The 144,179-nt window shown below is 37.3% G+C and overlaps 1 protein-coding gene and 1 pseudogene across 2 annotated transcripts; one reads left to right on the top strand and one right to left on the bottom strand.

The window, feature by feature from the left end:
* Positions 1-26,218: 26,218 nt before the first annotated feature.
* On the bottom strand, positions 26,219-110,077 carry HEPH (hephaestin). 2 transcript variants are annotated; one of them, XM_004000574.5, is made up of 20 exons: positions 109,168-110,075; positions 106,816-107,060; positions 102,557-102,769; positions 101,245-101,427; positions 99,895-100,149; positions 97,824-97,992; positions 96,471-96,607; positions 90,789-90,920; positions 86,806-87,017; positions 84,149-84,299; positions 81,545-81,757; positions 72,859-73,072; positions 70,858-70,997; positions 69,913-70,044; positions 38,833-38,939; positions 37,209-37,434; positions 34,554-34,693; positions 33,475-33,637; positions 30,465-30,509; positions 26,219-28,369 (listed from the first exon to the last, which is right to left on the bottom strand). In XM_004000574.5, exons 1-20 carry the CDS (start codon positions 109,341-109,343, stop codon positions 28,137-28,139), a joined length of 3,486 nt encoding a protein of 1,161 aa, XP_004000623.1. In that variant the 5' UTR covers positions 109,344-110,075; the 3' UTR covers positions 26,219-28,136. The 2 variants fall into 2 exon arrangements, with proteins under 2 accessions (XP_004000623.1, XP_023104901.1); XM_023249133.2 differs by lacking the exon at positions 102,557-102,769 and having other exon boundaries at positions 109,168-110,077.
* A 12,811-nt stretch (positions 110,078-122,888) lies between these two features.
* LOC111558840 lies at positions 122,889-122,987 on the top strand (annotated as a pseudogene).
* The last annotated feature ends 21,192 nt before the right edge of the window (positions 122,988-144,179 follow it).

Here is a 144,179-nt window from a genome sequence, read left to right as displayed (position 1 = left end):
TCACAGAGTGAGAAAACTAAGGTCCAAAGAGCAGAAAGTGCTTAATCAAAGTCACATAAATATACAAATGTTTAGGTCTGGAGTTGTGTCCACTAATACCTACTAACTACTCATTAATTACTGACTTGTATGAAAACTTTTTAAGAAGGGCACAGTAGAATATTAAAACAGAGATTGTATTTCTATTTTAAGGATTCTTATTCATTCAGTTAGTCGTTCATTCAATAACTAGCGCATGATCTGTGATTTCATCGTGATGGGTACTGAGAGATCCACAGGTAACCTAGCATTTAAAGCCAATTAATTAAATGTAAGTTGGTTACTGTGTTTGTTTATTACATCATAAAATATTGCACTTTTATGGTGTTTTACTGGTGCCTGCCTTCCTATGCCAACATACCTGGGAGGTGTGAGCCTTGTCTTAGGGCCATAAAAAGGATTGCTTATGGCAGCAGCTTTACCAAGTACCTCATGGGTAACAGAGTTGGTTCCTAGGTCTCATTGACTCAGCCCCATGTTTTGTTCTGATTATCATACCTTATCAGGCTAAGAGTTTCCCAAGGGTTGGAAGAATGACATTCCATTTCTCTTTTGTGTCAGTAATTAGGTACTATGCGCTGTAAGTACTATAGTTGTGCTGAGAGATAGAAGTCAGACACATTATCCTTAGTCTTATGGGCTGGGAATGAAGAAGGAAAGAAGAAATCATTTCCTCAATGTAGACACAAGGGGGAATTAATGCAACCATAATTCCAATCCTATATGTAGGAGTCATTTTAGAACTTAGAGAGGGCCTTTTAAGGGCCATTATCTCAAGGGTCTAGAACCTTGCAAAGTAGGTGGTGTAGAATTCATTGGTTCTACTTCACAACTACAAAAACTTAGATTCAGAGGTTAATGTGACTTGCATAAAATCACAAGCCTGCAAAGTGACAAGGCAGATTTGAAACCTAGGTAAGTATTCTGATCAAGCATCCAGAGGTCCTTTTTCTGAGGGCAGATCATCTGCAGGGGGTTTTATTTTGGAAACTTGGATAAAAGGAAACAGTACAACGGGAGATATTTGCACTGGGGAATAAAGAGATTTTGGTTTTCTTTATTAATTCATTCAGTTCACAATAATTTACGAAGTGTCTACTCTATGCAAAGACCTATCTTCAGCTTTGGGATACAGAGATGACTAAGACACATCTTTTGACTTTGAGGAGTTCACTAGTCAATGATGTGACAGACATGTCTATAAATTATTGCAGCAGAGTATGATAAAGTTATATTCAAAATAGAAAGGGAACAGTGGTGATTTAGGAATATCTCAGGGAGGAGTTGATGCCTGAACTGACCACATGACACAAGTTTCTAAATTACATGATCTTTTGAAGACTCTTTCTCTATTTTTACCATGAGTGTTTGAACTAGATAGTCTCTAAGGAAACACCTAGTATATTTTTTAAAGGTTGTAGTTCACAATAGGGGAGAGTTAAAAGTCTGTAAACTTTCAAAAGTACTAAGATTTATTCGTTATGCATCTTCTTTGTCCTACTGCCTTGATACACAGAACCACCTGGAATGGTGCTGAGGTTAATTGGCCTGAGATATCTTGAATAACTAATTATAGGTGCTATCTGAATTTTCAGGCATATTCTGGGTTCTTAATCTATTTTTCCTGTTTTTTTTTAATTTTTTTTTTGTCAACGTTTATTTATTTTGGGGACAGAGAGAGACAGCGCATGAATGGGGGAGGGGCAGAGAGAGAGGGAGACACAGAATCGGAAACAGGCTCCAGGCTCTGAGCCATCAGCCCAGAGCCCGACGCGGGGCTCGAACTCACGGACCGCGAGATCGTGACCCGGCTGAAGTCGGACGCTTAACCGACTGCGCCACCCAGGCGCCCCTATTTTTCCTGTTTACTCTCTTTCTGTTCCCACTGACATAGCTCAGTAATAAATAATTTCATCACTCCTTTCTCTACCCATTCTACCCCTAATAATCATCTTGGACACTTCAATACCTAGCAGGCCCTGTCTTCTTCAACATTTTAATGTATTGAATTTACCACAATGTTTTGGATACCTACCATACACCTGATGTGGCACTAGTTTCTGGGGATACAAGCATGAGCCAAAACAGATTTGGCTTCAAACTTCAATGAGCTTACAGTTTAGTAAGGGAAATTTTAAGGTAATTGTAAAAATCATACAAAAATGTAAAAATACAGGTGGGATGATTTGTAAGAGGTAAAAGTATGGGGCTATGAAAATGTAAAAATGTGAGACCCGAAACCATAAAATTACTAGAAGCAAACTCAAGCAGTAATTTCTCTGACATCAGCCATAGCAAAATTTTTTTAGATATGTCTCCTGAGGAGAGGAAAACAAAAGAAAAAAAAATAAACTATTGGAATTACATAAAATTAAAAGCTTTTGTACAGCAAAGGAGACAATCAACAAAAGTAAAAGGCCACCTATAGAATTAGAGGAGATAATTGCAAATGACATATCTGATGAAGGGTTAGTATCCAAAATCCAAAAAAACTTATACAACTGAACAGGAAAAAATCTTTAAAAAATGGATAAAGACATAAACACATATTTTCCCAAAGAAGACATAGAGATGGCCAAAAGACACATGGAAACATACTCAATATCACTCATTGTCAGGGAGAGGCAAATCAAAACCATAATGAGATGTCACCTCACACCTGTCAGAATGGTAAGAATGGCTAAAATCAACAACACAAGAAACAATAAGTGTTTGCAAGGATGTGGAGAAAAAAGAACTCTTTTGCACTGTTGGTAGGAATGTAAATTGGTGCAGCCACTGTGGAAGACAATATGAAGGTTTCTCAAAAAATTAAAAATAGGACTACCCCGTGATCCAGTAAATTCCCTACTGGGTATTTACCCAAAAAATACAAAAATACTAATTCAAAGGGATATATGCAACCTTATGTTCATTGCAACATTATTTATAATAGCCAAGTTATGGAAACAATCCAAGTGTCCATCAATAGATAAATAGATAAATATATATAGGTAAAGAAAACAGTATGTATAGCAACTATACATACACATATACATACCATGGAATATCAGTCAGCCACAAAATAAATGAAACATTGCCATTTACAAAAATATGAACGGAATCTGAAGGGCATAATACTATGTGAAAGAAGTCATTCAGAGAAAAATAAATACTATATGATTTTATTTATATGTGGAATTTAAGAAACAAAAAATTAACAAAGAAAAACAGAGACAAACAAAAAAACCCAGATTCTTAAATGTAGAGAATCAGCTAATTGTTACAAGAAATGTAGAGAATCAGCTAATTGTTACTAGAAGGGAGGTAGGTGGCAGAATGTGTGAAACAGGTTAAGGAGATTAAGAGTACACCTATCTTAATGAGCACTGAATAGTGTATGGAGTTGTTGGGGGACAAAAGTTGGGACTTAAATTAGTCAAGGATGTCAGGGAATGTTTCCCTGAGAGTGGCACAAATTATGATCTGAAGAAAGAGCAGAAATCAACCAGGTAAGAAAGATATGTGTGGGAGAAAGTTGGTCCAGGGAGAAAAGCATGCACAGAGGCCTTGTGGTAGGAAAGAGTGCAACTTATTTAAGAAACTTAAATAGGGGCACCTGGGTGGCTCAATCAGTTAAGCATCGAACTTTGGCGCAGGTCATAATTTCACAGTTGGTGAGTTCGAGCCTCACTCTCTGCTGTCAGTGTAGAGCCTGCTTCAGATCCACTTTCCCTTTCTTTCTGCCTCTCTCTCTCTCTCTCTCTCTCTCTCTTTCAAAATTAAATAAACATTTAAGAAACTGAAATAAAGACAATGAGTTTTGCGTCAAATAAATGAGGTAAAATATGGTGAAAGTAGAGCTGGAGAAATGGGCCGGGCCATACTATTCAGGGCCTGTAGTCCATGGTAAAGATTTTAGTCTTCATTCTAAGAGTAAGAGAAAAAAAAAATAGCGTGTTTTTAGGAAAAGATAAGGTTGCGTGAAATGATCAAATTCATGTTTTGGTAAGACCACTTCATCTGCATTAAGGAGAACAGGTCAAGTGTGGATTCAGAAATAACTAATGGAAGGTCCTTTTAGTAACCCAAGTAAGGGATTAAGGTTGTGCCAGTGTAATTGGAAATAATATTCAAAATAGTAACAACATACTTGAGATATTTAGGAGTTAGGTATTATTGGCAAGATGTAGTGATAGACAGGATGTGGGTAAGGGAGAGAAAAATGTCAAGAATGACTTTAAGGTCTCTGGATAGATGGATCCATTCACTGAAAAAAACTCTGGAAAAGAAACAGATTTGAAGAGCAAGAGCATGTTGAGCAATATGGAGATCGAGATGCTTCTGTGACATCCAGTGGAGAAGTCAAGTAGATGGTTGAATATAGAGGACTGCTGTTCATAAAGAATAACTTGGCTAGAGTTATAATTTTGGGAGTTTTTAACATATACATTATTACTAAAGCCCAGAGTTTGGATAAGATCACCTACACAGAGTGTATGTATAGATAAAAGGAGAATGAAGTACAATAAAAGAATATAAGGCTCACCAAGGACTCAGGGACACCTGGTATCTGTCTTTGGAAGAAACATATGGATTCTGTGGGGTCCTAAGGTGACAGCTAGTCAGGAAGGAGCCAAGGGCAAGGAAAATAGAGAGAAACAAATTATCACACTGGGGACCCTGCATGGGGAAGACAAATCCTTATAACAGTTGGCTCTGAAAATGAGAAGGGCTGGATTTCACGAATTCTTACAACCAGCAGAACTTAAAACCTGGAATTTTAAAACTCAGTAGGATCAGCTTTGGGCAAGTTCAGAGGACTTTAGGAAGCTAAGCCCCCACCCTTAAATAGATAAAAGGACAAAAAAAAAAAAAAAACCCTCTTGGATTTACAACCTGGAAGCAGCAGTTTCAGAAATGCCTGGGGCATATAGGAGGGAGAGTTATTTACTTATCTCAGAGGATGTCCCAGAGAGACAGGGATCACAAGAAAAGCTGTCCAGTAGCAAAGGAGCAAGTAGTCACCATTTCCCTTTCTTAGAAAGTAACAGAGAAAATCTCCAGAAACAATGATAAAAAAGGTAATAAAATGGCACTAAATACATATCTGTCAATAATTACTCTAATGTAAAAGGACAAAATGCTCTAATCAAAAGACATAGGTGTCAGAATGGATAAAACCTAAAACAAGATCCATCTATATGCTATGTACAAGAGACTCATTTCAGATATACAGACACCTGCAGACTGAAAGTGAGCAGACTGAGAAATATTTACCATGCAAATGGATGTCAAAAGAAAGCCAGACTATCAATACCTGTGTCAAATACACCAGACTGTAACAAGAGATGAAAAAGGGCACTATATATATTTTTAATTTTTTAAATATATATATATATATATATATATATATATATATTATTTATTTATTTATTTTGAGAGGGGGAAGTTGCTGATGGAGAGAGAGATTTCTGAGCAGGCTCCACACTGCCAACATGGAGGAAGGGCACTATATTATAATTAAGGGGACAATGAAACAAGAAGATCTAATAATTGGCCCAGATCTAACAATCCGAAGTTTCCTCCTCTCTCAAACAAAGCAGGGTTGAGGCCAAAGGACTTTGAACTCCAAGAGTCTGGGTGGAAAAGTGACAGAGATGCTTCCAGAGACCCACTGGAACAACATGACAGGTCATAGGTGTGTGATTGTTAATGGAGAGAGATAAAATGAATGGCGGGGAGGGATCCCTTTCTGTGGAGAGACAAAGGGAAAAGAAAGACAGGCTGGGGAAACATAGGACTGTATCTTGACAGGAGAAAAACCATGGACTGGGATGGGAAAAGATCCAATCTCTAATAGTGGGGCTTTCTCCAGACTGGGGTCAGCTGCCCTATTCCTGCAACCTGGGGAGGAGGGGAGCCAGCCCTGGGCTCAGTAACTAGTTCAGAGGCACAGTCTGTAGTGGGAGAAATTGATCCCCTACCGGAACTGCTGTGGGAAGAATGTCCGCTCAAAGAAGCAGCACTTCCCAGAAACCAGGAAAGATGGAGTTGGAACCTTAAACACCACTGGGTTTAAGTCCCAGCTAAGCACCAGGGAGGTGCAGGAGTTGGCAGAGCAGGGACAAACTGCACACACAGCATTGTGAGGCGGCGGGGCAGCTCTTCCCCGGGACTGGGAAGCACGGAGTGGGAATGTTTAAGACAAACGGGTTTAAACCCCAACCAAGTGCCAGGGAGGCATGGTTGTCGAAGGAGCAGGGCAAACTGCTTCATTTGCACCCTCAACACAGTGAGGATGGCTTGAACAGAGTGGTTTGGGACATCCGGTCCATGAAGGGGAAACTAGGGAGTCGCCATTTTTCTTTCCATCACCAACAAGGTGGGGCTTCAGGGAATGGACAGTGGGCCCACAGTGGATGCAGGACCCGCCTACACCAAACCACACCCCTCCACAGTGGTTAACTGCATGTCTACAAGAGCAGGATTGATTTTGAGTAACCAGACAGCCCATCCTCCAGACCAATGCTGTTGCATTTCTTGATTTAATTCTCTGACAATTCTAATTATATAGATATATTCTTCCTTCCTTTTCTCCTTCTTATCTCTTCCCTCCTCTAGTCTGATTACTCTGGTTGTTGGTTTGTTTAAGCAGACATATTTAATCTATTTTCTTGATAAATGTTCTACAACTTCTTTATTCTCCCTTCTCTCTCTCTCTGGATTAAGCCATATAGTTTCTCTATCTGATCAATTTTCTTTTCTTTTCTTTTTCCCCGCCTCCTTCTTTAATTTCTTTTCTCTCTCTTTGGAGTAAGTCGTATAGTTTCTCTTTCTGGTCAATTTTTATTTTCTTTTATTTTTCCCCACCGCTGTCATTTATCTCTTTTTTATGGGATAAGGCCTCTTCCATCATCAGCACCACCTCCTCCCTGTTGTTTACTTGTAGCTGGTGTTTATGGTTTTTTGTCTTTGTTTTTTTTTTTTCTCCTTGTGTGTTTGTTATTGTTTTCTGTTTGGTTTTGTTTTTATTTTGTTTGTTTGTTTGCTTGTTTGTTTTCCTTTCCAGGACTACTTCAATGAACAAATCAAAGCACATCTAGTGGAAGGCCCAAAACTTCACTAAGAGTAGGGAGATAAAGTAACCAAAGTCATAACAACAAAGAGCAAGTAACACTCTCCAAAACACCGCCTGAAGGACCAGGCCCTGGACAGTGTACTATCCCTCTTTTATATAGTAGTGCTCACAGGTGCAGGCCACAAAACGAGCTTTTAAAACACATAAGGGACAGATAACTAGCGACAATGATGAAATGCAAGAATGCTCATCAAAAGAAATTCCAGGAAGAAATGGCAACTAAAGAATTGATCAAAATAAATATAAACAGTATAGCTGAACAATAATTTAGACTAATAGTCATAACAATTTCTGGGATTGAAAGGAGCAAAGAAGACAGCAGAGAATCTATTGTTGCAGAGATCAAGGAACTAAAAAATAGTCATAATGAATTTAAAAATGCTATAAATGAGTTGCAAAATAAACTAGAGGCGGTGACAGCAAGGATTGAAGAGGCAGAGGGCATATTAAGTGAAAAAGAATATGAAATTATGGAAAAAGATAAAGCTGAGAAAAAGATAAAAAAATTCTGGACTATGAGGGAAGAATTAGAGAACTAAGTGATTGAATTAAACAGAACAATATCCATATCATAGGAGTTCCAGAAGAAGAAGAGAAAGAAAAAGGGCTGAAAGTGTACTTGAACAAAACATAGCTGAGAACTTTCTCAATCTGGGGAAGGAAACAAACATTGAAATCCAAGAGGCACAGAGAACTCCCTTCAGGCATAACTTGAATTGATCTTCTGCTGAACATATCATAGTGAAACTGGCAAAATAGTTCTGCCCAACAAATCAGTGAAACTGGCAAAATACAAAGATAAAGAGAGAATTCTGAAAGCAGGTAGGGATAAAGGGGCCTTAACCTACCAGACTGGACACATAAGGGTAGTAGAAGTCTTATCTACTGAAACTGGGGAATTCAGAGTGGATATTGAGAAATTTCACAGAAGACCATGGGGGAAGGGAAGGGGAAAAAGTAGTTACAAACAGAGAGGGAGGGAGACAAACCGTAAGAGACTTTTAAATACATAGAACAAACTGAAGGTGGATGGGGGTGGGGGAGAGAGGGAAATGGGTGATGGGCACTTGTTGGGATGAGTACTGGGTGCTATATGTAAGTAATGAACCTCCTCTGACTGATATATGTCCTTCTCTGACTGACTTACCTCACCCAGGATAATACCTTCCAGTTCCATCTACGTTGCTGCAAATGGCATGATTTCATTCTTTCTCATTGCCAAGTAGTATTCCATTGTATATATAAACCACATCTTCTTTATACATTCATCAGTTGATGGACATTTAGGCTCTTTCCATAATTTGGCTACTGTTGAAATCATTGCTATAAACATTGGCATACATGTGTCGCTATGAATCAGCACTCCTGTATCCCTTGGATAAATTGCTAGGAGTGCTATTGCTGGGTCATAGGGTAGTTCAATTTTTAATTTTTTGAGGAAACTCCACACTGTTTTCCAGAGTGGCTGCACCAGTTTGCATTCCAACCAACAGTGTAAAAAGGTTTCTGTTTCTCCATGTCCTCACCAGCATCTGTAATTTCCTGAGTTGTTTATTTTAGCCACACTGACTGGCGTGAGGTGGTATCTCAATGTGTTTTTTTTTTAATGTGGTTTTGATTTGTATTTCCCTGATAATGAGTGACATTGAGCATCTTTTCATGTGTCTGTTGGTCATCTCTGCCTATCCCCTGCTTGTGCCTGCATTCTCTCTCTCTCTCTCTCCCTCTCTCTGAAAATAAATTAAAAAAAAATGTAAACATGGAAAAACACAGTCTCTTCCTTCTTCTTCCTTCCTTAAATACAGTTATGATTGCTAGAATAACAGTAACTATTTTGTGATGTGAGAAAATAGCTCAAGAGTATCTCAATGACTTCGCCCTAATGTCACTGGGTTACTAAATCACTAGCGACCACTTTATATTTCTTGTTATGTATATATATATATATATATATATATATATATATATATATATATATATTTGTTTAAGGTACTATAGATAAATTTTCTCTTACAGCCTAAAGAAACCATAATTGAGACTACTAGTGTGGGGTAATAATTCATTACAGGTGTGCCTGAATATAACTCTTACTTTATTGACCAGTATCCTATACCATATGCCATAATTAGACACAATTTATAAATAGAACACAATACTCTAGGTTTAGTTGTAAATGAAATGGTACAGATTCTTTGTGGTATGGAATAGAAAGATAGGTAAAGTCTGGTGTTGGCAGGAAAGGCCTCTTCCAAGGATGGAGTTGGGCATTTCATGTCATTGAAAGTGCGTAAACACTGGGTATTACTTTTGCTCCAGAAATGATTGGCTCCTGCCTGAGGTTCCTTCATGAGTCCCACTCACTTCCCAAAGGAGCCCTTATCTCTTGGTTCCATGAAATCAGACATCTTAAGTGTACCTCTCAACTAAATAACAGCCTATAGTAGGCCTGGTATATTCCATAGAGCAGAGGTCAGTGGAGGTTGTGGCAACCCTGTCTGCTTTATTGAAATTCTCCTGGTAGGGATCAAAGTACTGCATACAGAAAAATCCAAATACCTCATGGGCTGCTGTAGAGCAGATGTGTAGGATCTCTCCAAGAATCTTACAAATTGTCCTGGGACCAAAATTCCTCAAAATTTCCACCTGACTTGCACCCCAATTAATTCAGTGGGCCTGGCCTTACTTGTTCATGATTATCAGTTCCACATTATCACCCTCAAAACTTCATGTCATTGTAGCTCAACATCAGCTATTAGATTCATACTAAGATACTTAGCACTTACTACAGGATTTAGCAGGGATGGGTGTCAGTGGGCAGAGAGTGAGAAGGTAGGAAATAACCAAAATTTTCAGTGCGCTTGCCTGTCATTTTTATTTATTTATTTTATTTTTTTTCCAAAGTTTTTATTTGTTTTTGGGACAGAGAGAGACAGAGCATGAACGGGGGAGGGGCAGAGAGAGAGGGAGACACAGAATCGGAAACAGGCTCCAGGCTCTGAGCCATCAGCCCAGAGCCCGACGCGGGGCTCGAACTCACGGACTGTGAGATCGTGACCTGGCTGAAGTCAGACGCTTAACCGACTGCGCCACCCAGGCGCCCCTGCCTGTCATTTTTAATGCTCCATACCTTTATGTTAAATCATCATTACATCAAGTTTTAACCTTTCAAAATGGAAAATAGTTTTTCCAGCTTTATTAAGGAATAATTGACACACAAAGTTGTATATATTTGAACTGCACAACATGCCGATTTGGCATAAATCAGTCAAATGATTACTATGATCAAATTAATTAACATGTCCATCGCCTCACATAGTTTAATTAATTTTTCTCTTTTTGTGGTGAGAATGCTTATAATTCACTTGCAACAAGTTTCAAGTATGCAATACTGTATAATTAACTGTAGTCATCATGCAGGATATTAGATACCCAGAGTTTACTCATAACTAAAAATTTATACCCTTTAACTTATACCCCTTATTTCCCACATCTCCCAGCCCCTGGCAACCATCACCATTCTATTCTATGTTCCCACGAGATAGGCTTTTTGTTTTTTTTTTCAGATTCCACATAAAAGTGATACTACACAGTATTTTCTTTTCTCTGTATGGCTTATTCCACTTAGCATGATGCCCTTCAGGTTTACGAATGTTGCTGTAAATCGCAGGATTTCCTTATTTTTCATGGATTAGTTATACATAAACACACACATTTTCATTATCCATATTCATCCATCAATGAACAGTTTGTTTCCACATCTTGGCTATTGTGAGTAATGCTGAAATGAACATGGAGGTGCAGATATTTCTTTGAGATACTAACTTCATATCTGTTGGTTATATACCCTGAGTGGGATTGTTGAATCATATAGTAACTCTATTTTTTTTTTAGGAACCACATTACTGTTTGCCATAATTGCTGTGCCCATTTCTATTCCCACTATCAATACATAAGACTTGCCTTTTCTCTACATCCCTGCCAGCACTTGGTTTTTCTGGTCTTTTTGAGAATGGCAATCCCAACAGGTGTGAAGTGATATCTCATTGTTTAATTTAATTTACTCTTATTTCATATTTTTAGGCTTTTTAAAATTTATTTAAATTCAAGTTATTGAACGTATAGTGTAGTATTGGTTCATGAGTAGAATTTAGTGATTCATCACTTAAATATAACACTCAGCCCATCCTAACCAATATGCTCCTAAATGCTCATCAGTCATTTAGACCAACCCACTCACACTTCCCCACATCAACTTTCATTTTGTTCTCTGTATTTAAAGGTCTCTTATGGTTTGCCTCCCTCGCTGTTTTTATCTTGTTTGTTTTCTGTATTTAAGAGTCTCTTATGGTTTGCCTCCCTCACTGTTTTTATCTTATTTTTCTTTCCCTTACCCTTTATTCATCTGGTGTATTTCTTAGATTCCACATATGAATAAAATCATATGATATTTGTCTTTCTCAGACTGACTTGTTTAACTTTTCATAATACACTCTAGTTCCATTCACATTGTTGCAAATGGCAAGATTTCATTCTTTTTGATTGCCAAGTAATATTCCATTGTACATTCCATTCCATGTTTGTCAATTTCATTTGCATTTCCCTGATGATTACTGCCGTAAAAGCACCTTTTATTGTACCTGTTGGCCATTTGTATGTTTTCTTTAGGGAAATGTCTATTCAGGTCCTTTGCTCATTTTTTGATCAAGCATTTGCTTGCTTGTTTGTATATTGTATCTTTTCCCCATTGTAGGTTCTTGAAAATTTTGTCAAATATTAGCTGATCATATATACATGGGATTATTTCTGGACTCCCTATTCTATTTCAATGGTTCATGTGCCTTCTTTTGTACCAAAACTATACTATCTTGACTACTATAGTTTTGTAATATAGTTTGAAATCAAAATGTGTGATATATACAGCTGTGTTCTTTGTCAAAATTGCTTTGGACATTTAAGGTCTTTAGTGATTCTATAAAAAAATTAGGATTTTTTTTCTATTATTGTAAAAAAATGCCATTGGAATTTTGAGTCACATTATGCTTTCAGCTAGTAACAGTCATTAGTTCTGCACTTTGAATTAGTGATCTGACAGCAGAGGTTAGTGGCCTGAAGGAATACAAATTTTAATGTTACACTGTCAAAGATCTTTGCCCTTCTATACTTCTTCAAGTTTGATGCAATATATTTTGAGAAGCATAATTTAAATATTAGAAGACAGAACCATATGTAGCATTGTTGTTGACACAAATCTCTTCTGCAATATTTACAGATGTGGATAGATAGTAGATACCAAGCTTTTTGTTTTCTTAACATTTGTCAATTTATGATGCAGAAGAATATAAAATTCCCACTAGATTGTTTTCTAATGTTTGTATTTTATTATATGAAGTAAGTTATAAAATAGTGAAATCATTTTTGATAAATTTTATTTGCAATAAGCATATTGTTTTAATAAAAACAAATCCCACTTCTTTTGTAGATAAATGTGTATCATACACTGTTATTACCCAAACAATATTTAATTTGGTTTGTATAAGTGGTTTCCAGATCATCCAGATCTTATTAATTAAAAAGAAAAAAACAGAATTCAAATGAAAAGAAGGCGGAATACATTTGAAATATATGGCTCCAGTATAGGAGGGCCATTGTAAAAAAAAAAAAAAAAAAAAAGAAAAGAAAAAAAAAAGAATCATGAGGATATTGAGAGTTAGGGAAAACATTAGGAAGTGTATATGGATATTTGTCTTTATTTTACTTATTTATTTATTTTCTTAGCCGCTTATTCTAAAAACTCCCTTCATATGTTTAGGGAATCCATCATTGTGTGAGTGTTGGTAGAAGGTAAGAAGACTTGTCCAATTGATTTTACTACATAAGACTATAAAAATGGAATGATAGCAAAGAATCAGAGAATAATTAAAAATTTACTCCACACGTGGTAATAAAAATAACACCCAAGTTTAGAGGATCATAAAGTGAATATTTTCAACTCTTTGAGCCGTCCAATATTCTGTAAATAAATCATCTTTCTTATTATGTTAACTACAGAAAGTTTCTGTTGCTTGCAACCCAGAACTCTGACCAGCACAAAGAAGATGAAAGCTGATGAATAACGTTATTTGCAACATCATGAGGCAGATATGATTAATTCCAAGACTGAAAATAGATAAGCCCACTTGGGTGGAACCAGCACACTGGCATAGTTCCACATTTTTATTTTTTATTTTCTTTACCTTTGGTATCAAATGCAAACAAATCATTACCAAGATCAAAGTCTAGGAGCTTACAATTTTTTTTTTCTAGGAGTTTTATGGTTTCAGGACTTAATGTTCAAGTCTATAGTCCATTTTGAGGGGTTTTGTTTTTGTATATGATATAGGATAGTGGTCCAGTTTTATTTGTTTATTTTTCATGTGGCTACCCAGTTTTTACAACACCATTTATTGAAGGGACTGTTCTTACCTCATTGTATATTCTTGGCTTTTTTGTTATAAAGTAATTGATCGTATTTGCATGGGTCTATTTCTAGATTTTCTACTCTGTTCTATTGATATATGCATCTATTTTTGTGCCATTTTTATACTTACTTGATTGCTATAGCTTTGTAATATAACGTGGAGTCCAGAACTGTAAAGTCTCCAGACACATTTTTCTTTTCCAAAATTGCTTTTGCTATTCATGGTCTTTTGTGGTTCAATACAAATTTTAGGAATGCTTGCTCTTGTTCTGTGAAAAATGCTGTTGGGGTTTTGATAGAGATTGCATTAAATGTGCAGCTGCTTTGGGTAGTATAAACATTTTAACAATATTTTTTTCTTCCAACCCATAAACATGGGGTGCGTTTTTTTTTTTATTTCTTAATGTTGTCTTTAATTTTCTTCATCAGTATTTTATAGTTTTCTGAGTGCAGGCCTTTCACCTCTGTGGTTAGGTTTACTTTTAGGTATCTTATTATTTTGGGTGCAATTGTAAATGGTTTGTTTTCTTAATTTCTCCGTCTGCTGTTTACATTATTAATATATAAAAATGGAAGATATTTCTCTACATTGATTTTGTATACTGTAGCTTTACTGAATTTGTTTACCAGTTCTAGCAGTTTTTTTGTGGAATTGTTCAGGTTTTCTTTATATCATATCATGTCATCTGCAAATAGTTAAAGTTTTACTTCCTCCTTATTGATTTGGATATCTTTTATTTATTTTTGTTTTCTGATTGTTGTGGCTAGGATTTCTGGGACTATGGTGAATAAACGTGGTGACAGTGGACATCCTTGTCTTCTTTCTGAACTTAGTGGGAAAGTTCTGTTTTTCCCCATTAAGAATGATGTTGGCTGCGGATTTTTCATATATGGCTTTTATTATGTTGAGGTGTATTCTCTCTAAACCTACTTTGTTGAAGTTTTTATCATGAATTTTGTCAGTTTTTTTCATCTATTGAAATTATCATGTTCTTATATTTTCTTCTATTGAGTGATGTATCACTTTGTAAATATTGAACCACACTTGCAACTAAGGAATAAATCCCATTTGATTGTGGTGAATGATTCATTTTAATGTATTGTTGAATTCAGTTAGCTAATATTTTGTTGAGGTTTTTCACATATATATTCATGAGAGTTATTGGGTCTGTAGTTCTCTTTTTTGTGGGTCTTTATCTTGTTTTGGTGACAGGGTGATACTGGCCTTATACAATTGTCATAGACTCTAAGTCTAAAGTTCTCTTTTGTCTAGCAGAAGAGCAGACGCAGGATTAAAACAAGAGATGGATAATGTCTGGGAAAAAGACAAGAGCCCTGAATAAGCGTCCTTGCCCCATATTTATTCAGATCAGAAGGCTTGCAAATGTGATGGGCATGTACAAAGAGAAAAGAATCTAGGAACATTAACATGGGGAGGTGAGGAGGAAAAGGGGGTTTTTAAGATATACAGTGTTTGGGGTTTGGGCCAATATAAAACATAATCCAGGCGCTGGGCAGATGGGCAGATGTCTGCTGTTGTTAACACAGACAGGAGGCGCCATGCCTGTTTATCTTTGCCAGCCAAGGGATTGAGACAGATAAGGGGAATAACCTCAGGGTTAACAAGACAGCTTTTCTTTTGTTAGCCATCTCAGCTCTGGGCTGCCTTGCCTGCAGCACAGGGGTCCAAAGTCCAATTCACCAGTTTACCTGACCTGGCCCTATTCTCCTATGAAAGCAACTTTCTGCTATAGTACTAAACTTAGGGTGCCTTCACCCTTAATATCTAATCTTGTTATTCCTATGTATTTGGAACCTTTGCGCCGATTCTATTTCAGGCCTTTGCCTCTCTCTATATATTTTGGGGGGTTCAGCACCATCTCCCTATTTTGAGGAGACTTGCACCTCCCCATTCCTGGCACCTTTGTGCCTCCATATTCTTGGGGTATCTTTGCACCCCCCTATTCTTGGAGTGCCAAACTGGTTTACCCAAACTCGGGTGTGAACATTTTATTGACTTTGTATTTCTTTGTGTCTTGTTAACCCATTGGTATAAGCCTGGGTGATTCTTAAGCTTATCCCCCACATACATTGAATTTGGAAGTTTTCCTTCCTCTTCTATTTTTTGGAAAATTTGAAAAGTACAGGTATTAACTCTTCTTTAAATTTGGTAAATTTTACCTGTGAACCCATCTTGTCTTGGACTTTTGTTTATTGGAAGTTTTTGATTACTGATTCAATTTCATTTCTGGTAAATGGTATGTTCAAATGTTCCATTTCTTCTTGCTTAAGTTTTGATAGGTTGTATGATTTTAGAAATTTATCCATTTCTTCTAAAGTTGTCCACGTTTGGTGGCATTTTGATTTTCATAATATTCTGTTACAGTTGTTTGTATTTCTGTTTTTATCATTACTTTTTTTCCCATTTTACTTACAATGTGTTGATGTGAATCTCTTTTGGTTGAGTTTTTGGGGGCTCTCTGTGCCTCTTCAATCAGAATTGTGTTTCCTACCACAGATTTTGGAAGTTTTCAGCTATTATTTCTTCACATAAATTTCCTACCCCACTATCTCTTTTCCCTTTGAATATTATTAGTGTTAATGATTTCACAGAGTTTCAACCTATTCTCATTTTCTAAATTACTTTTTTTTCCCATTTTACTGTGCATCATGGTTGCTTTCCATTACCTTGTCTTCCTAATCATTGATTGGTTCCACATCTTCTAATGAGGTGTTGATTCCTTTTTGTGGATTTTTAATTTTTTTTAATGTTTTTATTTATTTTTGAGACAGAGAGAAACAGAGCATGAGCAGGGGAAGGGCAGAGAGAGAGGGAGACACAGAATCTGAAGCAGGATCCAGGCTCCGAGCTGTCAGCACAGAGCCCGATGCAGTGCTCAAACTTACAGACTGTGAGACCATAACCTGAGCCGAAGTCGGAGGCTCAACTGCCTGAGCAACCCAGGCGCCCCTCCTTTTTGTGGATTTTTAAATCTTCAGTTATTAAATTATCCCTCTCTGACTGGTTATGTTTTATATGTCCTTTTTTTTTGAAATTCTCACTGAGTTCTTCCACTTATTTTACAAGCCCAGTGAGTATCTTTATGACAATTACTTTATGTCCTTATCAGTCACATTATGTATCTCTCTTCCATTTATGTATCTCTTGTATTTAGCTGTATTTCTGTGATTTTTGTCTTGTTCTTTCATTTGGGACATAATCTTCTTTATTTTCATATTTTTCTATTTCTCTTTGTTTGTATGTCTTACTTAGGTCAACTATGTCTTTTGGTCTTAAAAATTGTGGCCTTGTGTAGATGAGTTCTTATGGTGCCCTGTAGAACAATTTCCCTTGGTCAATAGGACCAGACACTCCATGGGTGTCTTTTGTATGGGTTGTGTGTGCCTTCCTATTGTGTCTGAGATTTGGTTGCCTTCATCCCAGCAGATGTAGTGACCTGCTTTGCCTGTTGTGGGGACACCAGGCAGAGTTTGTTCTCAGTTCTTTTGAGTGGCCTGTCTGTAGCTACCACATTCTCATTTGTAGGTAGGGTTGAAAGTAAACTTATGTGTCTACAATTATCTTCTCTGCCATAGCTCTAGGTATGCCAAATGGTATTATATTGATATTATATTGGTATTATACTGGTTATATTAGTATTAATATAACTCTTGTGTATTACACCACAGTTTTTTTTTTTCTTTCCTTTCCAAGTGCTTTTCCTGTGCTGTGTCTTAGGCTTGTTTTGTAATATGTCTCTTTAAGGGTGGGAACTCTGGTTCTTATCACCCTCTGGCTCTCCTGGAGTTAAGTCAACTGATTTTTAAAGCTCCATTGGTTTTTCAAAGCCAGATGTTATGAGAACTTGTCTTCTCAGTACAACTCTCTAGTGTCAGGGGTGCCTGCTGTGGGGTCTGATCCCCTTGCTTTTTGTTTGTTATACCCCTTTTGTTTACACTTAGTTGCACTGGAGGTTTGGTTCTAAACCACATCTCTGTCCCTTCTACCCTTTTTGATATTGCTTTCTTCTCTTCTACCACTTTTTATATTGCTTTCTGTCTATAATTAGCTATGGAAAATTTGTTCTGCCAGTCTTCAGGTCATTTTCAGAGTTAATCACATAGATGTAGTTGTTACATCATTGTGTCTGTGGGACAAGTTGAGCTCAGAATCTTCCTACTCTGCTATATTTCCTGAGTATCACTTTTGATATATATCTTTTGTGTGTGTGATACTTGCCTGATCAGTAGTGCATGGTTTTATTTCCATATATTTGTGTATTTTCCAGTTTTCCTCCTGTTATTGATTTCTACTTTCAAATAATAGTGGTCAGAAAATATATCTTATATAATTTCTAATTTCTTGAAATTTTTGGACTTGTTTTGATGGCTAATACTTAACTTTTCGTTAAAACATGTCTGTGTGTATGGGTGCCTGGGTGGATCAGTCAGTTAACCATCTGACTCTCGATTTCAGCTGAAGTCATGATGTCACAACTTGTGAGTTCGAGTACCACATCAGGCTCTGTGCTGACCGTGTAGAGTTTGCTTGGGATTTTCCCTCTTTCCCTCTCTCTCCACCCCTTCCCTGCTCATTCTCTCTCTGTCTCTGTCTCTGTCTCTCTCAAAAATAGTAAGTAAAACTTGTAAAAAATTATGTGTGTGCATCTGAGAATGTATATTCTACTGCTGCTTAATGGAATGTGCTGTATATGTCTGTGGACCCATTTGGTCAATAAAGTTTTTGATATCCACTGCTTTTTATTGATTTTCTCTTTGGATGATATGTCCATTGCTTATAGTAAAAAATTACAGTCCCCAAGTGTTACTGTATTGTTGTTTAGTTTTCCTTTTAGTTTTATTTGCATTTACCTCATGTATTATGTGCTCTGATGATTGGTGAATAAATATTTACATTTGTTATATCACCTTGACCAATTGACCCTTATATCATTATATATACATACACATTATATATTCTATATCTTTTTGTCCTTTGTGACCAGTTTTCACTTAAAGTCCATTTTGTCTGATATAAGTATAGCTACCCCTGATTTTTATTTTGGTATTCATTAACTCAAAATGTCTTTTTACATCCTTTAATTTTCAACCTTTCTGTGTCCTTAAATGTAAAATGAGTCTCTCTTAGGCAGCACATCATCAGATCTTTTTTGTTTTTAATCAGTCCAGTCATTGGATGTCTTTGGACTGGAGAATTTAATCCACTTACATTTAAAGTAATTATTTATGGTAGGTAAAGACTAGTACCATATTATTAATTATATTTATGACTGTTGTAGATCTTTTGTTCCTTGGTTCCTCTCATGTTATCTCCCAATTTAATTTGATTACTTTTTGTAGTGGTATACTTTAACACCTTAACAAAATTTTTTGTCACAACTTAACTTCAATAGCTTAAACAGAGCTATATTTTTACTTCTTTCCTCTTACCTTTAAATTTTTTTTTTGATGTTACAATATACATTTTTTGAGTTTACTTATTTATTTTTAGAGAGGGAGAATAAGAGCAGGGGAGGTGCAGAGAGAGAAGAAGAGAGAGAATCCAAAGCAGTCTCCAAGTGTGAAGCCTGATGTGGGACTTGAACCCATGAATCATGAGATGATGACCTGAGCCAAAGTCAAACACTTAACTCACTGAGCCACCCAGGTGCCCCATACAATGTACATTTTTAATAACATGTATCTAATAAAAATTACTATAGTTATAATTACTTTATATATACTTTTATCAATGTTTATTTATTTTTGAGGGAGAGAGAAGGAAAGAGACACAGAGTGTGAGTGGAAAAGGGGCACGGAGAGAGAAGGAGACACAGATTTCAAAGCAGGATCCAGACTCCGAGCTGTCAGCCCAGAAAGTGACATGGAGCTTGAACTCATGAACTGCAAGATCATGATCTGATCCAAAGTTGGGCACTTAACCAATTGAGCCACCCAGGCACCCCTACTTTATATATCCTTTTTAAAAACTATTAAACTGAGGTTGTAAGCAATTTACACACCACCATTACAATATTAGAGATTCTGGCTTTGACCATATGTTTACTTTAAATAGTAAGTTTTATGCATTCATATGGTTTTACATGTGAATTAGCATCTTTCCATTTCAGCTTGAAGAGCCCCCTTTATCATTTCTTGTAAGGAAAGCCTACTGGTGTTGTACTCCCTCAGAAGTTTGTTTATTTTTTGTTTGGGAAAGTCTATCTCTCCATTTCTTTTTTTTTTTTAATTTTTTAACATTTATTTATTTATTTTTTTTGAGAGACAGAGAGAGGCAGAGCATGAGCAGGGGAGGAGGAGAGAGAGACACACACAGAATCCAAAGCAGTCTCCAGGCTCTGAGCTGTTTGTTATCACAGAGCCTGACATAGGGCTTGAACTCATAAACTGCAAGACCATGACCTGAGCTGAAGTCAGACACTGAACCGACTGAGCCACCCAGACAACCCTCCTTCATTTCTGAAAGACATCATTGCCATGTATAATGTTCTTGGTTGACAGTTTTGTTTTTTATTTTAATATTTTGAATATGTCATCCCACCCTCCAGGCCTACAAAGTTTCTTCTGAGAAATACACTAATAGTCTTATGGGACTCCTTTGTATGTGACAATTGACAAGTGACTTTTCTCTTGCTGCTTTCAAAGTTTTTTGTTTTTGACATTTGATCACTTAATTGTAATGTATCTTGGTGTAACCCTTTTCCAATTTTTCTTATTTGCAATTTTTTGAGCCTCATGAATTTAGATGTTCATTTGTCTCTTCATGTTTGGGAATTTCTCAGCCATTATTGCTTTAAATCAACACTATGTCCTTTCATTTTCTCTCCTTGTAATGCCATGATGTGTATTTTGTTTTTCTTGATAATATCCCACAAACCTCACAGGCTGTTTTTACTCTTCTTTTTCACATTTGTTTTGGTTCCTCTTTCTGCAAAATTTCAAATGACTCACCTTCAAGTTAATTGATTCTAACTTCTGCTCAGTTGAGTCTGTTTTTAAGCTCTCTGTTGAATTCTTCAGTCCATTCTCTTTATTTTTTGGTCTATGATTTCTGTTTGTTGCTGTTTGCTTTTATTTATTTAACTTGTTATTTTGTCCGTGCATTATTTTTCTAGATTTATTTAGTTATCTGTGCACTTTTGCATTCGGTGGACTTCTTTAAGAGGATTATTCTGAGTTATTTGTTACACAGTGTTTATATCTCCATTTTTAGAGGCTCATTTATAGCTTTATTAGTTTCCTTTTGTCATTCCAGTTTTACTTTATTCTTCATGATCTCTGTATCCTTGCATTGGTATTTGCACATTTGAGTAAGCGGTCTCCTCTTCCAGAACTTACAGGTTAACTGCATCAAGGAAATAACCTTCACAAGTGAGCTTTGCTTGAGACACTGAAAGGGTCAGCTGGTAACATCCACAGGCTGTCAGTGTTTATCATCAATGTCTGTAGTTAGGTGAGGCCAATTGTGGAGGCAAGTAACCAATGGCTGGGCTCTGAGGTTGAGTGGGTCTGCTGGCTGAACTCAACACTGGAGGGTGGCCACTGGGTAGGCTTCTTGGTTGGGCAGGCTTATTTGGTTTTATAGTCAAGTGGGGATACTAGCTGGGCTCTAGTCACTTTTTTGTGGGTGATATTGAAGACTGTGTTCATTAATCAGGCATGGTTCTTGGTTGGGTTCCATGGGTGGGCAAGACAGTTAACAGTACTCAAAAGCTACACAGAGTCACTCTTTGGGCTCCCTGGTTATGCAGATTTAGAGACTATGTTCAATAGTTGGGCAGGAGATTCCAACAATACATTAAAAAATCATCCACTGTCATCAAATAGGATTTATTGCTGGTGTGAAAGAGTGGTTCAATATTTGCAAACCATTCAATGTTAGGAATCACAAAATTAAGAGAAACAATAAAAATTAAATGATCATTTCAATAGACATAGAAAACTTATTTGACAAAGTATAACATCCTTTCATGATAAAAGCTGTCAGAAAGTAGAGAGAACATACCTCAACATAATAAAGGCCATGTATAAAAAAAATCTACAGTGAACATCACACTCAATAGTAAAAAAAAAAAAAAAAATCTGAGAGCTTTTCCCCTAAGGCTAGAGCCAAGACAAAGATGTCTATTCTCACCGCTTTTATTTAAAAGACTACTGGGAGTCCTAGCCACAGCAATTAGATAACAACAAAACAATAAAATGCATACAAATTGGTAAAAACAAAAGAAGTAAAACTCCTTATTTTCAGGTGACATGATGCTCTATATAGAAAAACTTAAAGATTCCACCAAAAAACTACTGGAACTGATGAATGAATTCAGTACATTTTAAGGATACTAAATCAACGTGCAAAAATTTGTTGCATTTCTATACACTAATAATGAAACAGCAAAAAGAAAAATTGAAAAAAGTACCATTAAAACTACACCAAAAATAATAAGATATCTAGAAATAAACTTCATCAAAGAGGTAAAAGATTTGTACTCTGAAAACTATAAAACACTGATGAAATAAATTGAAGAGTACATAGAAATGGAATGACATTCCATGCTCATGGATTAAAAGAATAAGTATTGTTAAAATGTCTAGACTTCCCCAAGCAATCTATGCATTTTAATGCAATCCTTATCAAAATATCAGCATGTTTCAGAGTTAGAACAAGCAATCCTAAAATTTTTCTGGAATCACAAAAGACCCTCAAGAGTCAAACAGTTTTGAAAAATAAAAGCAAAGCTATAGGTATCACAATTCCAGACTTCAAGTTATATTACAAAGATGTAGTAATCAAAACAGTGTGGTACTGACACAAAAATAGACATGTAGACCAAGGTAACAAAACAGAAAACCCAGACATAAACCCACAATTATATGGTCATATAATCAGGAAAGAATATCCAATGAGAAATAACACAGACTCTTAAACAAATGGTGTTGGAAAAACTTGTCAGCTACATGCAAAAGAAAGAAACTGGACTAATTTATTACATTATACCCAAAACATAAAATATATTAAAGACCCAAATGTAAAAACTGAAAACATAAAAATCCTGGAGGACAGCATATACAGAAAAGGTATTTGACAAAGTATAACATCATTTATGATAAAAACCCTCAACAAAGTAGGTTTAAGGTAGGTTTAGATGTCTTTGAAATCAGCCACAGCAAATTCCTTCTGTATGTCCTGAGGCAATGGAAACAAAAACAACAATAATCTATTGAGCCTATATCAAAATAAAAAGTTTATCCATACAAAAAGAAACAATTAAAAATGTAAATTTCCACCCTCGGAATGAGAGAAGTTATTTGCAAATGATATATCTGATAAAAGGTTAGTATCCAAAATATATAAATAACTTATGCAAATCAACACCCCAAAAGCAAATAATCAAAATTAAAAATTAGCAGAAGAGATGAACAGACATTCCTCCAAGGAGAACATCTAGATGGCCAACAGTCACATGAAAAGATGTTCCACATCACTCATCAGTAGGGAAATGCAAATCAAAACTACAATGAGATATCACCTTGCACCTATAAGAATGGCTAAAATCAATAACACAAGAAACAAGTGTTGACAAGGATGTGGAGAAAAATGAGCCCGCATTCTCTCTTGGTGGGAATACAAACTGGTGCAGCCACTATGCAAAACAGTATGGAAGTTCCTTAAAAAATTAAAAATAAAACTACCCTATGATCCAGTAATCATACTGGTTATTTACCCAAAAAGATAAAAAGACAGTAATTCAACAGGATACACGAACCTCTCTGTTTATAGCAGCATTATTTACAATCGCCAAACTATGAAAGCAGGTCACGTGTCCCTGGCTAGATGAATGGACAAAGAAGATGGGTTGTATATATACAAAGGAATATTATTCAGTCATAAAAAAGAATAAAATCTTGACATTTGCAACAACATGGATAGAATGAGAGAGTATATTGTTAATTGAATAAGTCATAGAAATAAAAATACCATATGACTTTACTCACATGTGGAATTTAAGAAACAAAACAAATGAGCAGGGAAAAAAAGAGAAAGAGAGAAACAGACACTTACCTATTGAGAATAACCTGATGGTTTACCTGGTGAGTGGTGATCTGGGCAAAATGAAACTGCTGCTCTACCTTTCCTTTTCTTTTTTGTTTTCCTTTTTCTTTTTATTTTTCTTTCTTTCTTTTTTTTAAGTAGTCTCTAGGCCAATGTGGGGCTCAAATCACAACCTGGAGATCAAGAGTCACATGCTATACTGACTGACCTAGCCAGGTGCCCTCCCTTTTACCCTTTTACTACTGTTATTCTCCATCTCTCTGATCCAGTGTGGTGCTTGTGCCTCACCTATAGGTTCTAGGGTTTTCCAGTGGCATTTTGTCTATGGATAGATTTTGTTGGTCTTTTTGTGAGAAAGACTAAAGTGAAATGACCTTTGTTACAATCTTGATGATATCATCATCCATGAATACAGGATTTGCAATGAAAATCCATTTCAATTCTGATACTGGTGGTTTTTACCTTTTCTACTATTTTTATTTTTGTCAGTATTGCTGGTTTTTCACTTTTATTTTATATTTTATTGACTTTTTTAAGTGACCGAGTTTTGTTTCATTTGTTTTCTCTATTATTTTTCTTTTTTCAATTTCATTTGTTTCTGCTCTTATCTGTATGTTTCCCATTATTTTGTTTGCTTTGGACTTACTTCCTCTTCTACTTATAGTTTCTTTATGTAAGAACTTATTTTTTTAATCAGCTTAAGAAGTTTTATCTTTTCTAATGCATTTTAGTTCTATAAATTTGCTTATCAGCACTGCTATAGCTGTATCTTACATTTTTTTTAAAGTTTGTTTATTTATTTATTTATTTATTTATCTATTTATTTATCCAGAGAGATAGAGCACACAAGTGGGAGATGGGCAAAGGGGCGGGGGAGAATCCCAAGCAGGCTCCACACTGCCAGAGCAGAGTCCTTGAAATTTTGAGAGTTTTTTTTATAGGTAAGATTCCTTCTCTCTGTTACCTTAAAGCAATATTCCTTTCTTGCCTGTAAGTTCAAGCCTCTCTGAAACTTTGGTGTGAGACTGCAGACAACCAAGTTATAAAGTAGGGATGAGATAAGATGATCCACCCTCACTATATATCCATAATACCATTTTACATGGTAAACAGAGAACAGAAAATATATATACATGTATATACATGTATATATATAATATATATGTTATATATATATTATATATATATATATATACGTTCTCCGTTTACCATGTAAAATGGTATATATATATGTGTGTGTGTGTGTGTACATATGTACCCATATGTATGTATGTATGTATGTAGATGCATACATACATATATATATTTTAATTGGTTTGCTGAAGTTTTCTATTTTTTTAATTTGTCTCAGAGACATTTGTAATTGCTTGTTGTAGCAGTTGCATTATAGCTATTTTAAAATCCTTTTCAGGTAATTTGAACATCTGCTTCATTTCAGTTTTTGTGTTTGGTTATCATCTTCTCATTCAAGTTGTGATTTTGCTCGTTCTTGATATCATGGAAATAATGAAGCATATTTAAGCAATCTATTTTAGAAGATATTCATCTTGTTTATATTTAGCACACAAGTCCTGGCATAATTCTATGTTCCAATGACAGTGTAATTTTCAGAGACCTTGCTGTGGGATTTTGGTTTGCTTGGTTTCTCTGGTGTCACTAGTGTTTTTGTTTATCCCTGACAGAGCCACTTATTATTTCTGGATAGTGAAAGGGATTGCAGCTCGCAGCAAAATTGCTTCCTGGGCTTGGCAGCTTGCTATGTTGAGATTCCCCCTGCAGGTCCTTCCCAATGTGTAATTAGGAACGGGGAGTCTCTGACCAAAAGAGATGAATACCAGTTTCCCTGCCTATTTGATGTATGCAGGGCTCTTCTTCAATCCCCCTTTTTGTCTCCAGGGCCATCTGGGGTTGTCATTAGGATTCCTCGTTGATCTTGGTCTGTGTTCTGCTAGGTTGGATGTTGGAAAGATACCCAGTTGCTTTGTCATCCTGTTCTTTTCCACATTGCCATTTTCTTTCTATATTTTTCAGTCTTTCTATTGCCTCTTTCATTATTTACAGTGTTTATTTATCATTAAAAGATGAGTTTGTGGCATCTCACCTGAAAAGTAAGCCCAATTTATATTTTTAAAACATCACTTTTCTGCATGGAGAATAAAATGTGAAGGGCTAGAGTAAATGAAAGGAGAGTAATAATGAGGCTACCACTCTAGTACAGGTAAAAGATGGTTGTTTTTTAGACTGAGGTGGTAGCAGTAAAGATACAAACAAGTGAATCAGTTATACCAATTTAGGAGGCAAACAGACAAGGCTCACCAATATGATTACTTTGGGGATTTCTGGCTTGATCAACTGAACGAATTGAAGTGTCACTTAATTATCAAAAACATCTTCTACATCCCCACTGGGAGCAAAACCACCACAAATAAATATATATATATATATATATATATATATATATATATATATAGGCTTGAGCTTAGTTTCCCCAATCTGTAGGAGGGTTACATCCTCAGAGGAAACTTATCCTCATTCAACCTACTTTTCTTTGTCTCTGATTCATGACCATGACCAAGGTAACATCCCAGTTGTGTGCAAATCATAGCTATTAATTGACTCGAGTCCTCAGTGCACACTGGGTTTTCAATAACTTCCACATTTACCATAGACCAAAATTGTTTGCTTTTAAGTGCATTGATTTTGCAATGGCTTAAATACCCCACCATTTTATTTTATAACTAGCAATTTAAACCTTCCATCATCTCCTTCCCCTGTTATGTTTCTGAGATTTCCAGTAAAGCTCACCAGAAAGCCACTGACCACAGTAAAGCAAGATGAATAATAGGCTCAGGACCATGTTTTCTCTTCCAACCTTCAACATTATATGGCAACTGAATACTAGCCCTGTGGGTTTCTACATTTGATCTGTATAGGATACCTAATTAGGCAGAGAGATTGGCTGGGAAGATGAGAAAATTGCAGTTAATATGGATACAAAGGATGGAGATTGGTGGAAGTTTCTATGATACACCAGGATAAAACAAGTATTTGGAGTCAAATAGATTGACATGAATCTTTGCTCAACTTCTAGTTGAATGCCCGTGGATAAAATTACTCTGATCATTTGTTTACTCAAATATAAAACAAAGTATCACTCTGATAAGGCTAAGGCGAGTTAAATGCAATCAGGTATTAGATGTTTTGTGAAGTGTAAAACAGTACATATTTCAGTTATTATCTTAATTCTGCTTCTAATGTTTTCTTCATTTCCCATGTGAAATGGTATTATGGATATATAGCGAGGGTGGATCATCCTATCTCATCCTTACTCTACGTCTTGTTCATCTGTGGTCTCCCACCAAGTTTTCAGAGAGGCTTGAACTTACAGGCAACAAAGGAATATTGCTTTAAGATACCAGAAAGGAGTCTGTCCTATTTAAAAAAAAAAAACTCCAAAAATTGCAAGTAGACCTCTCATACGCCCAATTGCCAAAGAGTCCACAAGATTGTGCCCATCTCACCTTGCCCAGTGGATAGGTTTAAGGTTTGTCTCAGACTTCTGTTTCTCTCTGGAAAATTTTCTTAGAATTCAAAAGTGTTTTGGCACCTATGTGTTACAAGATGGTACCCACCAGTCTGACTTAGTTTTTTTTTCCAAAACACAAACACATAGGCCCCACAAAAAGGATAGCTAGAACCATATTATACCCCCTCCCAGTGAGTGTTCTTTGTTTCAATCATGGTCACAGATTCCCAGAGGCCACAGAGATCATTAAAATCACCATGTTCACTCTTATAGTGTTCTAACAAGTACTTTAACATACAGTATTTTTTGCCTACAGTATGGAGTGGAAAACTGTGCCAGAAATTTTGAAGACTGACCTCCTGAGGAGCTTCTGGCTCCAGAGGTTGTAGGTGCTCATAGCAATAATATTCCATCTACTTCTTTTCCAAAATAGTTTATTTCCAAGGAGAATCAAAATAAAATTTGGATCTTCAAATCCCACCCCACACATTCTCCATCATGCCCATGTTGTTAGCCCTTAGTTTAGATGTGGATTATCTTCACAGCTCACTTACCTAGGTTCTGAAAAAGCAATAAAAACCTAATCAATTGATTTTACCTTAGGTATCTACTTTGTAAGAAGAATAGGTTATTAGTAATTTCCAGATCTTCCAAGTGTCAGTGGTTGATATAATCCAGCTGTTGAAATTTGTGATATAAGATAATATGGGATTTTCTTGCCCCAGCTTCCCAAGTGGAGAAAAAAAATAAAGAAAAAGAGAAGGTACATAATTTCTATGTAAATAAATAAGTGAAGAAATTCCCAGATGAGTTTATTTCCCTACTCTGCCTCTCTACCACTCATGTCCCTTTGACAGTGGAGTCAGTTACTAGAGCATGACCTGCTGGGACTGCATTCAAGATGTGCAGTTGCAGGACCCAACTGCTACTGTTTGAGGGACAGAAGCTTGAAGCTGTCATCCAGGATGGACCTCCTGTTGCGTCGTAGCTTTCTCTGTCGATACTGGTACCAGATCACACCACCAAGAGCTAGAGCAATGAGGAGGAGAATGATACTCATGGCAATTAAAAGAGAAGCCAGTATCTCAATATTCTTTACAGGGATCCACATGCCCAGCACTCTCACATTGCCTTCTCCAATGTTTCTGAGGATTGATGCTGAAATAGAACAAGAGAAAAATGGCACCCTGAGCTGGAGAGTACTCTAACGTGGCACCATTCGCGGTCAACTCTTGGGAAATAGGAAATAACTCCATCAACATAGGGCAGAGGAATTGCTCCTATCCCTAAAAACACCAGCTGATGAATAAGGTTTATAGGTTACAAAGAATTTGTGTAACAGGAAGTCACTGCTAAGAAAGCCCTTAGGAATCACTGTGTTCTTTACACCCATGGAAAGAACTAAAAATGAGTAGAAAGGGCCCTGATATATTTCTTCAAATATAAAAATGTTTGTGATGTAAAGCTAACAATAAAAAGAATTGGATTTGGTTTATATGTTTCCAGAGGATAGAATTGGGAGCAATGAGTGGAATTTTCAAGGAGGCAGTTTGACTCAATCATCTAGCTTATAAATGCTCAATTTGACTATTTGTACCATGACAACAGCCTACCACTGTGCTGTCTTGTCTCTCAGCTCTTTTGAGTCTTGATACACTGATGTCACATTGATATTTCGAGGTGAAATAATATGATTGTTTTAGTTACTGACATACAAACTTTTGGTGATCTCCAATTAACCTACACAGCAAAGCTATGAATCAAACTAGGCATTCCAACTCTCACAATCAGGCTCTAACTTACCATTTTGGTTTTATATTATACTCTTTAGCCACAGCAACTGATTCTTTGTTTCCAAGAACAGGTGACCCTCTTTCAGGCCACCCTTTCTCCCTCTTCACTTTTCTATACGCATATTAAATGTTACATTTGAGGTCAGTTAATGGTCCTTTCTTCTGTGTTCCCAAAGTATCTGTACTGTTTGTATTCTCATGATTTACTTGCTTGAGCCAAGTGAACTATCTCCTTCACTTTTGGACTTCAGTCTCCTTTTTTATAAAATGATGATAAGAACTATACTTAGGTCAGAGGTTTATTGTGATATTTAAATTAGCTAATATTTATAAAATATTTAGCATAGCACCTGGAAGATAGCAAATGAACAATAATTAATAGCTGTCGTTTTGCCCCTTTTTACAATGTATACCAGCAATGCAATTATTGTTTTTGTATCTCATTCAATTTATAGATGAAAACCTCCTGGATAGTAATATCTTACTTGTTTTGGTTTCCCTGGAACTCAGCACATGTTTGATAAATATATAAATGGATGAATGAACATTATTAAAGAAATAAGAAAAGATGAACTGTGAGTTAAAATGGACGCTGGTAACTTCATAGTTCTAAGTTTACATTCTACTACTTACTCCTCTTGTGATCTTGGACAAATTACTTTCCATTTCTCAATTTCTCATGTAGAAAATTTTTGGGCTTTATTAGACCAAGAGTTTACACTATCCCAACCTCACTTTTACTATTCCCAATCCCTCCAAAACATACCTTAGTCTCCTGGTTCACAGTTTATAAAATACTTGGGGAGATCATTAGGACTTTTCAAAACATAGCTGAAAAAAATCCCCATATTAAACTGATGGTCTGTAACATCCCTTCTACTTCTCATAACTCTCTGAGACTTTCTCAGTCCATGTACAAATGGGATGGGGGAGAGTGAGGTAGGTAAGGCCCACTATTTGGACCTAGTTTAGGTAGGAAAATAATTTCTACTTTTGTGAATGGAAGAAATGGCTGGTTCCAAAGAGTCAACTATTTGGTATTCCATAGAAACAAGAATAAAAAAGCTGATGTAGACTGTATGGTATTTATACTAGTTTCATACTGTCTCTGTGAATAATTTATGTCTGTGTTACAGCTCCTTCATGTCTAACCCAAAGAAACCTTGAATCCACCCCCCCCTTCACACATTAGGTGAGAAGCTAAGATAGCAACTTTCAACTGGGGTGAGGCTGTTTTCCCTAACTTAGGATGTTGGGAATAGGGGACAGAGAGAATAAATATGCTGAGAAAAACTGAACCTTGGGTTCCTGACTTTTGAAGTATTACAGAAATTTCAGGGTGCTTCCTGCTAGTATTGTAGTCCATGTTTTGGTAGTGAATCTCATTTTCTAGAGGCACTACACCTCCCCCCAAGTACATACCACATATAACTACACAGTTTATGCATTATCCTTCCTACCTTTTCCAATCTCTTTGGTGATGGTGGTGATAGTGCTTACGTGTTCTGGTAGAAAAGAAAAAAAAAGAGGTTAGCGCTGTTATTCTTCCTACCAATCCACAGGTTTGCTGTGGGCATTGGCATTGGATAGAGGAATTTCTCTGTAGTATTCTAAGCAAAAAGAAGGTGCCTGGAATTAAATTACCTTATAGTCAAAGTCATTATTGGCATATGTATTTTTTTTAATTTTTTTCAACGTTTTTTATTTATTTTTGGGACAGAGAGAGACAGAGCATGAACAGGGAGGGGAAGAGAGAGAGGGAGACACAGAATCGGAAACAGGCTCCAGGCTCCGAGCCATCAGCCCAGAGCCTGATACGGGGCTCGAACTCAAGGACCGCGAGATCGTGACCTGGCTGAAGTCGGACGCTTGTATTTGGTTTTGAGTAGTGACAAAAATATAAGCAAAAACATAGGCTTAGGAGTCCAAAAGGTAAGTCACCTCTCTGCCATTATGTACATATTTATTGATATTTCCTACCCACATTCTTGTGTTCTTTGTCACCCTTTCCCACCCTCCCTTCAATAAATCTCTGCTCCTTGTCAAAACTACATCCCTACATATTCAAACCCTTTTGAGAACACTGCTTCCTCTTCTTGCTTTAATGAGGCTGAGCTTTTCTCTGAGGACTATGTTTCCTTTATATCCTCTCAATACTGCTTTTAGATAATTTTTCCTCCCTTTTTGGGGTAAATATCTATCTGTTTTGAAGATTATATTTTTCGGCTACAAAACTCACAACCACTTTTTGTTACTGTTACCTAGTAGTTCTTTTCATTCACGGAAATCTTTGCTACCTGACTCAGTCTTCCCATTCCTCCATTCCCACCATAGGTGTTGACCCATTCATCCTTCAAACTTCACAGTTTCTGTACCTTTTAATTCCAACAACTTTTATATCTACTCTAATTCTATTAACAATTCCCATGGCCACATTGAACTTGTTATTCAGAACTGCTCCATCTCAGAAATATAAAATCTAACAACAGCCTCCTCTTCCTTACATAGTTTAATGATACTTATTCCATTTAACCTGTTATCATCACCTCATACAGATCTCTAGCTCCTGGATCCTTCCATTTTTTTCCCAAACTGTCAGCTTTATCATGTTTTTTTTTTGTTTGTTTACCCCATTCCTGGTCTAGCTAGACTCTATGGTCTATCACTTCAACTACTGACTTACCAGGAGCATTATAATTGACTGATGAAACCACAGTGAGTATGATTTCTCTGTGTTTTGTCTGGTATGCTGAATGTTGGTGTATAAAAATCATGTAATTGTAAAGATAAGTATTCTTTGTGTCAAACTTTAACTAAGCCCTCAATTTTTCCTGCCAATAAATTATTTTCTATCACTCAGAGTAAGCTTTGTTTTCCCATCTCCCAAAGTGGTTATTTCAAACCTTAGCCCACTCTCTTCAAGTTCCTTATCCTACTTTCTATCCTTCACTCTAAGCAGATGAATTCTTTCCCACAAATTAACAAATGAAGCAGAGACAAGGAAATAAATATTCTTTCTGTCAGACTCCTCACCCAAACTTATACAATGATCATTTACTGTTCTGTCTTCTCTTCTTTTAGTAAAAAAAAATCTATTCCAGTCTAATTTTTCATTTTATCTCTGGTTTTCATACCCTGTTTCCTCATCAGGAACGTTGTTTCAACAATTAGCCCTTTCTTCCCTGTCTACAACTATTCCCTCTGGTTGGCCAGGTAGCATATATGTGGTTAGAGCAATACTGAATTAGACTATTGTGAAGTATAAACAAACAATAAAAAGCAAATAGGTAGGCTTTGTAGGCTGGCTCATTGTCAGAGAGAGATATGAGTTATCTTTATTCATGGAAGTTCTTTGATGTTATATATTGAGATAATTTTGTGAAATGGTCCAGATTTTGGATTACCCATTACTATACACAGGCAAAACCTGTTGTCTTGAACCTATAGCATCTTGATGACACATCAATTTATCACTTGACTTTGTTTCTAAGGGCTGACAAAACACAACAAAGAGTTTTGTGTACCTATCTGAGTAGTAAGGAATAGTACTATAGTAGTAAGTTGAAGACATTTTAGTAGTATAGATTACTAGAGAACAAAGCTTTTCAAAGATACAGGTTATTATAATGGAAAATTTCTCTTTCCCTGGGGGTAAAGAACAGAGTTGTATTCTCTACCCTGGTTTGCTAAGCTTGTTTAAAAGCCCAAAGACATTTTCAAACTTTGTATTTCTGCTGATAGAGTGCCAATGACCAAAAATCCTAGACACAGGTCAAGAGATTCCTAAACAATTAATGACCAAAAGACAAAATCCATAGCCAGCCAAAACTTTTATGTTCTTGGTGATGATCAAAAATTGACTGATAAAGAAACCAACCCAGCAATTCACTCTCCATATTAAAAAAGAAAAAAAGGCAAAACCTTTTTGCACCCTTGGTAGCAACTCTTTCTGAGATAAGCCATAACTAAAGACCACTATGTCCATCTAGCTTTAGACATAATTGTTCCAAGACAGAAAGAACTTTTTCACAAGCTCCACAAAACAAATCAATTAAGGGGTGACTATTAGAACTATATTTATTTTTTAAAGAACTCATTAGCAAGATTTCTTGAAATAGTGAGTACTTCTAATGAATCCTAAAATAATAGATTTCTATTTAAATGAAATATATTTCAAAGGAAGCAAATCTATGCTAAGCAACAATGCATAGAGCCTAATGAGTTTCAGGCTGGGTCAACCCATGTGAAATCAACAAGTGTCAAAGTAATTAGGATGGGGAAGGAGCAAGGAAACAATGGAGAATGAGAAATATAGTTGGGAGAACACCTGAGTGTGGCATGCACTGTCTTAAGTCCTGGTTCTTCTGGGATCAGAAAGACAGGGGTAAGGAATTTCTTGGGATTATCTGGTTCCTGTAGACTACATAAAGTATTCAAAGATTTCCAATCTTGGGGGAAGTTATACCTTACCTCTTTGGGACAAGACAGTAAAAAGGGTCTCCATGCCAGCATGGACATGGTCAGAAACGTGGCAGTGCATCAGCCATGTCCCAGGGTTGCTGGCTACCATCTCCACAACCTCAAAGGTCCCTGGGAACAGATCTACAACATCTGCACGGTAGCTCTCTCCATTCTGCAAAAGAGATTGGGGTGGAGGAGAAGAAATGAAGGGTAAAGAGTTCATCTTAGAGCTTATAGGAGCTAAAAAAAACTTGGATGTACAAATCAGGGACATGGGGCTCCAAGATTCATAGATCAGAGAGCAGCTTAACAAGTACAACTGATCCATCTCCTCTATAAATCTGCCCACACAAATTGAACCATCAGAGGAGACCCTATCTTCCTACTTTTCCTTAAAGTGTCCCAAAGGACACTTTGGGAGCTAAAATTAGTATCTCCATACTTTTCATCATGCTGACATCTGGGGAATTTGGCTTAATCCTTGACTCCTAGGAAGGAACTACTTATTTCCTTTAGAAATTTATCTCAATTTAGATTTCTCCTCTATGCTATCATCTTTATCACACTTCTATATCTTTAAATCTATATCAATGCCTTCAACTCCCTTTCCCTTCAACTGCCCCCTTTCCCTAAGACTAAAACTTCTTTTTCAAAACCTACATGTTGTTCCATGTAGCTTCTGAATTGAAGTTTCTTATAATGGATTAAGAACTTTCATAGATTCTGAGACATCACTATGAAATTTCTTGCTCTTAGGATCACTGTTTAATGGCACTCCAGTCCTTGACTGATGTTCAATTACTTTGGTTTCTTCAATCTACTTACACCACAAATGAGCTACTCACTTCTTTTTTTCCTTTGAGCTACTCATTTCTTCTATGTCAGAGGGGAAAGCCAAGGACTAGAGGGAAGTGACTAACCCTGGAGTACACAGCCAAACTAGAATTCCCAGTTCAATTCTCCATGTACAAGACCTCTCCTCTTTTAACTATTATCTTGTTCCTTAAGAAGCTATCCCTTTCTTCCTTAATGACTGTCAAAGCATTCCTCTAATTGTTCCTGAGGTACTCAGCCCTTTGCCAGCTCACCCGATATAGGAAGCTCTCTGCATGGAAGTGGATAGTGTGTAGGTCAATATCTTGGCCCATGGCCAGCATGTACCATGCCACTCGTTCTCCTTGGTACATGGTAAGACCCCTGAGGTTGCTGTAGAGCTTTCCATTAATGGCTGTAAAAAAAAATAAAATGTCTCATATCTTTTGTTTTGATTTCCCATTGCCATTGCCTTAGGGCTAGTCCCTATCATGTTTGATGATAACAATATCTTATTAATTTCTCTAATCTCTATAACATTTGCATTCCATAAGTCTATCTTACACATTGGTGTTATAAGAGTGGTCTTTCTAAATATCTAATCTGACCATTTCTTTCTACTGCTTAAAATACTATAATAGATACCTCATGCCTAAAAGATCAAGCTCCTTAGTTCAGCCAACGAGGTCCTTCACAATATAAGGCCAAACCACCTTCTCATATTCATTTCCCATTATCTAACACATTTTTTCCAATGAAGGTGATTTATTCACCATCCCCAATATGGCCCCATATTCATGTTCTTTGTGTCCTTGCTCATGCTTCTAATATTTCCCCCTAGAAATCCTGCCTTCTTTTATTCATCTTTTCAAAGCCCAATCATAACTTTACCTTATCCAAGAACACTTCCTTGATCTAGCTCCTCTTAGTAACTCTCTTTCCCTTCATTTACTTCTACTTCTGAACTCCTCCAGTACTGTCTGTACCATATTTGGAAGTCACCAAAACCTCCCTTATATACTTACCTATCTTTAAATTGGTGGAAGCTCATATCCCCAACTGGACTATAGGTTCCTAGTAAGCAGGAAATGAAAGTATATACTATACTAATATAGTTTCCTTATATTCTTCAGAGCACCCAGAAGACACCTGAGCCTACAATACATGTTAAATAAAAAGTACTTGCAATATTCTTGTAATTAATAATTATATTAATTGCATAGGCTTCATTATCTGTTTCTTCACAGGCCACATCCTATGCTCTAAAGACAACAAACTACTCATAGCCATGTTAATTCATATTGTCAGGACTATGCCCAGAGCACATTCCTGTGCCCCACATATTCTTATGGAGGGAAAGTCATTTTTACTCTACGTTTCAAGAGTGGAAATAATGGAAGGAACATTTATAACCTGTCATTTATTTACCCCAATCAAATTGTGAATTTGTAAAAAAGGAACTAAAGATGCTCAACTCTACCCTTTGTGAATCTTCTCTCTCTTGAATCAGTCTTGACATAGAAAATAATTCAAATTGATTTAATATTACATTGTAGAGAAGATTCTACTGCTGCAAAGGGGAGGTTATTGTTGTTTATCTATATCAATGTCAAGGTAGAAAATCTATTCCTTGCAGGAGGAGTATCAGCAAGCCCATTTAGCTTCAGAAATAAATTCAGTGTCTTTCTCAGGAACTAATTCTCAGGGGAACTAATTAGTTCTAATTAGTTCCTTCTCAGTAAGCCCACATTTGGTCATAAGCATCTCTTTTTTTTTTCTCAATTGTTTCAAGAATCTGGAAGGGAAAGGAACGATATATTATTTGTTTTCCCTCAGAATATAACATTATCTTTCTATCTTCAGTACCAGCATTTAGAAAGTGTTCAACAAATTCCTGATACATAAGTAGATGGATTGATGTCTGAGGAGTTTGGATGAATGAACATATAAACAAACAGATAGAAATGGGCATTAACCAAACAAATGGACACTAGCAAGTTGTAAATGTGCCCTAATTCCCTTTTTCCCCTGGGAAACTAATTTCTCTGATTTGTCAGAAGATACAAAGTTCACATTGTTCAGTTTGTGAATCTTCTATTTCAATGTGAATCATTTTTATCTCCAGCAAGGGGAAATAGCTAGAATCAATGTGACAATGAGATACTAATTTTGAGTTCCATTGGAATCACTATCAAAGCTGCACCTTATCCTCACGTCAAAGAAATATTACATTAGAAAGGATGGTGAGAAATCACTTCACACATTTAAATGTATTTAAGTTCTCACTCTTATTTTAGATTTGATTTTGTTTGTGAAATGCTACACAGATCTTTGAAACAAAGGAAGGCTTGGATGCACAATTTTCTTCCAAAATCCATTCAAGCATCAAAATCTCTTCATTGTATGTAATATAAATCCAGCATTATTTTCTCTGAGGTTCTTTCCTATTTGTAAATTGAAACTTTGTTGTGAAATTAGACTAAAAGACAAGTTGTCCTTCATTTGTCTATCTTGGAATCTATTGAGAAAGTACATTCCAGATGCAGGGGGGTAAAGAAATAAAATGATATTGAGAGACTAAACTCAGGATTTTGAAATAGAAGGACCCTAAACAACCAACCTACCAGGTCCATTGAGAGTCACAAATTTCCATCTTTCTTTTCTAGTGTGTTAAAGTATGCTGGTGTCACTACAACAACTTTACAGAGTAAGCTTCTTGCTTTATGTGCACCTGATCTAATGCTGACTATATATTTTGTGTATATAAATGTACAATAGTAGGAGACAGTTCTTTTAATTTGCCCACATACCACCTTCCTACTTTCCCATACTTTCAATTATGCTCCCTTAGGTAGTGATGGGCCTATCATATACCTCCATGAAACCAATGGGGAGTTCTTTGGAAGAAAGGTAGGTTATTTTCTACAGACCATGCATTTTATTGCTCTCCAAAAAAGTCTCATTCTGTAGGTTAACACGGCCTGGCTCCTGGGCCCCATGGGTTGCTACATTTTCCTCTAGATACCAAGACTGGTTCTCATCAAAGATCAAGAATAACAAGGCAAATTCTCTGTCCATGTCACTCCGTCCTCCATAAGGCTCCAGGATGCCCTTTCGGCAGATGGTCAAGGGTCCAACAAGACCACTATACATGTCCTGAGGATGGGAGGAAGGGGAAGACAGTAAATCAAATGGAGTTGTTCCTGGGTAGCAGTGTTGTACATGGTGCCAGACTGACTTCTAAGTCAAGCCTACTGTACTCAGCACTTGATCATAATGTCTTACATTTATAAGCAACTCTAATATATTATCTGAATTCATCCTAACAATAATTTGAGATACAGATAAGAGGTACCTATGCAACCTATGTTTTAGCTAGGCTGGCCTATCCACTGATCTCCAAACTCACAAGGCACTTTCACAACCCAGTGCCTTTCCTTATGTTGTTTCTTCTTTGCATAATGCCTTCCCTCTGCCACATACCTGATCTTAAGGTATACTGCTATTTAGTATTCAAGGCTTAAAGTATGAAATACATGTACCTTTCATTGTGGTGCATTCTCCAGCTTCCCTTTAATCATCTCCTCCAACCAAAAGTGATCACTCCCTCATGGGCCCCTCACAGTACTATTATATGGGTTCTTTTATTATTTTTTAAAGTTTATTTATTTATTTTGAGAGAGAGAAATAAAGAGCACATGAGCAGGGGAGAGGCAGAGAGAGGGAGAGAGAAAATCCCTAGCAGGATCTGCACTGCCACTGCAGAGCCCAATGTGGGGCTCAAACCCACAAACTGTGAGATCATGACCTAAGCTGAGGTCAAGGGCTGGGTGTTTATCCAACGGAGCCACCCAGGCACCCCTCTATTACATGTTTTTTTTAAGGAGCTGTTAGTATTTTACTTATTTGTATATATAAAAAATATATATATTTACATATACATATAATATATATTTATATAAATAAATATATGTAAAAATAAATTTATATTATATTTAATTTATGTTATATTATATTGTTATTTATTATAATTATAATATATTTAATTATAATATATATATATATATATATATGATTGAAGATGGGAACTGTATCTTACATTTTTATCATCCAAACACCAAATAAAATCCCTAAAATATAGTAGTCTCTCAATAAATTATTGCTGACAGATGGTTGTGAATGGTTGGATAGATAGATACACTCATTTTCCAGATGAGGAAATGGGGAGATAATGCCCTATCAAAATTCACTCCAAAAGCAATATTGAAACAAATTTTGGGACTAAAACTCCAATTGTTTGACAACCAATCCTAGGCTTTTTAAATGGGAACATACTCACCTATAGGATTCAAAAGGAAAAAGAAAAGAAAAGAAACAAAGAAGAAAACCCTTAGGACAAAGGTATGGTGCTACCTATTCCCTTCATCCCTCCTTCTGTCTTTAAAATAAGTACCACATTTGAGGAATTTTCCCCAAACTCTGGGCTGCATTATTTCAGGGTTGGGCTCTGCCCATTTATGAGACTCACCTCCAAGAAATCAATATTGTCTTTACCTTGATGGGATCCACTGCAGAATAATAGATCCAGGAAACACAAGCAGAATCATTAGGCCCTGGGCCAGATCTTTCTGGGATGTTCCATTGGTAAGTGAGAACCTCACCTAGGAAGGGTAACAGGGATCTCCAGTTGGGCCAAATCAACTTTTTCCCAACTCTCAGGTTTTCCAAGAGGCTATGGTGGATGAGCCTCAGGACTTTTAAGATCTTTTTCCATTATTTCCATACCAGTCTCCATTTTAGTTTTATGATATTGCTCTTCTAACTCCTGGGACACATTCAGCCTCTCTTCTATACCCCTATCTTTAAAAGTCCAGTTCCAATCCCCTGGTAAATCGACTCTGATATTGTTCTTTCATCTTATAATGTCTTCCCTCCTTCCTTTTTTAGCATGCTTTGTTCTCCTTTTCTTGCTGCTGCTTCTTATATTCAACTATTTTCCCAAGGCTGTCTCCAGTTCTCTTCTCGGTTTTTTTTTTTCATACTCTCTCTATGAACGCTTTTAGCTACTTTTCTGGTGTCAATTATGAACTATGTATTGATGACTCTTAAATACTTAACCAGAACTCCCTTGCTAGCATTAAGCTCCAATCTGAAATTTTTAATTAGATACTGAGCATCTTTTAAAGATTGTCCTGACAACACATCAAAAACTAAAATTGTTCTGAATTCACTTACCTCCTTTGAAAAAAGAACCTATTACTCAATCTGTGCTCCCAGTATCTAGTAATGATAACAAAACCCTCCTACTTACCCACACACAACACTTTAGTTTTTGTCTTCTGACCTTTACACACTCCACATGCAACTAAATAGTGAGTTCTACTGATTGTATCTCTACAATATATTGTGTTGCCATGCTCTCCTCCTTCCAATTCCCAAGAATATTGCCGTCGTATAGACCTTTATTTTCTCAACCAGACTATTACAAAAACCCCTAACACGTTTCTCTGCCTCCAAGTTTCGTCCTCTCCAATCCTTCTTCCAACTGATGCAATATTACTTTTATAACATTTCTATTGAGATAGAATTTGTATACCATACAATTCAACCATTTAAAGGGTACAGTTAAATGTTTTAGTATATTCACAGAATTTTGTAACATAACCACATCAATTTTAGAAAGATCACTACCTCTGAAATAAAATCTTCACTCTTTCGCCATCATTCTGTAATCACCCACTCACTCAAGCCCTGGACAACCACTAATCTATATCTTTATAGAGTTGCCCATTTTGAGTATTTTATACAAATTCAGTTATATAGGATGGATGTCAGCAAATTAGCAGAGTAAGAAGGTCTCAATGCTCATTTCCTTCCACGATAACAACAAAAATAAGGAATAAGCAACTATATACTCACAAAAATATATCTGAGAGAGCTCCAGAATATATGAAATAATTATAACAATCCAGGGGGGCAAAAACCTGAACATGGCCCTACAAAAAAGTATAGGAAGTATCTTACCTACCTTGTCCCAGTCTGGTGCAGCTGGTACCAAGAGGGAAAACTCATGGGGGAAAAGAACAGAAGGTGAACCCCAGCAGCCCTCACCACCAGGGAGTCTTTCTTGGCACTGACCTCAGTTGATGGTGCTGCCTGGATCCCATGCTGCTCTGACACTTCTATAAGGAATCATTACGACTTTGCCCCAACCCAAGAAGTTGTATCTTATCTGCATCCTCAAAGGAGCTGTCATTCCCTTGCTCCCCAAGAAGGATCCTCCACTGCACTGCCCCCTAAGGATCCACTATCCATCTTCTTTCCCCCAAGGAATCACAGGTTATTTGCTTCCAGTTCCGCAGTCATTTCTGTTGTATTTCATCAGAAAACGAGCCGCTACTAGTCTACTCCCTTAGAAGGAGACACCACCACTGCATCTTCCCAAGAAGAAGCTGCTACCACTACATGCCCCACACCCAGAAAAAAAAACAAACTGCTGCCCTTCTTCTCACTGTCCCCCTGAGATGCATCAGTGCTGAATTTCCCAGAAGGACCCCTTGTTTCTTTGCCTAACCCCAGAAGGAGCCGCTAGGGCTCCACATTCCCCTCAAGAAGCTGCTTCATTCAACTTGCCACCCAAAGAGCCACATTCTGCTCTCCCATAAAGAGCTAACAACCTCAACCCGCAAGAGGGAGCCACTGATGTCCCCTCACCCCACAAGGAGCCAACACTTCTGTCTTCTCCAAGAGTAGGAACCACTAATACATTGATCCTCCATGTAAGGAGCTGCTGTTGCTGAGCCCTCCAAAGGGGTCAGCTCTGCAATGGTTAGAAGGAACCACTGATGCTTCGCTCCATCCAGAGGCAGCGGCCACATTTCACTTTCTTGATGGTACACTTTGAAGCACAAAAGTTTTTGATTTCAAGGAAGTCCAAATATTTATTTATTTATTTATTTATTATTTAGTCACTTGTGCTTTTAGTGTTATATTTAAGAAACTTTTCTAACTCAAGGTCACAAAGATTTACTGCTATGTTTTAAAAGTTTTGTAGCTTTAGCTCTTACATTTATGTGCTTGGTTCATTTTGAGTTAGTTTTTATATATGGTAAAAGGTAGGGGGTATGATTCCATTGTTTTGTATATAGATATTGAGTATGTTCCAGCATCATTTGTTGAAAAGACTATTATTTCTCCATTAATTAGTATTGGCACCCTTTTTAAAAATTAATTTGCCATAAATATGAGGGTTTACCACACGGTCTTGATTATTGTAGCTTTTTATAGTAAATTTTGAAATTGGTATAAGTTCTCCAACTTCATTACTCTTTTTGAACATTGTTTTTGCTGTATTATTTCAATCTTCCCAAACTTCTGTTTATTCATGTTATTCTTCTGTTCAAAATTTTAATGGCTGCCTTATACCCAAGTAATGAAGCTCAAACACTTCATCCAAACATCCAAGCCCTGATAACTCAGACCTAACCTACCTTTTAGCCTTAATTTTTACTCTTCCTACTTTTGCAAAATATACACTGGCAAAATTTAACTAATTGTATACTTTAGCATATCCCATACTTTCACATATCTGTGACTTTATCATCTTCTTCTCATTACCTAAACTATTCTCCAACCTCTACATTGAATTCTAGACTCCTTTATTCAATTTCCTACTTGATATTTACATTTGTCTAATTTTCATCTCAAGCTAAACATATCCAAAGTACATCATTGACTTCTCCCTCAAATTTACTCCTCCTATCTCAGTAAATAGTGAAACCAGTTGTTGAAGCCAAAACTCAGGAGTTATTTTTTTTAAATAGTGTTTATTTTTGAGATGGAGAGAGACAGAGCATGAGTGGCGATGGGCAGAGAGAGAGGGAGCCATAGAATCCAAAGCAGGCTCTGGGTTCTGAGCTGTCAGCACAGAGCCCAACGTGGGGCTCAAACTCATGAACCTGTGAGATCATGACCTGAGCTGAAGTCAGACGCTTAACCAACTGAGCCACCCAGGTGCCCCAGGAGTTATTTTTTATTCTTTTCCCCTATAGCTCATATTTATCAGCAAGTTATGAGGGATATACCTAAGAAATATATTCCCTACCCATCCACTTCTATTTGTCACCACTGTTAATACCCTAGTCTAGGCCATCATGTTCTGTCACCTGAATAACCATAATAAACACCTAAATGGTCCCTCATAACACATGACCTACATAGCAAGAAATGTAATCCTTTAAAATATAAAGTGGACATGAGGCACCTGGGTGTCTCAGTCGGTTGAGCATCTGACTTCAGCTCAGGTTATGATCTCACAGTTTGTGGGTTTGAACACCGTATCGGGCTCTGTGCTGACAGCTGAAAGCCTGGAGCCTGCTTCAGATTCTGTGACTCCCTCTCTCTCTGCTACTCTCCGTTCATGCTCTCTCTCTGTTTTTCAAAAATGAATAAACATTACAAAAAAAAAGAATATTTACTCAAAGCCATTGGTTTGAAAAACAAGAGGGCCTGAATTTTGTCAGTTCTGGCAGTCACTCAGGCTTAAAGCCTGGAGTTTAAAGGTCAATTAGCTTGCCTGGGATAGAGCCTGGAGGGCATTTCACTGCTCCTGGTAAGAAGGCATGCAAATAATTCTGGGGCAGAGAGCATGGAAACAACTACTGAAAAATGCCTGGGGACCACAGGGGGAGGTGATTTGTTTTTCTCTGAGTGTGTCCCTGAGATGCAGTGTTCAGGGAGACACCTCTCCGGGAAAAAAAAAAAAAAAAAAAAAACAAACAGCTGGCAGCTGCCATCTCCCTCCCACACTCTTCAGTATAAACACAGAACCACCTGCAAGAAGTGGCACAGCACCAACTCTGCCTAACTTGTTTACACCAAGTCCCACCATCTTCGTTCTGGTGGAACTGCCTTTCTCAGTCACGATAGTCTCAATTCCAGTGCTGTGGGCCCTTCCCCAGAAGACCAGCACAAACATCTGCCCACACCATTTCTCCAGACCAAAGAGTTTTCAGGGCCTCAGTTACTGTGGAAGGGATGACAGGACTCATTTCACAAGCAGATCAGAGCACACTGAATTAAAACTTGACACATTCAGGCCAGAATCAAACACTGCCCACATCAGGCAAGAATGACTACATATTACTGGCCTGAAGGATAGAACAACCAAAACAACATCAGAGTGCATACAGAACACACCAGAGAAATTCCATGCAACACCAGGCACTGGACATTGCATGATATCTTCTTCATAGGGTCATTATTTTTAGGAGCAGGAGACATAGCTGTCTTTTCCAACACAGAGAAGAAGACAGACACTTAGACAAAATGTGAAGAAAGAGGAAATTATCCCAAATGAAAGAACACAATAGGTGAAAGACAGAGATCTAAGCAAAACAGGTATAAGTAACATGTCTGATGGAGAACTTAAAGCAATGATTATAATGATACTCACTGGACTTGAGAAAAGAATAGAAGACATCAGTGAGACCCTTACCACTGAGAAAAGAATTCAAAAGATTCAATCAGGAGGAGGAGGGAAGATGGCGGCGTAGGAGGACGCTGGGCTCACCATGCGTCCTGCTGATCACTTAGATTCCACCTACACCTGCCTAAATAACCCAGAAAACCGCCAGAGGATTAGCAGAACGGAGTCTCCGGAGCCAAGCGCAGACCAGACGCCCACGGAAGAGGGTAGGAAGGGCGGCGAGGTGGTGCACGCTCCACGGACTGGTGGGAGGGATCCCGGGCGGAGAGGCGGCTCGCCAGCCAAGCAGAGCCCCCGAGTCTGGCTTGCAAAAGCTGAGGGGCCTGATGGACTGTGTTCCGACAGCAAGCGCGACTTAGCCTCTGGGAGGTCATAAGTTAACAGCTCTGCTCGGAAAGCGGGAAAGCTGGAGGACAAAGGGAGGAAGAGCTGCTGAGCCCCCGGATGACAGAGCTCAGTTTGGTGGGGAACAAAGGCGCTCGCCAGCGCCATCTCCCCCGCCCATCCCCCAGCCAAAATCCCAAAGAGAACCAGTTCCTGCCAGGGAACTTGCTTGCTCCGCGCAAACACCCAACTCTGCCCTTCTGCGGAGCCAAACCTCCAGCAGTGGATCTGACTCCCTCCTGCTGCCACAGGGCCCCTCCTGAAGTGGATCACCTAAGGAGAAGCGAGCTAAGCCTGCCCCTCCTGCCCCCGTGCACCTTGCCTACCCACCCCAGCTAATACACCAGATCCCCAGCATCACAAGCCTGGCAGTGTGCAAGTAGCCCGGACGAGCCACACCACCCCACAGTGAATCCCGCCCCTAGGAGAGGGGAAGAGAAGGCACACACCAGTCTGACTGTGGCCCCAGCGGTGGGCTTGGGGCAGACATCAGGTCTGACTGCGGCTCCGCCCAACAACTCCAGTTATACACCACAGCACAGGGGAAGTGCCCTGCAGGTCCTCACCACACCAGGGACTATCCAAAATGACCAAGCGGAAGAATTCCCCTCAGAAGAATCTCCAGGAAATAACAACAGCTAATGAGCTGATCAAAAAGGATTTAAATAATATAACAGAAAGTGAATTTAGAATAATAGTCATAAAATTAATCGATGGGCTTGAAAACAGTAAACAGGACAGCAGAGAATCTCTTGCTACAGAGATCAAGGGACTAAGGAGCAGTCACGAGGAGCTGAAAAACGCTTTAAACGAAATGCATAACAAAATGGAAACCACCACGGCTCGGATTGAAGACGCGGAGGAGAGAATAGGTGAACTAGAAGATAAAGTTATAGAAAAAGAGGAAGCTGAGAAAAAGAGAGATAAAAAAATCCAGGAGTATGAGGGGAAAATTAGAGAACTAAGTGATACACTAAAAAGAAATAATATATGCATAATTGGTATCCCAGAGGAGGAAGAGAGAGGGAAAGGTGCTGAAGGGGTACTTGAAGAAATAATAGCTGAGAACTTCCCTGAACTGGGGAAGGAAAAAGGCATTGAAATCCAAGAAGCACAGGGGCGCCTGGGTGGCGCAGTCGGTTAAGCGTCCGACTTCAGCCAGGTCACGATCTTGCGGTCCGTGAGTTCGAGCCCCACGTCGGGCTCTGGGCTGATGGCTCAGAGCCTGGAGCCTGTTTCCAATTCTGTGTCTCCCTCTCTCTCTGCCCCTCCCCCGTTCATGCTCTGTCTCTCTCTGTCCCAAAAATAAATAAACGTTGAAAAAAAATTAAAAAAAAAAGAAATCCAAGAAGCACAGAGAACTCCCTTCAGACGTAACTTGAATCGATCTTCTGCACGACATATCATAGTGAAACGGGCAAAATACAAGGATAAAGAGAAAATTCTGAAAGCAGCAAGGGGTAAACGTGCCCTCACATATAAAGGGAGACCTATAAGACTCGTGACTGATCTCTCTTTTGAAACTTGGCAGGCCAGAAAGGATTGGCACGAGATTTTCAGTGTGCTAGACAGAAAAAATATGCAGCCGAGAATCCTTTATCCAGCAAGTCTGTCATTTAGAATAGAAGGAGAGATAAAGGTTTTCCCAAACAAACAAAAACTGAAGGAATTTGTCACCACTAAACCAGCCCTACAAGAGATCCTAAGGGGGACCCTGTGAGAAAAAGTCCCAGAGACATCACTACAAGCATAAAACATACAGACATCACAATGACTCTAAACCCATGTCTTTCTATAATAACACTGAATGTAAATGGATTAAATGCACCAACCAAAAGACATAGGGTATCAGAATGGATAAAAAAAACAAGACCCATCTATTTGCTGTCTACAAGAGACTCGTTTTAGACCTGAGGACACCTTTAGATTGAGAGTGAGGGGATGGAGAACTATTTATCATGCGACTGGAAGCCAAAAGAAAGCTGGAGTAGCCATACTTATATCAGACAAACTAGACTTTAAATTAAAGACTGTAACAAAGATGAAGGACATTATAAAATAGTGACAAGGTATATCCATCAGGAAGAGCTAACAATTATAAATGTCTATGCGCCGAATACTGGAGCCACCAAATATATAAAACAATTACTCATAAACATAAGCAACCTTATTGTTAAGAATGTGGTAATTGCAGGGGACTGTAACACCCCACTTACAGAAATGGATAGATTCGGGGTGCCTGGGTGGTGCAGTCGGTTAAGCGTCCGACTTCAGCCAGGTCACGATCTCGCGGTCCGTGAGTTCGAGCCCCGCGTCGGGCTCTGGGCTGTTGGCTCGGAGCCTGGAGCCTGTTTCCGATTCTGTGTTTCCCTCTCTCTCTGCCCCTCCCCCGTTCATGCTCTGTCTCTCTCTGTCCCAAAAATTAATAAACGTTGAAAAAAAAATTAAAAAAAAAAAGAAATGGATAGGTCATCTAGACACATGGTCAATAAAGACACAAGGGCCCTGAATGAGACATTGGATCAGATGGACTTGACAGATATACTTAGAACTCTGCATCCCAAATCAACAGAATATACTTTCTTCTCGAGTGCACATGGAACATTCTCCAAGATAGATCATATACTGGGTCACAAAACAGCCCTTCATAAGTTTACAAGAATTGAAATTATACCATGCATACTTTAAGACCACAATGCTATGAAGCTTGAAATCAACCACAGACAAAAGTCTGGAAAACCTCCAAAGCATGGAGGTTAAAGAACACCCTACTAACGAATGAGTGGGTCAACCAGGCAATTAGAGAAGAAATTAAAAAAATATATGGAAACAAACGAAAATGAAAATAGAACAATCCAAGCGCTTTGGGACGCAGCGAAGGCAGTCCTGAGAGGAAAATACATTGCACTCCAGGTCTAACTCAAGAAACAAGAAAAGTCCCAAATACAAAATCTAACAGCACACCTAAAGGAAATAGAAGCAGAACAGCAAAGGCAGCCTAAACCCAGCAGAAGAAGAGAAATAATATAGATCAGAGCAGAAATAAACAATATAGAATCTAAAAAAACTGTAAAGCAGATCAACGAAACCAAGAGTTGGCTTTTTGAAAAAATAAACACAATTGACAAACCTCTAGCCAGGCTTCTCAAAAAGAAAAGGGAAATGACCCAAATAGATAAAATCATGAATAAAAGTGGAATTATTACAACCAATCCCTCAGAGATACAAACAATTATCAAGGAATACTATGAAAAATTATATGCCAACAAATTGGACTACCTGGAAGAAATGGACAAATTCCTGAACACCCACACTCTTCCAAAACTCAGTCAGGAAGAAATAGAAAGCTTGAACAGACCCATAACCAGTGAAGAAATTGAATCGGTTATCAAAAATCTCCCAACAAATAAGAGTCCAGGACAAGACGGCTGCCCAAGGGAGTTCTACCAGACGTGTAAAGCAGAGATAATACCTATCTTTCTCAAGCTATTCCAAGAAATAGAAAGGGAAGGAAAACTTCCAGACTCATTCTATGAAGCCAGTATTACTTTGATTCCTAAACCAGACAGAGACCCAGTAAAAAAAGAGAACTACAGGCCAATATCCCTGATGAATATGGATGCAAAACTTCTCAATAAGGTACTAGAAAATCGAATTCAATGGCATATAAAAAGAATGATTCACCATGATCAAGTGGGATTCATTCCTGGGATGCAGGGCTGGCTCAACATTAGCAAATCAATCAACGTGATACATCACATTAACAAAAAAAAAAAAAAAAGAGAGAAGAACCATATGATCCTTTCAATCGATGCAGAAAAGGCCTTTGACAAAATCCAGCACTCTTTCTTCATAAAAACCCTTGAGAAAGTCTGGATAGAAGGAACATACTTAAAGATAATAAAAGCCATTTATGAAAAGCCCACAGCTAACATCATCCTCAATGGGGAAAAACTGAGAGCTTTCTCCCTGAGATCAGGAACACGACAGGGATGCCCACTCTCACCGCTGTTGTTTAACATAGTGCTGGAAGTGCTAGCATCAGCAATCAGACAACAAAAGGAAATCAAAGGCATCAAAGTTGGCAAAGATGAAGTCAAGCTTTCACTTTTTGCAGATGACATGATATTATACCTGGAAAATCCAATAGACTCCACCAAAAGTTTGCTAAAACTGATACGGGAATTCAGCAAAGTTGCAGGATACAAAATGAATGTAGAGAAATCAGTTGCATTCTTATACACTAACAATGAAGCAACAGAAAGACAAATAAAGAAACTGATCCCATTCACAATTGCACCAAGAAGCATAAAATACCTAGGAATAAATCTAACCAAAGATGTAAAGGATCTGTATGCTGAAAACTACAGAAAGCTTATGAAGGAAATTGAAGAAGATTTAAAGAAATGGAAAGACATTCCCTGCTCATGGATTGGAACAATAAATATTGTCAAAATGTCAATACTACCCAAAGCTATCTACACATTCAATGCAATCCCAATCAAAACTGCACTAGCATTCTTCTCGAAACTAGAACAAGCAATCCTAAAATTCATATGGACCCACAAAAGGCCCCGAGAGCCAAAGTAATTTTGAAGAAGAACACCAAAGCAGGAAGCATCACAATCCCAGACTTTAGCCTCTACTACAAAGCTGTCATCATCAAGACAGCATGGTATTGGCACAAAAACAGGCACATAGACCAATGGAATAGAATAGAAACCCCAGAACTAGACCCACAAACGTATGGCCAACTACTCTTTGACAAAGCAGGAAAGAACATCCAATGGAAAAAAGACAGCCTCTTTAACAAATGGTGCTGGGAGAACTGGGCAGCTACATGCAGAAGGTTGAAACTAGACCACTGTCTGACACCATTCACAAAAATAAACTCAAAATGGATAAAGGATCTGAATGTGAGACAGGAAACCATCACAACCCTAGAGGAGAAAGCAGGAAAAGACCTCTCTGACCTCAGCCGTAGCAATCTCTTACTCGACACATCCCCAAAGGCAAGGGAATTAAAAGCAAAAGTGAATTACTGGGACCTTATGAAGATAAAAAGCTTCTGCACAGCAAAGGAAACAACCAACAAAACTAAAAGGCAACCAACGGAATGGGAAAAGATATTTGCAAATGACATATCAGACAAAGGGCTAGTATCCAAAATCTATAAAGAGCTCACCAAACTCCACACCCGAAAAACAAATAACCCAGTGAAGAAATGGGCAGAAAACATGAATAGACACTTCTCTAAAGAAGACATCTGGATGGCCAACAGGCACATGAAAAGATGTTCAGCGTCTCTCCTTATCAGGGAAATACAAATCAAAACCACACTCAGGTATCACCTCACGCCAGTCAGAGTGGCTAAAATGGACAAATCAGGAGACTACAGATGCTGGAATGGATGTGGAGAAACGGGAACCCTCTTGCAGTGTTGGTGGGAATGCAAATTGGTGCAGCCGCTCTGGAAAGCAGTGTGGAGGTTCCTCAGAAAATTAAACATAGACCTACCCTATGACCCAGCAATAGCACTGCTAGGAATTTATCCAAGGGATACAGGAGTATTGATGCATAGGGGCACTTGTACCCCAATGTTCATAGCAGCACTCTCAACAATAGCCAAATTATGGAAAGAGCCTAAATGTCCATCAACTGATGAATGGATAAAGAAATTGTGGTTTATATACACAATGGAATATTACGTGGCAATGAGAAAAAATGAAATAGGGCCTTTTGTAGCAACGTGGATGGAACTGGAGAGTGTGATGCTAAGTGAAATAAGCCATACAGAGAAAGACAGATACTATATGGTTTCACTCTTATGTGGATCCTGAGAAACTTAACAGGAACCCATGGGGGAGGGGAAGGAAAAAAAAAAGAGGTTAGAGTGGGAGAGAGCCAAAGCATAAGAGACTGTTAAAAACTGAGAACAAACTGAGGGTTGATGGGGGGTGGGAGGGAGGAGAGGGTGGGTGATGGGTATTGAAGAGGGCACCTTTTGTGATGAGCACTGGGTGTTGTATGGAAACCAATTTGACAATAAATTTCATATATATAAAATAAAAAAAAGATTCAATCAGAGATGAAGAGTGCAATAAACAAGTTTAGAAGCACATTTGATGCAGGGGCATCTGGGTGGCTCAGTCAGTTAAGCATCTGACTTCATCTCAGGGCATGATCTCATGGTTCATGAGTTTGAGCCCTATGCTGGATTCTGTGCTGACAGCTCAGATCCTGGAACCTGTTCTGATTCTGCGTCTCTCCCTTTCTCTTCCCCTCCCTGACTCACACTATCTCTCTCTCTCCCTCTCTGTCTCTCTCTCTCAAAAATAAAGAAACATTATTTTTTTTAAAAGAAACATGCTTGATACAATGAACAGCAGGCTAGAAGCAGAAGAATGAATTAGTAACTTAGGAGACAAAGTAATGGAAAGTAATGAAACTGAACAAAAAAACACTGAAAAACAAAGTATGTAACACAAGGATAGACTTAGGGAACTCAGTGACTCCATCAAATGCAGTAACATTTATATTATAGGAGTGCAAGACGGAGAATAGAGAGAAAAAGAGGCAGAAAATTTATTTGAAGAAATAATCATTGAAAACTTCCCTAATCTGGGGATGGAAACAGACCTTCCAGATACAAGAGTCACAGAGAACTCCCATCAAAATAAAGTAAAGCAGACCAACACCAAGACATACTGTAATTTAATTGTCAAAATATAATTACAAATAAAAATCTTAAAAGCAGCAAAGCAAAAGAAGTTCTTAACTTACAAAAGAAAACCCATGAGGCTAGCTAAATATTTTTCAACATAATCCCAGCAAGTCAGAAAAGAATAGCATGAATGAAAATAAAAACTCTGCAGCCAAGAATTCTCTATACAGCAAGGCTATAATTCAGAATAGAAGAGATAAAGAATTTCTCAGACAAAAATCAACAACAAAAAAAACCCACATAAACTCATAAAGGAGTTTATGAACACTAAAGCAGTCCTACAAGAAATATTAAAGGGTAAACTTTGAGTGCAAAGTAGAGACCAAAGTGACAGTATAAACGCAGAAAAAACCAAAGCAGTAAAAATGAATATTTATGTAAAAATCAGTGAGGGAACGGGCATGTACAAAAAGGATATAAAATATAACATTCACCTGAAATATGGCGAGAAGAGAAGTGAATGTGTTCAATCTTGAATGACCATCAACTTAATATAAACTGATATTTCCAGAAGAGTTTATATACAAAACTAATGGTAACCATACATCAAAAATAACTAAAAAACATACAATGAATAGATAGAAAGAAATCCAAATATATCACTAAAGAAAAACAGCAAAACACGAAAGACAAAAAGACAAGAACGGATCAGAGAAAATTTCCAGAAACAACAAAATAAGTAATAAAATGTCAATAAATGCATATCTATCAAAATTACTTTAAATATAAATGGACTAAACACTCCAATCTAAAGCCATAGCGGGTCAGAATGGATTAAAAATAAGACACATCATATGCTGCCTACAAGAGACTCATTTTAGACCTAGAGACACCTGTAGATTGAAAGAGGGGAGAGGAATTGGATTTTGAAGATGGTGACATAGGAGAATGCTGGGCTCACCGCGTCCTACTGATCACTTAGATTCCACCTATACCTGCCTAAATAGCCAAGAAAACCGCCAAAAGACTAGCAGAACAGAGTCTCCTGATCCAAGCGCAGCTCAGAGAGTGGGAAGGCTTGAGGACAACTGGAGGGAGAGTTGCTAAGTCCCAGGATGACAGAGCTCAGTTTGGCGGGGACCAAAGGCACTCGCCAGTGCCATCTCCTTCGCCCATCCCCCAGCCATAATCCCAAAGGGAACCAGTTCCTGCCAGAGAACTTGCTTGCACCTCACAAACACCCAATCTGTGCTTTTGCAGATCCACACCTCTGGTGGTGGATCTGACTCCCTCCTGCTGCCTCAGGGCCCCTCCCAAAGCAGATCACTGAAGGAGAAACGAGCTAAGCTGCCCCTCCCGCCCCCATGCACCTTGTCTATCCACCCCAGCTAATATGCCAGATCCCTAGCACCACAAGCCTGGCATCGTGCAAGTAGCCCAGATGGACCACACCACCCAACAGTGAATCCCGCCCCTAAGATAGGGAAAGAGAAGGCACACACCAGTCTGACTGTGGCCCCAGCAGTGGGCTGGGAGCAGACAATAAGTCTGACTGCAGCCCCACCCACCAAAGCGAGTTGTTCAAGACAGCACAGTGGAAGTTCCCTGCAGTTCTGCACCACTCCAGGAACTATCCAAAATGACCAAACGGAAGAATTCCCATCAAAAGAATCTCCAGGAAATAACAAGAGCTAACGAACTGATCAAAAATGATTTAAACAATATAACAGAAAGTGAATTTAGAATAACGGTCATAAAATTAATCACTGGGCTTGAAAACAGTATAGAGGACAGCAGAGAATCTATTGCTACAGAGATCAAGGAACTAAGGAACAGCCAGGAGGAGCTAAAAAATGTGATAAATGAGCTGCAAAATAAAATGGAAATGACCATGGGTCGGATTGAAGAGGCAGAGGAGAGAATAGGTGAACTGGAAGATAAAATTATGGGAAAAGAAGAAGCTGAGGAAAAGAGAGATAAAAAAATCCAGGAGTATGAAGGGAAAATTAGAGAACTAAGTGATGCACTAAAGAGAATCTACGCATAATTGGTATTCCAGAGGAGGAAGAGAGAGGGAAATGTGCTGAAGGTGTACTTGAGGCAATCATAGCTGAGAACTTCCCGGATCTCGGGAAGGAAAAAGGCACTGAAATCCAAGAGGCACAGAGAACTCCTTTCAGATGTAACTTGAATCGATCTTCTGCAGGACATATCATAGTGAAACTGGCAAAATACAAGGATAAAGAGAAAATTCTGAAAGCAGCGAGGGATAAATGTGCTCTAACATATAAAGGGAGACTTATAAGACTAGGGACCAATCTCTCTTCTGAAACTTGGCAGGCCAGAAAGGAATGGCAGGAGATCTTCAGTGTGATGAATAGGAAATATATGCAGCCGAGAATCCTTTATCCAGCAAGTCTGTCATTTAGAATAGAAGGAGAGATAAAGATCTTCCTAAACACACAAAAACTGAAGGAATTTGTCACCACTAAACCAGCCCTACAAGAGATCCTAAGGGGGATCCTGTGAGACACAGTACCAGAGACATCGCTACAAGCATAAAACATACAGACATCACAATGACCCTCAGCCCATATCTTTCTATAATAACACTGAATGTAAATGGACTAAATGTGCCAACCAAAAGGCATAGGGTGTCAGAATGGATAAAAAAAAAGACCCATCTATTTGCTGTCTACAAGAGACTCATTTTAGACCTGAGGACACCTTTAGATTGAGAGTGAGGGGATGGAGAACTATTTATCATGCGACTGGACGCCAAAAGAAAGCTGGAGTAGCCATACTTATATCAGACAAACTAGACTTTAAATTAAAGGCTGTAACAAGAGTAATTATTATATAATAATTACAGGGTCTACCCATCAGGAAGAGCTAACAATTAGAAATGTCTATGCACCGAATACCGGAGCCCCCAAATATATAAAACAATTACTCATAAACATAAGCAACCTTATTGATAAGAATGTGGTAATTGCAGGGGACTTTAACACTCCACTTACAGAAATGGATAGATCATCTAGACACACAGTCAATAAAGAAACAAGGGCCCTGAATGACACATTGGATCAGATGGACTTGACAGATCTATTTAGAAGTCTGCATCCCAAAGCAACAGAATATACTTTCTTCTTGAGTGCACATGGAACATTCTCCAAGATAGATCACATACTGGGTCACAAAACAGCCCTTCAAAAGTATACAAGAATTGAAATTATACCATGCATACTTTCAGACCACAATGCTATGAAGCTTGAAATCAACCACAGGAGAAAGTCTGGAAAACCTCCAAAAGCATGGAGGTTAAAGAACACCCTACTAAAGAATGAGTGGGTCAACCAGGCAATTAGAGAAGAAATTAAAAAATATATGGAAATCAGGGCGCCTGGGTGGCGCAGTCGGTTAAGCGTCCGACTTCAGCCAGGTCACGATCTCGCGGTCTGTGAGTTTGAGCCCCGCGTCGGGCTCTGGGCTGATGGCTCAGAGCCTGGAGCCTGTTTCCGATTCTGTGTCTCCCTCTCTCTCTGCCCCTCCCCCGTTCATGCTCTGTCTCTCTCTGTCCCAAAAATAAATAAACATTGAAAAAAGAAAAATTTAAAAAATAAAAAAAAATATATGGAAACAAATGAAAATGAAAATACAACAATCCAAATGCTTTGATGCAGCGAAGGCAGTCCTGAGAGGAAAATACATTGCAATCTAGGCCTATCTCAAGAAACAGGAAAAATCCCAAATACAAAATCTAACAGCACACCTAAAGTAACTAGAAGCAGAACAACAAAGGCAGCCTAAACCCAGCAGAAGAAGAGAAATAATAAAGACCAGAGCAGAAATAAACAATATAGAATCTAAAAAAAACTATAGAACAGATCAACGAAACCAAGACTTGGTTTTTTGAAAAAAATATAAAATTGATAAACCTGTAGCCAGGCTTCTCAAAAAGAAAAGGGAGCGGACCCAAATAGATAAAATCATGAATGAAAATGGAATTATTACAATCAATCCCTCAGAGATACAAGCAATTATCAGGGAATACTATGAAAAATTATATGCCAACAAACTGGACAACCTGGAAGAAATGGACAAATTCCTAAGCACCCACACTCTTCCAAAACTCAATCAGGAGGAAATAGAAAGCTTGAACAGACCCATAACCAGCGAAGAAATTGAACTGGTTATCAAAAATCTCCCAACAAATAAAAGTCCAGGACCAGATGGCTTCCCAGGGGAGTTCTACCAGACGTGTAAAGCAGAGATAATACCTATCCTTCTCAAGCTATTCCAAAAAATAGAAAGGGAAGGAAAACTTCCAGACTCATTCTATGAAGCCAGTATTACTTTGCTTCCTAAACCAAACAGAGACCCAGTAAAAAAAGAGAACTACAGGCCAATATCCCTGATGAATATGGATGCAAAAATTCTCAATAAGGTACTAGAAAATCGAATTCAACAGCTTATATAAAGAATGATTCACCATGATCAAGTGGGATTCATTCCTGGGATGCAGGGCTGGTTCAACATTTGCAAATCAATCAATATGTTACATCACATTAATAAAAGAAAAGATAAGAACCATATGATCCTGTCAATCGATGCAGAAAAGGCCTTTGACAAAATTCAGCACCCTTTCTTAATAAAAACCCTCGAGAAAGTCTGGATAGAAGGAACATATTAAAGATCATAAAAGCCATTTATGAAAATCCCACAGCTAACATCATCCTCAATGGGGAAAAACTGAGAGCTTTTTCCCTGAGATCAGGAACACGACAGGGATGTCCACTCTCATCGCTGTTGTTTAACATAGTGTTGGAAGTGCTAGCATCAGCAATCAGACAACAAAAGGAAATCAAAGGCATCAAAATTGGCAAAGATGAAGCCAAGCTTTCACTTTTTGCAGATGACATGATATTATACATGGAAAATCCGATAGACTCCACCAAAAGGCTGCTAGAACTGATACATGAATTCAGCAATTTGCAGGATACAAAATGAATGTACAGAAATCAGTTGCATTCTTATACACTAACAATGAAGCAACAGAAAGACAAATAAAGAATCTGTTCCCATTCACAATTGCACCAGGAAGCATAAAATACCTAGGAATAAATCTAACCAAAGATGTAAAGGATCTGTATGCTGAAAACTATAGAAAGCTTATGAAGGAAATTGAAGAAGATATAAAGAAATGGAAAAACATTCCGTGCTCATGGATTGGAACAATAAATATTGTCAAAATGTCAATACTACCCAAAGCTATCTACACATTCAATGCAATCCCAATCAAAATGGCACCAGCATTCTTCTCAAAGCTAGAACAAGCAATCCCAAAATTCATATGGAACCACAAAAGGCCCCGAATAGCCAAAGTAATTTTGAAGAAAAAGACCAAAGCAGGAGGCATCACAATCCCAGACTTTAGCCTCTACTACAAAGCTGTAATCATCAAGACAGCATGGGATTGGCACAAAAACAGACACATAGACCAATGGAATAGAATAGAAACCCCAGAACTAGACCCACAAATGTGTGGCCAACTAATCTTTGACAAAGCAGGAAAGAACATCCAATGGAAAAAAGACAGTCTCTTTAACAAATGGTTCTGGGAGTACTGGACAGCAACATGCAGAAGATTGAAACTCGACCACTTTCTCACACCATTCACAAAAATAAACTCAAAATGGATAAAGGACCTGAACGTGAGACAGGAAACCATCAAAACCCTAGAGGAGAAAGCAGGAAAAGACCTCTCTGACCTCAGCCGTAGCAATCTCTTACTCGACACATCCCCAAAGGCAAGTGAATTAAAAGCAAAAATGAACTACTGGGACCTTATGAAGATAAAAAGCTTCTGCACAGTAAAGGAAACAACCAACAAAACTACAAGGCAACCAACGGAATGGGAAAAGATATTTGCAAATGACATATCAGACAAAGGGCTAGTATCCAAAATCTATAAAGAGCTCACCAAACTCCACACCTGAAAAACTAATATTCCAGTGAAGAAATGGGAAGAAAACATGAATAGACACTTCTCTAAAGAAGACATCCGGATGGCCAACAGGCACATGAAAAGATGCTCAACGTAGCTCCTCATCAGGGAAATACAAATCAAAACCACACTCAGATATCACCTCATGCCAGTCAGAGTGGCCAAAATGAACAAATCAGGAGACTATAGACGCTGGCGAGGATGTGGAGAAACGGGAACCCTCTTGCACTGTTGGTGGGAATGCAAATTGGTGCAGCCGCTCTGGAAAGCAGTGTGGAGGTTCCTCAGAAAATTAAAAATAGACCTACCCTATGACCCAGCAATAGCACTGCTAGGAATTTACCCAAGGGATACAGGAGTGCTCATGCATAGGGGCATTTGTACCCCAATGTTTAGAGCAGCACTCTCAACAATAGCCAAATTATGGAAAGAGCCTAAATGTCCATCAACTGATGAATGGATAAAGAAATTGTGGTTTATCTTCCAATTACTTTCTAATCCATTCTAATATGACTTCTTTTCCACCAATTAAAAATAACCAGCTTCTCCCTTTTTGCTATATCCAATGAGAAATTTTCCATTCTTATTTAACCTCTCTGAAGCACTTGAAATTGTTGATCTTTTCAGCCCTGACATTATCTTTTTAACATGTTTGACACCATCTTCTCTCTTCTAATGTCTTGCTCACTTTTTCCCCAGGCTTAATTTTTAATCATTGCCTCCCTTAAAAATAGGTCTTCCTAGAATCTTATTCTAGGATTCTTATGATTTCATTTAATGTACTCTTCTAAGGAAGCTGTGTTCGTTACTTTGGTTTCAATTATACTTAAATGTTGATGCCTTTCAAATATATTCTTTCAGATTTTATCTTTCTCCTGAGCTTTAGACCTTTGTGACAATTAGATGCCTCTATTCGGTTGACTTACAAACATTTCAAATTCAATAAAGTCAAAAATGAACACATCATTATCCAATCTCCCCCATCCCACGTCACATTCTCCCCATGTTTCCTATCTTGGATATTGACATCACTATTAGTTTCTTAAAACCAAAAATGTAGGTATCATTTCAGAACTTTGGGTATCTTTCCAAAATCCTTTACTTTCTCTCCTTCAATATTCAATTAGTCACTGAATCCTATTGATTTCACTTCATTGATCTTTTTTAGAGCCTATCCCCTTTCCTCCTTTCCTCTACCCCAACTATCACCACTCTTATTAGGTCATTACATATTGCATTCCCTACAACCGAACTTTTTTTTTTCTCTGTGCTTCTTCTGTACTATACCTTTACCTGTATGCTTTTTCATATCCTTCAGATCAGTGGTTCTCACATTGCTCTGAGTTTTTCTGATCCATCAACACAAGAATTACCTGGAAACTTGTTTGAAAACCACTTTTTTTAGAGAGAAAAAGAGAGAGTTCAAGAGCACAGGAAGGGCAGAAAGAGAGGGAAGGAGGGAGAGAGAGACAGAGAGAGACAGAGAGACAGAGAGAGAGAACACCAAACAGGCTCCACACTGTCAGCACAGTGCCCAATGTTGGGCTCAATCTCACGAACTGTGAGGTCATGACCCGTGCCAAAATCAAGAGTTGGACTCTTAATTGACTGAGTCACCCAGGTACCCCTTGAAAAAACACATTCTTAAACCCCATACCAAACCTACTGAATCAAAGATTCTTGAAATTGATCCCAGAAATCTACTAAATTTTGAAAACTACTGATTTAAATCTCATCTGATGTATCATCTGCTCTGGGAAACTACCCTTGACAGTCTAAACATTAATTAGGTACTTTTTCTTTTTTGTCCTTTTTTCATTACAAATTGTATTTAAATTCCAGTTAACATAAAGTGTAATATTCGTTTCAGATGTAGAATTTAGTAACATCATTTACATACAACTCCTGGTACTCATCACAATTGTCCCCTTTATACCTATCACATATTTAAATCATCCCCCCGCCCAACTCCCCTCTGGTAATCATCAGTTTTTTCTCTCTGGTTAAGAGTATGTTACTTGGTTTTCCTATTTTCTTTTTCTTCATATATCTATTTGTTTAGCTTCTTAATTCTCCATATGAGTGAAATCACATGGTATTTGTCTTTCTCTGACTGATTTATTTCGCATAGCATAATATCTTCTAGCTCCATCCACATTGTTGTAAATGACAAGATTTCATTATTTTTATAGCTGAGTAATTTTCATTATATATTATATTCATTTGACACATACACACACACACACAGACGCACCCACCCACCATATGTTCTTTACCCATTCATTGGTCAATGAACATTTGTGCTCTTTCCATAATTTGCCTACTGTTGATAATGCTACTATAAACATCCAGGTGCATGTATCCCTTCAAATTAGTATTTTTGTAACCTTTGGGTAAATACCTAGTAGTGAAATTGCTGGATCATAGGACAGTTCTATTTTCCACTTTTTTTGGAGGAACCTCAATACTGTTTTCCAAAATGGCTGCACTAGTTTGTATTCCCACCAACAGTGTAACAGAGTTCCTCTTTCAGATCTTCACCAACACCTGTTATTTCTTGTGTTGTTAATTTTAGCCATTCTGACTTTTTTGAGGTGATATCTCATTGGAGTTTTGATTTGTATTTCTCTGATGATGAGTGAGGTTGAGCATTTTTTCATGTGTCTGTTATCAATCTGTATATTTTGATAAAATTTCTTTTCATGTCTTCTGCCCATTTTCAAAGTGGATTATCTGCTTTTTTTGTTGTTGAGTCTGATAAGTTCTTTATATATTTTGGACACAAACCATTTATCATATATGTCATTTGCAAATATCTTGTCCCATTCTGCATGTTGACTTTTAGTTTGTGATTGTTTTCTTCACTGTGAAGCTTTTTATTTTGATGAAGTCTCAATAGTTTATTTTTGCTTTTGATTGTTTTATTTCCAGAGACATATCTAGGAAGAAACTACTATGGACGATGTCAAGGAGGCTGCTACCTGTGTTCTTCTCTAGCGTTTTGTCTCACATTTAGGTCTTTAATCACTTTTGAATTTATTTTTGTGTATAGTGTAAGAAAGTGGTACAGTTTCATTCTTTGCTTATGTTTATGACATTCTTTGCTGTCCAGTTTTCCCAACATAATTTCTTGAAAAGACTGCATTTTGTCCATTGGATATTCTTTCTTACTTTGCCAAATATTAATAGACCATATGATTGTGGGTCCATTTCTCGATTTTCTGTTGTGTTCCATTGATCTATGTGTCTGTTTTTTGTGCCAATAACATACTATTTTGATAAATTCAGCTTTGTAGTGTAACTTGAAGTCCAGAATTGTGATGATTCCAGCTTTGCTTTTCTTTGATAAGTTTGGCTATTTTTGGGGTATTTTGTAGCTGCATATAAATTTTAGGATTGTTTGTTCTAGCTTTGTGGATAATGCTGGTAGTATTTTTATAGAGATTGCATTAAATGTGTAGATTGCTGTGGTTAGTATCTACATTTAACAATATTTGTTCCTCCAATTCATGAGCATGGAATGTTTTTCCATTTCTTTTTGTCATCTTCAATTTCTTCCATCAATGTTTTATATTTTTCAGACTACAGATCTCTCACTTCTTTTCTTAGGTTTATTCCTACACATCTTCTTTTTGGTGTATTTGGAAACGGGACTAATTCCTTGATTTCTTTGTGCTGCTTCATTATCAGTGTACAGAATGCAAGAGATTTCTGTGCACTGATTTTATACCCTGTGATTTTAATGAATTTGTGTATCAGTTATAGTAACTTTTTGGTGAAGTCTTTCAGGTTTTCTATATTGAATATCTTGTCATCTACAATTACTGAAAGTTGTACTTCTTCCTTGCCAATTTGGATTCCTTTTATTTCTTTTTATTGTCTGATTGCTGAGTCTAAGACTTCCATTACTATCTTAAATAACAGTGGTGAGAGTGCACATCCCTATGCTTGTTCCTGACCATAGAAGAAAAGCTCTCAGTTTTTACTCCTTGAGGATATTAGCTGTGTTTTGTTTTGTACAAGGCCTTTAGTATGTTGAGGTATGTTCCCTCTAACCCTACTTTGTTGAAGGTTTTTATCATGAATGAATGTTGTACTTTTCAAATGCATTTTCTACATCTATTAAGAAGATCATATGTTTATCTTTTTTTATTAATGTGGTGTATCAAATTGATTGATTTTCAAATATTGAGCCACACTTGCATCCCAAGAATAAATCCAAGTTGATCATGGTGAATGTTTCTTTAAAAAAAAAATTTTTAATGTTCATTTCTTTTTGAGACAGTGCGAGTGTGGAAGGGGTAGAGAGAAAGGGGGACACAGAATCTGAAGCAGGCTCCAGGCTCATAGTTGTCTGCAGCATAATGCCCGATGCAGGGCACGAAACCACAAACTGTAGGATCATGACCTTAGCTGAAGTCAGACACTCAACTGACTGAGCCACTCAGGCACCCCTGAATGTTTCTTTTAATGCACTTTTGGATTTGGTTTGTTAGAATTTTATTTATTTATTTTTCATTTGTTTTCATCAGGGTTATTTGTCTATGCTCTTTTTGTAGTGGAGTATTATCTAGTTTTTGTATCAGGGTAATGCCAGGGTTATTTGTCTATGCTCTTTTTGTAGTGGAGTCTTATCTAGTTTTTGTATCAGGGTAATGCTTGTCTCATAGAATGAATTTGGAAGTTTCCTTGCATTTCTGTTTTTTGGAATAGTTTGCAAAGAATAGGTATTAACTCTTCTTTAAAATGTTTGATAAAATTCACCTGTGAAACTATGTGGCTCTGAAGAATTTTCATTCCTGGTTCAATTTATTCCCTGATTATTCTGCTGTTTGAGTTTTCATTTCTGTCTGTTTCAGTTCTGGTAGTTCATATGTTTCTAGGAGTTTATCCATTTCTTCTGGGTTGTCAAATTTTTTCGCATATAGTCTTTCATAATATTCTCTTATAATTCTATTTCTCTGGTGTTGGTTGTTTTTCTCCTCTCTCTTAGTTGTAATTTCATTTATCTGTGTATTTTCTCTGTTTTGTATGTGTGTCTAAAGCTTTATAAATTGTATCAATATTTTCAAAGAAGCAGCACCTTGCTTCATTTGCCTGTTCTATTTTTTTCTTCTTATTTTAGATGTTATGTGATTTATTTTTACTCTAATATTTATTTTAATTGTTCTACTAGTTTTAGACTTCATTTGTTCTTTTTCGAGCTCCTTTAGGTGTAAGGTTAGATTGTTTATTTGAGATTTTTTCTTCTACTGTTTTATACTTCCCTTTTGTGATAGCTTTTGCTTCATCACAAGGATTTTGGGCTGTTGTGTTTTCATTTTCACTTATTTCCGTGTATATTTTTTATTTCTTTTTTTGATTTCCTGGTTGACCCATTTATTGCTTAGTAGCATGTTGTTTAACCTCCATATATTTGTGGTCTTTCCAAATTTTTTCTTGTGACTGACTTCAAGTTTCATAAAATTGTGATAAGAGAATTTGTATGATATGGTCTCAATATTTTTCTACTTGTTGATGCATGATTTCTGGCCCAATATGTGTTCTATTCTGGAGAACGTCCCATCTGTACTAAAGAAGAATGTGTATTCTGCTGTTTTACAATGAAATATTCTGAATATATCTGTTAAATACATCTGGTCCAGCATGTCATTCAAGGCCATTCTTTTCTAGTTGATTTTCTGTTTAGATGATTTCTACATTAATGTAAGTGGGGTGTTAAAATCCACTAGTATTATTGTATTATTATAAATGAATTCCTTTATGTTTGGTTTAAATTGTTTTGTATGTTTTGGTGTCAGAAGTTGCAGGCACAAATATTTATAGTAGTTATATCTTGTTGGATAATCTCCTTTATTATGATACAGTGCCCTTCTCTTGTGACAGTCTTTGTTTTAATGTCTAGGTTCTGATATAAGTAATGCTCCTTCAGGTTTCTTTTGATATCCACTAACATAATGAATGTTTCTATATCCCCTCTTTATCAATCTGTGGTTCTTTAGGTCTAAAATTAGTCTCTTGTAGGAAGATGGTCCTTTATTTTTTTATTTTGACACCCTATGTCTTTGGAGCATTTATTCCATTTATTCAGAGTATTTATTTATTAATTTAACCTGAGAGAGAGAGAGAGAACAAGTGGGAGAGGGGCAGAGAGAAGGAGAGAGAGAGAATCCCAAGGAGATACCTTATGGCTCTGCATCTGAGGACTACCCTTTGGGCTAACTGTAGAGGAGTTGCTCCTGCACCCCAGTTGGGGTTAGAGTAGGAGTGCTCACCCGGGTTATGCTGAGTAAGCCACTTTGTCTGCATTTCCCCATGCAATGGATTACTTCAATAAACAAATCAGACCACACGTGGGTGAAGGTCCAAACACTCCACCACTACAAGCAAGAAAAAGCTTTGTAGATGACTGACCAGTGGGATAGAGCAGCCAAAAGGCAATAAGAGTGTATGCAAAACACTCCAAAAACTCTCCCTGAAGTGCCAGGCCCTGTATAGTGTATAACCCTTTTTTAATATAGTAGTACTTGCAGGTGCAGGACATATAACAAGCTATTAAAACATGTAAAAGACATAAACCTACCATAAATGATGAAAAGGAAGAATTCTCCTCAAAAAAAAAAAATCAAGAAGAAATAACAGCCAGAGAATTGCTCAAAACAGATGTAAACAATATATCTGAACAAAAATTGAGAATAATAGACATAAGACTAATAGCTTGGTTTGAAAAAATATTATAAGACAACAGAGAATCTCTTGCTGCAAATATCAAAGGCCTAAGAAATAGCCAAGGTGAATTAAGAAATGCTATAAGTGAGATGAAAAATAAACTAGATACAGTGACAGTGGAGATGGAATAAGCAGAGGAGAGAATATGTGAAATGGAAGATAAAATTATAGAAAATGATGAAGCTGAAAATAAGGAAAGGAAATTACTAGATTACGGGAGGAGAATTAGAGAGCTAAGTGAGTCCATGAAATTAATTAATATCCATATCATAGGAGTTCTGGAAGAAAAGTGAGAAAAAAGGTCAGAAGGCTTATTTGAACAAATTATAGCTGAGAAGTTCCCTAATCTGGGAAAGGAAACAGGCATCCAAGTCCAAGAGGCACAGAGAACTCCCTTCAAAATCAACACAAACAGGTCAACACCACAACATATCATAATGACACTGGCAAAATACAAAGATAAAGAGAGAATTCTGAAAGCAGATAGGGACAAATAGACCTTAACTTATAAGGGTAGACACATAAGGGTAGTAGCAGACCTGTCCACTGAAACTTGACAAGCCAGAAGAGAGTGGAAGGAAACATTCAATGCGTTGAATAGGAAAAATATGCAGTGAAGAATCCTTTATCCAGTCGGACTGTCATTTAGAATAAAAGGAGAGATAAAGACTTTCCAATATGAACAAAACCTAAAGGAGTTCATGACGACTAAACCAACCCTGAAAGAGATCCTAAAGGAGACTCTGTTAGTGGAAAGACTACAAAGGACCAGAAACATCACCGTAAGCACAAAACCTATAGATAATACAATGACACCGAATTTATATATTTCAATAATCATTCTAAATGAAAATGGACTAAATTCCCGAATCAAAAGACATAGGGCTTCAGAATAGATAAAATACAAAATTCATCTATATTCTGACTATAAGAGATTAGTTTTCAAAAGGAGGACACCTGCAGATTGAAAGAGGGGATGGAGAATGATCTATCATGCTACTGGATATCAAAAGACAGCTGCAGTAACCATACTTATATCTGAAAAACTAGATTTAAAAACAAAGACTGTAACAAGAGATGTAGAAGGACATTATATCATAAGGGATCTATCCATCAAGAAGAGCTAACAATTGTAAATATTTATGCCCCCAATGTGAAACACCCAAATATAGAAATCAATTAATCACAAACATAAACATGTATATAAAATAAAACCATAATTTTAATTTAATAATTTTATATTTAATATCTTTAATACTCCACTTACATCTAGGTAGAAAATCAATAAGGAAACAATGACTCTGAATGACACATTGGACCAGATGGACTTAAAAGATATGTTGAGAACTTTTCATCCTCAAGCAGCAAAATACACATTCTTCTCAAGTGCACATGGAATATTCACCAAAATAGATCATATACTGGGTCATAAAACAGCCATTTACAAGTATTAAAAAGACTGAGATCATCCCACACATATTTTCAGATCACTATTAAACTTGAAATCAACCACAAGAAAAAATGTGGAAAGTCCTCAAATACACTGAGGTTAAAGAACATCCTATTAAAGAATGACTGGGTCAACCAGGAAATTAAAGAAGAAATTAAAAAATACATGGAAGCAAATGAAAATGAAAACACAACAGTCCAACCCTTTAGGATGCAGCAAACACAGTCCTAAGAGGAAAATACAGTGCAATCCAGGCCTATTTCAAGAAGAAAGAAATGTCCCAAATACACAACTTACCTTACACCTAAAGGAGTTAAAAAGGCAGCATCAAAGAAATCCCAAAGCTAGGAGAAGAAGAGAAATAATAAAAACTACAGCAGAAATAAATAACATAGATTAAAAAAAAAAGAACAGATCAAGATCTGGTTTTTTGAAAGAATAAACAAAATTGATAAATGCATAGCTAGACTTCTCAAAAGAAAAGAGGACCAAAATAGATAAAATCACAAATAAAACAGGAGAGATCACAACCAACAGCACAGAAATACAAAAAAAAATATGGAATACTATGAAAAATCACTTGTCAACAACCTGGACAATCGGGGGGGGGGGGAAATTGACAAATTCCTAGACACTCACACACTTTCAAAACTCAAATAGGAAGAAATATAAAGTTTGAGGAGACCCATATCCATCAAAGAAATTGAATTGGTTATCAAAAATCTCCTGAAAAATAAGAAAGCTGGGACTGATGGCTTCCCGGGGGAATTCCACCAGACATTTAAGGCAGAATTAATACCAATACTTCTCAAACTATTCCAAAAAAATGGAAGGAGATCTTCCGGGCTCATTCTATGAAGCCAGAATTTCCTTGATTTCCAAGCCAAAGACCCCACTAAAAATAATTACAGGTCAATATCCCTGATGAACATGGATACAAAATTTCTCAACAAGATACTACAAAATTCAACAGTGCATTAAAAAAATTATTCACCATGATCAAGTGGGATTCATTCCTGGGCTGCAGGGCTGGTTCAATATCCACAAATCAATCAATGTAATACACCACATTCATAAAAGAGAGGACAAAAACCATATGATTCTTTCAACAGATGCAGGAAAAGCATTTGACAAAATACAGCATCCTTTCTTGATAAAAACCCTCATGAAAGTCATGATAGAAGGAACATGCATTAACATCATAAAAGCCATATATGAAAGGCCCACAGCTAATATCATCCTTAATGGGGAAATCTCTCAGTTTTTCAGGAACACAACAGGGATATCCACTCCCACCACTGTTGTTCAACATAGTGTTGGAAGTCTTAGCATCAGCAATCAGATAACAAAAGGAAATTAAAAGCACCCAAATTGTCAAAGAAGAAGTCAAACTTTCACTCTTCACAGACGACATGATATTCTACATGGAAAACCTGAAAGACTCCACCAAAAAAACTGTTAGAGCTGATAACAGTAATTAAGCAATGTAGCAAGATATAAAATCAATATACAGAAATTGGTTGCACTTCTGAGAAGCCTCCTCACCATGAGCATGGAGCCTGGTGTGGGCCTTGATCCCATGAACCATGAGATAAGGACCTGAGCTGAAATCAAAAGTTGGATACTCAACCAATTGAGCCACCCAGGTGCCACATTCAAAGTTATTATTGATAGGTTTGTTTTTATTGCCATTTTTACTTGTTTTGTCATTGTTTCTGGGGATTTTCTCTGATCCTTATTTCTTTGTCACTTTTGATCTTTCCTTCCCATTCAAAGAGTCCCCTTTAATATTTCTTGAATGGCTGGTTTAGTGGTCAAAAACTCCTTTAGTTTTTGTTTTTTTCTACTTGTTTTCTCATTGTTTCTGGGGATTTTCTCTGATCCTTATTTCTTTGTCACTTTTGATCTTTCCTTCCCATTCAAAGAGTCCTCTTTAATATTTCTTCCATGGCTGGTTTAGTGGTCAAGAACTCCTTTAGTTTTTGTTTGTCTGGGATACTTTTTATCTCTCCTTCTATTCTAAATGACAGCGTCACTATATAGACTATTCTTGGCTGCATATTTTTCCCATTCATCACTTTGAATATATCATGCCCTTTTATCTTGCCAAATTTCTTTTGAGTTATATGCAGCTAACCTTAGGGTCTTCTCTTGTAAGTTAGGGACTTCTTTTGTCTTGGTCCTTTTAGGATTTTTTTTGTATAGCTAATATTTTATAAATTTAATTACAATGTATTTTGGTGTTTTCCTGCTTTTGTTGATTTTGATGGAGTTCTCTGTGCTTCCTGGATTTGGATGTTTGGTTTCCTCCTTCAGATTCAGAAAGTTTTCTTCTATTATTTGCTCAAATAAAATTTCTGCCCTCTTTTCTCACTCTTCTTCTTCTGGGACTCCTATGATACAAATGTTATTATGTCTGATGTTGTCACTGAGTTCACTAAGTCTATTCTTGTGTTACATAATTCTTTCTTTTGTTCAGCTTCATTATTAGCTTCTATATGTATTCATTTCTCTGCATTTTCCATTCTTGTGTTCATTACTCTTAGTCTGTTTTGAATCTGTTATTGTGCTTTCAATTTCTGACAGATTTGTAACTTTTATATCTCTGCTTTAACAGCCTCCCTGAAGCCTTCCATTCTTTTATCAAGTCCAGAATTATCCTTATGATTGATGCTTTAAATTTTCCATTAGGCATATTATTTACATCTGTCTCAATTCTGGCCGTGACCTTATCTTTTTGTTTTATTTGGGATGAATTACCCCATCTTGGCATTTTGTCTAAGTTGCTGTCTTCTTCTCTGTGTTAGATAAGCCTGCTATGTTTTCTATTACTTAGAGTAATGGCTTTATGAAGAAGAGGCCATATACTGTCCAGATCCTGGAACTTTAGGGAGTGTCCTTGGTGTGTGCTGCGTGCACACTGCTGCTGTGTTTTGGCTGCTCTGTCCTTCAGGCCAATCCTCCGCAGAAGCTCTCCTTCCCTGAATTGGGCAGGGTTTGGACCTTGGCCAGAGTGTGCTGAGTTTTAACTAGGTGTGTACTGGTCTGCTTGTTAAATGAGAACTGATGCTACTTCCACTAGAACTGAAATGTTGTAGAACCCTCTGGTCCAGAGACATTGTGTGCATGGTGTTTTCTGCTGGTCTTCTGAGGAAAGGTCCCAGATTGAGGCAAACTTGACTGAGAAAGGCAGTTCTGGCAGAGCGCAGGTTGTGGGACTTGGTGTAAGTAGGTTAGGCAGGCACTGTCAGCACTGTGCTGTTTACTGAAGGTGATTCTGAGCTTAAACTGAAGGTGGGGAGCCAAATGGTGCTGGCCATCTCCTTTGTCCATGAAGAGTGGTCTTCAGGCTTGATATTCTCAGGGAAGTACTCCCAGAATAGTGAATAATCTCCCCCCTGTGCATCTTAGGTATTTTTCAGATGGCCATTTTCATGCTCTCCATGTCTGAGTTGTTTTCCTTCCTTCTCTACAGTAGTAGCTCAGTGCCCTCCAGGCTCTATTCCAACCAAGCCTGCTGACCTTTAAAATGCCAAACTTTAGGAATGTGTTGTAGGCCAGGGCCCTTGCTGGTTTTAGGAGGGTCTTACCATGCTGGTACTGGTGTAGTTTAATCCAAGAAGGTTAGTTTCACCAGAGCACAGGGGCATGGAACTTGGAGCAAGCAGGCTAGGCAGCCAGTTTTGGGCTCTGCTCATATACTGAGGAGTGGAGGAAGTATATGGCACTTGCAAGCTGTTTTGTACCCAGAAAGGCATCTCTGTGAACACCACCTCTCACAGATGCACTCCAAGAAGAGTGAACAGTCTCCCCCCATGCACGACTTATGTGTCCAATGACCTTTAAAACTCCAGTCTTCAAGCACCGCTGGTTACAAGAACTCACAAAAACCAGCCCCTCTAATTTTCCCAACCAGTGGCCTTGGGAAATGTTCTCCTTGTGTGTTATCCTATGTGCTCCACTCTTGTGTTCCTTTCCCTAAAACCAGGGCTTGCTCCCCTCTGAAGCAACTGCAATCTGTTGCTCCCCAAAACTGTGTCTTCACACTTCCTACCTTCTTCAATGTGGCCTCTTTTCTTTCTCTATTTGTGTAGTTTGTTATGTCCATCCCCAGATTGATCACTTGTGTGTTCAGAATAATATGATAATTATCTAGCTTTTTTTTTTTCAAGGGAGCTTTTAGTCCTCCTTCTACCCTGCCATCTTAGCGCCCCTCTCTAGGTAGCCTTTTCTATACCTCTCCAGCACACTTTAAGAACTCTTATTAACACATAAAACATAGAATTATAATTACCAGTTTATTTGTCTGTCTATAATAATTGCCTGTTTTGTAAAGGTAAGAGCAAGTATTATTTCCTACTGCATCCATAACTTCTAAAATTGTTTCTGCACCAACAAGGCTGCCTACAAGCATTTACTCAATGAATAAATGGATGGAAGACAATGTGGTCAAGATTATGATCACCCTACATTTTAATATTAGAAACATAGTATATGAATGGGATTATAACTTATCCTGTAATAGGATAAGAACCTTATCTATGACTGAGATTAATGATCAATTTTTGGTATGGGACATGTCGCTCTCTAATCATGTTTAGAAGCTCACATTATAGCCAAGATTAACTTCAGATCTAGAGAGGGTGAGAAACTCAATATGCATCCAGGGTTAAGGCCAGTATACTGCTCCATGTGTGATCAATATTAGGCATTTCTTTGGTGAAACTAAGTACCCTATTCTGAAATTGAAAATGAGTGTTTCATAGAGACAAACTTAGGCTGTGACTTTATCCTGGTTAATATTATATTTTAAGTTCTCAAAGAGAAATTAAAAAAAAAAAAGAAACAAGTCAGAGGGCTGAAGCAGAGGTGCTACACATCTTTTATCCTTTCAGCTAAGTGTTTCAACTCACCAGGATCAGCAGCCAGTGGCCAACCAGTGCTAGATTCTACCACTCCATGAGCATGCACAGAGTAGGGGCGGCTGGCATTATTCTTGAACACCACAGTTAGAATATCACCAACCTCTCCTCTGAGAAGTGGACCTAAAATATGCAAAAGAAGGAAAAGTCTCATTAGTGGAGTGTTGGAACAAGGGTACTAAAGGAATTGAAGAAAGGACACACAGAGGAGCTCTCTAGAATTAAGGTTTTCGGTCATTAGACTGAAAATCATGACCAGTTCCATTTTTTTTAATCCAGAAGCCCTTTAACTGATACTGCTACTTACAGGATGAGGATACTTCAACAAGAAAATTGTGGCCCCAATTATCCTTATTTTACCACCCCAAATGTATGTATGTAGGTATGTATGTATTTAATTTATCTATCTATCTATCTATCTATCTATTATCTATAATATCCCAAGGATCTAGGTAATCAGGGCTCTGTGGAATCATTGTCAGTAAGGAGTTTAGCACAGAGTAAAAAAATGTTGGGGTCTCTGTAAAGGCCAATGGGTTTCTTCTCTGTGAGGACAAGAATGAGGAAACTCATTGGCCCATAAAAAAGTGAATAAATTGTATGAATAATTAAACTGGGCTCAAGGGTAATACTGATTCCTTGTATAGTGCTTTTCCTATTCTTTCATGTTACTAAGTTCCCCTATCATTAGTATATTTAAAAAATCTATCACAATCAAACATCCCTAGAGAGATTCCTGGAAAAATATGGTTCATGTTACAACAAAATTAATAAATCCTCCCTTTGATTGCTTATTTTTATGGTTGATTTAAAAAAATATATATGACTATTGTTCCATTATATAATAAGGAAAAACTAATTGAAAGAAAAAAAGGTCCTTATATGACATGGCATCCTTAGGATCAGTATAAACTTCTAACACAAGGAAGAACTCACCTAATATTCCCAAGTGTTCCTCTGGTCCAGTCCTTGGCCGAGGGATCTTGAATGTACCATCCGTGTATTCTCTGAATACAGCTTTCTTGTATCTGGAACCCAGGAGTCCATCCTGGTTGCTCAGGAAAATGTGACCATAACTAGTGGAATACAAAGAGTGGTATCATTACCTGGCCTTCGACTCCTTAATTTCACTTATGAGAAAGCTAAGTCAGACCCAACGTCATATCACAAATAGAATCCTTCTAATGTCAGATTTCCCACCACATTGGTCGTATAACTGCAGTAAAGATAGCAGATTTAAGTTTATATTAATGTTTCCTTGTTTACCATAATCCAGATAGGGATTTTTAGTACAATTAATATGGCCAGAACACTGGAATAAGAATCAGAAGCCCTGGGCTTAACTCCAGTCTTAGTGATTTCTCAGATGGAATCAGTTTGACAATAGGACAAGGTACAAGGTGCAAGGAGAGTACTAACTTTTGCTGCTGCTGCTGCTGCTGCTGCTGCTGAGTAAGGAACGGGAAGAGGTAAGGAGGAAATGGAATTTTACAGATTCCTCCTTAAGGGATGCTTTCCGGTTTACAAATACCTTATTATTCATTTTATCATTTGACATTTACAATAAGATAATGAGATAGGTAGAAGTGTAATCAGTGGTCCAGAGGTGACAGAACTTATCTTCATTTATACTGTCAGCCAGAAGGTATCAAGGGATCATGCACTTGGATTCAAGTTTGCTGCTTCCTCCTTATCTCTTTCTAGTCAATTTCTTTTAACCGTATCACATCACTTTAAAGGTGAGTAAATTAAGGCCCAGGGAAGAAAATACACTTTTTCTAGGTTTCAGAACAACTTAGCAAGGAAATGTCAACAATCAACAACCAACATAAAAGGCAAGAATTGCTAAATTGTTGTAAGAGCACCAAAATTGTAGTGGAAATTGATAAACTGTATTTCAGTTTCTGTTCTCCTCTGCTTCCTTGTAAAGAGAGAATCACCTAGATTGAACTGAGCACATGGCCACCTAACCATAGATTATATTTTCCAGGCTTTATTTATTTATTTTTACTATAGTTGACATACCATGTTACATTAGCTTCATGTGTACAACTTAGTGATTTGATAAATGTATATATTTGTGCTATGTTTACCACAAGTGTAGTTACTGTCTGTGCCAATACATCTTTATTACAAAATCATTGACCATATTTCACATGCTATGCTTTATTCCATAACTTATTTATTCCTTAACTGGAAGCTTGTACATCACCCTCCCCTTCATTCATTTTGTCCAACCATCTACCACCTCCAAGTCCCAGACTTTCTTGCAGCTAGGTATGGCCACATTAATAAGTTCATGATAATGGATTATGAGAGAAAGTGATGTCTACAACTTTTAGGTCACTGTCTTATAGACAGTGATGCTTGCCTTGGACTGCTTTCTCCTTTTGTGATAGCTTGGAATCTCTACAACAAAAATCGGCATCTTAGCTACAGAGATGAAAGAATGTATTACGAGTGATTAGTTTAACTACTGGTTCTGGTCTGTTCATATTTATACTAGTATGTGAGCAGGAAATAAAACTATAACTCACGTAAGGCACTCTATGTTGAGCTTTTTCTGCTATACAGCTTAGCCTGTAGCTTAATGACATTTTGTCAAGTGATGGGTAAGCTTGGGGTGTTCAATCTTTTGAGTGATACCTCTACAAAATTTAACTTCTGATATAGGTGCTACTAGCTACCAGAAGAAAAGAGGCAAAGATTAAGAGCATGAAGGTGTGGATAAGATCTTTTACTTCAGGCCTACAGCATTGCAACATAGAAGAAGTGCTGAGTTCCAGCTTATCTGCATTCCACCACCGGTTCCAGATTTCCTGGTATCCTATTACGTGACCTTAGATAAGTCCTCTTCTCAGAATTTTAGTATCCTCCTTATTGGTAAAATGATGCAGAGTCTCTGAAAGTGTGATATCTTATTTTCTGAAGCCTTACCTGTCCTTCTCAGACTGGTTGTGCCATTCCAGTTCCCAGCTCCTGTCAGGGCAATAGTCCCACTCCACCTCTTCTGCCATGATGTAGTAGATTCTTGCAGCCTGGTATCGATGATGATAGTCAGGTTGGTGGCCAGGACACTGGGAGACATTATAGATTGCCTTCATCCCTGATTCTCTATGGCTGCCTGCCTGGCAGTAAATCTCAAATATCCCTAAAGAAAGAACAGAGAGCAAAACCTGAATCTGAATATCCCTGCATAGCGCCTGGGGGATTCCCTGCCTCTCTCTAGGCATACTGCACAGAGTGTGTAGTTTCAAATAAGGTTCTTCTATGCATTGGATAAAATATTATTATTTTTTAAAGTTTATTTATTTTTGATACAGAGAGGGGAGACAGAGAGAGAACAAGCAGGGGAGGGGCAGAGAGAGTGAGAGGGAGACAGAATCCAAAACAGATTGCTGGCTCAGAGCCTGACATGGGGCTTGAACCCAAGAACCTGAGCCATCTAGGCACCCCACAGATTATTATAAGTGTATTGAAATCAATGAGCACGGAGGTTAAGAAGCTCTGCTTGCAAAACTACAATTGTTTAGGTTTAAAACTAAACTCTGCCTCCAGGATGGACTTTTCTCTGTTAACCCAGGGCTTTCCCAGTTTTAGCACTGAAAGTCCCATACTCTGTGAAAAATCCTCAGTTCTGACCAAAGTGGGATAGTTGGTCACCCTATCTGACATTTATTAGCTATATAACTTGAAGTAAGTTAAGCCTCTGTATGTTTCAGAGGTACAATGGGAGTCATTTTACTTATTTCACTGGGCTGTTTTAGAATTAAACATAATAATGTTTACATATTGCTTAGCATAATGCATAGTAAATTTTAATAAGTAAAGTTATAAATACGTAAATAAAATTGTAATAATTATTATTCCAAACAATTCATTGACCAGTGTCTATTTTCCACCAAGTACCAAGGAAATAAAGGTGGGCTTAAATAGAACCCCCCAAAACAAAAACAAACAAACAAAAAACTTGGTTATAGGGATGCTTATATCAGAGGGCTTTGGATTGGCCTTACCTAGGTTTTTATAATAAAAGGTTTGGATACCAGGCTTAAATGTGAGAGTTGTGGAGCTGCCTGGAACTGATATCAAGCCCCAGTCTTTCTATGTCAAGAACATTAAGGCTTATAGAATGTTAATCAGGAGAAGATGACTTTCTTAAAACATTTTTTTTTCATCATTCCTTCCCTTGCTGTCCATTACCTATCCCATCACTACAGATTCTTTTCTCCTGGTTTTCAAAGGCCTCTATGAGGTGGCTCCAGACTATGATCCAGTGCCAAATGCACCTAGTGATCCAAGTAAAGCTGTCCCTGACATCCCTTATCACATATCTCATTTCTATCTTGGAATTTTCGCTCATGTTGTTCCTCCCTAGAATGTACTCACCCACCCCTCCCCAAAATACCTAAGAGAGCTCACTCATTTTCCAAGACCCAACTCATGTTTCATTTCTTCTAGAAATCTCTCCATGACTATTCTGGCCCACAATGACTTCTACATTCTTGGCCTCTCTATTTTTAACTCATTTTACATCTAAACCACATGGTTAAGGACTAAGTGCTCCTCTCTTTACGAAAGAGTTTTTCACTCATTTATATACTTCTTGAAAGATTCTACTCTTTTCTTTCCACAACTACTCCCCAACTCTTCTCTGTCCCCTACTGTCCCACATCTATTCCATCAGTAAATCTTATCAGCTATTCCTCAAAAATTACCCTTTCATTTTCACCCTCACTCCCCTAGTCAAAACCACCATCATCTATCACATGGAAAACTTCAGTAGTATTCCAAATTTCTTCTCTGCTTCTTCCCCTTCCTTCTTCAACCATTCCTCACATAGGATTCAAGGCTCTCTTTAATGAATATTATTCAGAACACATTGCTCCGATGCTTTAAATGCTTCCTTTATACTAAGAATGCAATCCAATCTCCTAAGTATAGTCTATAAGACCCTACATAATATGAATCTTGCCAGCCTGATATAATGTCAGTCACTTTCCTAGCTTAACTACAATCCAATGGTACTGACCTTTCTGACCCTTGAAAATCTATGCTTCCTCCCAGTTTAGGACATTTTCACTTGCTTATCCCTCTGTTTGAAATATTCTGCTCAGAAAACTTTATATAGCTCTTTTCTCCTCATTATTTAGGCGTTATCTTAAATATCACATTCTCAAAGATGTCTTCCTGATCATCCTGTCTAAAGTAATGATGCTCGTATCATTTTATCACATCACTGTATTTTATTTCCTTCATGACATATATCCCAATCTAAATTTATTTTATTGTTTTATGTAGGTTTTGATGTGTTTATTGTGGATCTTTCCTGAGAATAAGAATCATTGTCTTTTCACCTTTATTCCCCAATGTTAACACATTGAAAATGTGTGATAAATACGTTTGAGTAAATAAATGTATATGCAAATGAATGCATATATAAACATATACGCTGCCCAAAGTCATAGATCAGAAGTTGGTGTGGGGAAGAAAGTCTGATGATCACTGAAGGGAATGAAACAAATAGAAGACATTCTAGGAAGTCATGTGACTTTGGACTGGTACATCATCTAAATTTTTTTCATATGAACATTGTTATCCAAGCCACTTTTTCAGCACTCCTCTGTCCTTGGAATCTGAGCCTCCTCCTAACTCTTTGACCACTTATTTGCTGGTTCCTTACTTTGACTTCTCTTTTCCTTCTTGGCTCTTAAATGTTGATTTCTGCTTTAAGTTTTCTTTCCTATCACTTTACATGCTTATGGACATGAACTATGAGACCATTCAAATTTGCTCCCCAAACTTTACATTTCTACCCATAACTACCTATTGTGAAATCCACGCCACTTGTATTTCATGAGGAACTTGAAGCTCAACATGCCTTAAAATGAGTACTTTCTCTGCAAACCTTATTACTCTGCCCTTGTTTCTGTATTTGCTCATTTGGTTAATGGTGCCACAAAACATATAATACATAAGCTAGAAAACTTGGGTGTCTTTTATTCTTGCTCAGCCCCTCAGAAAAGTTCTGTATTTTCTGTCAAATGTCCCTTAACTGTAACCCTTCTTTCCATGTTGCTTACACCCATTGGTAGCCTCTCATCACCTCTTGCAATAGCCTCTTACTTTACATCACTTAAGCCTTACTTCTCAGTATTCCTTCACAGGGCTGATAGTAACATTTTGCATGGGATTATTCTTTATTGTTTAAGACTGTCCTACATATTGCATAAAGTTTTAGCATCTCTGACTCCCATTTTCTAAATAATAATATGACCCCCTCCATATCCCCTGTCATTGTGACAACTAAAAGTACCTTCAAACATTTCCAAACAGTTTTTAGCATACTGCCTTGAGTTGAACGTCACTGAATAAAACCAATTTATGTAACCTTTCTCAGGCAGATGATTCTACCAAGTCACTATCATAAGCTTCCTGCTGCCTATAATAATGCTCCCTTCACCCCCCCCCATCCCCTTTCTTTGCTGGGTGACAGTTTACTCATACTTAAATGCTCAGTTTGAAGGCCTGATTCTCTAGGAAAGCTTTACTCTACAAGTCAGACAGAATTTGTTATAGCTTGCTGTGTATTACCATAGCTCTTGGGACAATGGTGTCATCATTTCCATTTCACAATAACTATGAGCTGCCTAATTCATCTTTACATCCCTATATCTAGACCAGTAAGTGGAAGAAAACATATTAATCATGTTTTGTGAAAATTTAATTGTAAAATAAAAGGAAAATAAGATGTGAAGACTAAAAATGAAGGAAAAACAGAGAGGAAGACATAGAGAAATAAAAGATATATACAGATTGGAAGAAAAAGGATAAAGAAGAAAACAGGAAGAAGGGGAAAGAAAAGACATAAATAAAAGAGAAAGAAAGAAAAATGAATAAAAAGGGAAGGTAATGGGAAAGAAGGAAAGTCAAAAAAGGAGGGGAAAACAAAGGAAGAAAGAAAAGTTGAAAAAAGGTGAAAATAAAGGGAAGGGAAGTAAAAAAGAGAAAGAAAAAAGAAGAAAGAAGAGAGATAAAAAGAATGGAAGAAAAAAAAGAAAAAAAGAGACAGAAACTAATATACATAAAAATAGATGGGAGTAGAAGAAGGAAAGAATGAACAAATGAAGAGAGATAAGAAATGAGAGATAAAAAGACATAAGAAAGGAAACAATAAAACTAAAAGGCAGACTACAGAATGGAAGAAGATATTTGTAAATGACGTCTGATAAAGGGTCAGTAGCCAATATCTTATAAATAACTTATCAAATTCAAAACCCCACAAAATAAACAATCCAGTTAAAAATGGGTAGAAGACATGAACATACATTTTTCCAAAGAAGACATCCAGATGGCTAACACACACATGAAAAGATGCTCAACATCACTCATCATCACTCATCATCAGGGAAATGCAAATCAAAACCATGATGAGATAGCACCACACACCTGTCAGAATGGCTAAAATTAACAACACAGGAAACTACAGATATTGGTGAGGGTGTGGAGAAAGGGAAACCCTCTTGCACCATTGGTGGGAATGCACTGGCACAATCACTCTGGAAAACAATATGGAAGTTAGTCAAAAAGTTAAAAATAGAACTACCTTATGACACAGCAATTGCACTATTTGCCCAAAAGATACAAAAATATAGATTTGAAGGGTCACATGCACCCTGATGTTTACAGCAGCATTGTCAATAATAGCCAAATGATGGAGAGAGCTCAAATGTCCATCAACTGTTGAATAAAGAAGATATATCCATATATAGTATTATAACATATATATGTAATACATATATAATATGTATTTTAATAAATAATATAATATATAATATTATATATTATATATAATATATACTGGAATATTACTCAACCAATAGTGATATCTTGCTATTTGCAACAATGTGTATGGAGCTAGAGTGTATCATGCTAAGTGAAATAAGTCAGCTAGTATATATTTATATCATCTTTATGCATTCATCAGTCGATGGACATTTGGGCTCTCTCCATAGTTTGGCTGTTGTTAACAATGCAGCTCTAAACTTTGGAGTGCATGTGACCCTTCAGATCTGTACTTTTATATCCTTTGGGCAAATACCTAACAGTGCAATTCCTGGTCATAGGGTTGTTCTATTTTTAATGTTTTGAGTAACTTCCATACTATTCTCCAGAACGGCTGCACCAGTTTGCATTCCCACCAATGGTGCAAGAGGGTTCCGCTCTCTTCACATCCTCATCAATAGCTGTTGTTTCTTGAGTTGTTAATTTTAGCCATTCTGACAGATGTGAGGTGATATCTAATCATGATTTTGATTTGCATTTCCCTGATGATGAGTGATGTTGAGCATCTTTTCATGTGTCTGTTAGCCATCTGGATGTCTTCTTTGGAAAAATGTATGTTCATGTCTTCTGCCCATTTCTTAGCTGGGACATTTTGTGTGTGTGTTTTGAGTTTAATATGTTCTTTATAGATTTTGGACACTAGCCCTTTATCATGTATGTCACCTGCAAATATCTTCTCCCATTCTGTAGGCTGCCTTTAAGATTCCTTCACTGTTCAGAAGCTTTTTATCTTGATTAGGTCCCAATGCTTCATGTTTGCTTTTGTTTACCTTGCCTTCAGTGACATTTCTAGTAAGAATTGCTTGGGCTAAGAAAAAAAGCCTGTGGTAAAAATCCTCTAGGAATTTGATGGTTAATGTTTCCTATATTAAACTGTAATTTTTTCAATATGATATTATCTGTTATTAACATGAAGCATGTGGTTGAATATTGTTTACTGTTAAATATTTTTATTTAAAGATAATAATTAGAATTTTTATTATTAAATATTTGAAGTAAAAAAAAGATAAGAAAAACAAAGAGGATGGGTGAGGAAGAGGAGAAATGAGAAACGGCAGGAAAAAGGGGCAGTGGAAAGAAAACAAGATTTTAAAGGAGGGAATAGAGGAATGATGAATAAGGAAAGCTCCAATGATGAAGGAAAGGAAAGACACCCTGAAGGACAGGGCAATAATAAATAATGAATTCTTCTCTTTGCTGCTGAGAAATCTAACGTGAATTGGGTGGAAATAAGACATTACAAGCCCTAGATTTTTATCTTCCAGTTTCCCTGTCTATTAAAATTCCAGTATCATTAGTTGTATTGGAAGCGATGAGGTATGCAAGATAATATTTTAAATACAATTGTTCATTTTTATTAAATGTAACTTTATTTAAATTTAAAGTAAATAAAAAAGGATTAAAAATCACCAATAAACCCACATGAATCAAACACTTTTAACCTTTTGCTGCATTTTTTCTGGGGATTTGTTTTTCTAGTTTGTTAAACATAACTGTAAGCCTCCAGTACACAAAATGTTGAATATTCATGGTGGTGTTTTTAAGGCATCTGCAAAGTTACTTAATTACATATGTATATTTACCAATCCCCATTGCTACTCCTTCCTCTAGAATTCCAAAGCCAAATTCTAGTGCTGGCTTTTCCATTAACTCAGTATTTTTGTCTTGGGTTTGGAGAGCTACTCCCAACGGTCTCTCTCAATCTTCATTGGATATCAAGCCCCCAGGGAAAGAATGAAGGAAACTTCAGATTCAAGAGATCATCTAGGAGTAAGAATTAATAGAACTTGATAGGGAAAGGGCAAGACAGTAAGAAAAAAAAATAAAGCCAAGGTATTTAACCTGAGTAAATCATCACCCCCTCCATCCAGGTCTCTGTCTTTCCTCTCATTAGTAAAGTAACTAAATTGAGATTTCAAAAGTGTTCTACCACTTCCAACAATTTATTACTCATTAATTATTCATAAAGAAAAAAGAGTTTGAAAGATCTGGAAAATGCAAAGGTAAAAAGAGTCTGGGCTTTTGCTAATATTTAAGGGATATTGGACCAAGAGTAACCTTTCAAGTCTTTAATAAACCCATTCACTCCCTCTCCCCCCATATCACCAATTATAATGTTTTTAAACCATCTACAACAACCCTCCTTGGGACTCCTTTTGTGTGGGTACAAAAATAATTTCATTTATCCAATGTAAGAGTAAGCATAGGGACACATATAAACTTGGCTGAGGAGCCTGGCTAATTTTGCAGGAAGGAGAGTAAACATAGGGTTTGGTTTTGGGATCAAGGATAGAGAGGAGGGTCTTTTTTCTTCCCCTTCACCTTTTGCTTCTTTGACTTCTCTGCCTGCCTTCCTTATTTCTTCCTTCCTTCCTTCCTTCCTTCCTTCCTTCCTTCCTTCCTTCTTTCCTTCTTTCCTTCCTGGAAAGTCTTTTCATTTAGAAGTTTTCCACCCTAGGCCTTACTACAAGCATTTGTGTCTGTTTTTTTTTTCATCTCCATAAACCATTGTTTCTAATTTTCTAACACCATCTCTCCTTAACCAAGAAAGTATCCCCCAGGTAGATGGCCATCAATGAAGTTCCAAGAAGTCTGTGGAGACCAGCTTTATGTCAAATGTTTTTCAAATGTAGTGCCAGAAGGAAATTATTAAATTGTCAAGAAAACTTGTTTGGCTTACGATTTTTTTTCCAAACACTAATGGAATTTACAGAACTAAAATAAAAGTTTAGTGGAGACTGTATGGAATTCACAAATTTTTCTGAAAACGCTATTGCCACCTACTGCCTAAAAAAATAATACACTACAAACTGCAAAGAAAAAGTACTATTGCATTATAAAATGTCAGACATAGATGGAATCTAAAGAAATATTCTTGAAAACTAAGAACAATCCGAAGGTTGATGGGGGGTGGTAAAGAGGGGAGTGTGGGTCATGGGTATTGAGGAGGGCACCTGTTGGGATGAGGACTAGGTGTTGTATGGAAACCAATTAGACAATAAATTCCATATTAAAAAAAAGAAATATTCTAGCTAATTTTCTTTATGAAAGAAAGATATGGAAATGAGGGAAAGGGATAGACAAAGAGAGGGAAGGGGAGGGGCATGAACAATGGGAGAGAGGGAGGGAGAGAAAGGAAAGGAAAGAGGGAGGAAAAAGGGAATATGGGAAAGGAAAGGGAGGGAGGAAGTGAGGGGGCTGGACAGAGAAAGAAAAGAATGATGAAATGCAGCCACAGGGTGGGGGTTGGTTAGACCACAATTAAATAGCAAATTAATTAAATACCTTGGGCTAAAAGGTTTTATGTTCTGATTCCTGGGCTGAATTTGTTACAGCACACCCCACCCCACTCCCACCAGAAGTTTGCACAAATCTTCATAGAATATCAGAGTTAAAAGCACTTTATAGATAGGTACATCTTGTGGACCTCCCTCACAATGCAAGGATTTTAGCTATAAAATCTCTATATAGCTATGGGACTACACAGTTAAGTCCACCCTCTACCCATATAAGAATTGCCCTGTTGTTGGGCAGTATCCATATTTCTTTCCTGTTGTTCCAGAAAAGAACTTCCTTAGCTCTTTACTTTTTGCCTACAGCTAAGAAAAAATCCAAATAACCAGAACAGAGTGCACATTAAGGAGAGAGGAGATAAGAGTGTTTTGAAAACTTCCCATGAACCCTTAACTTGTCCTCTTTTCTCTTCACCTTCCCCCCCTCACCCAGCACCATACCCAACAGAGCCTCTCAGCATAGGGACAGCTGTTGAGTCACTTACCAGGGTTTTCAGGCTGCATGATGGCCATGACAAAGGTATGAGGAAAGAGCATGGCTGCACTCTTCCTCATGCCCTGAAGCTGCACAGTGTTGCCCTGGAACACGACCCCATGCACATCAGTCTCTGTGCCCAAGCCAAGCAGGTGCCAGGCCACTGTGTCACCCTTGCACATGTCCAGCCTGGGCAGGTTAGAGAACAGAAACCCATTAATGGCTGGAAAACAAAAACACAACACAAAACAGGAAGATGAGAACAGATTCTTCAAGCACTGGCCAGGAGCATAGCATCAGTTCTGTACTACGGTTTCCCATAATTTGAAATGTTGGATTCATCCTCAACTTCTCTGCCTTCTTCCCTAAGCCACTTTAGTTCTACTTATGAAGATCTGCCTCCTTGAGATAAGGGCCCAGCTGTCCTTTCTGAACTCACCCCCTGTAACTCTTATATCACACTTCACGTTCTTGCAAAACTGAAATTCTTTCCACTACCACAACTCTTTCACACACACACACACACACACACACACACACACACACCAGCGTCTATTATTCCCACTCTTTTGAAACTCTCCTCCGTTGGCTTCTGTGACGCCACACTTTCCTGGTTTTCTTACAACCTCTCTGATTGTTTCTCTTTCATCTTGTTCTTGTTCTTCATCCATCCTGAAAGTATTGGGGTTTCCTCAAGTTTCCATATTCATCTTTCAATCTGTCTCTTTTTCTTTACTTCACTGCTACAGCCTAGTATCTTGCTCTCATAATTTCTGTCCTGAACTCCTGAAAAAACCCTCTCCCTGGTACCCTTGCCTTCAGTCTATCCTCCTACCCTATCTCACACAGAGGAACACACTATTCCTGTGAGCTCTATTTGTCTCTGTATCCCTCTGTAGCCTTAAAGATGCTAGGTGTTTATAAACACATGTTGAGTTTTCACATGCTATTCCCTCTGCCTGGAATAACATTTTCCTCTAGTTTCTCTACAGCAAACTGCTACTCATCCATTATACCTCAGCTCAAATGTCAACTCCCCTGTGAAGCAGGGCTACTTCTCTCTCCCCCCCACCATGTCTCTCTGTGTGTGCCTCTCTCTCTCTCCTTCTCTCTCATTTCCATGAAATTTCCCCCTACAAAATTCTTCCATATCACTTATCACAGAGTCCAATGATTTACTTACAAATGTATCTCCCATACTAGATTGACCTAGAAGCAAGCACATTTTTCTATATTTGTGTGACTGCCCAAGCACCTGGCATATTGTCTGGTACTACTCAGGTGCTTCATAAAGTCAAACTGAAATGAACTTGGTTCACAGGACTTGTTTACTTTTTCCAGCTGATATAACTGGTTATGAGAACCAAAGAGACAGTCAAAAGGCAACACAGTCATTCATGACTCCCTCCCTTTCTTCACACTCCTTTTGAAAATATAGGGAGGTCTGCTTAAAACTGACCCCCTTTTAATGTCCTCACATCCACTGGAATCACCTTTAATGAGTAATCCTACTTGACAATTCTTCAAAATGCTGATGAGAATGTTGCTAATCTCCTGATTCTGCTTCCATTGCCTGTAATGTATAATTGCAAACCTATTTAGCTTCCAAAACCAGCTCCAGCACTCTCTTCTCCCAGGAATCCCTCAATTGGATTGTTCCTCATTAACGTTCTCCTATGAACTCCATGTCACTTGAGAGCTGTTTCACATAATTTAGCACTTCATTATAATTGATCTTGTATTGTTCTATAATTATTTCATGTGTGTTATTAGTCTTATTTCATTGCAAAATGTTGGGAGCTCTTTGCAAACTGGGACCATGTCTTCACATTTACTCACTCACCCACTTACATACCTACCCATTAATTTGGTAGTTCACTTGTTCATTAAACATTTACTGTGTATTAGAAAATGTAGACTATACAGAGAGCAGCAAACAATACCCACCTTTCAGGAAAGTACACTCTAGCAGAAGTCAAAAGCCATGTAACAAATTACTATATAGAACATGCTATTAAAATAGTCTGATCAAATTGAATAGTGGTTCAGAAGAGGGTGTCATTATCCTGGGATTGGGTGCTAAAAATGGTTACATGGATTAAGTCGCTTTTGAGTAAGACCTTCGGGGATGGAAAGAATTTCCACAAGCTAAAGGAAAAAGTATAAGGAAAGGCGCTTCAACTGGAGGGCAAAGCATTGTAAAAGCATGAAGTCAGAAAAGTACAAGGTATGTCTATATAGAGAAAAATAGTCCTGTTTGGCAGGAATATGGAGTTGGGGAGTAAGGATAGTGGTCAATAACAGAAAGAGGTAAGACTGGAAGGGTATCATCCCAGCTTACTCTCTTCACTCTCTGGTGGATGCCTTGTTTGCAATTCTCATTTCATAGCACCTTTTTCCAATGCCCCCCATACTTTGTAACACAAGATAGAGCCCAAGAAGGCACAAAATATAAGATCTGTTGTCTTAGATTGAATTATTCAATCTAGCTCATATTTTGGGTAGAGCTGACCATGGGATCAGTGCTTTCACAGATGGGACATGATTATGTTTAGGTTAGGTTTTTACTTGTAACCTCTCAATTGTAGCTCAGGGGAAAAAACACTCTCCATACCATGCATCCGATTGGAGTCTTGGAAGCCTTTGACATCCTCTGAGAGCAGTCGGGAATCCAACATAGCAGTTGCTTGATTGGCATTGCTGTACCAGCTCTTGTTCTCATCCAACACAGTGAAAAGGAGAAAAAATTCCTTATCCACCCCTTTCTGTAGGTCCATGGTAGAGAACATAGGAAAAAAATGACAATGGTTTCAGCAGTTGTGAGTTGTGCAGCTCTAGACCTAAGAAGCCCCGATTTTTCCTATTTATTTTTTGAGATACAGAATGATGCCCATTCCTCCTGCTTAGGGTTGTAGTTGTTGCTACACAGTTTTTCCTTTGGAAATTTCAATTTTCTAAATATTTATTTTTGAAAGAGAAAGAGACAGAGTGAAAGAGGGGAAGAGGCAGAGAGAGAGGGAGACACAGAATCTGAAACAGGGTCCAGGCTCCAAGTTGTCATCACAGAGCCAGACGCAGGGCTAAAACCCACAAACGGTGAGATCATGACATGAGTTGAAGTTGGATGCTCAACCAACTGAGCCACCCAGGCGCCCCTCCTCTGGTAATTTCAAACTGAAGGTGGGTGAAAGAGGTCAAAATAAAATAAAGTGACGAGACTGGAGGGGAGGAATATATGAAAGTGAACATGAAGAGGCACAAGATGGGGATTATGGAGAAATAAAGAGTGATAGAAGAGAGCATAGAGTCACCCGGGGAAAGGTGGCTTGGAGATCAAGAGAAGACTCTGAAGAAAATAAGAGAAAAGGGTATATAATTATTATTAATGTACTATTATTATTATGATGATGATGATCATTATCATTATCCTCACTATTATTATTACTTCTAACATTTACTGAGTGCTTATTATATATCAGATACTGTGATAAAGAAACTTCACATGGATTATTTTAATTAATCCTTGCAAAAACCCAAGATACTGACTTTTATTGTTAACCTTTACTACAGATATAGAAGCTGAGGCAATGGGAGGTTAAGTAACTTGCCCAAGGTTATACAGCTAGAAATGGTGAGATGGAAATAAAAGAACACAAACAAATATTAAAATACATTTAGGAATTAGGATCACACTGGATAGTGACATGCAGAAGTATGAAATTGCACACTTTCTTACATCATACACAACAATAAATTCAAAATGGTTACAAGACCTGAATGTGAGACAGGAAACCATCAAAATCCTACAGGAAAACACAGACAACAACCTTTTTAACCTCAGCCACAACTTCTTACTAGACATGTCTCCAAAGGCAAGAGAAATAAAAATGGACTATTGGGACCTAATCAAGATAAAAAAAAAAAACAAAAAACAAACAAAAAAACCTGCACAGTGAAGGAAACAAAACAAGAAAGGCAACACATATAATGGGAGAAGATATTTGCAAATGATATCAGAAAAAGAGTTAGTATCCAAAATCTATAAAGAACTTACAAAACTCAACACCCTAAACACAAATAACACAGTTAAGAAATGGGCAGAAGACATGAATGGACACTTTTCCAAAGGAGACATCCAGATGCCTAACAGACACATGAAAAGATGCTCAACATCACTCTTCATCAGGGACACACAAATCAAAATCACAAAGAGATACCATCTCACACCTGTCAGAGTGGCTAAAATTAACAACTCAGGAAACAGCAGATGTTGGTGAAGATGCAGAGAAAGGGGAACACTTTTGGACTGTTGGTGGGAATGCAAACTGGTGCAGCCACTCTGGAAAATGGTATGGAGGTTCCTCAAAAAATTAAAAATAGAACTACGCTATGACCCAGCCATTGCACTACTAGATATTTATCCAAAGGATACAAAAATGCAAATTTGAAGAGGCATATGCACCCTAAAGTTTATATGCTATCAACAATAGCCATTTATGGAAAGAGCCCAAATGTCCATCAACTGATATAAATGGATAAAGAAGATGTGGTTTATATAAACAATGGAATATTACTTGGCAATGAAAAAGAATGAAATCTTGCCATTTGCAATAACGTGGATGGAACTAGAACATAATACTAACTGAAATAAGTCAGTCAGAGAAAGATGAATATCATATGATTTCACTCATATGTGGAATTTGAGAAACATGACAGATGAACATAGGGGAAGGGAAGGAAAAATAAGATAAAAAAAGAGAGGGAGGCAAACCATAAGAGACTCTTAAATACAGAGAGAAAACTGCAGGTTGCTGGAGGGGAAGTGGGTGGGAGAATGGGTTAAGTGGGTGATGGGCATTAAGAAAGGCACTTGGGATGAGCACTGGGTATCATATTTAGAGTTGAATCAGGGCTCTATTCCCAAATCCATGACAACAGCATGTGTTAATTAACTTTAATTTACATTTAAAAATTAGAAAAAAACTATTTAAAAAATTAAGATCAAGGTTTAGAGGAAGGTGAGGTTTAAAAAATGAGGAGGTGATGAGAGGATAAAGAATAGAAAGGAATAGAAACAAAGAAAGATATTTGTGAATGAAAGAATACCATGCAAAATAGCATGAGGTCACCAAGTATCCATTTCTGATTAAATAGCTTGGTTATTTTTTCCATTCCCTTATCTCTAGAACACATTCCATTTTTAACTCCTATTTAACAACATAGCCTTGTCTTCTTCCCAGCAGGCTTTCCATCCATAAACCTTGGCAATACCTGTTTACCATCTGCATTCAAGGCACCAGCCTTGCACACCAATAGGGGCCCCACCAGACCAGAATTCGTATCTCTTATGGGATCTGCAGCAGAGAAGTACATCCAGGTGAGACAGGCAGGATCCTGAGCAGCAGGGCCAGCGTGAGAGGGGACTGTCCAGCGATATGTTACTTTCTCAAAGGGCTTGGCCACCAAGCCAAGGTTGGATGAGCCTGCAGGGAAAAATATGACTAATTATCATATTTGCTACAGTGAGAATCAACAGCTCCAAAGAGTGTGGTTAATATTATAAACCACAAGGTATTTTTGAGCAGCAGCAATATACAATATAGAATATTAAAAAGAATCCTTGGTAGGAGTGAAGAGACCAAAGTTAGTTTCTGATTCTGTTAATGGTTGTTATGCAAACTGGGGAAATTTAAACTTTGCCAAGTTACAGTTTTCTAAACTCATAGGACTGAAGGATTAAAAGGGCCTTTAAAACTTATTTGGCCTCTTTGGTTAGGTTTATTCCTAGGTGTCTTTTGTTTTTTGGTGCAATTGTAAATGAGATCAATTCCTTGATTTCTTTCTGCTGTTTCATTATTGGTGTATAGAAATGCAACCAATTTATGTAGGTTGATTTTACATCCTGTGTCTTTGCTGAACTCACGTATCAGTTCTAGCAGTTTTTTGGTGGAGTCTTTCAAATTTTCCATGTAAAGTGTCATGCCATCTATGAAGAATGAAAGTTTGATTTCTGTATGCTGAAAACCATAGAAAATTTATGAATAAAGTTGAAGAAGACACAAACAAATGGAAAAACATTCCATCCTCATGGATTGGAAGAATAAATATTGCTAAAATGTTGATACTACCCAAATCAATCTACACATTCAATACAATTGCTATCAAAATAACATTAGCATTATTTACAGAGCTAGAACAAACAGTCTTAAAATTTGTATGGAACCAGAAAAGATCCCAAATACCCAAAGTAATGTTGAAAAAGGAAACCACAACTGGAAGCATCACAATTCCAGACTTCAAGCTTCATTACAAGGCTGTATTAATTAAGACAGTATGGGACTGGCACAAAAGCAGACATGTAGATCAGTGGATCATAACAGAGAACCCAGAAATGGACTGACAAATCTATGGCTAACTAATCTTTGACAACGCAGAAAAGAGTATCCAATGGAAAAAAGACAGAATCTTCAGGAAATAGTGTTGGGAAAACTGGACAGCGACATGCAAAAGAATGAACCTGGAACACTTTCTTACAGCATACACAAAAATAAATTCAAAATGGATGAAAGACCTAAATGTGAGACATTAAACCATCAAAGCCCTACAGAAGAAAACAGGCAGCAACTTCTTTGACCATGGCCACAGGAAATTCTTCCTAGACATGTCTCCAGAGACAAGAGAAATAAAATGAACTATTGGAACCTCATCAAGATAAAAGTCTTCTGCATAGCAAGGGAACAATAAACAAAACTAAAAAGCAACCAACAGAATGGGAGAAGATTTTGCAAATGATATATCAGAAAAAGGGTTAGTACCCAAAATCCATAAATAATTTATCAAACTCAATACTCAATAAACAAATAATCCAGTGAAGAAATGAATAGTGAAGACATGAATAGACACTTTTCCAAAGACATCCAGATGCCTAACAGACACATGAAAAGATGCTCAATATCACTCATCATCAGGGACATACAAATTAAAGTCATAAAGAGATACCATTTCACACCTGTCAGAGCGGCTAAAATTAACAACTCAGGAAACAGCAGATGTTGGTGAGGATGCAGAGAAAGGGGAACTCTTTTGGACTGTTGGTAGGAATGCAAACTGGTGCAGCCACTCTGGAAAACAGTATGAAGGTTCCTCAAAAAATTAAAAATAGAACTACGCTATGACCCAGCCATTGCACTACTAGGTATTTATCCAAAGGATACAAAAATGCAAATTTGAAGAGGCATATGCACTTCAATGTTTATAGCAGCACTATCAACAATACAAAGTTACTGAAAGTGCCCAAATGTCCTTTGACTGATAAATGGATAAAGAAAATGTTGCATGGGAGCACTTGGTGGCCCAATTGGTTAAGCATCCAACTTCAGCTCAGGTCATGATCTCGTGGTTTGTGAGTTTGAGCCCTATATTGGGATCTGTGCTAATAGCTCAGAGACTGGAGCCTACTTTGGATTCTGTGTTTCCCTCTTTCTCTGCCCCTCCCTCACTCACACTCTATCTCTTTCTCAAATATAAACTTCAAAACAATATAAAAAAGTAGGCAGATGTGGCTATATATATATATATATATAGTCATTTATCCATTCACCTATTGATAGGCACTTCGTCTTCTTCCATAGTTTGGCTATTGTAAATAATGCTGCTATACACATAAGGGTGTGTGTATCCCTTTAAATTAGTGTTTTGAGGAATTTTTAAAGTTTTTATTATTTAAAGTTTAGTTCACTAAAATACAGTGTAATATTAATTTCAGGTGTACCATATAGTAATTCACCGCTTCCATACAACACTCAGTGCTCATCACAATAAGTGCACTCCTTAGTCCCCATCATCTATTTCACCCATCCCACATCCACCTTCCCTCCAGCAACCAATAATTTGGTCTTTTCCACTGTGGTCAGGAACAAGATAATGATGTTCACTCTTACCAATGTTATTTAACATTGTACTGGAAGTCCTAGCCACAACCAGACAACAAAAGAAATTAAAAAAGAAATCAAAATCACCAAGGAAGAAGAAAAACTTTAAATATTTGCAGATGACATGATATTCAATGTAGTGTTTTTTGTATTTTGTGGGTGTATACCCAATATGAAATTAATGGATCATAGGGTAGTTCTAATTTTCACTTTTTGAAAAACCTCCATACTGTTTTCCATAGTGGCTGCACCAGTTTGCATTCCAACCAACAGTGTAAGAGGGTTCTCGTTTCTCCACATTCTCACCAACACCTGTTGTTTCTTGTGTTTTTGATTTTTGTCATTCTGACAGGCATGAGGTGATATCTTATTGTAGTTTTATTTGCATTTCCCTAATGATGAGTTGTGTTGAGCATCTTTTCATGTGTCTGTTGGCCTTCTGGATGTCTTATTTGGAGAAATGTCTGTTCATATCTTCTGTCCATTTTTAATTGAATTATTTATTTTTTTGAGTGTTGAGTTGTATGAGTTCTTTATATATTTTGGATACTAACCTTAAAGGCCATATATGAAAAACCTACAGAGAACATAATACTCAATCGGTGAAAACTGACAGCTTTCCCCCTAAAGTCAGAAACAAGGAAAGGATGTCCACTCACTACTTTCATTCAACATAGTACTGGAATTTCTAGCCACAGCAATTAGACAACAAAAAGAAATAAAAAGCACCCAAATTGGTAATAAAGAAGTAAAACTTTCACTGTTTGCAGATGACATGATACTATCTAAAAAAAACCCTAAAGATTCCACAAAAAAGATACTGGCAATGGCAAATTAATTCAGTAAAGTCCAGGATACACAAATTAAATGTGCAGAAATCTGTTGCATTTCTATACACTAATAATGATATAGCAGAAAAAAAATTAAGAAATAATCCCATTTACAATTGCACCAAAATAAGAACCTAGAAATCAACCTAACCAAAGAAGTGAAAGACCTGTACTCTGAAAACTATAAAACACTGATGAAAGAAACTGAAGACAAAACAAAGAAATTGAAAGACATTCCATGCTCATGGATGGGAAAAACAAATATCATTGAAATGTCAATCATATTGAAATATATATGTGAAACATATTTGAAAGAATATGTCTCTTTTTTATCCCAGCTCTGCTTCACTGTAATATCATACATGCATTCAGCAATATCCATGCAAGGCAATTAATTCTGTCTCTTCCCTCATTTCCTCCCCTATTTATTTGTCCTCAAGAGCTACTTGATATTTACTGCAGCCCACATCAGTTGGAAACCCTGCTTGCTCACCATTATTGTACACTGTTCCTTCGTAATCTTTCTCATAAAAGACTCCATGAGGCTGTATGCTGAATGGCTGGGAAGCACGGTTGTAAAAGATCACCTGGATGGTGTCACCCACCTCAGCCCGGATCACTGGTCCTGGAAGATGGAAAGGAGAGACAATGGGAATGAAAACAGAGATGACCAGGGAGGATGGAAACAAAATAAGAGGGAGGGAAAGAAAAAGGAAGTGAAAAAGATAAACCCTCCCTGTGTAATAATAAAAATAATCCCTTATAAGTGTGTTGCAATTGACAGCTATAAAAAACTTCTTTTTTAAATTCATTATCTCATTTGGATCTTCAAACATTATATTGGGGATATTTTTATTTTACAAATGTGGAAACTGCAGCTCAGAGAGGTTGAATTGATGTTCCCAAATTCAAATAACTGATTAGAAACAGATCATGACTTAAAGCCAAGTCTTTCACCCACCCCCACTGTCAGGTTCAATCCCATTTCCCTTACGTTTGTTGCCCCAATTCCCATACCTGCATTTCCTAGTAAGATACATCTAACTATCTGATCTTGCCTCAAGCCTAAACCAATTCTGAGCATATAAAATTATTATATCCTCTATCCAGGTCCTGAACTAGGTAGTTGAGCCATGATTCATGGAGCCTTTTTTGTTCCACTATTCACCACCTCTAACTTAGCTCAGTCATCTTTGAGATTAACCAGAAGTACCAAGACAATACCCTGAGCATTTGTGCAGGCTTAAACCCTAGTTCAGTGTTTCTGGCTTGTTTTCTACTCACTTTCCACACCTAATGCTGCACCTATGATCCAAGAATCAAATGAAAATGAAAACACAGCATAGCAAAATGTGATGCCATGGAAAATGTGCTAAGGGAGACCTTTATAACTATAAATATTTACATTGAAAAAACAACTCAAATCAACAACTTACTTTACAAATTAAAGAATTAGGAAAAGAAAACAAACTAAATCCAAAAATAGAAGAAGGAAGAAACTGATAAAGACTAGATCAGAGATAAATAAGATATAGAAAAGAAAAACAATAAAGAAAATCAATGAAACCAAAAGTTGGTTCTCTGAAAAGATCAACAAAATTGACTAACTGTCACAGATATGGATTAAGAGAAAATAGATAAGACTCAAATTACTAAAATAAGAAATAAAAGTGAAGACTTTATTACCAATTCTACAGAAATAAAAAATATTGTAAGATAGTACTATGAATGATTGTACACTGACAAATTGGGTAACCTAGATGAAATGGAAAAAGCTCTAGAACAGAAAACCTACCAAGACTAAAGCATAAAGAAATAGAAAATCTGAATAGAATTGTAACTAGCAAGGGTATTTTCTTCTTTATTTTTATTTTTACTTTAACTTCAGTGTAGTTAACATACAGTGTTATATTAGCTTCAGGTGTATAATATAATGATTCAACACTTCAATACAACATCTGGTGCTTATCACAAGTGCCCTCCTTAATCCCCACCACCTATTTCACCCATCCCCCCCACGCACCTCCCCTCTGGTAACCAACAGTTTTTTCTTTATAGTTAAGAGTCTGTTTCTTGTTTTGCTTCTCTATTTCTTTCTCTCTCTCTCTTTGTTTTCCTTTGCTCATTTGTTTTGTTACTTAAATTACACATAGAAGTCAAATCATATGGTATTTATCTTTCTCTGACTGACATTTTTCATTTAGCATTATACTCTCTAGCACCATCCATGTTGGTGCAAATTGCAAGCTTTCATTATTTTTTATGGCTGAATTATATATAAAGAAGATATATGTGTGTGTGTGTATATATATATATATGTATATGTATATACATATGTGTGTATATGTATATATATGTACATATGTATGTACATATATATATATACACACACACATACATATATATAGATAGATAGATGTATATCTATACCTATCTATCTATATATCTTCTTATATAAATGGACACTTGGGCTGCTTCCATAATCTGCTTATTGTAAGTAATGCTTCTATAAACATACAGATGGTTGTATCCCTTTGGTTTAGCATTGTATTTTGATTTAGTGTTTATATTTTGGGGGTAGATATGCAGTAGTGTGATTACTGGATTCTAGGGTAGTTCTATTTTTAACTTTTTATGGAACCTCCATACTGTTTTCCAAAGTGGGTGCACCACTTTGCATTCCCACCAACTGTGCAAAAGGGATCTCTTCTCTCCAAATTCTTGTCAACACTTGTTGTTTCTTGGGTTTTTGATTTTAGCTACTCTGACAGGTGTGAGGGGATACCTCATTGTAGTTTGGACTTGTATTTCCCTAATGATGAGTAATGTTGAGCATCTTATCATGTGTCTGTTGGGTATCTCAATGTCCTCATTGGAGAAATGTCTGTTCATTTATTCTGCCCATGGTTAATTGGATTATTTGTTTTTGAGTGTTGAGTTGTGTAACTTCTTTATATATTTTAGATACTAATTCCTTATTGGATAATAATTTGCAAATATTAGGTTGATAATTTGCAAATAGGGTAAGATGCCCTTTAGCTTTGTTGACTGTTTCCTTCACTGTGCAGAAGCTTTCTTATTTTTATGTTGTCCCAATAGTTTATTTAGCTTTATATCCCTTGCCTTAGTATACATATCTAGAAAAAGGTTGATACCGCCAATGTCAGAGACATTTATGCTTGTGCTCTCTTCTAGGATTTTTATGATTTCAGGTCTCACATTTAGGTCTTTAATCCATTTTGATTTTATTTTTGTGTATAGTGTAAGAAAGTGGTGCAGTTCCATTATTTTGCATGTAGCTGACCAGTTTTGCCAATATTTGTTGAAGAGACCTTTTCTGTGGGAACAGTCTTTTAAACATATAATGCTGAGAAAACTGGATTTCCACATGCAAAACAATAAAGTGGGACTTCTATTTAATACCTCATTACCATATATAAATATTAACTCAAAATATATTCAAGACGTAAATTTAAGATCTAAAACTATACAACTCTGGTAAGAAAACATATGGTGAAATCTTCCCAACATTTGCTTTGCTAATGATTTCTTAGATATGACACAAGAAGCATAGGTAATAAGAGAAAAAAAATAAACATAATGAATTTCAGTATTTTTTTAACTGTGCATCAAAATACACTATAAACAGAGTTAAAAACCACCCACAGAATGGGAAAAAAATATTTGCAATTCCTAAGTCTGATAGGAGATTAATATCAATAATGCATATGGAACTCCTAAAAATCAACAACAAAAAATAAAAAAAAAACTCAATTAAAAATGGGCAAGTGACTTAAATAGACTTTTCTCCAGTGAATACACAAAGGAGCCTGAAGCCAAGACTACCCTGTATGTCAACTAACTTGAATTTAAATTAAAAAATGTACAAATGACCAATAGGAACATGGAAGGATATTCAACATCACCAATTATTAGGGAAATGATCATCAAAAATACAATGGGATACCTCCTCATACCTCTTAGGATGGTTACTATCAAAACGAAAACAATGCAGTACAAAACAAAACAAAAGAGAAAACAAGCATTGGCAAGGATGTGGAGAAATTGGAACCCTTGTGCACTGTTGGTGGAAATACAAAATGTTACAGCCACTATGGAAAAGAGTACGGTGGTTCCTTAGAAAATTAAAAATATAATAAATTTACCGTATTATACAGCATTTCCACTTCTGTGCACATAACAAAATGTATCCAAAGCATGTCTCAAAGAGATATTGTACACCCATATTCATAGTAGCATTATTCTTGATAGCCAAAATGTGGATGCAACCAAAGTGTCCACTGATAGATGAATGGATAAACAAAATATAATATACACATACAGTGAAATATTATTAAACCACGAAAAAGAATGAAATCTTGTGATGTGCACTAACTTGGATGAAGCTAGAGAGTATAATGTGAAATTAGTCAGCCAGAGAACAATAAATACCATACAATATCCATCATATGTAGAATTTAAGAAACAAAACAAAGGAACAAAGGAAAAAAAAGAGAGAGATAGAGAAACCAAGAAATAGATTCTTAACTATAAAAAACAAACTGACTATTTACCAGGGGCAAGGGACATGGGTGTATGGGGTAAATAGGTGGTGAGGATTAAGGTGTGCACTTGTCATGATGAGCACTGGGTGTTATATGCAGTTGAATCACTGTATCATACACCTGAAACAAATATAACACTGTATGTTAACTATAAGAGAATTAAAAATTTTAAATTTAATAAAAAATAAAGACATGAGAATGATAGATGACAAGAAAAAAAGGAAGGAAATTCTGCAATTTGCTGCAATGTGGATCAAACTTGAAGGCATTATGCTAAGTGAAATATGCTGGTCATGGACAGACAAATACTGCATGATTCCTCTTATATGAGGTACTTTGAGTAGTTAAAATCATAGAGACAGAAAGTACAACAGTTGTTGTCAGGAACTAGGGAGAGGGAAGAATGGGAAGTTATTGTTTAATGGGTGTAAAGTTTCAGTTTCATAAGATGAAAAGATTTATGAAGATGGATAGTGGTGATGATTACAAAACACTATGAAATGTATTTAATGCCATTGAAGTGTACACTTAAAATGGTTAAGATGTTAAATTTTATGCTATATGTATGTTTTTCCAATAAAAATGTTGAACAAAGAAGACTGAAACTCATACTGGACACCAGCTAATGATAGCTCCTTAATACTCAGGGCCCACCTTCTTTCCCAAAGTGGCTTTCTGCTCCTTGTATCTTCCTGTCCAGCAGATGTAATACCTGTTGTCTATGTTCATATTTCCCAGAATCAACTGACACACACTTAACCCCAGAACATGGCCAATTCCATTACTTTCATTACAAAAGTTTTCTTCTATCCAATCTATTTTACTTCCTGGCTCTACCAAGTGGCTAAACCACACCCAACTTTGCTATATCTGTGCTTTACAGAATATTATTCTTCTGGACGCCTTATCCAGGATCAGGCTTTAAACCTTGTACTATATCCCTCACCATAGCAAGCATGTCTGCATGTCATGCCAGTCCGTTCCTGGTCTCATATTGCCAGGAACCTGAACAGTCTTACTGCCTTGTATATCCCTTCAGAAATACACCTAGAGAAGCACTTCTAAAAGTGTAATCTGGGGACGCTTGGGTGGCTCAGTCAGTTAGGCATCCAACTTCAACTCAGGTCTTGCAGCTCGTGGGTTCAAGCCCCATGTTGGGTTCTGTGCTGACAGCTCGGAGTCTGGACCCTACTTCAAATTCTGTGTCTCCCTCTCTCTCTGCCCCCCCCAAGAATAAACAAATGTTAAAAAAAATTAAAGTGCGATCTGTATAACAGTGTTACCAGAAGATGTTCACTAATATAAAGTTCAGGAATTAAGTATGATGAATTCTATATATTCTTCACAATTTGAATATTTTTGATGAACAAAAATAAATACAAGTTTATGAGAAGTCCTGCAGAAAACACTATTTGACCACGTTTAACCTAGTGTTTTGCAAACACATTCAGACTTGTAGCCTTTTTTTCACCAGATATTCATCCCTCAGGACTCAGTTTGGGAGATGCTTGTTTCAAGTGTACCTCTGAGGTGCCCCAGGTTCCAGTGTCTAAGTCCTCATCAGTTCTCAGGTTCCAGTAAATGAATTTCATATGTTAAAAATTCCTCACCCAGGATTCCAAGATGCGTATTTTCCTCTATCTGCACCTTTTCCTGGAATGTCTCATCTTGGAAGGCTTCATATCGGACTTTCCAGTAAGTGCCTCCAATTCGACTGGAGCTCTTCTGGAAGAATTTATCTGAGCCACTGGATATAAAGAGGTAAATGTCATATGATTTAATTATGTATCATATAGATCCCCATCTCATCCTTGGTCTCATTAAGTTATGGGTACTTATGTTTAGTAAGAACCTCAGGGATAACCCAGGTTAAATTCCACACAGTGAAGTTATATCCTTTGATGACACCACTAATTAATGATATATAGCTTCTGCCTGCTTGAGTCTTTCAAAGGTCAGGGGACTTATTTTCAGAGAAAACAATCCTTCTTGCTATTGGAGCTTTAATGGTTGGGATTCTTTATAGTAGGCTGAAATCTTCCCTTAGCAAGTTCCAGACAATGGGAAAAGTTCTGCCCTCTTAAGTTACATAGCCTTATACATGTCCTAATTATCCTCACGTATTCAAGATCCTTTCTCACCTTAATAAGAAATATTCTTAACTTAAAAATGAAAGCCAACAAACTTAGCAAGCACAGTTGGAGATTCTAGAAGCTATGCTGAGATCCAAGTTCCTACTTTTTTATGGTTTCTGCAGATTCATTCCATTATTCCTCACTAGAAGAATAAACACGACAGGTGCCCTAGAATATTCCACCCAAAACTCTCCTAGTCATTTACTAAGTACCTCTTCTGTAAAAGATCTGGAATCACTGATAGCCCAGTGAGTCAGTATAAGTTAAGGCCTAGCAACTGAATAGGGAACTAACCTTCTGCTCTATTTTCCCTACATGATTCATGGGTGAGGTAGGAGTATTTGGAGAAGTTCTTCCAAAAGGGTGAGAATGGAATGGCTACAAGGTGGGCTTCTCCCACTCTTCCTACATTTCTCATAGTGCTTTTTACACTCCTTTTCAATTGCCTCCTTCAGGCTGTAGAAAAGAAAGGAAGGGACCATGAGGTAAACAATGAGTCAAATAAAGAAGAATTGGATAAATGCCATTTCAACTGTTCTGGTTTCTTTTGAGTTTTATTTTCTGAATGTGGCCTGGAATCATAACAGGAGCAATCCCAAACTCTACTTGGATCCTTTGCTGAGAATATGACATAACCCTACAAAAATCTTTGTAGCTTCCCAAGAGCAAACTCTCTAAGGGACCACAAGAATTTGGCTAACAGTTGTGTCATGTAATTCCAGCCAGACAATGATTGTAACGTCTAAGTGAAGTGAAAGATTTCTGAGAGGGTGTAATAGGTGGTGGGCTGGTCCCAGGAGCTGGGGGAGGAAGCCCACTGCCTCTTACCTGCCTGGCTCCTTCAAATTCTTCCCAGTACTCCCATCATGCCCCATCGGGCCATAGTCCCATAGAATCTCATGGGCCTCAATGAAGTACTGCCGGACTTTGCCTGTGAGTTGGTTCATGGGAGGAGTCATGGAGCAAGACTTGACCTGGTAGAGTGCTTGCATGCCATCTGGAGGAAGGACATAATGGCTGGATCCATTCTACCCAACAGGTCATATACCCAGATGACCCACCTTCCTCCTTCTCCTGTTACCACCCCCCCTTCACTATGCCACTTTCTTTTACTCCTTAACAGCATGACTGGGAGAAAGGGAGCATTCCATGTGGGAATTCCATGTGGGAATTCAAGTACCTTCACTTGCTCACCACCACTTGTTTGTTTACTAGATCACATTCTTGCTTCTTCAAAAGGCTTACATTGTAGCAACATCACAGAGTTTGAAGTCAGAAATACCTGAGTTCAAATCTAATCCTTATCACTTGCTATATGACCTTAGGCCAGTCACTTCCTAGATCTGAGTTTTAACCCCTGTTTTGTAAATGAGGAGAATAGGGAAATCTACCACTGGGCTGGCAGGAGCATCACACTTTTTTAAAAAGAGGAGTAAGAAGATAAAGGGAAGTAAGTTACATGTAAACTGGAAAGTTCCCAAAATAATGGAACTTCTTCTATACATAGAGATGAAGCTGCAGACTTGGGAATGTCAGGAAAATTCAAATTCTAAATAATCATAATAATAATGTTTATTTATTCTTGAGAGAGAGAGAGAGAGGGACAGACGGAACATGAGCAGGGGAGGGGCAGAGAGAGAGAGAGAGAGACACAGAATCTGAAGCAGGCTCCAGGTTCTGAGTTGTCAGCACAGAGCCTGATGCGGGGCTCAAACTCACAAACCGTGAGGTCATGACCTGAGCTGAAGTCAGATGCCTAACCAACTGAGCCACCCAGGCACCCCAGGAAAATTTGAATTCTAAATAGTATCTCCAAATGTGCAAGAATTTACATTGAGGTATGCATAGTAATAACGGATAATAATACCTTATGTTACCTTTACATATGTTACCTCCTTCAATCCTCATATGATTATGAGGATTAAAAGTCTTGTGAAACAGACTTTTAATGTGCCCTTTTGCAGATGAAGAAAACTAAGGATCAGAGAGGTTAAGAAACTTGCCCAAGATTACACAGCTAGTCAATGGTGAAACTGAGATTTATAATCCTATCTTTTAACTGCAAATTGGAATGCTTATTTTCTTCTCTCAGAGAAGTTACCTGAGCTCAACCAAAGTTAATTAAACAACTGGTAGAACCAAGATTTGAGTTCAGGCTTTTCTGGCTGGCTCATATTACCTTCCTGAGATCCACCTAATTTATCATATATCAAATAATGCTAGAAAGTGTGAGCTCAATATTATACTATATGTTACCTAACTAGAATTTAAATAAAAATTTGAAAGAAAAAAAAAAGAAAGAGCTAGCAATGATCTTAGACAGTATATGTAGACTAACAAATTTTATAGATGTGGAAAATGAGGTCTATATATGGGAAAACACTTTTCCAAAGTCATACAATGAGTTTTTCACAGAGGTGAGACAATATCTCAAACCTTCTAATCACTCATCTAGTGCTCTTTTCATTGTCTCATATATTCTCCCTCTCCTTTGATGCTCCTCAATGTACTATGTCATTACTTCAACAATGTTCTCTCTGAAAACCAAATCTTCTACCCCTATAACTGTTGGTTCTCAACTAGAGCATCACTACTTGCTCACAATACTCTATGATCTCCTGAAGAAGCCTTACTCTTCTTTACTCTCTCCTTCATTCCCTGTTCAATAAGCTGCAAATTGCTCCAGATCTTAATTCCTTCGAATTCCGAGCAAAGAGGACAGCAAGTTAACTGCTGAGCTAGGGAAAGTCCTGGCTAGGTCCCAGAATTCTAGTCTAGTATTTCACTCTTTATACCTAGCTGTCCCACCTGAAAGACCTATCTTATGGCTCCAGACACCTGATGACCATTAATGCCATCTCCCTTCTATACTTCAAGGGTCAGAGTTGCTTAATCTCACCTCGCAAGTGACTATTCACTTGACAGCTAATCAACCAGGTGCCAGGTTCCTGAGGCACCATCTCAGCAGTCACAAAGGTGGCTGGAAAGATGTGAGCCACATCAGTGCGGTGGCCCCGGATCGTTAGTATTTGTCCATGGAAGAAAGCTGTGTGGACATCTACTTCATTGCCCATGCCAAACAAGTGCCAGGCCACACGCTTCTGTGCACACATGCTTAGATCTGGTAAGTTACCAAAAACAAAGCCATTGATTGCTGCAAATAAAAATCCAAATAAAATATCAGAGTTAGGAAAATACAGCCTAATGGGAGAAGGTTTGCCATCTGACAATAATAATAGATAACATTTAAATAAATTTTTAAAAAGTAGACTATGTTGACCATATGCTTTATTTCATTTAAAACCTTACAAACACTCCTGGGAAATAAGCAGATATTGTTGCTCTCAAACAAACAACGAGAAAACCAAGGCTCAGAGAAATAAAGTTACTTCTCTGCCAAAGCCACAGAGCTATTGATAGAACCAAGATTCCAACCCAGAAATCTGAAGAAGTTTTCTAAAGAATGGGGTTTATTTTGCAAGCTAATCTTTCATTCCAGGCCAATTTCCTTCGGAAATTTCCACAGGACAATTTTCAAGTTAACTAATTACCATGGTTATCAAAAGCAATTGGTGTAACACTAAAGATAAATTTGAACTGTGCAAGCCATCCCTACATCTTCCATCTGAGTTTTCACCTCCCCTTGGAATTGTCTGGCTTTGAGAAGAAGTAAATCCCTTTCTTAATTGAACAAAAATAAAATCAAATTGTTTCTATTACTAAAATAAGTTATCTGCTCATGACTCAGGGCTTTTGTGTCTTTAGTTTGTTTTGGATTAATTAAGATGATCAACTCCCTCATTGCCAACCATTTCCCCCCACAAAGTGGGTAATTCTTCTAACCTTTTTAGGACAAAGAAATGTTCACTAATTATATCAGTGGGCAACCCTCACCCTGAGTGACTGAGCATATAGTACTTGACTTTAGAATTGATAACCTAGGCCATTCCACATTAGAAGGCAGGGCATCTAATGGCAAGAGCACAGACTGTGCAGTCAGACAGATAAGGGTTAGAATTTTAGCTGTGCAGTTTATCTGTTAGCTGGATAACAGCTGACAGATCTGTTAGCTGTGATCCTGGATCCTCAGTTTCCTTATAGGTAAAACAGAAAAAAGATACCTACTATTTTAAGTTCTTGTGAAGTTAAAAAGAACCAAATATGTGAAAGTACCCACCAAATGCTAGGCCCAGTACAAACTCTCCATCAGTCTTCACTATCATGGTGTGGCCACCCTCTCCCAGCTCACCATGCATCCTATTGCTTTCCTGAAAGGCCTCATCTTCTTTGTCTACTGAGGCAGGGTCTGAGCAGTAAGTGACAATGTTCTCATCAATATGCCAGCTAAGGTTCTCATCTACCACACTGAAGAGCAGGAAGAAATAACTGTCCACATCCTTCCGCTGAGGAGGGGAATGCCCATCCAGGGTTCCTAGAGTGAGAAAGAAAGATGCCCTTGAAAACATCCCTTCCTTAGCAACAGTAACCTGCAAAGGGTACTCATAAGAAATAAATAGCAAGACAGGGTGACTTAAGAGTCTGTTGTCAACAGGAAAACAGATAAGGCCTTTTGCTGATAATTTCTTTTATTTTCCTATTTTTAAATGTTTATTTATTTATTTTTAGACACAGAGAGAGCAAGTGGGGGAGGGGCAGAGAGAAAGAGGGGGGGAGAGAAAGGATCCCAAGAAAGCTCTGTGCTATCAGCACAGAGCCCAACATGGGTCTCAAACTCACAAACCGTGAGATCATGACCTGAGCCGAAATCAAAAATCAGATGCTTAACTGACTGAGCCACCTGGCACCCCTTTTACTGCTAATTTCGATTTCCAAATTTCGATTACCCCAGTTAAACCCAATTCAGCTGAGCCTAGGACTTGAAGGTTAAGCATATAGGATTAATATCCCTCCCACCATCCCTACCTATGCCTTCAACCCAGGGCTTTAATCTGACCATACTTCTGCAACACCCAGGTCTTCTGGGCCTGGCAGTACTTAAACTTATCATATTTCCAACCAAGTTCCAGTTCTCCCCAAATCCTAATGGCTCCACTTTTGATATAAATCACACTTAAACTCTTAGTGCACACCTTACTTTTATGTTACTTGACTCTCATCATTACTAATTCAAGGTTTTAAAATGAAGAAAAAAATAAGAAAACATTATTATTTTTTAAGTGTTTATTTTTTTTAGAGAGGGAGAGCTGGGGAGGGGCAGAGAGAGGGAGACACAAAATCTGAAGCAGGCTTTAGGCTCCGAGCTGTCAGCACAGAGCCTGATGCAGCACTTGAACTCACAAACCACAAGATCATGACCTGAGCCAAAGTCAAACACTTAACCAAGTGAGCCACCCAAGTGCCCCAAAAGTTTTTTAAAAGGTAATGAAATAAAAAAAATAGTAGAAAGAAAGTTTAGTGTGGTTTATTCCTAATAATAAATAAAGGTGCTGGATTAACACTCCTTGAGGTTGCTGTTTAATATGTAGGTGATCCAACACACATCACTGCTTCCTGGAAATATCCCACACCACATCTCAGTAGCTCACCCATGGGGTCTGTACCTCTTTTACAAGTGATAAGGGGTCCAATGAGACCAGTAGCAATGTCTCGTGGAGCATCTACATGAGAATGGTAGATCCAGGTGAGGCATGCTGGGTCAGCATCAGTGGGTGCGTGGCCTTCTGGAATGGTCCAGTTGTAAATGTGGCTGCCTCCCGGGGGAACAAAGTCATCAGCTTTTAGCTGACCAGAGGAGCCATCTGGGTATAGGGAGCCTAAAAAATGAAATTGCACATGCCCAATCTCAGGGTGAGTGAGAACGAACGTAACAGATATAGAAGCCAAGAGAGGGATGATATATGAGACAGTGGTCCTCACAACCTGAAGAGGGCACCTGTTCAGGTAATATCCAGCCAAAGAACCACAGACTTTATACCAACCTCCCAGCACCTGGAGAGGTGCCAGCCATTGGAGAAGGAGCTGTGGCCATGGAAAGTGCTGCACAGCCTGATCCAATAGTATCCTCGTGCAAAACCAATGGCATAGAAGCAAGAAAGAAGACAGAATTCCTGCCCCCACCGCCCTTTCTTCAGGCCCTCTTTGGAAAGTAGACAATTACAGAATTTCAATCTAAAGCTAACTGAAGTTCCTCAAAATATTAAAAATAAAACTACACTATGATTCAGTAATCACACTACTGGGGATCGACCCCAAAGAAGAAGAAGAAAAAGAAAAAAAACCTGAGAAACTCTTTATCTTTCCTTCTATTCTAAATGACAGCCTTGCTGTATAAAGAATTTTTGGCTGCATATTTTTCTTATTCAGCATGTGAAATATCTCCTGCCACTCCATTCTGGCTTGCCAAGTTTTAGTGGACAAGTCTGATGCTAACCATATATGTGTCTACCCTTGTAGGTTAAGGACATTTGTCCCTAGCTGCTTTCCAAGTTATTTCTTAGTTTTGTATTTTTCAGGTTTCACTCTGATATGTAAGCTGATGACATGTTTTTGCTGATTTTGAGGGGAGTTCTTTGTGTCTCTTGGACTTGAATGCCTTTTTTCGTTCCCAGATTAAGGAAGTTCTCAGCGATAATTTGTTTGAATAAACCTTCTGCCCCTTTTTTCCTGTTCATCTTCCTCTGGGACTCTTATGATACAGATATTGTTTCATTTAATGGAGTCACTAAGTTCCCTAAGTCTCCCCTCATGATGTAATAGTTTACTTTACCTCTTATTTTCAACTTCATTATTTTCCACAATTTTATCTTCTGTATCACCTATTCTCTCCTCTGCTTCTTCAGTCCTCATTGTGACTAATCCAGTTGGTTTTGCATCTCAGTTATAGAATTTTTATTTCAGCCTCACTAGATTTTAGGTCTTTGATCTATTCAGTAAGGGTTTCTCTGGTGTCTTCTATGCCTTTTTCAAGCCCAGCTAGTAGTCTTATGACAGTTGTTCTAAACTCTTGTTCAGATGTATTGTTTATATCTTTTTTGAGCAACTCCCTGGCTATGATTTCTTCTTGACCTTTCTTTTGGGGAGAATTCCTCTTGTCATTTTGGCTAAGTTTCTGCCTTTTGCATGGTTTAAAAGCATGTTATGTTTCCTGAAACTGAGAGTACTGCTATATTAAAAAGGGGTCACGTGGCACTTTAAGAAGTATTTCTGGTATATGCTGTGTGCACTCTGCTGTTGTGTTTTGTCTGCTCTTTCCCACTGGTCAGTCCTCTGCTGAGTTTCTCTTTGATTTTAATGGGAAGTGTTTGGACATTTAAGTAGGTGTGCTTTGATTTGATTGTTAAAATAAGCCTAGAGGAAAAAATCCTGATTCCCCAAAACAAGAGAAATGGAAAGGGAATTTAAAAAAAAACAGAGAATTAAAAAAAAAAAACTATACAGTCGATTCCAGAGAAAAATAAAGGAAAAAAAATAGTAAAGTAAAAAGAAAAAGAAAATACAAAAAGAAGACTGATCACAAAAAAACAAAAAACAAAACAGAACAGAAATGGAAATGAAACAAACAAGAAACTATGAACCGATTCCAAAAAAAGAAAAAGAAAGAAAGAAAGAAAGAAAAAAAGAAGAAGAAAGAAAAAACAGGAAAAAAATAAGCCTGGACCTATTTCCACCAGAACTGCAGGTGTCATTTTGAAGCACTCAATTTTCAGTATATTTAGTGCATGTTGGGTGCTGCCTATGCTGGTCTTCTAGAGGAGAGACATTCTGTGCTGGCTTAAAGTCAGTCTTGTTCTAGTAAATATGCAATTGCCAGGCACAGGGGGGTGGGTTTAGTGTAAATATGTCCTGCTTTCACTGGGGGCTGCTGTGCTGCTCTGAAGTCCCATCCTGTTGGTGTTGGGGGGGAAATGGCACCACCCTAATCTCTTATTCCCAGACAGGGGATCTTACACCCTGCACTGTTCAGGCAGCCATCACAGAATAACAATATCAGTCAACTTACCCTGCACCACAGCTCTCCTGTGTGCTTTCTTTGGCACATGGCTGGGATTCAAAACTTGAAGTCTTAAAGGACCCAGCACTGTGTGGACCCACCCCCTTCCTCTAGAGTAGAGCAAAAACACTAATTCAAAGGGATACATACACCCCTATGTTTATAGTAGCATTACTTACAATAGTCAAGACATGGAAGCAGCCCAGGTGTGCATCCATTGATGGATGGATAAAGAAGATATGATATCCACCTATCTATCTATAATATAGATATCTATAGATAGAGTTATGAGTCTGTTTCTTGGTTTCTTCCCCCTCCCCGTTTTATTTCTGTTGCTTATATCTATAATATAGATAGATAGATAGATAGATATAAATATAGATATATAGATATAGATATTGATATATAGATATATATGCAATGGAGTATTATTCAGCCATAAAAAGAATGAAATCTTGCCATTTGCAATGATATGAATAGAACTATAGAGTATTATGCTAAGCAAAATCATTCAGTCAGAGAAAGACAAATGCCATGTGATTTCACTCATATGTGGAATTTAAGAAAGAAAACATATAAGCAAAAGAAATAAAATGGGGAGGGGGGAAGAAACCAAGAAACAGACTCATAACTATAAAGAACAAATTGATTGTTATCAGAAGGAAGGTGGGTGGGGGGATGGCTTAAATAAGTGATGGGGATTAAGGAGGGCACTTGTGATGAGTACCAGATGATGTATGGAAGTGTTGAATCACTATACTGTACATCTGAATCTAATATAACATTGAATGTTAACTATATTAGAATTACTTTTTTAAATGAAGCCAACTTAATGATCAGTTGGTCCACTTACCCATTTTACAGAGGAGAAAACTGTGGAAAAATAACTTACCCAAGGTGATACAGGACGTTAGTGGCCCAGTCAAAACCTGATTCCCTTCTACTTCCCTCACTCACTGTTGTGTCATTATCATAGGCCATTGGATGGGGGTTACAGATTAGTAAACTGAACTTCCTCTTAAGAAGAAAACCGGACCTTTCAAAAGACTGTGACACTGTGCTGAGATGAACACTGGATGTTATATTTAAGTGATGAATCACTGGGTTCTACTCCTGAAACCAATACTACACTCTATGTTAACTAACTTGAATTTAAATAAATAAATTAAAATTAAAAATAAATAAATAAATAAATAAACCCATGGGCACAGTACCTGATGCTCACTAAGCTTTTCAAGGGCTTACGGAATTATTTAAGATTCAGAAGAAAGAATGTGTTGTTCAAAATGTTAAGGTAAAATAATGAAATTAGGATTATAAATGCTTACAAAATATAATATGTTAACTAGTCAAGTAAAACCCACCTCAACATATAAGTAAATTAAACATATGTAAATTATATTAAATGTGGTATATAAGTAAATTAAACATGTAAATTATATTAAATGTGGTATATGGATGCAAAAAAAAAAAGAAGACTGTGACACTAGAATAACACTCCATTACATTTGAAGCACACTCTTCTCTTCCCAAAGTACAGTCAAATATTTTATGTATATTATGGAGGGCACTTGTTTTGATGAGCACTGGGTATTATATATAAGTGATGAATCACTAGATTCTACTCCTGAAATCAATATTATACCATATTTTAACTAACTATAATTTAAATAAAATTTTGAAAAAATCTTATTCAAGTAATTCTTTATGATAAAAGGTAGATTGAATCTCCATATTATCTACCCTGCCAATTCAGATCAATAAGGAGATTAAATATTATTTTCATTCCCAGCTCCTGTCTCTAAAATGACACTAAAAGAAATGCAGTCTTTGTTGTGGATAGGAGAAAGAAAGGGTGGTCTGATTTACCTTCTGAGTCCTTCTCATAGAAAACACCATGGGGGTGGATTGTGTAAGGACGAGTGGCAAAATTCTTCAGGTGGATAAGGATGACATCTCCCACCTCAGCCTGCAACACTGGCCCCAAGAAGCCCAGCCAAGTAGGCTGGGCTATTTCATCCACATAAGAGCTATCTCTGTATTCCTTGTAGATGGTCTTCTTGTAGCTGCTCCCTATCCGGTTCTTGTCAGATTTTAAGAAGCTGGAAGCTACTCTGGGAAGAAAGAAAAGAACGATGCACAATTTTGCCACAGTCTTTAAACATCTGGAGACCTTTCTCCAGAGGGAGCTGACCAAAAAATGTCTATTTTTGTTTAAAAGAAAATGTGATTGTACTGATCAAAACACAGAAGCTTTAGGTTAGAATCTAACTGTTAGACAATGGGAAGCATTAAATTCAACTATATAAAATTGAAATTAGACTATATTAAATTGTTGATATTTGACCACTTTTAAACTACAAAAAAAAAGGCAATTTCACACTTCAACCTAATATATAGTAATGAAGAGACAAGCAATTACGGACTCACTCTTTTTAGGTCATCAACTCCCAATCCATATGACCTGAACTTGAGTCATCTTGCTATATATGAGAGGTCTTCTAGCATAATGGTTAAGATCACAAGCTCTGGAGCCAGATGATTCCCATACTGCCCATATTGTCACTTACAAATTTGTGGAACTTTGAGAAAGTTACTTAGCTTTTTTTTAAAGTTTATTTGCATTTAGATTGAGAGAGAGATAGCAAGTGGGGGAGGGACAGAAAGAGAAGAAGACAGAATCCCAAGTAGGCTCCACACTGTCAGCACAGAGTCCAATGTAGGGCTCAAACTCATGAACCGTGACATCATGACCTGAGACAAAGTCAAGAGTTGGGCGCTTAACCAAGTGAGCCATCCAGGTGCCCCAAGTTATTTAACTTCTTTATGCATATTTTTCCCATCGTAAAATGGACATAATCATGGTACCCAACTTGAACAGTCAATACTGGTGACTAAAAAATTTTAAATACATAAAGAGCTTAAGACAGTGCCTGGAAAATAGTAACAGCTTAATAAATGTTAACTATTATTTCAAAGTATTAGGAATGGAAGATAATAAAGTTATCCCTCAAGGACACCTTTAATAAAAAGACTGTTACTCCAAAACTAGATGGATAGGAAGGTGGTTTTTCAAAAAAAGATAGCTGCTAGTCTTACTTTAGTTTTTCTTATAGAGTTCTAAGACATTACAATCAACTTTAGAAAACTCTGACACTTTGGGGAGACAAAGTGACTCAAGATCACAAAAGAATCTTTAATACATTTCTTTTTTTTTCCTCAATAGATATTTGTGAAGAATCTTCAAGCCTCTAAGATTAAGAAAGGTTAATCTCAGGAAGCCTGGGTGGCTCAGTTGGTTGAGTGTCCGACTTCGGCTCAAGTCATGATCTCACAGTTTATGGGTTTGAACCCCGTGTTGGACTCTGTGCTGACAGCTCAGAGCCTGGAACCTGCCTCTGATTCTGTGTTTCCCTCTCCCTCTGCCCTCCCCCACTCACACTTGGTCTCTCTCTCTCTCTTTCTCTCTCTTTCTATCACACACTCTCTCTCTGTCTCAAAAATAACCATTAAAAAAGAAAGGTTAATCTTACGGAAACTGTGAAAGGCAGAATTGTGACAAGAGTACCAATTTTGTATTCACTTTACCCAGGCTTAAATTCCAGCTCTTCCATTTACTAGCTGTGAGACTTGGGCAGGTCACTTGATCTTCCTGAATCTCAGTTTTCTCATCTATAATATGAGGATATTCATACTCACGTCCTAGAGTTTTGTGAGAATTAGGTGAGACAAAGTATGTAAATTTCTAGTATGGTGACTGTCATAGAGAAAGTGTTACATGGTGATAGCCATTACTGTTAGTTACCTGATTCTGAGGATACCATAATTTTTCAAGTTTTCACATATCTGAAATCAATATAGTTCCACTGACCTATGGTAGCATGGTTCCATCACATACATCTTAGAAATACTGTATATTTTTCACATTTCTTTCTTCTTTGAAAGCATTGTAGATAACATTTTAGAATCAAGAGAATATGGAATTACCTTTAGGACCCTAAAAATGCTGGGACACCTCAGTGTGGAAAAGCAGACTCCATATAGGATGCTGGAACCTGAGTGAACTAACCATCTTACCAGGAAACGTGCCACTGGGTGTATGGCCATGGAGATCAGGAGCTGGCTAACCACACCCTGAAAAAAGGTCTTCAAAAGGCTACCTCCTGAGCTCAGTGGTGCCCCCCCCCCTCCAGCTATAATTGCACAAATGATTAAACATACGTATCATTGTCCAGAGGCTGGTTCATGATGACATTCCTTCCCTTGGGAGCATAGTTCCACTGCACATCCAGGATGCCCAAGTAGTAGACTCGAGTGGCCCCATCAGTCAGTCGGGGCCACAAAGGTTGCAGAAACAACAGAGCCCAGAAGAGATGGCCTGGTTTCATGGCCCACATAACTCTGGGAAACAGGCAAATGAATAGCTGCTGGTATGAAAGAAAGAAAGAAGAAAGAAGAAAGAAAGAAAGAAAGAAAGAAAGAAAGAAAGAAAGAAAGAAAGAAAACAAAAGGGCTTTGTGTGTGTCTGGAAAACTAAAAAGGCAAGAGCCAAACCAAGTGCCTGAGAAAGCAAAAACCAATTAGCCCAGAATCTCTCTCTCTCTTACCTGATCCCTTTCAGTTCAAGAAACATTCAACAATATCTGTATATTGGACTTTGGAGAGCAAAGTTAAAAGGTCACTTATAGTGATAATTATGTATCACTTCTTTCAGATTAGAAATCTGGATAGAGTTCCTTCAATAGTATAAAAGTAAGAATGTACTCTGGCCCAAGAATCAGGAAACAGGCACTGGAAACCTGATTTGGTCACTAACTCACTTATTACCTAAGTCAAGTCACCAATTCTTCCTCTGCTTCTTTTTTCATTGTTGTCACTTCCCATCCTCTTTGAATTGTGTTTAAAAACAAATGATAATTAAATGTCCATGAACACTAGAATGAATGACTAAATTGTATTTTATTCATACAATGGAATTCTATATAGCAATGATAATGAACCCACTACAACCTTACATAAAAATATGGATGTCTCTCGCAAATGTAATGTTACAGAAAGAAACAAGACACCAGAAACCAGAGAAAAAGGTACATTCTATATGAATTAATTTCTGTGAAGCACAAAATCAGACAAAACTAATCTATGTTGTTAGAAGTCAGGATAATGTTTACCCATTAGGAAGGGAAAAGTGACTAAGAAAAGAAGAGGATAAAAGCTTCTAAGTAATGTTACGTATCTTCATCTACACATACTGGTTACATGCGTGTATTCAGTTTGTGAAAATATATTGAGCTATAAACTTGGAAAATATATTGAGCTATAAATTTAGCATTTGTGCACTTTTCTGCATATATGTTATACTTCAAAAAGTGAAAAATGAAACAAAACAAGTGAGAATATGTGAGGGAAATATTAACTTCTCAGATGAAATGTTCTCTGCTATGCACAAACCCTTTTTATTGGACCAATCCTGAGTCAGAGTGAGAACAAAAACCTCTCGGCTTTCATTCTAGGTTTTCATAGTACATCAGCCAAGATGTTAGACTTGTGGGGGGGGGGGGGATGAAACATTCAGTCATACCATACACAGCTACAGTCAAACTCAGAAACGCAGACAATAATATAAATACACATAAATAAGCTTATGCAATCTTATCTAAAAGCAGAAATGCACGCACTTGCATCCACACATAAAACCACACTGTCACACAGAGCCTTTGTACTTTAATAATAATAATAAATTGATATTTATTGAGTGTGCATAATAAGCCAGACACTATTCCATGTGTTTTATGTAGATTAAATCTTTTTTAAATTGTTTTAAGTTTATTTTTTTTAACTTTTTTTTAACGTTTATTTATTTTTGAGACAGAGACAGAGCATGAAAGGGGGAGGGCCAGAGAGAGGGAGACACAGAATCTGAAACAGGCTCCAGGCTCTGAGCTGTCAGCACAGAGCCCGACAGGGGGCTCGAACTCACGGACCGCGAGATCATGACCTGAGCCAAAGTCGGCCACTTAACCGACTGAGCCACCCAGGCGCCCCAAAGTTTATTTATTTTTGACAGAGACAGAGTGTGAGCATGAGCTGGGGAGGGGCAGAGAGAGAGGAAGACACAGAATCCGAAGCAGGCTCCAGGCTCCAAGCCATCAGCACAGAGCCCAAAGCAGGGCTCGAACTCACAAACCGCTAGATCATGACCTGGGACGAAGTCGGATGCTTAACTGACTGAGCCACCTAGGCAGCCCATGTAGATTAAATCTTTTAATCCTCACAACCGCACTATGAAACATATGCCATTATTATCCCTACATTATGGAGGAAAAAACTACAGAAGTGTAAAGTAATTTGAACAAGGTCACCTCATTAACAATCAGTTGAGTTGGGTTGTTAGCCCAGAAATTATGATTCCATTGTCTATATTCTTAATCACCTTACTATACCACTTTCCACAAAATATACTTGCACACTCACATACACATATATACACAGAGAACATGAATATGCCATATCCATAGCCATATCTGGGAAAACCCTGTACATTCTGAAACATGCAATCACATGTAGTTATAATCACTTCTAGAAACAGACATGCATACTCATATTGGAAGGGAGACACTGAATTGATATCATTTATGATTATGATAATAATTATGGAAACTGCCATTTATTGAGAAGTTACTATATACTAAACACCATGTTCAGTGGTTTATATAAATTATTTCACTAAATCCTAGTCCTACACTCATGAGATAGGGACTGTTAATCAAAAAGAGAAAATCAAAAATATGCACAGACTCACATATGGATAGGAAATTCCCAGATATTTATTCTGGCTAGGCCTAGATATTTACCTTGATTAATAAACAGAACAATAGACTTGCCTACAAAATCTCAGGCCCTTCCCCACACAGCAGTGGCCAAAGTGTTTATCCCCAGTCTTCATATGTGATTTGGCAGAAAGCCCTTGATATAGAGGAGGACCTGTTCCTGGATTTTTCTTTCCAAAACCTAGGCCTCCCACTGACCAGTTGGGTAGCCTTTGGTAATATTTAACCATGCTAAACTTTTTTTCTTTGCCTATGAAATATATATAATAATATCAACCTTGGAGAAGTAAATTTGAAAACTTACACAAAAGGGTCTCAGTACAATTAGAGTTTGGAACATAACAGAAAGTAACTGCTTGTTTTCTTCTCCTTCTCCCCCCTGGCTATAGTTTTCGTTTGTTTGTTTGTTTGTTTGTTTGTTTTATTAATCTGCACTGTCCCCACACACCATATGTTCTATATTTCTACTCTAAGGTGAATCTAAATCCTAACTTCCCCAGAAGGCCCTTTGTAGGCTCTCTATACCAGTGTCCTCTGAAAGACTACTTACTCTCTATTACACCCAATTACATTAAGTCAGACTTTGTATTTTTGTTACCCTTCGGTGAGCTGCCTCATGAACTGTTTTTATTTCCCAAATTTGACTATAAACTCTCTGGAGGTGGACATCATGTCTTAGAAGTCTTTGTGTATCTTTTGCCAAAAATGGTGATGGGGGCTCTGCAGGTATACCATAAACAGCTACTACTAGAGTGTCATAAAGTGACACAAACATACATTTTTCCACTAGTTGACACTAGTTCAAGTTTGCCACTGATTTAAAGAGTGACTTTACACAAGTTACATCACCTTAGTGAGCCTGAGTTTCCCTATCTATAAAATAATAGAGCTGCATTATATAGTTACTACCTTTGTGGGGTCAGAATATTTGAGAATATAATGAAATGCAAATTGCAGAACTACAAAAAATATTTTACATAAAGAGCTCTCAAAAAGTCCTTTTAAGCTCTCACACTCTGCCAATACTCACATTCACTAATGAAACACAGGTGCATTTACATGTGTCTACACATAGTACCACATATGGTCACACAAATTCCTTGGAACACTCAACAGGAAGGGAGTGTCTTAATTCAACAAAAGTCTGGATATAGCATAGGCCTTGTGTAAGCAAAGATGCCAGCAAAGCTGTTGTGCCTTAAACTCACTTAACTAGAGAGAAAACTGCCCCAGGTAAGAGTTTCACCATTAGAGAAGTACATAATAAATGTGAAAACATTCTATAAATAAACCAGTACAGATCTTCAGCATACAATAAACAAGCATTAAAAAGTGGTGACTAATGACCAGAAGAGCTAGATAATAAATCCTGGGAGAAAAATGCTACCTAGCATTTGCCTAGCACTTCCCACTATAAAGCATGGTTTTTATATCTGCCATCTTGTTAATTCTAAACTTTTGTGAGATAAGGATTGTCTTCCCCATTTTTCATCCAGTGCACAGGGTTTGAAATCAGACTACCTAAACAAAATCCTGGCTCCACTTTTCCAAGCTCTGTGATTTTATAAACTGCTTCATTTCTCTAGACATAGTGTTTTCATCTTTGAAATTAAATTAATACTATTAGTTACATCTCAGAGTAGCTTTGAGTATTAAATAAATTAAAATCTGTAAGTTAATAGGAGACAAATAAGTAATCAAGTTGCCCAAGTCAGTAATCAAAAAGTATTAATAGCTATTATTATTACAAATGGGAAACAGGTTTAGAAATGAAACTTGACAGGATCACGAAGCTTTAACATTTTATAGATAGCTACAACATGTACACACTCATAAGTTCCGATACACAGTAACACATACTAAGCATACATGTACATGTATATGTATATGGCTGAGATTAGTCTCTTTGGAAGCAACATGATATAATGAAAAAAATCAAAACTTTTGAGTCAGATAAATTCAGGTTTGAGTACTGTTTTCAGTTGTGTTTGAATGAGATAGCATTGAGTACTTAATAAGCACCTAATAAATATTAGTTTTCTTAGTTTCTAACACACTGGCTAGTCCTCTTTTTCTTCCCAAAACTGCATTTGTTGTTGCTACTGTTGTTGTCATTTTTAATTTGTTTTTACAATACAGTATAAGAGTAGAAGAAAGGGAAAACCCATAAAACTCCTTAAGGATCACTTGGGTATTTAATGGTAAAACTGAAAGTTTTCATATTATAGAAAAAAAAAAGGGTTATAGTTCTGGAATCATCATGTATTAGTTGTGATGTTGAGCAAGCACCTAATATCCTGAGCTATAAGTGGAGGTGATCTGTTAAATGGAAATAATCTCTCCTTTGGGCTCCTCAAAAGTTTGCTATGAAAATCTGGTGAGGTAAAGGATGTAAAACCCTATGTAAACTTTTCACTTGGGCAGGGCTATTTTCTCCCAGCTGAGTCCACAGGAGGAAGTCTTAAAGAAAGGCCAGACTGAGGATGGAAAATAAGAGGGAAAGGTGAAAAAAAAAAAAAAAGAAATGAAATAGGCAAGGTGAGCAAGAGTCGTAGATGAAAAGAAAAGAAAAGAAATAAATAAAATCAAAAGAAAGAAAAGAAAACAAGAATGAAGAGATGACCAAAGGAGGAGAGGGGGAAATAGAGGAAGATGGAGAAAGAGAGAAAGAGAAAGGGTGAATGAATTTTTGGGATACTTGGAATTAGATATAGTTTAACTAATATACACTTGAAAATAGCCTTAGGGGGAAGGTCAGCTAGCAGTAGGTCAAGCCTCTCTTTCCTTTACCTTATCTTCCTGTCATCTCAGTATCATGTGGGCCTGATCCCCATTACCCAGGACAAATTGCGTTCTTTTCCCTAGAATTTGCAAGTTTTTCCTTCAACAAAACAATGCTCTTTTCTCTCCCTCCATCTTTCTCTCTGCATTGGGCTACACTGGGCTGGACAGGTTTATTTTAGAGTGAAAGGATCACTCAAGGGAGCACCGGAATTCTTAGCTACTCTTGGCCGCCTGTCTTAATCTCAGCAGCCTTCCTAACAGAACCCACTGTCAAGACTGACCTTTTGGTTCTCTGTTTTTTAAAGGTTTAATGCTCTTTCTTCACTCTGTAACTCAAAACAAAACAAATGAGCAAAGGGGGGAAAAGTGAGAGAGGGAGAGAGAGAGAGAGAGAGAGAGAGAGAGAGAGAGAGAGAGAGAGACAAGCCAAGAAACAGACTGTTAACTGTAAAAAATGAAGTGATGATTTCCAGAGTTGGTGGGGGTGGGGGGATGAGTGAAATAGGAGATGGGGATTAAGGAGTTCACTTGTGATAAGCACCAGGTGTTATATAGAAGTGTTGAATCACTAAATTGTACACCTGAAACTAATATTACACTGTATATTAACTGACTGGAATTTGAATAAAAACTAAAAAAAATAGATTCCATATAGGGATTTTCTCACCTTCAATAGGCATAGGCCTTTCTTTTCTGGGACAGAAAATGGAGAGAGTGTTAAAAGCCCCAAGAGGATCCAGATAGTACAAATACAATTTGTATTATTGTTTAATCATTATTACTGTATCCTAGTATGCCGGAGGTAGGAAAATTGAGGCCCAAAAAGGAAGGGACTCACCTAAAGTCGTCAGAACTAGTACTAGAACCTAAGAGTCCTGATACCTCAGCCTGGCAATAATTTCTGGCATATCACCTTTATATCATTCCTGGGACAATATGATTCCACTACATATTTGCATTTGTAGTAATAAGACTGCTTTATTTCTTCATACTCCAATTGTGGTATCATAGAAGCAAACTAATTTGAAATCAGAAGACCTAGAATCAAATTCTTCCTCTTGCCTGTAATAGCTATGTGATCTTTCAACAAATCACTTTTACCTCCCTGAGCCTCAGTTTTCTCATCCAAAAATAGCAATATTTATCTTACAGGAGTATTTTGAAATTAAAATAAATAGATGGATTTGAGACCCTAGCAAAGGGCTTGGAATACAATAGATGCTCTGTAAAAAGACTGAATGCATTATAGATTCATACATCCATAAAGACTTTTAGAAACCATCTTATTTCAACCCCAGAGAGGTGAAGGGATTTGCTCAAAGTCAACCAGCCAGTTACTGCCAAAGCCAGAATTTGAAAACATGTTTTCTAAAATATTTCTACTATTTAGACATTACGTATGAGAAATAATTTAGATTTTAAGCTGATAGTTTGGTTCAGCTATCGTTTATTGGCTTAGTCTATGCCAATCTGGATCTCAAAACACGAAACCAAGTGGTTGTTTCAAGCATTTGAGATTCTCACTTTAGTCTTCAGATCCATCACATCAATAAACTCCTCAATTTGTGAGACAGAGGACTAGCACATTATTTCAACAAGAAAATTAACTACTCTTTACAACTCCATAACCATTCCTGAAGCAGTTAAGCCAGGGTGGTCCTGGTCATTTTGGCCAAAGGAATGAAAGGAGCCTATTGTTCACTTTAACTTCCCCGCACACCTAGCCAAGCTTCCTCCAACTTCTCTGCCACTGACTTTCTCTCCCAGTGGCCAAAAATTCCCCTAAATCCAGCCACATAAAGGTTTTACAAAGAAAAGAAGGTGAGGTAGGGTTTGGAAAGGGAAGAAAGAAAGCTTACCTTTGCTAGAGTAAATCCTTCCATATTCATGTCAGCAGCCTAGTGATGCTGCACTGCAGACCCCAGCGAGAGACAGCCAGCCCTGTTCAGTCAGTATCCTGGGTTACAGAGCCTTTCTCATAAATTAAGTCCAAGATTCCAATTTGGCTGGTGTTACTGGGGTGGGGTGAATGGACGAGGGGGCAGTGCTGGGTGCCTTATATTGGAATGTCTTGTTTATCCTGGTTTGGTACAAAACACTAGATGGTTCTTTGACCATATATGGGTGTTTTCCAAATCCTGGTTAGGATCTCAGGAGGAATCACAGGGGGTGGGCTTCATTTTTGTTATTGAAGCTTGGTAGTTGGTCTTTTGCTGAAAAGGGGAGGAGAATGCACTGCCAGTTGCCCATTCAAAGCTCACAGATTCCAGCAGCTCTATTTCAGAAATATTATTAAATGTGGGAAGGGGCCCCACCACCGCCAAATTTTTTCCTTCTTGCTGTGAAGCACAGTTATCAGCCATGTCTGTTATTCTGAGGCGATCATTGCTTGGTAATAGAGAAAAATGAATCTGGTAATAAAACAAAAGAGCTTCCTACATGTCAGGCCCTAAGCTAACCACTTTACATGCATTCTTTAAGTCTCATGATTATCCTGTGAAAAGGCTGCTCTTGTTCTTATTTTACAATTGAATAAAACCAGTCTTTGAGAAGGAAGGTAACTTGTTCAAGGTCACACAGTTAGGAAGTAAAAGTTGAGTTGGGGATTTTACTGCGTATGTCTAGACTTTTAGCTGCCACACTACCACACTGTGCTGCTAAGGGGAGAAACAGAGGACCTTTTTGAGTTAGGAAAAGTGACTTCAAAATTATGTGCCTGCTGTCCACCAGTTACTGCTAGTTTTTTTTTTTTATGTACATTAGTTCTACCTCTGCAATTTCTAGCAACTCCTACAGTGAAAACCCAGGACTATATTACCAACATTTTTCCATCAAGGAGACCAGATGTAGCTTGAAAATAGGTCAACATCCTAAAATCTGAGAAGACCCAGAATAACTGGAAATATTAAATTAAAAAAAAAAAAAACTAAGAAAAAAAAAAGTAAATGGGCCCTAAAATTTCTAAGTGAAACTGGAGTTTGGATTTAAAAAAAAAAAACAAAGGCTATCCTTGTCTCTTCTGGAAAGAGAGAGTAGTGGAAAGTGATTAGCCTCAGTCAAGTGCCCTAGGTTCCAGTCCTGGTTTGCTCTGGCAGTAATCAGCCATTTGGCCTTGGCCCAGGCTCTTATTTTCTCCTGGCTACAGTTTCTCCATTTGCATAATAAAGGCATAGAACTAGATACAGACTCTCCCAGCTCTATAAACTTACATATCTGGGATTCCATGAAGACAGCATATTATTTATATTAACAGTAGAAGAAAAAGAGATTTCAAAAATGCAAAGTATAAGGAAAGAATGGGTACTGAGTAATTTGTGGAGAAAAGGCAGATAATTTCATGCCTCTTTGGAAAGGACTGCATCTACCCAACAGAACAAGGTATAAGAAGGAGATAGGTATGATGGTGAGTCCACCACTTAGTATCCTTACTTTGTGATGAGAGATCTTGGCTAGAAGCAGATGCTGTTCTCCAGGCAGGCTTGACACATCTTTCTCTCCTGGATTCAAAGTGTCTGGAGCAGGGTCCAGGGAGGAGGACTTTCAAAGACTGAACTGGTGGGGCAAAGTCTGGCTCATAAACCAGTGGAGGTGCTTAAGAGTGCCTAGACACTTGGGAGCTGCCCTCACAGACTGCACCCCAGGCTTAATCAAGTAGAAGCAACTGACGGGGAGAAGGGTGGAGTCGCAAGCTACAGTTCCCTGAGAAATACTTAGTGATCAAAGGAAGCTGGATCAGGCTACAGCAGCCCTTGGAGTTATCTGCCTCTTTCCCTACCTGGCACGGATGCAGACCTTGGAGTTAAAGGGGAAGGTGGGGATCAAACCCATTAAGCTGAGCTCCAAGTCCAGGCTCTAAGGGATTTATGACAGGGAGTGGAAGGGATAAGGCCTCTGTTGTGACTCATAAAAGACAACAAGAAAGAGGTCATATAGACACACTTAAGCCAACACAATGAAGGCTGCAGGAGGCAGAGAGGCTAGGTTTCTGAGCTTGTTTTATTCATTCAGCAATTTACTGCAGGGCACACAATGCCTACCTCTTCTACAAATCCTAGGCATATTTCTGGTGTTTTTCCTCAGGAGACACCTAAAAAATGTTTAACTTGATACCTATAGAATAGAAGTTTTTAAAGTATTTCAGTAAAAGGACAGTTAATAAATATTTTATTTGGAGAACATATAGCATCTCTCTGTCATAAGTATTAAAACAGGCTATTGCAGCACATTGGATATATCTATGAACCAATAAAAGTTAATTTCATAAACAAGAAGCAGGACAGATTTGGCCCACAAGCTGTAGTTTGAATACCCCCACTACAGCCTGCTTTGAAATATAAACACTTGCAACATGGCAACTTATTAAGAGCACAGAAACTAGAATCGGACAATCTGGATTGAAATCTCAACTCTACAACTTCCTGAGCCTGTGACCTTGGAAAAGTCATTAAATCCTTCTAAACTTCAGTTTTACCTCTGTAAAATTGAGTATAATAATAGCACATATTTTATAAGGCTTTTATGAAAACTGAAATAAAATTATACACAGTATATTTAGCACAGTATCTGGCAAAAAAAATTCAAAAAAAGAATTATCACTCCAAATTTTTCAACAAAGAAATTAATCTAAATTCTTCTTAGAAAACAAGTTGTACTAATTCATGGTAAAAATAAAAAAAGAATATTTTGGAGTGCCTGGGTGGCTCAGTCGGTTGGGCTTCTGACTTCAGCTCAGGTCAGCTCAGGTCATGGTCTTGTGGTTTGTGAGTTCAAGCCCCACATCAGGGCTCTGTGGTGACATCTAAGAGCCTGGAACCTGCTTCAGATTCTGTGTCTCCCCCTCTCTCTGACCCTCCCATGCTCATGCTCTGTCTCTCTCTGTAATTAAAAAAAAAGAATATTTCATGAATGCTGGTTTTAAGTTTTAGTTATTTTACTAAAGAAAACACAGGTAATCTTGGATACATGATTTTGCCTTTATGGGACTGAGTACTTCACCTGTAAAATGAAGAAGGCGGTCTAGATTTGTCATTTTTCAAAATTATTTTTGACAGCAAAACTATTGACCCAAACAGAATCTTACAGTAAATGCCCACTACCTATGGAAGATGAAAGTGTAGCTTTTCTGGTAAGGCTAGGAAAAGAAAAAAATTGGTCAGGGCTAAGGGTACCTAGGGACTTTCTCACTTGTATGGCTGCCCACCCAGGCAATGTGCTTAACCCTGGAGCACCAGCAAGGAATCTTGATAGCTTTAAAAAAACATTTGAGAAACACAAGACCAGAATGTACTTAAAAGTCCCTTAAGTCTCAAAACAAAAAGGCACCCTGCTGAATGGGAGAAAATATTTATAAATGATATATCCAATAAGAGATTAATATCCAAAACATATAAAGAATTTATACAACTCAAAACCAAAACCCCCAAAAAAACAAATAATATGATTTAAAAATGGGCAGAGGGCCTCAAGAGGTCCTTTTTAAAAAAAAAAAAAGTTAAAAATAGTCTCTTAAATACAGAGAACAAACTGGTGGCTGCCAGAGGGGAGGTGGTTGAAGGGAGGGATGAAATAGATAAAGGAGATCAAGAGTACACTTACCTTTATGAGCACTGAGCAATGTTTAGAATTGTTGAGTCATTACAGTAAATACCTGAAAGTAATATAACACTGTATGTTAATTATACTTCAATAACAAAAAACAAAAAACAAAAAAAAAAAAAGAAAGGAAGAAAGAAAAAGTCCTTTAAGTTTCAAATACTTTCACTAACCCATCCATTTATCAATTCACCTAATTGATATTTCCAAGTTAACTTCGTATGGATAATCACAAGGCATGGCCCTAGGATGGTTAGATGAGAGGTTCACAGGGTAGCTCACTAATATGAGAAGCATGGTGTTTGAAGTTAGGACTAGCGATTGTATCCTACATGGTTTCTTCTGAACTATGTTACTTAACCTTTCTGAGCCACTGTTTCCTCATCTGTAAAATAGAAACAATAAAACATTCATGACTGGGGGCACCTGGGTGGTTCAGTCTGTTGAGCCTCCAACTCTTGATTTAGGCTCAGGTCATGACCTCAGTCATGAGATCAGGCACTGCATCAGGCAGTGTGGAGCCTGCTTAAGATTCTCTCTCTCCTTCTTTCCCTGCCTCTCTTTCTCTCTCTCTCTCTCTGTCTCATAAATAAATAAATAAATAAATAAATAAATAAATAAATAAATCTCCATGAGTGTAACATTGTGAGGATTAAATAAGCTTGCATTTGCATGAACCATTAGCACACTGCTCAACACATTAAGGACCTTCGATAAATGTTTTATTTTTCCTTTCCATCCTTCTTACAGTGAAATTTAGCGACAGCATAAGGTACTTGGTGAAAATAAAAGCCATGGGCAGGGTTGCCTAGGTAGCTTAGTGGGTTAAATGTCTGACTCTTGGCTCAGATCATGATCTTGCGGTTCATAAATTAGAGCCCCACATCAGGCTCTCTGTGATCAGCACAGAGTCCACTTCAGATACTGTCCCCCCTCTGTCTCTACCCCTCCTCACCTCTCATAAATACATAAACAGAAACAAAAAGCCATGGGCAGTGTTCCAGCATAGCCAGTCTGTCTGCTTTATCACAGGGTCATTTGATTTAGCTTACCCTTAACAGTTCTAAAAGAAAGAAAAAGAAGAAAGAAAGAAAGAAAGAAAGAAAGAAAGAAAGAAAGAAGAAGAAAGAAAGAAGAAAGAAAGAAAGAAAGAAAGAAAGAAAGAAAGAAAGAAAGAAAGAAGAAAGAAAGAAAGAAAGAAAGAAAGAAAGAAAGAAGAAAGAAAGAAAGTCCTATGGAAAAAAGTGGAGAGGTTCAGGGATGAAAAGGTTTTCCCCTAGAGACTACACCTCTGAAGCCACCACACTCCCTTTACATTCCCCACAACCACTTCTGACCAGCAGGCTCCATCATGCTTTGAAAGTATTCATCTACACTGCTGCAATGTGTAACTGTCCTGGGCTCTCTCAGGAAACACTAGTTCTTGAATTCTATTTGCCGCTTTCTTCAGCCCTCCAAAGCAATGGGTCTCACCCTTAAGTATGCACCAGAATTCCTTGGAGGATTTGTTAAGGCAATGAATGTCTGCTTCAGTAAATCTGTGGTGAGGCCTGATAATCTGCATTTTCAACAGGTTGCCAGGTGATGCTGATGCTGCTGGACTGAGGACCACACTTTGAGAACCACTGCTCAAATCTCAGTTGCTTTGAAACTCACCCCCTGCTGGCTAACTTGAAAATGCAGACTGATTCTTGGATTCTTGACACCCCTAGTCTTCAGGTATCTATGTCCCAAGACCAAAGGTATATTTCCTTCAGCCTCCTGGTACTTTATTCATGTACACACTCCCTGAGCATCCTCCTAACACTTATTTACCCACTCCTTTGTCCCAGACCCTTCCTACCTGTCTTGGCAAACCTCTCTTTCCCCATCATGCTCAGTTAATATGTCTTGTTTTTTGGCTGCCTTCCTTAAACAGCTCTATGAATGGCATTAGCTCCTACTTTACTCTTCTTTACATTATGTGGCTTCCTGATTGTGGGTTTTGGGCATGGACAATTCTGGTTTGAATCCTGTTTCTGCCTCTTCCTGAAGTGTGTGATCTTGGGGAAGTTGCTTGAATTCTCTGAGCCTTAATCTGTCACCTGCAAAATCAGGTTGTGAAAACAAAATGGAAGAATGTCTATAAAAGGGCCTAGTACATAATAGTTGACCAATTAATGGTACTCTCTTTCTTTACCCCCTCTACTTTCCTTACACCTGCCTATCTTCCCCCAACCCCCCAGTAAGAAGCTGGCAGTAAATAAGAATTAGACAATGCAGGAATAAAGTCTTTCATTAGTATTAAAGAACATGGTAAATGAGAGAGGGAGGCCTATACAAAGTGATATATCACTTAAGAGAAAGGAGAGATAATTTTCAATGGGTGGGCATCAGGATAAGCTTCAGGAAGATGATAGCATCTTCCCTCCCACTCCCATTTCTCCAGCTAAAAAGCTGAATGTCATCCAAGATTCCTAGTTTTTGTCTCACTCTCCTACATGCATTCCATTGACAAATGCTGTCATATCAGTATTCTAAATGTCTTTTGAATACACCTACTTCTCTGTTTCTCCACTACTATAGCCTTGGTCTGAGCCATACTCATCTCTTAACAGGATCATTATAATAACCACCTTGCTGTGATTTTTGCCTTAATTTCTGTCCCACATATTCTGCTCTTCAAATAACAGCCAAAACTACTTTTCCCAAACCACAAAGGTGATTTTTACTTAATACCTTACTTAACACCCTCCAGCAGCGTTTGCTGTATTGACTGAAATTAGAGTAATACAGAGTTTAGCAGGGCCCCTGAGTAAGGAAGACATTCAAACTGGTAAAATGTGTTGAATATATGTATGTGTGAATGCATATATGGAAATATCTCCAAGATATATCATTAAGTAAAAGGCAAGGCACAAAAGAGTGAACATCTTGCATTTGCTTTATAGATACACACATGCACACACATACATCCACACTGTACATGTGTGTGTGTGTGTGTGTGTGTGTGTGTGTGTGTACACACACACAGATGGTAGGGTAAGGATTTTTTTTCTGATAGTCATAAAAATATGTTTTTTTAACAGTGGTTTCCTTTAGGGGGAGTGATCTGGTTGAGAAAGAATGATTTGCATTTTTCATTTTGAAATTTAATGTTTAAAGTTTAAATTTCAAAACTTCATATATTAATTTTTTTAATTATGGAAAGTGAATATAAACTCACTTTTGTTTCTTTTTGTGTGTGTTTCTATGCATGAAAAAGAAAGTTATAACTGTCTTTTAAGAAAACTAATGACTTCATTTTCACTAGGACAAAAGCCAAAATCTTTAACAAGGACTACATGGCCCTTTGTGATGTGCACCTTACTAATCTTTCTAGCTCACTGTTTGACCTTCCTCACCTCATATACTATGATCCACCCATGCCAGAATTATATCAGTTTCCCATTTTTCCAAGGTACTGTGTGCTTTCTCTTACCTCCAGATCTTATGTGTTCTATTTGGCTCCAACATGCTTCACCTTATTTACTCTCTAACTTATCTTTTGGGTCTCTTTTTAAAATTCCCTTCTTCCAGAGTTTTTTCCTGACTTCCCGTGTTTCTCTTTTAGATGACGTTGCCATATACTCCTAATACACCCTGTATATTAAACAGTTTATTAAAATTTCTTGTTTAACTGCCTGTCTTTAAAGCTTATAATGGTAGCTCTGTGAGACCAGAGAGAACCTCGTTCATGCTTCCAATTATAGCCTCAGAGCCTAGCATAGCATTTGATACAGACTTGATGCTGAGTATGCTTGATGAATGAAATACGTGAATGATGAATAAAAAAGATAGCCTTGAGCCGGGCTTCATGGTGAGCAAAATCCTACCATAAAATGGCTGCATTTGTAAACTTCATTTTTAGGAAAATGACAGGTGGGACTTTTCCAACTTCGAGGTTGACTCAGTTGTACCTGATATTTTCACTACTTGATCAACCAGCTTGTTCCCCAAATATGTGTTGTATGTCAATGCCGGTCCCTCTGCTATTCTAATTTATCCATTATAACACTGTCACAACTTTGTTCTTCTAAGCATCTGACCCCTAAATTCTCCTGGGGTATCTTGGATTACAAATATAGTGATCAAAAGGAGACTTCAGAAGACATGGGGAGGTGTTTGCTTCCAGATTAGGTTGCCTCACAGTGCTCTTAAAGGATCTTTGGGGCACCTGGTTGTGGCCTAGTTGGTTAAACGTCCAACTTTGGCTCATGTCATGATCTCAGGGTCTATGAGTTTGAGCCCTGCATCAGGCTTGGTGCTGACAGCTTAGAACCTAGACCCTGTTTCAGATTCTGTGCCTCCCTGTCTCTCTGTCCCTCCCCCATTTGCACTCTGTCTCTCTCTCTCTCTCTCTCTCTCTCTCTCTCTCTCTCTCTCAAAGATAAACATTAAAAAATTAAAGAAAAAAACCTCATTTACCTGTTTTATATTCTTGGTTAAGCAGACGTGTAGATTTTCATTCAAAGAAAAAAATATTAGTAAAATAAACCTGAAATTGTAAATAAAGTATTCTTTCCAAATGGCTACACAAACTCTACTTGGATGCTTCCAATAACCGAAGGCTCACAATCTCCCAAGAAAACTCATTCAACTTCTGTATTACTTTTCATTATATTAAATAGCCAAACATCTGTCATCTTCTACCTTCTGTTCATTGCATCGTTTTTCTATTGAATTGAGGACGCCTGAGAAAAATTCTAGTCAATGCCATATCATCATTTTTTAACAGCAAAATAACCCATTCTCTTGTGGAGAGTGTTTATACTCTTGGGTACCTACAATTCAATGCTTGCTCCCAGATCCCATCTTGTCTTTGGTCTCATGCCGATACTTTCTTCATATTGTGGTAGAAGATTACATGATGTTATCTGCCCCTCCTAATCTTTCTAGTTCACTGCTTATCCTTCCTTCTTTGTCCACCGTCTTCTCACTTGTAAAATTATATTTTCTTATTAGCTGATCTTTGAGGTATCTTCAATATTTCTCACTCTATATTTCTATCATTAAGGCTTTTGGATTAGTGCCTACCAGTATACAGAAAGCATGTGCAGGTGTCTGAAAACAAGTTATAGGGCAGCTGAATTTGCATGAATTACTTTATGACAAGTTAACCATTTGGAAAAAATAACTGTGTGAAGTTTTGAAATCTAAATCTCTATTTAGATGAGAAGAAGAAAACACAGGCATTCTCAGGATTCAACTGTTGCTTCAGGAAAGGTGAATACAATAGAAACTCAGAGTATAGCCCAGGCTGTGGTAGACTGCTCCCTTCTCAGCCTTACCTTCCAAACAAATTGATCTACTTCTTTGGCTATTTGTTATTCTGTTACAATGGAAAAGACACTAGTTTGAGGGAATGAAGTAGATAGAATAATGCCTTACTCAAAGATGTACATGTCCTAATCCCCAGAATTTGTGAATATGTTAAATTATATGACAAAGAGGAATTAAGTTTGCAGATAGAATTAAGGTTGCTAATCATCTGACTTTAAAATGAGATTATCTTGTATTATCTGTGTGGGCCTAATATTATCACAACAGTGCTTTAAATTGGAGGAGGAAGACAGAGGAGAATTCCAGGGTGACAAAGTGTGAGAAAGACTCCTCTCACTGCTGTTGGGTTGGAAGATAGAGAAAAGGAGCCATGACCCAGGAAATCCAGGTCATAAAAAGTTGGAAAAGGCAACTAAATAGATTATCTTGTAGAGCCTCCAGAAGAAATGTAACCCTGTTGACATCTTCATTTTGGCTCAGTGAGTCCTATCTTAGACTTATAACCTGTTAGAATTGTAAAATAACAAATATGTGTTGTTTTAAGCTAATCTGTTACAATTGCAGTAGAAAACTAATAGAGGGGTAAATAGGCTTAACTTTTTAAGTCCTGCTATTGCCGCATACTAGCTGTGTAATACCAGGAAGATTTCTTTACCTCTCTGAGATTTAGAGTTCTCTTTATTTTTTTAACTTTTTTAATGCTTATTTATTTTTGAGAGAGAGACAGAGTGTGAGTGGGGGAGGAGCGGAGAGAGAGGGAGACACTGAATCCGAAGCAGGCTCCAGACTCTGAGCTGCCAGCGCAGAGTCCGAGGCGGGGCTCAAACTCATGAACCATGAGATCATGACCTGAGCTGAAGTCGGACACCTACCGACTGAACTACCCGGACGCCCCAAGAGTTCTCACCTTTAAAATGAGGAAAAAACACCTTGTTGGCTAATGTCACATGTAGATTTGGAGATCAAATAAAGTAATAGTGCCATATAAAATATGTGGAATAGTTCTCCACAATAAAAATAACATGAGAGAAATGGAACTAGGAGCAATATACCAGGCAAAATATCTCCCACATATATAACAACATATAGAAATAATACATTAATACCCATGAAAATATGTGTATAGATGGCAAAGTAAATAAATAAAAAAGAAAACCCAAATGAAAAATAAACACAAGAAAAGATAATCTCACCAGTAATCAGGGAAATGAAAACTGAAAATCAAAGTAACAAATGATATAATTTCTCACCAACCAACTATTCGTTAACATTCTTCAAGCATTTCAAAAATTGATAAAAGTGCATGCAAATGTGTGCAAAAACAAGTTCTCTCATACAGTAATGTAAACTGTATATTGAAACGTCCTTCAAGAGTAGTGTGTTGGGATGCCTGGGTGGCTCAGTTGGATAAGCTTCCCATTTTTGGCTTAGGTCATGATCTCCCATTTTGTGAGTTTGAACCCCTCATATAGCTCTCTTCTGTCAGTGCAGAGCCCACTTCAGATCCCCCCCTCTCAAAAATAAACATTAAAAACAATAGTTTGTTAATATCTGCTAATATTTAAAATGAATATACCATATGTTTTCACTCTTATGTGGATCCTGAGAAACTTAACAGGAACCCATGGGGGAGGGAAAGGAAAAAAAAAAAAGAGAGAGGTTAGAGTGGGAGAGAGCCAAAGCATAAGAGACACTTAAAAACTGAGAACAAACTGAGGGTTGATGGGGGGTGGGAGGGAGGACAGGGTAGGTGATGGGCATTGAAGAGGGCATCTTTTGGGATGAGCACTGGGTGTTGTATGGAAACCAATTTGACAATAAATTTCATATATTAAAAAAATAAAAATAAAATGAATATACCTTATACCACATCAATACTTGTTCATAGATATTCACCAAAATGGACATAAATGGTCAAAAATATCCATCATATCATGGCCTATACAATGACCTGGGACAAATAAATTCAATTATCAAATGCTATGATTTTTATGCATTACTTTATTATTTTTAGTTTTATTATTTTTTTATTTTTAAGTATTTATTTTATTCCATTTAGATAACTTACAGTGTTATATTAGTTTTAGGTGTACAATATAGTGATACAACATTTCCATAGGTCACCCTGTGCTCATCACAAGCACACTGCTTAATCCCCAACACCTATTTCAGACATCTCCTCACATACCTCCCATCTAGTAAGCATTAGTCTGTCTCTACAGTTAAGACTGTTTCTTGGTTCACCTCTCTCTCTATTTTTTCCCCTTTGCTCATTTGCTTTGTTTATTAAATTACACATACGAGTGAAATAATAGGTGTTTGTCTTTCTCTAACTATTTCACTTCATATAATACTCTCTAAATCCATCTATGTATTTGAAAATGGCAAGATATCATTCTTTTTGTGACTCAATAATATTATGTTGTATGTATATGCCACATCTTCTTTATTAATTCATCAGTCAATGGATACTTTGACTGTTTCCATAATTTGGCTATTGTAGATACTGCTGCTATGAACATCGCTATGCATGTATCCCTTTGAATCAGTGTCCTTGATTTTTTTTCTTTTTTTGGATAAACACACAGTAGTGTATTTGCAAGATACTAGGGCATTTCTATTTTTAACTTTCTGAGGAACTTCCATAAGGATTTCCAGAGTGGCTGCACGAGTTTGCACCACCATAGGGAAAGAGGGTTCCTCATTCTCCGCATCCCTACCAACACCTGCTGTTTCTTGTGTTGTTGATGTTAGCCATTCTGACAGGTGTGAAGTGGTTTCTCATTGTGGTTTTGATTTGTATATCCCTAATGATGAGTGGTGTTGAACATCATTTCATATGTCTGTTAGACATCTGAATTTCTTCTTTGGAAAGGTGTCTATTCATGTCTTATGATCATTTTTTCACTGGATTATTTGTTTTTTTTGAATGTTAAGTTTGGTAAGTTCTTTATAAAGTTTGGATACTAGCCCTTTATCACATATGTCATTTGCAAATATCTTCTCCCATTCCAACAGTTGCCTTTTAGTTTTGTTGATAGTTTCCTTCACTGTGCAGAAGCTTTTATTTTGAATAAGTCTCAATAGTTGAAAACTCTTGGAGTTTTTATTTATAGTTCCCTGATGATCAATGATGTTGAGCAAATTTCATGTATCTATTGGCAATCTGTATATATTCTCAGCAACTTATATTTTCATGGAATCTCAATAGTTTATTTTTTGCTTTTGTATTGCTTGCCTCAGGAGACATATGTAGAAACAAGTTGCTATAGCTGATGTCAAAGAGTTACTGCCTGTGTTCTCCTCTAGGATTTTTTTTATAGTTTTAGGTCTTACATTTAGGTCATTAATCCACTTTAAATTTCTTTTGTGTGTGGTATAAGAAAATGGTCCAATTTCATTCTTTTGCATATTACTGCCCAGATTTCCCAACACCATTGTTGAAGGGACTGTCTTTTTCCCATTGGATGTTCTTTCCATATTTGTTAAAACATGAATTGACCATATAGATATGGTTTAATTTCTAAGGTTTAAATTCTATTCTGTTCCATGGATGTATGTGTCTATTTTTCTGTCAGTACCATTATTTTTTTTACTGTTTTTATCACAACAGTAATATAACTTAAATTACATAATTGTGATGTCTTATGTTTGTTTTTCTTTTCAAGGTTGCTTTGGATATGTAGAGTCTTTTGTGGTTCCATACTATTTCAGGATTATTTGTTCTAGCTCTGTGAAAAATGCTGGTGGTGTTTTGATAGGGACTGCATTAAGTGTATAGATTACTTTGGCTAGCATAGACATTTGAACAATATTTGTTTTACCAATCTATGAGCATGGAATGTCTTTACATTTCTTTGTGTCATCTTCAATTTCTTTCATCAGTGTTTTATAGTTTTCAGCATAGAGGTTTTTCAAACCATTGGTTAGGTTTATTCCTAGGTATCTTATTACTTTTGATGCAATTGTAAATAGTATTCATTTCTTAATTTATCTTTCTGCTGCTTCGTTACTGGTGTGTATAAATGCAACAGATTTCTGTACCTTTATTTTATATCTTGCAACTTTACTGAATTATTTTGTCAGTTTTAGCAGTTTTTGGGGGGACTATTTCAGGATTTCTGCAAATAGTGAAAGTTTTACTTCTGCCCTACTCATTTGGATGTCTTTTATTTCATTTTGTTATCTGATTGCTGAAGCTAGGGCCTCCAGTGCTGTGTTAAATAACAGTGGTGAGAACGAAGATCCACATCTTGTTCCTGATCATAGAGGAAAAACTCTCAGTTTTTCATTGAGGACGATATTAGCTGTGGGTTTTTCACAGATGGTCTTTTTAAAATTTTATTTATTTATTTATTTATTTATTTATGTACTTATTTATGTTTATTTTTTAATATAATTTATTGTCAAGTTAACTAACATACAGAGTATATAGATAGTGTGTTCTTGGCTTTGGGAGTAGATTTCCATGATTCATCACTTACATACAACATCCAGTGCTCATTCCAACAAGTGCCCTCCTTAATGCCCAGCCCCCATTTTCCCCTCCCCCCAGTCCCTCCCATTGGCCCTCAGTTTGTTCTCTGTATTTAAGAGTCTCTTATGGTTTGACAGTGTCTCAGTTTGTTTTCCTTCCCTTCCCCCATGGTCTTCTGTTAAGTTTCTCAAATTCCACATATGAGTGAGAACATATGATATCTGTTTCTTTGACTGAACATATTTCACTTAGCATAATACCCTCCAGTTCCGTCCACGTTGTTGCAAATGGCAAGATTTCATTATTGCTCATTGTCAAGTAGTATTGCATTGTATATATAAACCACATCTTCTGGGGCGCCTGGGTGGCGCAGTCGGTTAAGCGTCCGACTTCAGCCAGGTCACGATCTCGTGGTCCGTGAGTTCGAGCCCTGCGTCAGGCTCTGGGCTGATGGCTCGGAGCCTGGAGCCTGTTTCCGATTCTGTGTCTCCCTCTCTCTCTGCCCCTCCCCCGTTCATACTCTGTCTCTCTCTGTCCCAAAAATAAATAAACGTTAAAAAAATTTTTTTAAACCACATCTTCTTTATCTATTCATTAGTTGATGGACATTTGGTCTCTTTCCATAATTTGGCTATTGTTGATAGCACTGCTATAAATATGGGGGTGCATGTGTCCCAATGAATCAGCACTCTTCTATCCTTTGGAGAAATTCCTAGTAGTGCTATTGTTGGGTCATAGGGTAATTCTATTTTTAATTTTTTGAGGAATCTCCACACTGTTTTCTAGAGAGGCTGCACCAGTTTGCATTCCCACCAACAGTGCAAGAGGGTTCCCATTTCTCCACATCCTCTCCAGCATCTGTTGTTTCCCAAGTTGTTAATTTTAACCACTCTGACCAGTGTGAGGTGGTATCTCAGTGTGGTTTTGATTTGTATTTCCCTGATGATGAGTGATTTTAAGCATCCTTTCATGTGTCTGTTAGCCACACAGATGGCCTTTATTATGTTGAGGTATATTCCCTCTAAGCTTACTATCTGGAAAGATTTTCTCATAAGTGGATGTTGTACTTTGTAAAATCCTTTTCCCACACCTATTGAAATAATCATATGATTCTTATACTTTCTTTTGTTAATGTGGTGTATCACAATGATTGAATTGTGCATAGTGAACCACCCTTGCAACAGAGGAATAAATGCCACTTGATCATAACAAGTTGCTTTTTAAATATTTTTAAGTTTATTTTTATTTATTTATTTTGAGACAGAGAGAGAGAGAGAGCGAGAGAGTGAGTGAGCAGAGGTGGGACAGAGTTGAGAGAGAGAGAGAGAGAGAGAGAGAGAATCCCAAACAGGTTCCACACTACCAGTGCAAAGTCCAACGTGGGGCTTGTGATCACAAACCATGAGATCATGACCTGAGCTGAAATCAAGAGCTAGACACCTTACCAACTTAACCACCCAGGTGCCCCCATAATGAGTTATTTTTTAAATATATATTGTTGTATTCATTTTGCTAGTATTTTATTGGGAGTATTCACATCCATGTGCATCATGCATATTGACCTACATGCCTCTTTTTTAGTGAATATTTTTTCTGGTTTTACTACCATGGTAATTTTGACCAAATAGAATGAATATGAATGAATATAGAATATATGAATATAGAATGAATATGAATATGGAAGTTCTCCTTTTCTATTTGTTTAAAATAGAGAAGAATAAGTATTAACTCTTCTTTAAATGTTTGGGAGAAAATTGTCTGTGAAAACCATCTGGCCCTGGACTTTTGTTCATTGCAAATGTTTTGATTACTTATTCAATTTATTTACTGGATATCACACTGTTCAAGTTTTCCATTTATTTATTCCTTTTTGGTAATTTACGTGTTTTTAGAAATTTATTCATCTCTTCCAGCTTTGTCCAATTTGTTGACATATGGATTTACATAATATTTTCTTACAATTGTTTGTTTCTCTGTGTTGTTGGTTGTCATTTCTCCTCTCTCATTTGTGATTTCATTTGTGTCTTTTTGTTGTAGACTTTAAGACTAAAGTTCTCTCTTGTCTAGCAAGAGATCAGGATGCAAGATGAAAAGCCAGAGATGGCTAATGTTTGGGAAAAGACAAAAGCCCCAAATAAGGATCCTTGCCCAATTTTTATTAGGATCAGAAGGCTTACAAACATGGTGATGGACGTTCACAAAAAGACAATGAAACTGTGAACATTAACTTGGGGATGTTAGGGAAAGGGAGTCTTGAAGATATTTGGGTTTAAGGGTTTGGGTTAATACAAAACAAAATATTGACATCAGGCAGTTGGGTGGAAGGTTGTTTACAGTACACATGAGGCACCACCTCTGTTTATCTTAGCTAGACTAGGGGATGAGACGCGTAGGACAAATAAACTTGGAGTTAACTCGGCACCTTTCTTTGGTTAATCATCTCCACTCTCGGCAACTTCACCCACAACACAGTGCAGCAATTTATAGCCAAATTAACCTGTTTACCTAACTCCGTCCTTTCCTTCTGTGAAAGCAGCTTTCTGCTATAGTACTAAATTTGGGGACACTTTTGCCCTGAATGCCTAATCTTGCTTACCTCATATACTTTTGTATTGGGTGCCTTTGCACCCCTCTCTATTCTTGGGGCTCAGGCCCCTCCCTATTTTATTCTTGGGCCTTTGCCCCTCTCGACTTCATTCTGGGGGTCATATCTTGTTCATCCAAGCTTGGGTGAGAGCACCCTACAGCTTTATAATTCTTTACACCTTGTTAACCCATTGGTGTAAGCCCAGGGAATTTCTAAGCTTATTCCCCACATCCTTTCTTTTATCTTTTTGATAAATCTGTTGAGTTTTATCAATTTCTTCAATTTCTCTATTTTTTTTCAAAGAACAAGCTCCTGGTTTCATGGATCTGTTCTATTGATTTTTTGTGTTTGTTTTTGTTTTGTTTTTAGTTTCTATATCATTTGTTTCTCCTCTAATATTTATTACCATCTTCCCCTGCTGGCTTTAAGCTTCTTTGTTGTTGTTGTTGTTGTTGTTGTTGTTGTTGTTGTTGTTGTTTTCCTAGCTCCTTTTGATATAAGGTGAGTTTGCTTATTTGATAATTTTCTTCTTTCTTGTGGTAAGCCTGTATTGCTACATATTTTCTTCTTAGGACCACTTTTGCTGTATCCCAAAGGTTTTGGACCATTGTGTTTTCATTTTAATTTCTTTCCATGTATTCTTTATTTCTTTAGTGGCATTCTGTTTAACCTCCATGTATTTGTGGTCATCCCAGATTTTTTCTTGGGATTAATTTCAAGTTTCATAAGATTTTGGCCAGAAAAGGTTCTTGGTATGATTTCAAACTTTTTGTATATTTTGAGGACTGATGTATACCTCATGTGATCTATTCTGGAAAATATCTCATGTGCACTTGAAAAGAAGGTGTATTCTGCTGTTTTAGGATGGAATATTCTGAATGTATCTATTAAGTCCATCTATTCCAGTGTGTCATTTATAGCTATTGTTTCTGTGTTTATTTTCCACTTATATGATCTGTCCATTGTTGTAATTGGTGTGTTAAGGTCCCTTGCTATTATTGAGTTATTATTAATCAGTTCCTTTATATGGGCTATTAACTGTTTTATATATTTGGGTGTTTTCATGTTGTGGGCATAAATATTTACAATTGTTATACCTTCTTGTTTGATTTTCCCCTTCATTATTATATAGTGCCTTGCTTTGCCACTTGTTACAGTCTTTACTTTTTTCTTTTTTGCCTTTTTTAAAAATTTTATTTAAATCCAAGTTAGATAGCATATAGTGCAATAATGGTTTCAGGAGTAGAATTTAGTGAATCATCAGTTCCATATAACACCCAGTCCTTATCCCAACAAGTGCCCTCCTTAATGCCCATAACCCATTTATCCTATCCCCCCCAACCATCCAGCAACCGTCAATGTGTTCTCTGTATTAACAGTCTCTTATGGTTTGCCTCCCTCTCTGATTTTACTTAGTTTTCCTTCCCTTCCCCTATGTTTATGTGTTTTGTTTTTCAAATTCCACATATGAATGAAGTCATATATCTTTCTCTGACTTGCTTACTTTGCTTAGCATAATACATTATAGTTCCATCTGCACTGTTGCAAATGGCAAGAATTTGTTCTTTTTGATCTCCAAGTAATATTCTATGGTGTATATAAATGTCACATCTTCTTTATCCATTCGTCAGTTGATGGACATTTGCTGTCTTTCCATAATTTGGCTTTTTTTGGTAATGCTGCTATAAACAGAGAAGTGTGTGAATTCCTTTGAATCATCATTTTTATCCTTTGGGTAAATACCTAGTAGTGTAAATGCTGGGTTGTAGGGCAGCTTTATTTTTGATTTTTTGAGGAAACTCCATACTGCTTTCCAGACTGGCTGCACCAGGTTGCATTTTCCAGTGAAAAGATTTCCCCTTTCTCTGCATCCTCACCAACAATTGTTTTCCTGAGTTGTTAATTTTAGACATTCTGGCAGGTGTGAGGTGATATATCATTGTGGTTTTGATTTGTATCCCCCTAATGATGAGTGGTGTTGAGCATCTTTTCATGTGTCTGTTAGCCATCTGGATGTCTTCTTTGGAAAATTACCTGTTCACGTCCTTTGCCCATTTCTTTACTGGGTTATTTGGTTTTTGGGTGTTGAGTTTGATAAGTTCTTCTAGATTTTGGATACTAACCCTTTATCAGATATGTCATTTGCAAATATCTTCTCCAATTCCATCAGTTGCCTTTTAGTTCTGTTGATTGTTTCCTTCACCGTGAAGAAGTGTTTTTTTTTAATCTTTTTTTTTTATCTTGATGAAGTCCCAATAGTTCATTTTTGCTTTGTTTCCCTTGCCTCGTAGACATGAATAGTAAGAAGTTGCTATGACTGAGGTGAAAGAAGTTACTGTCGGTGTTCTCCTATAGGATTTTGATGGTGTCTTGTCTTATATTTAGGTCTTTCACCCATTGTTGAGTTTACTTTTATTTATGGTGTAAGAAAGTATTCCAGATTCATTCTTCTGTATGTCTCTGTCCAGTTTCCCCAACACCCTTTGCTGAAGAGACTGCTTTTTTCCCCCCATTGGATATTATTTCCTGCTTTGTCAAAGATTAGTTGGCTATATATTGTGGGTCCCTTTCTGGTTTCTTTATTCTGTTCCATTGATCTATGTGTCTGTTTTCATGCCAGTACCATACAGTCTTGATGAATAAACCTTTTTAATACAGTTTGATGTCCAGAATTGTGATGCCTCCATCTTTGGCTTTCTTTTTCAACATTACTTTGGCTATTCAAAGTCTTTTCTGATTCCATATAAATTTTAGAATTGTTTTTTCTAGCTCTGTTAAGATGCTGGTGTTATTTTGATAAGGGTTGCATTGATTCTGTATATTGCTTTGGGAGTATCAACATTTTAACAATATTTGTTCTTCTGATCCATGAGCATGGAATGTTTTTCCATTTCTTTGTGTCTTCTTCAATTTTCTTTATAAGCTTTCTATAGTTTTCAGCATATAGGTCTTTTGCCTGTTTGGTTAGGTTTATTCCTAGGTATTTTATGGGTTTTGGTGCAATTGTAAATAGGATCAATTCCTTGATTTCTCTTTCTACTGCTTCATTATTGTTGTATATAAATGTAGCCAATTACTATATGTGGATTTTATATTCTGCAAAAGTATTTTTAAAAGTCTAGTTTGTCCAATATAAGTATTGCTACTCTGGCTTTCTTTTGACATCCATTTGTGTGATAAAGTTTTATCCATCCCTCATCTTCATTCTGCAGGTGTCCTTTGTTCTAAAATGGGCCTCTTGTAGGCAGCATATAAAAGGGTCTTGTTTTTTTTTTATTTTTATCCATTCTTACACTCTGTGTCTTTTGAATGGTCTTTTGAATGGAGTGTTTAGTTTATTTAGATTTAAAGTAATTATAATTGATATGTATTTATTGTCACTTTATTAATTATTTTATATTTGATTCTGGAGATTTTCTCTGATTGGTGTGTGTGTATGTGTGTGTGTGTGTGTGTGTGTGTGAGACCTTTGCTGTCTCCTTTGTACTAAATGAGTCCCCTTTAATATTACTTGCAGGGCTTTTTACTGGTCACTAACTTTAGTTTTTGCTTGTCTGGGAAGCTCTTTATCTCTCCTTCTATTCTGAATGATAAACTTGCTGGATAGAATATTTTTGGCTCCAGACATTTTCCATTCCTCACTTTCAATATATAATGCCATTTCCTTCTGGCTTGCCAAGATACTGTTGAGAAATCTCCAGGTAGTTTTATCAGATTTTTCTTGCAGGTTAATGGCTAATTATTTCTTGCTGATTTTAAGATTCTTCTCTTTTTCACTATATTTTGTCAGTTTAACTACAATATGTCTTGGTTTTGACTTGATTTTGTTGATTTTGACAGGAATTTTCTTGTCTCCTGGATCTGGATGTCTGTTTCTTCCCCCAGATTGAGGAAAGTTTCAGCTAGTATTTATTTAAATGAATATTCTTCCCCCTTTTCTCTCTGTTCTTCTTCTGGGACTCCTATGATGCAAATGTTATTACATTTGATGGAGTCACTGAGTTCTCAAAATCTATGCTCATTTTGAGTATTTGTTTTTTCTTTCTTTTTTTTCAGCTTCATTTCTTTCCATTATTTTGTCTACCATATCACTAATGTGTTCCTCTGCTTCTTCTAGAATGCTGTTGGTTGTCTTAAGACTGCTTCCAATCTTGTTTATTGCATTCTTAATCTCTGATTGATTCTTTTTTTAACTCTTTTATCTCTCTTATAAGGATCTGTGATGTCTTCTATTATTTTCTGAAACCCAGTGAATACCCTCATGATTATTGATGTAAATTCTGCCTTGGGCATATTACTTAAATCCATGTAACTAAGATCTCTGGACATGACCTTATCTTGTTCTTTCATTTGGGATCAATTCCCTCATCTTCACATTTAGTCTCAATCTCTGCCTTCTTTTCTGTGTTAGAAAAGTCAGTTATGTTTTCTGCTGCTAAAAGTAATGGCCCTAAGAATAAGAAGTCATGTTTTGTCCTGACCCTGGTGCTTCAGGGAGTGTCTCTGGTGTGTGCTGCACGCACTCTGTTGTTGTGTTCTGGCTGCTCTATCCTTCAGGCCAGTCCTGAAGCAGAGGCTTTCCTTACCTGCTGTGGGCAGTGTTTGATCCCTGGCCTGAATGTGGTGAGTTATAACTTGGTGCACGCTGGTCTTCTTATGAACAGAAACTTGACATGACTTCCACTGGAACTGAACCGCTGCAGAACTCTCTGGGTGAGATGGTGTAGGCAGGGGCTTGCGCTGGTCATCTAGGAAAAGAGCCTGCCATGCTGGGACTGAGATAAGCTTTACTGAGTTGTGTGTTTGCACCTCAAGGAGAAGGGATGGTGCTTTCTGTAAGCGAGTTAGCCACTGTCAGCCTTGTTGTTTTCCTAGGTGGCTCTGTGTTCTGCTATGGAGTATGGGAGGGAAATGACACAGTCAGCTATTTTGTTCTTGGAGGGGTATCTCCTTGAAAATTGCATCTTAAGGGTGTTCTTGAAGAAGAGAAAATAATCTCCCCACTGTGTGCTCTAGGTCTTCTACAGATCACTGTTTTAATGCTGCCTGCACCTAGGTTGTTTACCTGCCTTCTCTCCATGAACAGCACAGTGCCTTCTGGGCTTTATCCCAGCCAAGCCCATTGACTTTCAAATCTCCAGGCTGTAAGCCTGGTGGTACAAGAACCCACAACATTCAGCCCATTTCATTTTTCAAGCTAGTGTCTTTGAAGAAACATTCTCTTTGTGTGTCCCCATGTGCTTCTTTATTTCTTGCCCTTTTCTGAGAACATGGCTCCCTCCCCTCCACAGCATATGAGATCCTTTTCTCCTATATACCATGTCTCTGCACTTCTTACCTTCTTTGATGTGGCCTCTTCTCTCCCTTCACTTGTGGAGTTTCTTCTGTCAGTCTTTAGGTTGATTTCTGGGGTATTTAGGATGATTTTATAGTTATATAGTTGTCTTCATGGGACAAAATGAGTGTAGGGATTTCCTACTTTACCACTGTATTCCTCTCTAAATCTGTACAGCTTTTTATTTTGATGTAGTCTTAATAGTTTTTATTTGTTTGTTTGTTTGTTTGTGTGTCTCCCTAAGCTCAGTAGACGTCTCTAGAAACATGTTGCTATAGGTGTCAAAGAAATTTCTGCTTGTGTTCTCCTCTAGGATTTTTATGGCTTCAGGTCTCACATTTGGGTCTTTACTAAATATGGAATGTATTTTTGTGTATGTTGTAAGAAAAGGTCCCGTTTCATTATCTTGTAATTACTGCCCAGTTTTCCCAACACCATCTTTTGAAGACACTGTCGTTTTTCCAATTACATATTCTAGCCTCATTTGTTGAAGATTAACTGACCATATAACTGTAGATCTATTTCAAGACTTTTTCTTGTCCATTGATCTATGTGTCGATTTTAGTGCCAGTACTATACTGTTTTTATTACTAGAACTTTGCAATATAACTTGAACTCTAGAATTGTCATACCTCCCAATTTGTTTTTCTTTTTCAAGATTGCTTTGTCTATTCTGGGTCATCTCATACAAATTTTAGAAATTTTCGTTTCAATTCTGTGAAAAATGCTATTGGTGTTTTGATAGGTATTGCATCAACTCTGAAGATTGATTTGGGTACTATAGACATTTGAAAAAAATGGTAGTTCTCTCAATTCATGAGCATGAAATATCTTTCCATTTGTTTAAGTCATCTTCAATTTCTTTCATCAAGGTTTTAGAGTTTTCAGAGTAAAAGTCTTTCATCTCTTTGTTTAAGTGTATTCCTAGGTATTTTATTATTTTTAGAGCAATTGTGAATGCATTTTCTGCTGTTTCATTATTGGTGTATAGAGATTTGACAGATTTATGTACATTAATTTTGTATCCTGCAAATTTAACTGAATTCCTTTGTCAGTTCTAGCAGTTTTTTGATGGAATCTTTCAGGCTTTCTTTATATACTATAGAAATAGTGGAAGTTTTACTTCTTCCTTACTGATTATTTTTCTTGTCTGTCTACTATAATTAGGATTTAAAATACTGTATTGAATAATAGTGGTGAGAGTGGATATCTTTGTCTTGTTCCTGACTGTAGGGGAAAAGCTGAGATGTTTTTCATATTGAGAATGATGATAGCTGTGGATTTTTGACAAGTGGCCTTTATTATATTGAGGTACATTCCCTGTAAGCCTACTTTCTTGAGAGTTTCTATCATGAATGGATGTTGTACTTATTCAAATGCTTTTTCTGCATCCATTGAAATAATCATGTTAGTTCTTATCCTTTCTCTTATTTATGTGATTTATCATATTGATTACTTTATTAATATTAAACCACATTAGCAATTCAGGAATCAACCCTGCTTGATAATGGTGAATTATTTGAAAATGCATTTTTGGATTCAGCTTACTAATATTTTGTTGAGAATTTTTGCATCCATGTTCATCAGGATATACATTTCTCTTTTTTAGTGGGGTCTTTTCTTATTTTGGTATCAAGGTAATGTTGGCTTCATAGAATGAATTTGAAATTCTTCCTTTCTGATACAGGAGTACTGATGCATAGGGGCACTTGTACCCCAATGCTTATAGCAGCACTCTCAACAATAACCAAATTATGGAAAGAGCCTAAATGTCCATCAACTGATGAATGGATAAAGAAATTGTGGTTTAAATACACAATGGAGTACTACGTGGCAATGAGAAAGAACAAAATATGGCCCTTTGTAGCCACATGGATGGAACTGGAGGAGTGTGATGCTAAGTGAAATAAGCCATACAGAGAAAGACAGATACCATATGTTTTCACTCTTATGTGGATCCTGAGAAACTTAACAGAAACCCATGAGGGAGGGGGAGGAAAAAAAAAAGAGGTTAGAGTGGGAGAGAGCCAAAGCATAAGGGACTCTTAAAAACTGAGAACACTGAGGGTTGATGGGGGGTGGGAGGTAGGGGAGGGTGGGTGATGGGTATTGAAGAGGGCATTTTTTGGGATGAGCACTGGGTGTTGTATGGAAACCAATTTGACAATAAATTTCATTAAAAAAAGAAAAAAAAGAAATTATTCCTTTCTTTTCTCCTTTTTGGAATAGTTTGAGAAGAATAGGCAATATTTCTTCTAATAAATGATAGAATTTGCCTGTGAAGCCATCTAGTCTTGGACTTTTCTTCTTTGGGAGTTTTTGATTATTAATTCAATTTCTTTGATGGTTATTGGTCTCTTCAAGTTTCTATTTTTCCTGTTTTAGTTTGGGTAGTTTTTATGATTCTAGGAATTTATCCATTTTTTCCAAGTTGTCCATTTAGTTGGCACATAGTTTTTCACAATATTCTCCTATAATTGTTTGTATTTCCATGGTGTTGGTTGTTATTTCTTCTCTCTCATTGTGATTTTATTTATTTCAAGTTTTCTCTTTTTTTCTTGATAAGCTTTGGTACAGTTCATCAATTATATTATTTTTTGAACAAACCAGATCCTGGTTTCATTGATCTTCTTTATTGTTTTTCTAGTTTCTATATCATATATTTCTTCTGTAATCTTCAATATTTTTTTTCTTATGTTGTTTTAGGTTTTGTTTGTTGTTTTTTCTAGCTCTTGTATGTGTAAGATTAGATTGTGTATTTGAGACTTTTCTTGCTTTTGAGGTAGGCCTCTATTGCTGTAAACTGCCATCTCCACTTTTCCTGTATCTTAGAGGTTTTGGATAATTGTGTTTTCCTTTTAACTTGTTCCCAAGTATTTTGTTTGTTTGCTTGTTTTATTTGCTGGTTGTCCCATTCATTGTTTGATAGCATGCTATTTAACCTATCATGTATTTGTAATCTTTCCAGATTTTTTCTTGTGGTTGAGTTTTAGTTTCATCACTTTTTGGTCAAAAGAAATGCATGGTAGGATTTTGATCTTTTTTGAGTCTGTTTACATTTGTTTTTCGGATTGGTATGTGATCCATTCTGGAGAATTTTCCATACCCTTTTGAAAAGAATGTGTATTTTTCTGTTTTAGGTGGAATTTTTTTTTCTTTTTTTTCAACGTTTTTTTTTTTTATTTATTTTTGGGACAGAGAGAGACAGAGCATGAACGGGGGAGGGGCAGAGAGAGAGGGAGACGCAGAATCGGAAACAGGCTCCAGGCTCCGAGCCATCCGCCCAGAGCTTGACGCGGGGCTCGAACTCACGGACCGTGAGATCGTGACCTGGCTGAAGTCGGACGCTTAACCGACTGTGCCACCCAGGCGCCCCAGGTGGAATTTGTTAATATAACTCTTAAATCAGTGTGTTCTTGTGTGTCATCCAAAGCTATTGTTTCTTTGTTGATTCTCTGTTTAGATGATCTGTCCATTGATGTAAGTGGGGCATCAAAGTTCTCTAGTATTAATATATTATTATTTTTTAGTTCCTTTATGTTTCTTATTAACTGTTTTATGTATTAGGATGATCGCATGTTGGTTGCCTAAGGTTTATAATTGTAATATTGTCTTCTTTATTTTTCCCCTTTATTATTATATAGTGCCCTTCTTTGCCTCTTGTTACAGTATTTGGTTTTTTTTAATTTTTTTGTTAATGTTTATTCATTTTTGCAAGAGAGAGACAGAACATAAGCGGGGGAGGGACAGAGAGAGAGGGAGACACAGAATCTGAAACAGGATCCAGGCTTTGAGCTGTCAGCACAGACCCTGATACGGGCTCCAACTCACAAACTGTGAGATCATGACCTGAGTCGAAGTTGGCAGCTTAACTGACTGAGTTACCCAGGGACATTGATACAGTCTTTGTTTTAAAATCTAGTTTTCCTGAAGTATTGCTATTCAGGCTTTATTTTCACAACAATTTACATGAGACATATTTCTCCATCACCTCACTTTTAACCTTCAGGTGTCTTTAGGTCTAAAATGAGGCTTTTCCTGGTTGCACATAGATTGTTTTAAACTATTTTGTCACCCTATAACTCTTGATTGGAGAAGTTAGTCAATTTACATTCAGAGTAGTTATTGATAGATATGTATTTGTTGTCATTCTATTACTTGTTTTGTGGTATTTCTGAAGATTTTTCTCTGATCCTTTCTTGTATTTCTCTCTTTCATGTTTTGCTGCTTTTCTTTAGTGATATATTTGGATTCCTTTTTCTTCTTTGTATATTTATTAGTTGTTTTCTCATCTATGGTTCCCATTAGGTTTGTATATAACCTCTACTGGAAATAGTCTATTTAAGTTGATGTTGGTTTAAGTTTGAACCCATTGTTTTCTTCTCTCTTCCCCATGCTTTAGGTATGTTATTATATTTTATATATATTTTTTTATTTCCTTGACTGATTCTTTTTACAGAATGTTCATTTTTACTGTTTTTGTGTTTCTTACCTTTATGTCTGTTATTTTTGTCACTCCTTCCAGTGAAAGACCCCCCTTTAGTATATCTTGCAGGGCTGGTTAATGGTCATAAACTCCTTTAGTTTTTGTTTGTCTAGGAAATTCATTATTGTTCTTTCACTTCTGAATGATAGCCTTGCTGAATAGAGTATCTTGGCTATAGATTTTTCTTATTCAGCACTTAGAATAAATCATGCCACCCTTGCCTGGTTTGCACAGTTTCTGTTGAAAATTCTCCTGCTAGCCTTTGTAAGTTAATTACTACTTTTGTCCAGCTGATTTTAAGAATTTTTATCATTGTATTTCGTCAATTTAATTACAATATGTCTTGGTGTGGATCTGCTTTTATTGATTTTGATGGGAGTTCTTTGTGCCTCCTGGATCTGGATATGTTTCCCTCCCCCAAATAATGTAAGTTTTCAGATATTCTTTTTTAAATAAATTTTAAAATAACCCCTTAAAATAAAATAAAGAGACCCCTTTTCTCTCTCATCTTCCTCTGGGACTTTTATAATATGAATGTCATTATGTTTGATGGAGTCACTGAGTTCTCTAAGTCTATTCTTATTTTGAGTAATTCCTTTTCCTCTCTTCTTTTCTGCTTGATTACTTTTCATGACTCTGCCTTGTAGGTCACTAATTTATTCCTCTGATCCTCCCATCCTTCTATTCATTCCATCAAGCATTTTCTCATTTCATTTATTGAGTCTTTTATCTCTGCTATGTTATTCCTTATCTCTGTGTTAAGGATCTCATGCCTTCCACTCTTTTCTCAAGTCCAATGAGTATCCTTATGATCATTGCTTTAAATTCTCCATCAGGCGTATTACCTGTATCTGTTTTGTTTAGATCTCTGGCCATGACCTTGCTTTGTTCTTTTTTGGGGATGAATTTCTATCTCTATTCATTTTTGTTGCCTCTCTGTGTCTGTTTGTGTGTCAAGAAAGTCAGCTATATCTTCTGTTTTTGAAACTAAGATGAGGTCCTGGAGTGTCCTACAACGCAGTGTCCCCTGTTTACCAGAACCTGACACTTCAGTAGAGTATTCAATGTGTGTTGTTTATGTTTTGATATTGTGTCTGAGTCACTTTTCTTTTAGTGCAGTCATCTGCACTGACTCTTTTCCAGTTGTGGGCTATGCATGTTCTCTATGGTTTTAGTAAGACACTGGCAAGCAAGCTCTGAGGGGTCATGCTTGCCCTGGTACTTGGGAGCAGGGTAGTGGTGTTTGCAAATTTTGCATTGGGCCACTAGTTCTATTCAGTTTCCCATGAAGTGATGCAGTGGCTATAATATATGTGCCAGACCAGCTGGGAACATGAGGTTTGGCATGGCACAGAATGATCACAGAGTGTTCCTGAGCCTGGTGCACGATGGTGGTTGTGGGTGTGTGGCTGGTTTCTGTGCTGCAGGTTGGCAGGGTGTATGGTGGAAGCTATGCACTTGTTGGCTGGATAAGGCAGGCATGAAGCTTTAACAAAATTTGGCTGAGGCCTGGCTGGAGGCTACACCTCACAGGTGACTGTTTATGCTGGTGACTGGGGGAAAGATAATGGCACCTACCTGTTCCCTCATTCTCAAAGAAGCCTCCCAACACCCTCCAAAATCAGTATGAACATATATGACCCCAATTTTCCCCTGAATTGTGTAAAATACAATTTTTACATTGTCTCTGTGCAAGCTGCTGTCAGCTCTGACTTGCCCTCCAGGTTGGCTCATTGCTGAGTCAGCTACTTTTAAAGCTCCATGCTCCAGCTCCACTGGTTTTAAAAATTCATCCCCTCTGTTTTTTTCTTTATTTTTCTTTTTTAATATCTATGCTCCAT

Source organism: Felis catus, chromosome X (assembly GCF_018350175.1).
Source record: "Felis catus isolate Fca126 chromosome X, F.catus_Fca126_mat1.0, whole genome shotgun sequence".
Lineage (NCBI taxonomy): Eukaryota > Metazoa > Chordata > Mammalia > Carnivora > Felidae > Felis > Felis catus.
The sequence above is the reverse complement of the archived record's forward strand: the minus strand, read 5'-3'. Positions and strand labels throughout refer to the sequence as shown.

Excerpts from the sequence above, each read along its gene's own strand:
- HEPH (XM_004000574.5), bottom strand. The coding sequence starts at position 109,343 with ATGTGGGCCATGAAACCAGGCCATCTCTTCTGGGCTCTGTTGTTTCTG. Across the intron at positions 100,150-101,244 it reads GGAAAGCAATAGGATGCATG|CAATCAATGGCTTTGTTTTT; the intron begins GTGAGCTGGGAG and ends TTTTATTTGCAG. Across the intron at positions 96,608-97,823 it reads AATTTGAAGGAGCCAGGCAG|TGGCTCAGATAAATTCTTCC; the intron begins GTAAGAGGCAGT and ends CTTTATATCCAG.